Here is a 144,179-nt window from a genome sequence, read left to right on the forward strand (position 1 = left end):
TTGAAGACACTTGCAATTATGATTTTAACATCATCTATGACAGTCCCGCATTGTGCTGGCATGTTAGTTCTCAAAATATTCTTCTTAATATCGGTTATGCCTTTGGGTTTTGAAAAAGGAGTCTTATAGTGGTCGATATCCGCCTGGGGACGTTTATGGAACAACCACTTGCAACACAACACCGTCTTGCTGAACCATACCTCATAAGGTCCGGGACAGATTATACCCAGTGGACAAACTGAATTCTGTTAATGGGCATCAAGTGGTCACGAATGGCTAATTAACCAGGCTAGTTGTATATCATCATATCCCAACGGTGTGACTAGCGGCCCATGCTGTCAAGTTGGCTGCAAGGTCTGAACTTGCATATGCAAACCGTTGCAATCTAGCTGGACTAGCTGACCGTGGTTGACGTGGACAACGTTTACGGGAACTCACCTCGCTGCGCTAGATATTCACGAAGGATGGACATTGTGTCCGTAGCTACAATGCCATCGAGGAAAGCCTCGGTTTCACGCCTCTGGCTCGCCGTCAGAGTCTCCTTCACATGCACATTGGGGTCGTAGTTGTCAAGGAGGTTGATAAACAGTCTGTATGTGTCTCTGTTGAAGAACTCGTGGCTGATATTGTTGAACAGACTGGAAATACAATAATCACAGAGGCATTAATATACAGAATGTCCATTTGCAAATAAATGCTTCAGCATCACTGAACTCCTGAAAACATATGAAATTCCATGTAAACCTGTATTGTTTGCTGTTAGTGCCATCGAAGAGGTACACTCTTTGTCTCTAGTTTGGTGATCTACCTTCAGTTGATGGCGATCTATAGCCAGTTTTTATATTGTATTGTCTAAATAGTGCTATTAGTTTTAATTTTCCACACTAGTTTTAGTTGTAATTTTGATATTCTAGTTGTTTTTCTGTGCTTCGTCGACAGATTTTTATAATATACATCTATTCCATTTCAATGTCACATATGTTCTCGTCACGATATGGCTAAATATTGCCGATGTGACTTTAAATAATAACTCACTCACTCACTCACATTCTTTGTTAATCATGTGTTTCAAACGTGTACGTGAAAGGAAAACTATATTTTGGCGTATTGTTGACGTGTACTAACGGATGAGCAGCCCTATCGTTTCTTTCACCGGGAGTAGTGTGTCCCTGGTAGTCTAGGTTCAACTCTGAGAGGGGCAGGCGGTTCACATCAGCTGACCACAGTGCGGACACCACTTCCGTCAGAGTAGCTGAAATACCATTACAGTTGAGATCAAACACGATGTAAGATAAAGTAAACTATTAAAACAATTGACATAAATAAATTATTCTTTTGAAAGATTTTCCAAAACCTTCAAGGCGATGGTGTTGTAGTAGTTCGCCGCCACACGGGAGGCCAGGGTTCGATTCTCGACGTGGATACATTTGATGAAGCCAATTCCCTGTGGTCTGTGATCTTAATGGAATATTGCTAAATGTCACACAGCCATATGCCCAGACAGACAGACAGATATTTTATTTAAGTCTCACCTCATGTAAAAGTACAGATATATACACACATATTATACATAAAATGAGGTACTCTTAAGGGTTATGAGAGACTATTACATAGAAGTGATATATATGATAAAAGTAACAATATGAAATTAGCCGTATAAAAGATGTTTTCTTCTTTGAAGTATATAAAAGCAGTACCCACGTACTCGATCCAGTAAGCTCAAGTAAGACACAATTGGCATTGCGTGAGTGAGATTGGTTTGTACAACGCTTTCAAAATTATTCCATTTTCATTATGCGTGGTAGACTTGTCCAAGCCATACGTGATGTAGGTAGTGACCGTTTTCACAACGATGGGGTTTACAATCGTTCTTAACATCAGCGTTTAACCCTTATCCAACTCAGTCGCTTAATGGGCCGGACGGGTAACCTTGTGTATATAATCACAAAGAGCGGGAGAAACTTGTAATCAGTCACTCAGGTGACCTACCGTTAGAACTGATGGTGACAAGTGTTCTGTTGCTTTGTGTTGCTACAGACACAACTCCCCCCGAACACAGATCCATGTAGTCGTGACAACAGTCGCCATGCTGCTGACACTGGTCGTTACAGAAGCAGTTCCCGACTCTGCCTACCGTACACTGACCAGAACACGACCCCAAAGTCCGAGATGTAGCTGCAACATTGAAGGTGTCAAAAACACATCAACAACTCCAATACAACCATACATCAATGTGTGAATACCTTGTCTCAGCAAGGAACGGGCTTCATAACTGGATACAGTTGTACAAGGAAGAACAGCAGGGTCGCTTAAACTGTGAAGGATACTTGACTGACTGACTGACTGAGTTTGGTTTTACGCCGCTTTTAGCAATCTTCCAGCAACATCACGGCGGGGGACACCAAAATGGGCTTCACACATTGTACCCATGTGAGGATTCGAACCCGGGTCTATGGCGTGACGAGCCAACGCTTTAACCACTAGGCTACCCCACCGCCCCGAAGGATACTTGAACAAGCTGGAGGTAAAGTGGAATACTGGAATAGTCGTTAAAAAAGGAGATTGTATTTCGGGAGACTTCTGGGAGTGATATTCACAGGGTTGATATGGTACACTGCCGGTCTGTTTATCGGAGATGTTGTAGAAACAAGGTTAAATCTTATAAGAAGAAGGCGGCAGCTGATCTGTCACTTCTGAGTAAAACAAATATTAAACAATTTTGGAAGAAAGCTAAAGGTCATAACAAAAAGTCAACTAGTATTAGCAATTGTAATTTTGAGGACCATTTTTAGAATTTGTTTAATCCTGAGATACTCCCGGAACGATACTCTCAGAGAAATAGATCTTGATGATGTACAAGTGTGGATAGAGGACTGACTGACTGACTGAGTTTGGTTTGGCTGAAAAATGGTCCTATAATGGTTCACCTCTTGAGGTAATCAATAATTTTAAATATCTTGGTTTAGTATTTTCAACAGGTGGCAGTTTTTCACAAGCTCAGAAAATCCTATCAGAACAAGGTTTGAAGGCACTTGGTTCATTGTACAATATATTCAATGATAATGCGTACATTACTCCAGATATTCAGTATCAGTTATTCCAATCAGTTGTTTCTCCGATTCTCTCATATGGTTGCGAAGTTTGGGGCTTTATGGAAGCTAATGCTATCGAAAGGGTACACTTGAAATTTATGAAACACATATTATTTGTCAAAATGTCAACTCCATCAACTTTCTTATTAATCACAAAGTGGACACTAAAGCAGCTGTCTGTTTACCGAGTCTTGACCAGAGTGTGATCAACACACCACGCCGCCTCTGTACGGCATCATTCCTCTGGCCCCTATCCCCCTAGCCCGCTGTTGTTACAGGCGACTAATTAGTAGCTCTAGCCCCACGCCTGGCTGTTCTGTTAGCTGTACTCACTCCCCTGTAACTGGATTAACTGCTACTATTAATTAACACAACTCAGGTGTTGGTGCTCGTTAGTTACTCGTTAGCTACCGGTACTCGGTATACATAATAGAGAATCACGGCTCAGTGACACCAGAATTATTCTACAGGAACTCATGCTTGTCGTAAGACGCAGGGTTTGGTGGTTAGGCTCGCTGACCTCATCGACGCATGTCACCATCTCTCATTTGCCTAGATCGATGCTCAAGATTTCAATCACTAGTTGGCTTGGCCCAGACTCGATTATTTACATTTATTCTTCATATCTTAAATATTACCGACTCCGGGGTAGAACAGCAATAACGAGCAACAATGAAGGCCTATGAATCAGTTTAACTTCACCCCATAAGCGCCATATCAATGTCAGCTCTGAAGACATGAGTGGGACACTGGTCGTCGAGACATGGAGACTAAGGCTTAGTCTCTGAATATATGGATAGTAACAAACAAGCCCATTTATATGAAAAGCCAGGGAGACCAGAGATTCAGGAACCTGTCTAGACTTGCTTTATTTAGGGCTTTAACTGAGAGAGGAGCTTGGCAAAAATATGTGGTTCTGACAGACTAATGGCCATCGTACGGTCACCGTTAATGACTAAATATGACTGACCTCTCCTTTGCGAAACCTGGATAGTACAAGCATCTTGGTAGTCATAGCAACAGTCTCCATGGCGACGACAATGACTGTTACAGAAACAGTTTCCGACCCTCCCAGCGTTACAACGACCGCTACACGATTCAGCAGCTGGGATATATAATAGTATATTCGTGACATATAGTATAGCTAAAACATCACCACATATACTTAATATACAGGGTGTTTGTAAGGCAACACTATCGACCGGGGTCCATTAAATCAAATACCTGCACCACCCATTGTAATTTTATCTGTGACACCTGAAAAATGTTATAGTAAAACATTGGACGGACTTTGATCCACCTGCTGGTTCACGGGATTATAACATTCTTCCAAGCCGCTTTAACAATATTCCAGCAAAATCACCTGAAATAACACTTTATAGGTGTAGGAGATTTGGGGTTAGCATATGCCCCGGCACGCTATGCTTGTTGTAAGGCTCGGAACCCGTGAAGGTCCGGGTTAGGATATTGATCTTCAACCCATGCTTGTCGTAATAGGCGACTAACGGGATCGGGTGGTCAGGTTCGCTGACTTGACTGACACATGGCATCGGTTCCAAATTGCGCAGATCGATGCTCATGCTGTTGATCACTGGATTGTCTGGTCCAGACTCGATTATTTACAAACCGCCGCCATATAGCTGGAATATTGTTGAGTGCGGCGTAAAGCTAAACTCACTCACTCACTGTAAGGCTCGGGTTGAGAGACTGTGATTTCTTTAATTGCAGGTCATCACAGGCTCGTCTCAGATTTGTTTTCCATATTTTTTGCAAGACTTTGTAACTGGAGCACTGCGGAGATATATATGTCTTTAAACATTACGGACACAATGAACACAAAATTACATAATATTATGGTCCCTCCGCCCAATTTCAGCCGCGTGCAACAAAATAATCAAGAACATTGTAAAGTTGAGTCTTTTGGCCCAAGGATGAGTATATCAGGGGAGAGTCTCCCCCAAAAAGGCAGTCTCTATGAGACGATCATAAAGAATAATACATATTTTAGAGGAGGGGCATGAAAATGTACAATAAATTATAATTCGTACTTTGAAGTTTACACAGATTCCCGAACGTTGGGTGCTTGAGAGAGCGGTCATGTGATCTAAATTTCAAGGTTTATTTCTCTTGAACCCTTTAAATCGTTCATACGTGTGTAAACATCGTTCACACGTGTGTAAGCATTTTCCAGCCTATCTAGGTCACGTGAACTTTTGCCGGAACTACTTTCCGGGTTTTGCCAGGACACTCTCTGTCAAGCCTGATGTAAACAAAATAAAAATTATTTGTATTCATAGGTCCATTTCAAATGACAGAAAGCACCAACTGAGCACAGTTTTGCAAAATCTGACTGACAACGCTTCCGAAAACAAGTGCCCGCCAGCTTCGGTTTCAAGGAACACCAATGATCTTGGTGATGTCAATTTCGCGACAGAACCTGTTTCTGGTCACTCCAATGTTCGCAATGTCACTACCTAACGGGTTTCGCCGAACATTGTTCCTTTTCACAAGAGTTTAATTTCTCGCAGTTTCCGGGTTCATCTGGTTTAATAATACCCTCACATTGATCAAAAAAGATGAAACACAGTTTCGTCTTTTAATTATTTGGGAAATGTAGTCATCTCTGAGACCCCTTATTATAGTTTAGCTATTTTTAAACGTGACTGAAAAATATAGTAACAGATCTAGTTTACTATGATAACTTTGAAGTTTAACATGCCATCTCTTTGTGGAGAAAGGTTTTAAGGAATTTAAATTAAATGTACGTATATATACTTCGTATTATTATCCCAGAATAATTAATTTGAATATTTTTTATGACCCTTGGAAATTCTTTTAAAATGAGTCAGTTGGTTTTCCCAGTGAATGTGTGAAAGAACTGTAATATGTAAGCATTTTATATGTTTGCCTAAAAGAATCATAGTTTACACAAGCTTACAACTAAAGGACATGTGAAAACAGCGACCTAGTATTTTCTGTCTCGCATCGAAGAAACTCCCACCGATACATGAAATGGGATGATGTTGTTCAATAAATGCTGCGGCAAATGATAGAAAACAAAATGTGAAGATCATAAATCATAACTGACACGCGTTCAATATTATCAGGCAGTAACCTTGTTCGAGAAATGTAACAATCGATATATTCTTAGAGGAACAATATCCCATCCATCTCCAGCTGCCAAAGTAATGTGCTCCATGTCACGTGTCCATTATGTCAGGTATATACTTGACGTTCCGCGATGTCACACCTCGTGATTTTTCTGAACTGGTCACGTAACTTTGTCTCAGGTTGTTCACACTGGCGGATAGCCTCGCTGGTCAGCGGAGATAGCACACGTGACATCTATGTTCATGATATCCAAGGTTCTTTAAACATCATTTACAATCAGCAATCAATAAACATATTGTCGGTTAATCCTTTGAACAAACGACGTTGTTTTTACACAGGTACATTGAACTTTAAGACAATATGTGAGTGTATTCCGTCAGTTTAGGTAACTCCCCACACATATACTCGTGGGAAATCCACTGCTCAAGATAACAGTCAAGGTATTGCCTGTAAATCCTTTGATCGATGTCTTATTTAGCTCAGCTGATATTAAATAGAGAAATAGATTACAAAGGTTTAAACAGAGAAGACGGGTCATGCCGTTTGTGTGTAGTTAGGAACATAGATTCAGAATATCACTGTTGTTCAATTTGTCCGACCGCCTCCGTGGTGTAGTGGTTAGAGCGTCCGCCCGGAGAGCGGAAGGTCGCGGGTTCGATCCCCGACCGCGTCATACCAAAAGACGTTAAAATATGGTACGTGTTGGTCCCTGCCTGGCGCTCGGCATTAATGGGTACAACAAAGACTGGTCGGCTCGGAGTCAGTATAATGTGTCTGAGTGGGGTATTCATGCTTCACTGCGGCATGGTATCTCAGTGGGCTAGCACTATAAAACCAGCTTATCTCTAGGCTAGTACAAGCAGCCGCACATACACATACACACGCATGCACGTCGTCATATGAGCGAAATATTTTCAAGCACGACGTTAAACCCAATTTCACCTCACCTCAAAATGTCCATGTTATAATGGTCTAAACCGTTCTGTCATACCTGCATGTTACTATACTTGTCCTTCACATATACAATTTCAACAATTGATTGCATCTAAAAATACCCTTGTATGATCACTGCTTGTAAAGTATGTATTCTTAGGATATAAATTACGATCACGTTTTCGGCAGTGACATGTATATATTTCAGACGCTTCATTATGTTATACGCTGTAAATTGTATCTGTATAATGAGCCAGTGGCTCCCCATACTGTCAATAAACTTATCTCATCTGATAATCCCTCCCTTGCAGTGCATCCCACCGGTTTTATTTTTGCATAACACGTAATATATTTACCACACCAGGCGTAAATTTACATAGTTGAGTACTTACCCCAGACACGAGTAATGACGTGACAAATGGGAACTTTTGTCAAGTAATCGGAGAGGTGTTACCCTAACATTTTATGCCCGTTATGAATATATTAACTGAGCATCAAGTGAATGATGACAAATAAACTGGTGTAGGTTTATACCAAAAACGTGGATCACAACAAGGGAGTAGTAACCGCTGTATTGCATGCAGTTTAGTTGCTTAATAATGAATGGTCGTTGTTATTTTGAAGATACGAACGGTTCTTGTTGCATAAACAATATGTACATGCATGTGTTATGTGTTAACGATATCAATTGTATGTACATATTTACCAAAGTGGAATCCTCGGTGAGGTAAGGTGAAACTGGGTTTTACGTCGTGCTTGAGAATATTTCGCTCATATGACGAAGTGCATGCGTGTGTATGTGTATGTGCGGCTGCTTGTACTAGCCCAGACTGAAGCTGGTTTTATAGTGCTAGCCCACTGAGATACCATGCAGCAGTGAAGCATGAATACCCCACTCAACCACATTATACTGACTCCGAGCCGACCAGTCCTTGTTGTACCCATTAATGCCGAGCGCCAGGCAGGGACCAACAAGTACCATATTTTAACATATGTTGGTATGACACGGTCGGGGATCGAACCCGCGACCTTCCGCTCTCCGGGCGGACGCTCTAACCACTACACCACGGAGGCGGTCTAAGTGGAATCTTAAATTATAGCAATAGCAAAATACATCAAAATACATGTTTTTGATATTACGATAAGTTCAACTGACATAATTTCATGACAGGATTAAATATCAAGGTATAAACCACAAAAATTGGATGAAAATCATCAGCCATCCTATCATCCGAGTACAGAAATTCCGAAAATTCTCGCACTATGAGCATACTTCATTAACATCAGACTAGAACCACCAAGGATATTACCACATAACGGCATTTAATGGGCACCCACGGTTCGGTTTGTCTGTTTCTTCAGGTCGAAGAATTAAAATCAACACGCGCCCTTTGTCCTTACAGACAGTAGCCCAGTCTCACGTTCGCCGACAAATCGTCTCATTACAGCTAATAAAACTTTCGTGGCAGTGGCAGACTGCCGGTTGAATGCAGCTTTGAGCTGGATAAGAACATTCCGAAGTATCGATATAGTTCAACTTTACAGGTGACTGACATCTGACGGCCAGACCCTTGAAGACTATCTATTCATCTGCAGATACGCCACGTTATTACATTATTCATAACAGCTGACTGCCTGGTTGACTGACGTGGTTGACAGTGCGTTGACACGGACGTGTCGGTAAATAAAGCATGGATAAGAACGACAGAGGGATTTGTGTTCGTTGAGCCATCTAATCCTGCGTTTTACAACGGACACACGTCTAACACACAGGCCCGCACTGCGGGTCAGAAAATCGATAAACTAGGCCCCGGTTTAGTATCAACACCCCCTATTATATAATACATAAAGGTTCATCACAGAAATACGGTGACATGATCGAAAACCGGACAATTACGCACACGAAAGACTATATCGTATTTTAAAGGTCTCACAAGTATCAAAAGCTTTTGTCCATATCTCGGATGTATGTAGGAGGCATATACATGCGCTTTCCGTGGGGATGCATTTCATGGGTTTTATTAAATATCCAAAGACCGAGTTGCTGTGCCGGAAGTATACAAAACTAGCTCGTCAGCGCTTGACTTCACTACCTCCGGCGATCTGATTGGCTAACACATTACACTGAATGAATGTTTTTTTTAAAAATATTTGTACTCGTTATTTAAATTTTTCTTACCAAGATAAAACATCAGAAAGTGACATCTTGGATGATAGACGTTTGAGTTTCCCTCTCATTTTCGCACGTGCATTTGTTGTCATTTTATTAACCAATTTGATTGCGCTGACGACCTAGTTTTGTACACTTCCGGCACAGCAACTCGGTCTTTGGCGATTTAATAAAACCCACGGAAAGCGCATGTATATGCCTCCTACATACATCGGAGATATGGACAAAAGCTTTTGATACTTGTGAGACCTTTAAAATACGATATAGTCATTGACGTGTGCGTAATTGTCCGGCTTTCGATCATGTCACCGTATTTCTGTGATGAACCTTTATGTATTATATAGTAGGGGGTGTTGATACTAAACCGGGGCCTAGTTTATCGATTTTCTGACCCGCAGTGCGGGCCTGTGGTCTAACCCTGATTAAACGACTTTTGTCTCATGTGGAAGAATTCTCTTCAGTCTGACTGAGTTATAAGCACTGAAGTGAACGATGAGTCTGTTGTTATTTAATAGCAGTCACTGTGAAAGCTGAACTCACGTACCTGCCGTTATCTACACCTTGTCACTGTGAAAGCTGAACTCACGTACCTGCCGTTATCTACACCTTGTCACTGTGAAAGCTGAACTCACGTACCTGCCGTTATCTACACCTTGTCACTGTGAAACCTGAACTCAGGTACCTGCCGTTATCTACACATTGTCACTGTGAAAGCTGAACACACGTACTTGCCGTTATCTACACCTTGTCACTGTGGTAGCTGAACACACGTACTTGCCGTTAGCTACACCTTGTCACTGTGATATATAATGTACATGACCTAGCCCCCCCCCAAAAACAAAAAAACAAAACATTCATTAGTTTCACCAGACTGAGTTTGTCTTTGTCATTGCTGAAACCCCGTAATTTGAAATGTTATCAAAATGCATAAACCCACTCACTCCAACTATATTTGAGTCACTTTGAATGTGACTATACGTGAGACATATGGCTACAACACACAAGGAACCTGTAAGTCAATCTGTGTCAGGTACATACCGGCCGGTCCTAGCGCAGCAGCGAGGAGACAGAAACAAAACACACACGTCAGGTCCATCCCGCCCAGTCTGCACACAGGGGTCTTGTCGTGTCGTCAACACACAAGACAGGTCGCAATGAAACATACACAGATGGCGTTACGAGCGCACGCCGTCACATTGAGGAAACGTCGACAGGTTGAGCCCTTTCAGCTGAGGAAGTAGTGAATCTTAATGTCATCAGTGTGTGTTTATTCCCTGAAAAATCGAGGTGTGAGTTAATGTGAATATCCTATAAGTGTGTTTATTCCCTGAAAATCCCGGGTTGAGTGACTGTGAATATCCTAAGTGTGTTTATTCCCTGAAAATCCCCGTTTGCGCGACTGTGAATATCCGATAAGTGTGCATCTGTACCAGTACATCTCAGCAAGGGTCAGAGGGTACACCAGCCTTCATTCGAAAAGGCAAATAGTTTATTTTATCCGTTTATAAATGCATTACACAGTCGATCGAGGCAAGTCTTTACTTTTGTAGTAACAAAGTATACGTGATAGGAACCTGGTCACCTACTAACACCATATACAGCTTAACGTCGGTCAGCTATACTGTGTGATGGAGGTGTACGACAGTCCCTCCAACAACGGCCCGACTTTTCTTACGGAAGTCTTTTTAAAATCACTTGACGACAATGCTCAAAACCGAGCTCTCGTTGTTTTCAAAGTCATCTAAGTGAACGAGCCTTTACTGAGTTACCAGGTGTACTTTCGCAAACTAGATTAAAGATGAGTGGGTGGGTGGGTGGGTGAGTGGGTTGGTGAGTGAGTGAGTGAGTGGATGGGTGAATGAGTGAGTGGGTGAGTGAGTGAGTGAGTGGATGAGTGGGTGGGTGGGTGAATGAGTGAGTGGGTGAGTGAGTGAGTGAGTGGATGAGTGGGTGTGTTGGTGGGAGTGTGAGTGAGTGGGTGAGCGAGCGAGTTTAGTTTTACGCCGCATATTCCAGCTATATGGCGGCGGTCTGAAAATAATCTGGACCAGACAATCCAGTGATCAACAGCATGTGCATCGATCCACGAAAATTGGGATACGATGTCAACCAAGTCAGCGAGCCTGACCACCCGATCCCGTTAGTCGCCTGTTACAACAAGCATGGGTTACTGAAGATCAATTCTAACCCGGATCTTCACGGGTAAAGATGTGAGAACAGTGATACACAATATGACTGTAAGCGTTTATTATCGATTCTGTATACTGTTATCGGTTAAAACTTTGATACTGATATAACATATTCTGCCTCAGACCAATGGCGCATCCTTCATTGTATAACAAATGATTGTCCTCACATTCTGAGCGTCACAGAAAATTAAGTTAACAAGTGGCAGCTGAGCTAAAATACAAGCAGGAGCGATGACACAACTTTGAGATGCAATCACAGCTTAGTGTTGTCTATTGGTCCCATATATTTGCCTGTTAGAAATGTCACGTGTATATCCTGGAGTTCACATACGCGTTACATCGTGCATGCAAAGAACAAGTTTGTGAAAATTGAGTAAACTGAGTGAAAACATGCTTCTCATTCGTTGGTGAGCCTAACCCTCTGCCTGCTGTGGGCTTCTCGTTATGAGTGATATAATATATGAGAAACTAGCTTTGCTCTTGTCAGAAAGCATTTGACGGAAATCCAGGATGTAATAAGCGTATGCCTATTAAACAGTGAGAGATACAACATGTATACTATTCACAAACTAAGATACATTGATAAAAACCTAGAGCTCCTACTATAATGTTTTCACTATCTTTGATTTCAAAGTTGATCACGGAACGGTTGCAATACACCTCCATGAAAAACTATCATTTAACAATGTGCTTTATCTCTAGATATCTTTGACTTTGTCAAGAACATAGGCTATGGTGGCTTGCTGTAGACAGACCAGTCTAACGCTTAGTCTCTGAATATAATTATATAATTTTGACAGTAATAAATAAACCCACTGGAATTGACAAGGAGCCCCGGTGAGATGGGAGACTCAGAACCTGACGAAATCTAGACTTGCTTCATTTAGAATGTTCCGTCATTCTATTCACGTCCTGTATGTGAATCTGGCTACGCGATATCTTCGCATCATGACCCAGATTAAAGCATTCCCTCATCTGTAACATGATTGAATGGCTATCCGCATTACAAGTGACGCGGTCATGTGCTGCTGAGAAATCCCCGTGACGTCATTGGGAAACACCCCCGCTTTTCAAACACAAATACTCACGTTTAGAACTGTCAGGTGTACGAAAGCTATTTCAGCCTTGATTAAACTATGCGACAGTTTACGATAGTTGAAAAAGTCTTAAACGTAAGATATGTTAAATCGTAACTGAGACCGTTTCGAAAATCAAAGCCAATCGGCTCACCTCATACGTAAAGTCAGTCTCTCAAATAGCATGGGTTACAGTTTCCACTATCACCGGTTCACGAGTCGCCAGCATACAGATTATGGTGACGTTAAGCAGTGGGTTCATGTTGTGATCTGCACATATGCGAGGTTCTTGTCATCTCTTCACATCGCTCAGATGCTAGTGATGGAGCTGTCGAAGGGGAAGCTGTATCGGCGGTGAACGGGCCACACACGGCAGGGAGGGAACGCGGAAGTGTCAGCTATCTCGGCATCGGTACAACGCTGACGTTCCAAACAGGCTGGTGAGATTAATTGCTGTGCTGAGAAGCATGGGATTGTATCGATCGAGCTGGGAGAGTGAAGTGTATACAATCTCGCTCACGACTTCTGTGTGTGTGTGTGCGTGTGTCTGTCTGTGTGTGTGTGTGTGTGTGTGTTGCTGTGGTTGTGGCTGTTGATGTGGATGGAATTAATGCCCCTTTTAAAGTACTTGCTCATTGACATACCGTGAGGTAGTTTAACACTGTTGTCTCACTCAGAGACGCAGCACACTGATTCCGATCCGTCATTGTATAGTCTCTTAATCCAAAGCTGTGTTCCTATGGGATCCGATACCAACCTGTAACTCTGCCAGATCCTGAAATAAAACTATCGTGCTTTCAAATGTTTACGCACATTAGTTTCCATACAATTTACCTCAACCCGGGATCCTATTTAATACGGTTCTACTAAAACTGTCTCCAAATAACGTCTTTTTCCAAATTTGAACGGATTTTAACCGAAAACAAAAAAACTAGTCTGGTTAAAAATAGCAACAGTGTTTGAGGCAGGGATAACGATGTTCGTTTGTTGACTAAAGATGTTTTCAATGGGAAACATTCCTGGAGTTGCGCCCCTTTGTTCGCTCGGAGCGCTGCGGTAGTTACGGTCCAACAGGTTGACATTGGAATATGGGCACGTCGGCCAATCCTAAAGTTTAGTCGAAATTAAACATGTTTGTTTCTCTGTGATTCTAATGTCACGATTTACGGAAGATGGGAGTTTCCCTGACTGATGACTGAGCTCAAATCACGAAGAACTGTGGGCGAAAAATACCCCCTAATAGAACGGTAGTTGGTACACGATATAATTTTACACCCTGTGTAACTTCGATTTAAACCTCATCAAAACGAAATTGCGAAGTAGTTAAATATTTTATCAGGGGATATTACCTGATTTCAAAGTGTCTATCCAACAAAAAACGTAGAATACCTCTCGCATGGTCAGAATATGTCACAAAACTTAATATCCTTACATTCATTGCAGGAAAGTTACTTTTGTTGGGCCATTGCCAAGTTAAAAATGCGGTTTTCATCTTCATGTGAGCGGGTGCAATTTAACCCTCGAAGAGTTCTGTTGTTTCCGTGACAGAACCCAGGAGAGCACTGCGTTAAAAGTCATTAGTTCAAGAGCTCATCGAGCAAATGAATGATTATTGTATATACTTTCCAATCTAGTTTTGTAAATATAATGGACCATTTTTTTATACGGACGCCGTTGTCTCTGGTTGCATCGTCCGCATTACAAGAATTCCGGATAAGCGATAATTTTGTCCGGTGATAAATTCCTTTCTACGTGCACAATCAATACCATTCAGAAAACAAAATTTCAGATGTAAGCAGTGGTGTGTGGGAGTTACTTCAGTTAGATGCTTTGGTATTAAGGTGTAGGCTGGAATCTCCTATGACAGCATAGAATACATCAGCACAATACAGAACATTTAATGGTTATTTAGACTACATAAGCGGCAGGAACATGCTTCTGTCACTACATTACAAGACAAGCAGTTTTGTAAGATAAAATTTCACCCTGGACACACAGTTTAACCCTGTCGTGGAATCATGACTGTTACTGCTACGTGAATATTATTATTGACGCAGCTGCTATTACCACAGTCTGTTATACAGACCCTGAAACAAATATACCCAATGTAGCCCATGCAAGTCTAGAAGTTTTGGCACATTTTCCGATAATGAAGAAGGTATCCGGGGCCTTTTTATAGTAATATACTATTTTAATGTAAAGACTTTTCTTCTGTAAAATATGTTCATTTCAGAGACTAGCTGTTAATCTACTATTACCATTGCTGATATATTTTAGACTACCTTTGTAACAGTACTGCTTCTGATTTGTGTACCTCCATTCTGCTGGGTACTGCCTTTTGTAACTAGTTAGTTATCATTTGTATTGATCTGTAAACTTAGTCCAGTTCATAAATACAACCGTTAATTGTTCAACATGTCTTGTAGTTTGTTGGTTTCACATTGCGTACAGGTTTCTGGGTTGATGTATTGTTTCAGTATTAAATTAGTATCATTTATAAACTACTACGTCTCACACATACGCAACCACCCGTGTACTCCCTTTTGCCTTTGTTTAGACAGTGCTTCTGGACTTGGGACAGGTATGCCGGCCGCACGTGGTAAAGCGTCCGCTGCTGCAGCAGGGGGCCTCCTTATCATCATCTACTGCTGCGGCCTCGCCTACGACACGTGGATGGTCGCATATGAGCGAATGAGCAAGCGACGAAGTCGAGTCATAGCTAATGTTGGATTATTCAGTGCGTGTGGTTATGATATTAATCTTCAGGTAAGCAAATACTCTTGGTAATGATTATCATTGTTGTATCTATAGTGGCATTTTCTCATTTGATGGCACGTCGTCATGAGTTTGATATGTACGAGGTCGATCAAAATGTAGAAAACCTAGAAAATGACACAAATGCAGCTGTTTTTATGTTTTATTTTTCTACATATCATCTGTCAACCTCTAGCAAACTGGTTTTGCTATGTTTCAGTCTCACGATCCCCGTTTTGTTTGACCTTAAAAAAAACATCCCCCGACTATACATCAAGCAATCCAAATCTTTGACTGTTGCTTTTGACGGGAAGTCATCCAATACTATCCTGAACATATTTTATATGATATTATAATACCATTATCCAAGAGGTACCAAATTTTGTTAGAAATATTATACCTCAATGTGTAGTGATGACTAATAACTCGTTAACCACATTACCCACATATGTGAAATCTTGGATATGGCTTTGCTAATGATTCATTCAAAATAAAATTGAAGCAAACATTGGACATCGACGTTAGGCCGAGTACTTTTAATCGACCCTCATACATAAGTTCTGACTGTGATTTGTGGTCTGTCGTCGCCATATAGCTGTTCATTGACTGTTTTTCAACTGTTTGTGTGCTCGCTAGCGCTGCAGACGGATCTGAGGACATCCTATTGCAATCACAAGTCACTTCGAAACGAACTTCCGTGCATTTGAAAAACCAATGACTATCAGTAACAAAAAGTGGACATTGACCAATCACAGAGCGATTTACTCGACCTTTACGGCGCTAGAATGAAAACTGGCTACTTCCGGTCCTTTCCAAAATACTGCTTCGAAATATTATTGGGTCTCGATTGAATTGTATATTTTTACCATACAAGAAAATATACAATTCTGGAATGTGTAACAGATGGCCGTAATGGTTTCACAGATTCCCCGCGTGCTGTGAATAGTCTCTTCTGTTTTAAATGTTTACTGAAGCCATAGATGGCTGGCGAGAGATAGCCGAAATACCCCAAGGTTGCACAAGTGGCTGTAGCAAGCATTACTACCTGATTTAAAAGCGAAAGAGTCACTGTTTTCTTGACATTGGTAAGTGGCCTGCATTTCCCCACAATTTAGCTGAACTGAAATACTGCGCCATTAAACCTACTTTACTCCCCGGACCGGTAGTGTCCGCACATTGCTATATAGCGCAAGATCCAGTGCTCACTCACTCAATCAATCCATCAGCCAATCATTCCTTGAGACCACGCTGAAAGTTATGTGAGCTTGTGCCATGTATGTCTTGTCCGGCGTCAGTCATTTGTCTCCTCAGAAACCACAGGACCAGTGAAGCTCCAACTTTACATACATACATACCAATTTGTTAAAGTGGTTTCAATCCAATTTTCGACATGGCCGGCATGTTGGAAGCGGGAACCCCCTAATGGCATTACTATCCATTTTCTATCAAATCTAAGGAGTTAGCAGTGGGGTCAGCGCTATGTGTGCTTGATTTCTTACACATTTTACAATTACTGTTGTTGTTTAACACTGCAGGAAATAATATTCCTGCTATATGGCGGCGGTCTGTAAATAATTGGGTCTGGTCCAATGTGGCAATAACGTTTCGAGTGAGTGAGTTATTATTTAACGTCACATCGGCAATATGTCAGCCATATCGTGACGAGAAGACATGTGACACCGAAATGGAAGAGATGTATACTATAAAAACCTGTCGACGAAGGACAGTAAAACAACTAGAATATCACAATTACAACTAAAACTAGTGTGGAAAATTAAAGATAATAGCACTATTTGGACAATACAATATAAAAACTGGCTGTAGATCGCCAACAACTGAAGGTAGATCACCATACTAGGGACCATGGGAATAACGTTTATAACTTATTCTCACCGCTGATGACACTTGTATATGTTCAAGAGGTTCGAATACCATTTTAACTACTGCCACTCAAGGAGCCATATGTAAAATGTCATATTTGTTCAAAATATAATGATATTGGCGGAGTTAGTCGAGTTCCGTCTTTGCGACACAAACCATACAAAACAACCAGGAGTGACTTCTGTCTAAGGGGTCCGCCAGAAAAGTATAAGGCCGTCCGTATTTTTGTCTGGGTTTCTCATCTCCCGACCGACCCACATTTTCCATCCGACGGAACAAAAAATTATTTTTTTTATTTTACAAAATGTCGCCGACAGCAATAATTTCAGCCCGATCAAACGAAAAATGTGTCTTAAAAGTCAGCTTTAAAAAAAATATAAGATTTTGAAAAGTCTCTCAAGCATCTAAATGGGCGATCTTTTTTAGCCCTTATGTCATTTGAGGCCCGGAGTGCACTTTGATGGTATGCCAAAACTATATTTCTTTATATAAATGTTCAGTATTCAATGTATTCCTGAAAATTACAATACTGATTGCTGTGAAAAAGTTTCAATTTTATTATTTTGAAATAATAACCATTAATTTAAGAAAGCAAATATTTGTATAGTAACCGCTATGCCGGGCCTTTGAGGCCCGGTCACCCCCCTCAGCTTTCAGTCAACACCACTTGATAAAGCTTCCTTATGACTGTGGGGCGGTGGGGTCACGCCGAATACCCGGGTTCGATTCCCCACATGGGTACAATGTGTAAAGCCCATTTCTGGTGTCCCCTGTCGTGATATTGCTGGAATATAGCTAAAAGCGGCGTAAAACCATACTCACTCACTTCTTATGAATACATTGCATAGTAATTGCCAGTCAAAGATGAGTGAGTGAGTGAGTTAAAATCTAAAGTGACATCGGCATTATTTCAGCCATATCGTGCTTATGAGAGTTGCATATATCAAGCATAAGATTAGACAATATAAATATATGTCGCCAAAGGACAGTAAGATAACTAGACTATAACAGATTAAGACCTAAAACTAGCAATTTATCATAAAACAGTACACTATACAAATGGGCTATAGATCGCCAACAACTAGATCACCATACTAGAGACCATGGGGACTTACTGTACTTTTGCTACCTGCATGGACTCTAGCTGGATGCATACCAACCCTTCAGATGTTAGCGATTTTGAGCAAATTAGCCATGAATTAAACGAACACATATTCTACGATTAGTTCGAATAATTAGACCTCGAATGACGTGTTGTTACGTTCCCTCTCAGGGGGACAATTATTTTACACTACTTCAACCCCCCTTGAGGGTACATCCACAAATAACCTCAGTTATCAATGTATTCGACCATACATTAAAATAAGTTAGTATATACAAAACATATATATCGATATTTGTGAAGCAACTGAATTTCTTTTAAAAAGCCTATAATTAAATGAGACTTTATGCTAAAATGATCCTTCATAGTTGAAACTTTGACATATTTATCCCTTGTGATGGAAAAATCCCAGTCAAAGATGAATCGTCGAGCAAGTTTGAGAAGAAGTTTTGCTACAACCTGCTGCTGCAGATGATGATGGTGGTGGTGCTGATGCAGTACCTTCTGACAGACGGAGTTTGAACCGTCCTCTGAAGAAAGTGTTAGTGACAGCAGTGACTGTTCTGATGGTGAAGAAGAACATCTTTCCACTGACACAAACAGTGAGCAGTATGTAGGTAAAGATTGAACAGTCTGGTCATCAATATCGCCGCCCCAATCACGTATAGAAGCACGAAATATCATCTCAGGTCCACTGCAGAAAAGCATCACTTGTGACCATATTGCACAGGAAGTGGATGCCTTTAACCTTTACCTTTCTTAGTCTGTCATCGACCAGATAGTCCAGCATACAAATACTGATGGGAACCGACTTTTGCAAGCCAGGAAAGGAACCTGGAGAGATACAGATGCGATGGAAGTTCGTGCTTTTATTGGAATGCTACTCGCACTGGGCATCATGAAGCAGAACATGCTGGACATTGATGTTCTCTGGAGCAAGACTTATGGCATTCCTATCATCAAGGCTATAATGTCAAGAAGGAGGGTCCAGCATTTGGTAACTGCTCTCCGTTTTGATGACATGACAACTAGATCTCAACGCAACGGAAAAAAAACTGGCAGCAATCCGTGATGTGTGGGAAGTATTCCAGCTATCACTCATGCGTTATTATTCTCCTGGAGCCAGTCTAACTTTGCACAGATACTCTTTTACCCAGTACATGCCAATGAAGCCAGCCATATATGGTTTGAAATTGTTTTGGATCGTAGAATCTGGATCATTTTAGCCAGTCAGATGCATTCCCTATCTTGGAAAGGAGGGCAAAGACAGATAGGTGATGTTGGGCAGACAGAAAACTCTGGACTTGTGTAGACCTTTCATTCGGACAAAAATAGAAATTTTACAATTGACAACTTTTTCACCGATATGGCTGTTGCAACAGAGCTACTGTCAAATGGGATAACCATTGTGGGCACTGTCAGCCACTGTCAGACAATGAAGGAGAATGTGCATTAGCCCTCTGGAGCAGTAAGGCTACAGTAAAATAGGAGAAGATATGATGATTTTTAGATTTTTGACGAAAGGCTGGTAAATGCACTTGCATTAAGTTATTTCAGCAAAAGAATTAAAATCTTTCCTTTTATCCCTCAAACTTCGAATGGAAATTCTGCATTCTGAATGCAGGTGAGTATGAAGAATCACCCAGTACGAATGCAGACCTCCATATATTATAGGCTCACAGGCCCACTTGGCGGTAATGGATATGGAAAAAGCTTGGTGGGATAAGGGTTAATTTATCTTCCCTTCACTAATCCGCTTGGAGCGCTGATCCGGACAGTCCAACCTTAAACTGACAGCGCATGTGTTATGCGCGATGGGAGCTGTACCTGTTACTAAGCACTTAGAGACAGTTAACCAGTATAGCCTTCACCATCACCGGTAACGTTCACGCTGGTGCATATGGACAGTATATCTTTTCCCTTGACCGATGATATATCGAGTGTTATGTCCTGAAATATTTGTTCCGTGATTTCATGATACACCGGGGATAGCCATGACTGCCTCAAATCTATATCGTATTAATTAAGCCGATCAGGCTGCATTCATGTAATTCAGTACGGCCGGGAGCTGATGCGGTGCGCGAAATGTGAAAGCACTGAACATTATGCAGTGTGTGAATTTCGTCGTGAATTTTATCTGATTTGATTGTGCGTGTGTACTTTAATATTACATTACACATGCATGACTTTATTCAGTCATTGTAAATAAGTATTATCTGTTAAATTTGCAAAAATATAAATAATGCATACACATATCTGCATGGAATGATTGTGGGGTTTAATTCAAATTGATGTTATCAAAAACATATTTCATTTTAAACACATTTTCTATGGTAAGTCCTAACAAACAGACATACGCTGAAGTATTCTTCAGAACTGTTGAATGAAAATCAGAATATCGAGCTATAACTAGAAAGTATATGTCTGTCATATGAAATATTATCAACATAATGTTACCAAAACATGAAGATACATATGTCATGTAATTCTAATTTAGGTATTGCACAATATGCCTTCAGTTTATAGGGATCCGGGTAGTCTATGTCATTTCCCCGCCATATAGCTGGAATATTGCTGAGTGCGGCGTAAAACTAAACTCACTCACGTACTGTGTCATTTCCCTGGATTCCTTATCTTATTTATTAATGGTTGTTGTAATCATATGTAATTAGGTGTATCATTCTGGTACCGATCATCTGTCAGTCAGATGGGCTGCCCACATTTTTGCAAGCGCCAGAAGTAAGGTCTATTTGGGCCCAACACATTAATTGAAATTGAACTATCATTAATATAAGTAGGCAACTGCAAATGTTTATATTTACCGTGGACAAAAAATGCATTCACTATCTAAATATTTGACAGGATCTTCTGCTTAATGATATGTATTAAAACATCAAGCAACCAAGTTTTGTTTTGAAAAAAAAAAAAATTTACACACACACAAATATGATGCTCGTTCAATAAAAAGCAGAAAATCAAACTGAAAAAGAAATGTTAAAACGATTGAAAAGCAATACATATATTTGGTTTAATGTTTCTACTGGACGACATATGCTTAGATTGTCTCATACTTGCATTTGCCTGATGCAGTAACGTACTCTAATATAGCCCTTTGGATTGAACCGTATAGGGTGTTGGGGCCCAATGTTGCAGCAAGGGAGAATGTATCGCTTTTCTCGAGCACGGCACTTCTAAGATTTTGTCGGATGTTAATATCACGGGGACACTCCAAAAGGTAGTGCTGAACTGTTTCAGGCGTCTTATCCCTGCATTGGACGCAAAGAGGTGATACTTCTTTATCAACAATACTTCTGTAGGCATTAAGTGCGCAGTGACCAAGATGAAGTCTAGTTAAAACAACTTCATCACGTCTCTTGCGACGGCGAATTTTACAACTTTGTATTACTAAAGGACAGAGTCTGTACATATGTCTTCCAGTAGATCCAACATCCCACAAGTTTTGCCATTGAATGGAGACCGACGTCCCAATGGAAAATTCGAAATCTCTTTGGCAACGCCTGAATTCAAAATTATCAACCTCATCCTTTAGCAATCCTGACTTGGCAAGATTATCCGCTGTTTCCCTACCTATCACTCTGTAACTCTCCATAAATTGTCTCCCTTTTTGTGTTATCCTTTTGAATGTTGCTGCCCTCAAATCGGGTCGTTCTACTACTGCAAGAAACTCCACCACGCACAACCAACTTGCATCCCACCATCCCCAGTACAGGGATAATGACACGCGGTCCTTGTTGTGAAATCGTTAACAAGGATAAGGAGCCCGATCCTTTGGCCTGCATGTACAGCCTTTTTCATGTATCTTTATAGGTTTTAGATGAGGCAATGCCAAAGGACTGCTTCAGTTTGCTCGTTGCTGGTGTGCCAGGTAAAAATTAATGCTGACAATGACGCATTAAAGAACATAATACATAATTAATCGTTGGCCTGGCAACTGATGTTAATCACCCATTTAGCATATGACAGCTTTGCATTTTCCTACGGGAAGGTATGCTTGAATGAGTGAGTCAATATCGTTTTATGCCGCTTTTAACAATATTCAGGATTATCATTTGGTGGACACTAGAAATGGGCTTCATTGCACCCTTGTGCGGAGTCGAACCTGCGTCTTCAGAGTGACGAACGGACGCTTTAACCATTAGACTACCCTACCATTCCGGGTAGCCATGCATCTCCCACGTGTTGTTGTATACGTCTGGAGAGCTATATATGGATCTTAGTTTGCATTATTTCTTAAACCATAATCGACGAAAGTGCGCCTCAATCCTTTGATGAAGTGGAATATTCTTATCCATACTTGATGATCTATCCGAATCTCGTTCCTTCTTTACAGGCTGGGTGCGTGCAGTTCAGTTCTTTGCCATCATGTGTCTCGTACTGCTGTGTGTAGCATCAGTTATATGGTGCTGCATTATCCTCCTTGGGAAGCTAACAGAAACGAGGATAATCGTACCATTCTTTATTTTGTGGACCATTACAGGTAAACACCCCTCACCGTGCTTCCTCCTATCCTGAGGAAAGCCCGGCAAAATGAATTATGCCATTCCATTCAAACAAAGCATTCTCGCAATCAAAGATATATTAGAGTTAAACGTAAGTACATTTATCATTGTACTCATTGCAGGTTTAGACTGAAGTGTTAGATCACCTAGATCAAACAGCCTGTTAAATGTAGCTGTGTTAGTTTTACTTCCTTGGCGCAGGGGTCTGTTATTACATTTAGTCGTGCTAGAATCCTTTTATTTTGGGTTTGAATCCCCAATTTGAACGTGATAAACGCCAAATCTTCTACGAGCGTTCATCTAACATTACAGTGAAATCAGATAATATGACGGAAACACTGTTCATAGTGGAGTTACCTCCCCAACTGTTTTACTTCCAGGTCTATTCTCCTTAGTCCATCCGGTAGTCTTCGCTTGTAACATGCGACCTGGTGACCTGGTGACGGGGGATGAAGATTCGAAGTTCCCACATCGGTACACCTTTTACTGGGGGGCCTTCTACCTGCACTGTGTGGCGGCGGGATTTATGAACCTTTTCACTCTAATAGGACTGTGCTGCTTCTGTCTAGTAAAATATGGTTGAAATACTGCTGATGTGACTTACAATCTGAACTCACTCACTCTCGCACTGTCTAATAAAATGCTTGCAGAAGTATATGGAAGGCGAAGGTTGTAAACGATCTTCAAAGCCAGTTCTCATGATCGTGTCTCCTTATTTCCCAGTGTTTCACGTGTAAGTGACTCTGTTAGGGCAAGAGTAAGTTACCCACAAATTGTGTTCCCCAATGACTGTGTTCTTGTTCCGTGTCTATCTGTGGCACCCAGCTCGGGTAGAGGTATATTACCCAGAGCCAGGTCCTCAACCACCAGACTCCCAGGGCTGCCTTGTGTCACCCTGTTTAGGAAGAGGTCGGAAATTGCCTCCACCTCACGACTCTGATGTCCCAGTGGAGCATCTTTCTTTGGCAACCTGCCAAGGGAGAGGCCGGCATTAACTCAACGCCATGCATTGTCTGCAAGATTATAGGAGCCTAGAACAATGCTTGGTATTCGTAGCATAAGGCCGATTGTTATTCCTGGATGCGACAGATCCCATCTAATATGTGTGTATATGTTATCCTGTAAATACTTATACTATTGCAATTGCATTGCACTATTGAGACCATACTGCTCGGTGTAATTACGCATGCGGTCTTACGCATGTATTTCATTTCCATTACTGGACATGATTACAAAGTCTGATATGTCCTAGATTCATAGAAGAGGCGAGGAACTGATGTTGTCTCATGTTTATTTACAGGTTTATTATTTGTTTTTTGTTTGTTGAATGAATAATACTAATGAAATTATATTAATATAATAGTCCATTTGTGAAGCTGACAGGCCTCGGTGGGGTAGCCCAGTGGTTCAGGTATTTGGTTGTCACGCCGATGAAACGGGTTCGATTCACCACATGGGTATAGTATAACCAGAAATTATTGAGAATTTTAGGAATATGTTTAATTGGATTTGTAGTATAAACAACCTTGACCAGCTATCAAGTGCTTGGTTTCATTCAAGAGAGACATCTCCGTTAATCCTTTTTCATTAGTTTGTGAAGAGTCATCCCCCTTTGTTTACTTGCTAGCAGACGACATTTTCAGTGATCCTCAGTATGGATGATTTAGAGAAGAGGAAGTTGATTTTAGAGTATTATAACAAGGACATCAGATCAGCTAAAGTGATTTCAAGTAGAACAGACCCTTTGTCCACTGTTTATCGTGTTTTGAAAAATATTGCAAATGGATATGGCATTGAGCACCAGGGAGGCGCAGGTAGGCCCAGAAAATTGACTGTCGGTGACAGGAGGCGGCTTGGTATTCTTGTTTCTAAAAACAAACGAAGGAGTTTAGAAAACTTAAGGCTGGATATGATTGATAGAGGAACTGTGGCTGTCTGTAAGGAGACAATTAGAACTGAGCTGCATGCAATGGGTTGGCAGAAAAGTCGAGGAATTCCATCACCGATCATGAAACCTGAACAAAAGGAGAGAAGGTTGAACTGGTGCTTACAGCATAGAAATGTTAACTGGGACAATGTGATTTTCTCAGATGAAAGTTCTTTGTGGCTGTTTCCTAATACACTGAAATTCTGGACCAAACAAGCTGAAAAACCTTTGTATCAGCGCCCAAAGTACAGTTCGAAATTTAACGTGTGGGGTGGCATATCTGTGTTAGGGGCAACGCCCCTCTGTGTATTTGAAGGGAATATGAACAGTGAGCGGTACACAGATATTCTCGAGGGACATTTACTTCCATCTGCTCACGTGTTCTATGGACATTTTTGGATTTTCCAGCAGGACAACGATCCAAACTATCGTTCAAAGCATTCCCAGGCCTGGTTTCGGACCCAAAATATGACATTATTAGATAGGCCAAGCTATAGCCCTGACCTAAATCCAATAGAAAATGTTTTGGGACTTGTGAAGGAAAGTGTCAATAAGAAAAATCTGACAGATATTGCTGAAATGAAAGAAGAGGTGGTCCGATATTGGGACAGCATGGACCACGACTTCCTAACTTCTTTGATCAGTAGTATGCCCCGCCGCATTGAAGCCTGCATTGCTGCCCATGGTGACTTGACAAAATACTAACTGTTCACCTGTCTTTGAATCTGGAGTTATGTTCTGCTAATATTCACATTTAATGCGTGAATAATGAGTTAAAAAAATATAAAAAATTACAATCTTAAATTCTCAATAATTTCTGGTTGTACTGTACAATGTGTGAAGCCCATTTATTGTGTCCCCCGCCATGATATTGTTGGAATATTGCTAAAGCGGCGTAAAACTAAACTCACTCCACACTGTCAAGCCGACAGCTCCTCATTGAGCTTGTGCTCGACGCGGCACGTTACCCTGGTCACTGGACTGGAGTCTGCACCTTATTTTCAATTTCTGTGAGGGACTACACGATCAGCCGTGTTCTGTATTACTCCATGTTGTGATTTTTAGCATGTTGCAACAGTGCCATTGTATACTCGGAGGCCAAAGATACTGTGACACGAAATTCTTCCATGTGTAATTTTGTGAATGATTTTGTATTTGAACCAGAGAAAGAGTGTTAAAATGGTCGATGAAACGCAATCAAACAGTTGCTGTTCGAAGCGTGACAAATTCGAGAAAAGTGGTAAACAATGTCCACAACCAAAGGTTTATGATTTCCTCTCAATGCGGTTTGGTTCTGGAACGAGTTCGGAAATGACAGATTGAGAGTATACAGGTATGCTTCAGTCACGTAGATGGCAGCATGCTGGTGCTCATCGATTCAACGTCCACATAAACACCATTTTGCATGGGTCAAGGAAAACGAGCAAGTTAATGACCGTCCTGATAGTGCCCGTCAACCAGTAACGACCCCATGCCATGGATTCGAACTACGCACCTGTAACACAGAGTCCAGCCAGTAACCCTTACAGACCGTACCATACTTATCAACAAAGACATATCTGCGAGAACTCTTCGACGGGGGGTATACGCATCCTCGGCATCCATGCTCAGCCGCATGTGAAGACGCCAGAGCAGTGAGTCGACGTACCCAGTCGGCACATGAGTGCAGAAAAACTCTCTTCACAGACGAATCACGTTTCATTCTTCACCGAGCTGACGGCAAGACACCTGTCATCAGACACACAGGTGAACTTTACATCATGTGTTCTGGAAGGGGGCCGTTTGGGAGGTGAGGGCGTTATGATCTAGGTAGAGATAACAGCTTCAGCCAGAACGCCAATGATTGGGATCGAAGGGAACTTGAACGTTGTGAGGTACCAAGATGAGATTTTGCAAATACCCGCTTTACTGTTTTTGCTACAGAGTGGCCCTGGGGTGAAGTTTCAACACTGGAACGCCAGACACCACGTTGTTCGAGCTGTACAGTAGTTGCTTAATCAGAACAAAGCTAATGTGAATTGTCACCTACTGAACATGCCCTTGATGAAATGGAGCAACGTTTGACATCATCCAAATCCTCAAACAACGCTGCAGGAACTCCGCCAAATCCTTCCTCACGTGGAATGATCTTTCCCATACGGGGACACACATGCCACTACAGTACCGCGGACAAATGGAGCACTACAATGGATTAAGTAACTGTTACGCATTACAAGAGACATGGGGCACTACAGGGTGGGACACCATACTACTACAGAACAGGACAGCTAAATAGGGTACAACGACTCTCAGTATAAATAGAGATTCCACCTCACTATTCCGTGAAACGGGATCACGTGAGATGTGCGCATGCGCATAGCCACCAGTTTTGCTTGTGCTACCATTAGTCTACGTTCGTCGACTTTAGAAGAAATCACTCTAATTTGAGAACGTGAATCCCTCCAGTTGCTACGTACCACAACGCTGTTTGGTACCCAGAGAAACTTTTGCAGCTGACTAGATTGGGAGTTACACATACTCTGCAAAGGTAATTGACCAAGACGACCGCTGTCTCTAAGGCCAAAGTTCAAAATGGCGATGCCAGCGGCAGGCACTGATCCACCTGAAGAGACTGAACTTGTAAAGCCAGTGGCGTCGGTAGGAAAACCGAATCGCAAGAACATTTTTTGCAGTTGTGCACAGCGAGGAAAGCTCTAAATCAGGCACCCAGAACAGTCGTCAGGCAAGAGACAGAACTTCAACTTTGACCAAAGAAGCCAGTGCAACGGACAGTGTCAGGCCGTCTGCATCGGCTGGAAAAGCGAAGCGATGTCGGACAAACACATGGAGAAGTTACTTGGCGCTATACTGGAGACAGTTTGGTGCTGCTATGGTTGCTTTTAATGATATGTTGGGAGAATCGTCCGGAAAGTCACGGAAAGAGCCGAACATTTGTCAACAAACATCAAGCCGCCATGTTACCGGAAACGAGGACGGTGAAATCTCGTAAGATTCGGATCACGATTCTTACATTGAAATGGACTTGTTAGAAAGTGACATGTCACGTTATACAAACCCCGAATCCGAGAACATAACTGAGGAGTATGAATGTGTGAGTGTATGTGAACTAGTGGCAGATTTGAGGGATTTCTCCCTCGGAAAGTATACACGAGGATCTTGCCACCTCTATCGAGAACGGGCTTGTAAAAGCCCCAGTTCACGAGAAGTTGAAAGAAATTATGAACAGATACAAGCGGCCAACCAACTGCCGTACTTTACTGGTACCGAAAGCTAACGAGGAAATATGGACTGAGGCAAAGGCACAAAGAAGAACACAAGATGTACAGTACACACAGGGTTTTGTTTTTTACAGCAACTGTCCCGATCGTGCAGATGATGAATGACACCATGACCGCTATTGTAGCCACGAAAGAAGTTGATCCCAAGGCAATGCTGACAAAACCAAAAGATGCCTTTCGTTTGCTGATAGCAGCTTTGTATGACAAATCAGAAAAGAAGGGAAGCCTTCAAGCCAGATTTGAGTGGGCCATACAAAAGACTGTGCCAACCAAATGCTGTCGTTACTACAGCAAACGTGTTTGGGGATGAGTTAGGTAAGAAAATAGAGGACATTACTGACTCCAAACACTTAACGAGTAAACTTTCAGGTGAGAGGAACAAACTCCAAGGTGGAAAACATCGCCGTTTCGCACCATACCAGCGGCCCAATCAGCAGTCCAGCACTGCCTATGCACAGCGAGAGGGGAAAGCGAACAGAGGCACACCAATGGCTCCGGTCATCATGGTTCTCAAGGGAAATCTACCGCCCCTTTTTAGCCAATTGCTAATGAGATGAGATGTGATGCTGCCCCATTGTGGGCCATTCCAGTCTCCAGCATACCCACGGCGCGGAGACGCTGATTTTCAGTAAGCCCTGGCAGGACGTACAGGCAGTTTAGGTTGAAGTTAACGTATTTTCAACAAAATTCAAAGGTTAGAGAATAATCGTTCTTCAATTTTCAATATCAGGTTGTGAACTTCAGGTGTTCAATAGCATGCAAAAAGTTAGTAAGTTCAATGTGCACAAAGTGCACGTGCCACGCACGATACGTGACATCAAAATCCGTGCAAAGTGCTTTAGGGTTAGTTAGGGTTATTTTTATAAGTTTTCAACTAACTTTTATTTGATGCAATTTTATGTTATGCACAGTTACCTTTTCCGTTACTTTCTATATGGAAATTTAAAAAAATCCAAATTGAAAGTTAGCACCAAACAGGATATAAAATAACAACAACAAAATTTATTGCACGGCATTAATGTTCACTTTCAATCACTGTAAATGTAATCCTTGCTCCTAGGCACTAACTCATTTTCTTCTGTTTCCCAGGTGAAATCTGTAAAACAGCAAAATGTGAACATGCGCAGTGTGCAAGTAGGTATAAATATCAGGTTGTATTTTCCAGTCTTAGGTTGCACAGTGTAAATTCTAAATGCTTAAATCGAGCCACTGAGTCACTTGGCCAGTAAAATATTTGTTGTTGTTTTTTAAAAGAATGGACAGACGTCACACGAGATGAAAAACTTTGAAAGCTCTGTTTTCTTGGGCAACCAAACTGTTTCAATTTTCCTCCTACTTGGAGAGCAAAAGATGTGTTGTTTTACCTGTATTAATGTCTTAAGCAAATACACTGATTTTGCCTGAAATGAATTTATACAAACAAGAAATATTTCATGATCCCATCAATCCAAGAATTGCAAATACTAAAGATCTAGTTTCTTACACTTCTTCTCATGTTTCTGTGCAGGACAGGCATTCTGCCAGAAAAAAGGTTTCACGCATCGACATCTGTAATTATTAGAATTGTGGTTGTGACGACAGATACAGAACAACATTATGTTATTGTTAGGACATGTTGACATATTATAATATTCCCATGTGTAAGAACATTCGAAATTAATCGACCGTGAAATCCATTACGACATCGGATTTGTGAAAAAAGGAGATCGGCAATTTTGCAAAACTAATATACAACAAAAGAACAAAGGACCACTACAGTTGACACCAATAAACAGTAACAAGTGAAGGTGATTGAATAGTTAATTATAAAATATATTTTGCATTTTACGGGAATTTCAATCTGAAAATGGTAGTTTACCAACTTTTGCCCATTTTACCTCGATTCCTGCGATGCGACACGTTTCATCAAGGATGGATACAATTACAAATATTATGAACTCGATAAATATGACATTTCTTTAACAAAGACATTTAAAGTTACGAAATTGAACTATGTAATAAATTCCAGCATAGATAATTGGATCTATCAAAAGGATGGTAATAGATTTTCGGTATTTCGATGCATGTTATTTGTTTACCACCGTTGCCATGACTATTCATCCGATTGGTGATGTAACATTATAATGATTTTTGCTTTTAACTAATTAAACCTAATTTGTATAAAATGGGGAGCTTCAGTTTTTTTCTCTTCATCAAGGAAAATGGATATTGATCAAATTATATAAAAATGATTTCATTATGATAAAATTGTTAAACCGAATACCATTAACAATGACCATTATTTGGAGCTGTGTGTTTGAGAAATTTGGCGAAAAAGTGTTTTAATTCGCTGGCTTTTCATTTTAAGGTACATAAACTAATTAAAGGTTATATATTTAGAAAGCTGAGAAATAATTCATTCCATACATAATTCAAATGACACGTAAATACGACTTGCTGAATAACTATTGCAAGTTTTGGGGATGTCATTATGCTGTCCTCCTGTCGAATGAGTTCGACAGCAGCATTGACAGCACTTGCCTGGTATGAATAGACCTCACGGGGAACAATTTGTGTAGACACTGATTTCATGTAATTCACGGAGAGGTCTTGGATTTCTCCAGGTATATCAAAGTGTTACACCAGCTGCACATCCCCCCGTCCTCATTGCCAATCGTAAGTCATTTCCATGTATTTGCATGCGTTCAGATTCCTCAAGATATCGGAAAACCTGTTTCCATAAATAACTCTCAGAACCATCGGAATTCCTAACCGTGGCACCGTGTATACTCGGAGGCCAAAGTTATCGTGACACGGTGTGATTGTGATTGAAGGGAAGGTGGTGAGGTACCGAGACGAGATTTTGCAAATGGCCGCTTTACTGATTTTTGCAACACAGTTGCCTTGTGGCCTTGTGGCGAAGTTGCCTGACGGCCCGATTCAGATATTAGTGTAGCTCCAGAATGTACTCCCGGATGTAGTCAGTACTACCAATTACATTCCTAGAATTACCTCACACCGAGTGATCAGAGCGTGTGTTCCGGAACTACTATATGAACTTGCTGTACTTAGCCATATACTTCATGTCCTTGATGAGGTGCACATTATTGTAGACTAACACTTCATAAGTGTGACCTCCTATATATCCATTCCAGCAGAGTGCAATATGAAATCAGAATTACTATTATACACTGATCATTTGTTAAAATCATTCATCAAATACATGTATTAGCATCAATATTAAGTAAATTCAAGTTATCAAGTTATTTCTGTTTTGTCAAATAATTCTACATCATACATCCGAAACGTCGAGTTCCTCAAACATAGAAGCTGACATCCATAAATTCTAACCTTTATGTAATCACTTCTAAATGCCGTTCAAAGACACTGCATTTAGTTTGTTATAACCGTAGTGTTTCGTTATACGCATTTCGACTAAAATATAGAGCAGGTAGTCTGGGATAAAAAATGTTCGTTATATCCGTCAATTCGTTATAGACGTGGTTTCCTGGTATGTATTTATGTGTGTGCGCGTGTGCCTGTGCGTGTGTATATAATATACACTATACATGAACACTAGATATAGAATTCACATCTGCACTATGCTGGCAAAACAGGGCAGTGACTATTTTTTACTATTAACTATTTTGAAACTACAACGTCTCACACATGCGCAACCACCCATGTACTCCCTTTTACCTTTGTTTAGAAGGTACTTCTGGAATTGGGAGACTGAGGTATGCCGGTTGCACGTGGCAAGGCGTTCACTACTGCAGCACCGGCCCTCCTCATCCTTGTCTACTGCGTCGGCCTCGGCTACGACACGTGGGTGGTCGCATATGAGCAAACGAGCAAGAAACGAGGTCGAGTCATAGCTAATAGGGGATTATTCAAATCATGTGGTTATGATATCAATCTTCAGGTAAGCAAATACTCGTGGTAATGATTATTGTGTCTATAGTGACATGTTCTCACTGGCACCTGATCTTCGGTTTGATATTTACATACCCTCTGACTATGATTTTGATTTGTGGTTTGTCAGCGGCAAATGCGTCCTCGTTCACAATCTTCTCAGCGTCAGATCTGTGTACTCACCAGCATTGAAGATTGATCTTAGAACATCCTATTGCAATCACAGCTGGGTCACTTCAGAACGAACGTCCGTGAATTTGAACAACAATGGCTATCTGTACCAGTACGTGGACACTGACCAATCATAGAGCGATTTACTCGACCTTTACGGCGCTAGTGTAAAACTTGCGACTTCCGGTCCTTTCCAAAATTCTCCTTTGAAATTATATTATTGGGTCTCGATTGAATTTTATTTTTAACCTCACAAGAAAAATATGCAATTGTGGAATGTGTAACAGATGGCCGTAATTGTTTCACATGATGCTGTGTTGTGAATCGTCTCTTCGGTTTTAAATGTTTACTGAAGCCAGAGATTGCTGACGACTGACGAGAGACAGCAGTTAGTGTTGTCCGAAATACCCCGAGGTTGCACAGATCTTTCATTGGCTGTCGCAAGCACTACGACCTGATTTTATTGAGAATGTAATCGCTGGTTTCTTGAAAGTGGTAAATGTGTTAGACCTGCATTTCCCCATGATTTAGCTGAACCGAAATACTGTTCAAAGCGGCATTAAACCTAATTTACTCACTCACCGGACCGGCAGTGCCCACACATTGCCGTAGCGCTCAATCAGGTGCTAACTCACTCACTCAATCAGCCAATCACTCCCTGAGACCACGCTGAAAGTTATGTGAGCTTATGCCATGTTGTATGTCTTGTCCGGCGTCAGTCATCTGTCCTGCACTGTGTCTTCAGAAACCACTGGACCAATGAAGTTGAAGCGTCACATACTTGTCCCCGCTAAATAAGGCATCCCAATTTGTTCAAGCGGTTTCAATCCGGAATCTCTTCGGGGCATTAATAACCATTTGCTATCAAATCTAATTTAATGTGGTGTGTGATTAGTTAGCATTGGGGTTAACATGTTAACATATGTTCGACTTCTTATTCACTGTTACAGTTTTAGTTTAACACTCACTGCATGAAGCAATATTCTGACTATTTAACGGCGATATATAGTGATCGAATTAAGACAAGATTCAGTGAATGGTACAGTGCATGAGCAGTGATTTACATACTTAATAAACGATGGCATGCATCAACCACATGAGGCATCAGCCGCCTCTTGAAACAAGGATTGGTTCCTTTTGGTAGCACTGCGAATAGTTTGCTCTCAAACTCGCTCCACATGCTTTTCCATCTCTTTGAACACCATCTTTTCACCATCCAGTGAAGATCCAGGTTAGAATTGGTCTTCAGCAACTCGTGCTTGGCGTAAGAGGCGACTAACGGGATCGGGTGGTCAGGCTCGCTGACTTGATTGACACATGTCATCGCATCCCAAGTGCGTAGGTCGATGCTTATGTTCTTGTCACTGGATTGTCTGGTCCAAACTCGATTATTTACAGATCGCGGCCATATAGCTGGAATATTGCGGAGTGGGACGTTAAACAACAAGCAAGCAAGCAACAACGACAAGCAAGCAAGCAACAGCAACAACAACCACCATCATCATCCTCTTCTCACGGCCACCAGGACCAATGAAGGAATACCATTTCGTACTTATTCCCACTGCTGATGACACTTGTATTTGTTCAAGAAGTTCGAATACCATATTTAAAATCTATTTATGGCCAGTCATATTTGTTCAGAATGTAAGGACATTTGTGGAGTTATGGGTGTTCCGTCTTTGCCATACAAAACAATCAGGAGTGCCCTTCCGTCTGAGGCGCGGGAGAGATGGGCACGCCAGAAAAATATCATCGTAATCGAATCTCGTATCGTGGGTTTTATCAAAGTTGGTACACGTCAGAGACCCTTCTCACACTGGAACTCTCCATACGTTGTCTCCCTTTTTGTGTTGTCCTTTTGGATGTTGCTGCCCTCAAATCAGGTCATTCTACTACTGCAAAAGACACCACCACTCACACCCAACTTGCATCCCACCACCGCACCATCCCATCCCCCACCATCCCAAACACCCCACACATCATCCCCACCACCACACCATCCCACCATCTCACCACCCCCACTACCTCAGCAGCCCACCACCATCCCCACCATCGCACCATCCCAACCACCTCACCACCGCACCACCCAACATTCCACCACCATCCCACCCCACCATCATCCCCACCACCACACCATCCCACCACCATCCCACCACCTCACCACCATCCCCACCGCCACACAATAGGATTCTAGTTTGCATTGTTCGTTTTCAAAACATAATCCACGCAAGTGGGCCTCAATCCTTTGATAAGGTGAAATATTCTTATCCATACTTGACGATCTATTCGAATCTTGTTCCTTCTTTACAGGCTGGGTGCGTGCAGTTCAGTTCTTTACTATCACTTTATTTCCCAGGGTTGCATGTGAAAGTCGACTCTGCTTTGGAAAGAGGAAATTGTCCACAAAGCGAGTTTCCCAATGACTGTGTTCTTGTTCCGTGTCTCTCTGTGGCACCCAGCTCGGATTCAGGTAAATTACTCAGAGCGAGGTCCTCAACCACCAGACTCCCAGGGCTGCCATGTGTCACCCTGTTTAGGAAGAGGTCGTAAATCGGCTCCAAATTGAATCCTTCCACCTCACGACTCTGATGTCCCAGTGGAGTATCTTTCTGTGGCAACCTGCTAAGGGAGAGGCCGGCATTAACTCAACGCCATGCATTGTCTGCAGGATTATAGGAGCCTAAAACAATGCTTGGTATTCGTAGCATAAGGCCGATTGTTATTCCTAGATGCGACAGATCCCATTCTAAGATGTGTGTATATGTTACGGTGTAAAAACTAATACTATTGCATTTGTATTGCGATGTTGAGACGATACTGCTCATTGTAATTACGAATGCCGCCTTTCGCATATATTCCATTTCCATTGCTGGACCATGATTACAAAGTCTGATATGTCATAGATTCATTAGATTTCACGTTAAGTGCGAAGAGGCGAGGAACCTGTTGCCTCATGTTTATTTAAAGTATTATTATTTGTTTGTTGTTGAATGAAAAATACTAATAAAGTTATGTTAATACGATAGTCCATTTGTAAAGCCGACAGGGGGCGGTCTGGTAGCCCGGTGGTAAAAGCGTTCGCTCGTCACGCCCTTGATGAAACGGAGCGACGTTTGACATCATCCGAATCCTCCAACAACGCTGCAGGAACTCCGCCAAATCTTTCCTCATATGGAATGATCTTCCCCATACGGGGAAATACATGCCACCACAGTACCGCGGACAAATGGAGCACTACAAAGGATTGAGTAACTGATACGCATTCAGGGGCGGATATAGCTTTTTGAGAAAAGGGGGGGTGCACACTTAATTTTCACGAGAGTTTCAATGGTTATTTAATAAATCTTCATGAAAAAAGAGGGGTAGGGGTGGGGCTGCACCCCCCATTACATCACAAGAGACTTTGGGCACTGCAGGGTGGGACACCTTATCTCTACAGAACAGGACACGACAGCTGAATTGGGTACAACGACTCTCAGTATAAGTAGAGAATATAGGTTACATGTCCTTTATCACAAGAATAAGTAACTGTGTTTGATTTTTCGGCACTTTTATCAATATTCCAGCAATGTCATTTGGCGTGACGACAGGGCGCTTTAACCACTAGGTTACCCCACTGCACTCATCACAAGAACGCAACGCGCTGGAGGATGCGAAAACGTATGAGATGAGTGCTCCTCTGTATAAGTGATGCTTAGTTTAACCGAATGTAACAATGACTTCTGTGAAAGAGATTGGAACATTCGCTAATTAACCCATTTGGATTTTTCCCGGTAAGCCTAGTGTAGACACCACGGGGAAAATGCTGTGATGATAACTGGACAGTGCTGTGGATATAGCACCACCAAACGAACACTGAAGTTATCTGCGGGTTAGTTAATATTTATTAGTTTTCGAATGTATTGAACACACGGACAGTGGCTCATTATTCAGAAGGTTTAATATTCAATTATCTCGTTTCATAAACGTCACCTGCCTCGTATTGCATGAGTACCCTTCTCTGAAATCTGTTATCCAGTATGATTATTAGTGTGTAATTATAAACTATACAATCCGTTTGTTTCACCCACAGTTGTGTGTTGATGTTTTTATGCATTAATTAATTTTGTTTTTTAACTTGTAATATCATAATCTTGGAATGACATTTTTAGTTCTTCCAGTTTGAACTCATGCCACAACCCACGTAAAAATGTACTTAAAGAACGGCGTACATGTGAATATACCACATTGTATTTAAGCAATGTAAAGGTTACATAGCAATTAGAACTCTCCCTTCTTTGAAGCGAGTAGTTAACAGCAAAAGACAAACAAGTGTAAATATATACACACACACACAGAAATACGTGTATCTAATGCTTTATTCTGACAGCTCACAAGTCATACCAGTCCAAAAATAACTCGCTGTTGTTGGAAAGGCTGTTTTTATAAGCACCGGCCTGGTATGAATAAACCTCACGGGGAACAATTTGGGTAGACACCGTCCCGCCAGTAAACAGCAGCACCAAAAATAGTCAACTGAGTATATGTGATTCACAGAGAGGGTTTGTGATTCTCCAAGTATTACAAGGCGTTACACCAGCAAGGCATCCCCGTCCTCATTCACCGTAAGTTAATTCTATATATTTGCATGCGTTTGAATTGCTCAAGATATCGGAAAACATGTTTCCATAAATAACTTTCAGAACCATCGGAATTCCACGCCGTTCGTTGCTTGACGGCCCCATTCAGATATTAGTGTAGCTCCAGAATGCACTCCCGGCTCTAGTCAGTACTACCAATTACATTCCTGGGATTACCTCACACCGAGTGATCGGGGCGTATGTTCCGGAGCTACTATATGTAATTGCTGTACTTAGCCATATACTTCATTGATAACGTGTACAGAATTGTGGACTAAAATTTCCTAAATATAACCTCTCCTATATTCATTCCAGCAGAGTGTAATATGAAATTAGAATTACTATTATACACTGATCATATGTTCATATCATTTATCAAATACAGGTATTAGCATCAGTATCAAGTAAATTCAAGTTATCAAGTTATTTTTGTTTGGGGAAGTAATTCTACATTTAAATTCTTTGCGTTGATGCAAAAAGCGACGGCCATATCTCAACTAGATTAGTTTGAAAATTTAGAACCGTTTCTTCAGATAACGGATATTAAATTACCAAAAGAGGCTGCCGGGGTTATTTGGCCTTTAACCTTTCAACACAGCATCCCTTTATTGATAGCAGGATGCCACAAGGCATGTAGGGGTTCTGCTTGGGTTACAGTTATAGATGAGAATGGAGCTATATATGCTCTTCCTATCTGAAAAACGTGATTATATTCAAGCAATATTTTCTAGAATCAAGAATTGTATTGTAGAAAACACCTGCGGGACTGAATATATACTAACTAGCTACATTGGATGGTAAATATAATAGGAAACCGGTAATTGTAAACTACTGCATTAGGTTTAAAGGCGAGAATGTATGGAAGGCAACTTCTATATTTGAGGAACACGACGTTTAGGAATATATTCCTACTTCCCCCCTGATGATTGAAGGAGTAATAATATGCTCCGAAACGTCGAGTACTCAAATAAAGATGCTGACATCCATAATTACTCGCGTGTATCACTTCTAAATGCCGTTCAAAGACTCTGCATTTAAATTTGTTATGACCGTAGTTGTTCGTTATACGCATTTCGACTAAAATATAGAGCAAGCAGTCGTGGCTAAAAATGTTCGTTACATCCGTCAGTTCGTTATATTACAAGTTATATTATATTATACTCTTAGAGTGATTGAGTTTAGTTTAACGCCGCTTTTAGCAACATTCTTGCAATATCACGGCGGGGGACACCAGAAATGGGCTTCACACATTGTACCCATGTGGGGATTCGAACCTGGGTCTTCGACCTGACGAGCCAACACTTTAACCACTAGGCTACCCCTCTGCCCCAAATACTCTTAGATGTTCCAGATGACGTAATGAGCTGTAAGAATATTTACAGAATTACAACATTTCAGAATTTAGCGGCGTGATAATACAGTGAACTGACAAATTAGAACCGAGCGGGGATTACACAGTGACCCACTGACAACCACGGAATCAAATGGACACGCATTAGTCAAACTTAGCAGGACTTTTTTTGCATAATTCCACGTAATTTGAATACGTTAAAATGAGATTTAATTTGATACTCCTGTAATTGTAAATCCAATGTGGGATTTCAGGTTTGAAGAGAAAGAAACTTGGATTAAATTCTTTCTGATGACTTTGTGGCAGATGTGTATGTAGACACATGACTATTGCCTGAATGTCGCCACAACGTGCCAAAGTATAGCACTGTTATAATATGAAAGCGAGCAATGTCTGTTTAATGGGTTTTCTACAACTTGAATAAATTGTTCCGTTATTGTGCCAAATAATATCAGCGCTCGTTTACAACAGCAGCTCGCTGTTGAGATTAGAAACTTGACATATGTACGTTATTGTGTGTGAAAACACTGTGTGTTCTCGAGACGAGATGTTTATTTTGCCGATGCTGTTTTGAACAGATGTAAGCTTCGTCGAGGTCGCAACGATACACAGTTCCTGAGCTAGATGCACGATGATAAACACGGCATTTTAAAGCATCTGTAACCCAGTGAAGTACTTCCGTATGAAATTATAAACGCATGTGCTATTTTCATTCGCTTCCTTTATGACGCCACACACTGCTATTCCCATGCTGACTGTGGGAAGGCTGGATTCGAAAACAAACAGTTGACCCTCCCTGGCTCTTCAAGTGTGACCTGAAAGTAATCGTTATATGATAATTGTTTTTACACACGCCTTCAGTTGACAAGGAGTCCTGAGCGTGGACCATACACTCTCCAAAAAGAACCATCTCCTGGTCTTGACCTTAGCCCTCATCAGTAGGTCTGGCTCATCAACCACAGCTGGTGAGTGTTGTTATCGCCATCTCGTTAGCCGCTCAACGAAAGCATGTACAGCAGTACATCATCACTTGGTAATAACGTTATATCATTCCATCGTGTACGAGCACTTTCAGTGTGGTGCAATTCTATTTTAGACGCCCTTTTTGGAAAGTGTAAATTCTTGAAATGTTTGGATAAGTGACAAAATGTAGTGGAATCCAGTTGTCTTATAAGGATTCAGTGTGTGGGGATCAGTTCTATAGTTTCACAGGAGGCGAGTACTGACTGCCTCATGTGATGATTCTGTCTTGTATGTTTATACCACACGCTTTGTGTATTACGACTACATCTGTGTAGAAGAACCATATACCCTATATGTACATGAATCTATTCATACTGCAACCACCTCTGTATGCTTCAAGTTTAGATCATGTCTATGTATATTACAACTAGAAACCAGATGTCTGCACACTACAACCTTAGATTATGTCTATGAATATTGCAACTACAGACCTCATCTCTACATATAAGACTACAGACCTCAGAACCGTGAAGGTCCGGGTTAGAATGAACCTTCAGTAACCCATGCTTGTCGTAAGAGACGACTGACAGGATCGGGTGTTCAGGCTCGCTGGCTTGGTTGACACATGTCATCGGTTCCCAATTGCGCAGATCGATGCTCATGCTGTTGATCACTGGATTGTCTGGTCCAGACTCGATTATTTACAGACCGCCGCCATATAGCTGGAATATTGCTGAGTGTGGCGTAAACATGAACTCACTCACAACCTTAGATTATGTCTATGTATACTGCAACTAGAGACCTCACCTCTACATACTACAACCTTAGATCATGTCTATGTATACTGCAACTAGCGACCGCATCTCCATACTACAACCTCAGATCATGTCTATGTATGTTGTAACTAGAGACCTCACCTCTACATACTACAACCTCAGATCATGTCTATGTATGTTGTAACTAGAGACCTCTCACCTCTACATACTACAACCTCAGATCATGTCTATGTATATTGCAACAAGAGACCACATCTCTACACACTACAACCTTAGATCATGTCTATGTATGTTGCAACAAGAGACCACATCTCTACATACTACACAACCTTAGATCATGTCTATGTATGTTGCAACTAGAGACCTCATCTCTACATACTACAACCTTAGATCATGTCTATGTATATTGCAATAAGCGACCTCATCTCTACACACTACAACCTCAGATCATGTCTATGTATACTGCAACTAGAGACCTCACCTCTACATACTACAACCTTAGATCATGTCTATGTATGTTGTAACTAGGACCTCACCTCTACACACTACAACCTTAGATCATGTCTATGTATATTGGAACTAGAGGCCAGATGTCTGTATACTGCAACCCGAGCCCATCTCTGCATACCATCACCAGTGTTTTACCACAAACAGAGACCACATCTCTGTATATACTGCGTTTACACATCATCTCTTTACACTACAAGCATACATCGCGTCTATTTACAGGGCAACTAGAGGAGACTCTGTACACCATAGCCGGATACCACCAATCTAACACTGCAGCCAGAAACAACACCATTGTAGAAACTGCAATTACACACCATCTAAATACATATAACCAGAGACTCTGTAAATCAATTTATACTGCAACAGGATAGCGACCATTTCTCTCTCTGCAACACCACACCATGTAACTGCATACAAACGCCAGGGATCATGTATAATTACACCACGAACTACACAACAAACGAATGTGTCCATGTGTCAAACGACAGACAATACATGTATATATACCACAAGCGAGGGTTACAGGTGGCCTTGTTAGTACAAGGCATCCGATTACCTTTTATTACAAACAGTAATACCTCATAGTACTGACAATAGCTACATTTTCACTGCTGATGCCAAAGGTATCTTTACGGCTTTGACCTTATAAAACATAAAATCCATTCAAAGAAATTCATCATCGTCTCATATTCACTGTCTTGCCTTCAGGCACTTCCAAATGTCACTTCGAGTCCCCGTATCATCCTTGATATTTTAGAACTTTAGAACGACCTTTCTACTGGCCAAAATAGCATCGTCCATGCTGGTCACCAGGGCATGTAGCCAAACCAGGTAATACAAACCGGATGTTGCAGCAAAATAAGCTGTTGACAAACCGTTATCCTCACTGCTAATCCCGTACAGTGATTTCAAACCTCCTATCTCAAGGACCTTATACAAAAAAGGTGAGGCCCCCAGGTATAGGAAGAAATAAACTTCATGAATTGAAATCGACAATCTGTTACACGAACTTGGGTTATCAGTCAAGACGTGATGAGGTAATTCTTCGACGATGTCGTATTGGCCACAGTCTGTTTACTCATACTATCTGCTCAAAACAATGAAGTATTCACCAGCAAGCATACTTATACTGTTTGGCTGTGTGGAATTTGCAAATGCGAGGGGCTCACATTATGAAGCGATAAATCTGAAATATGTTTTCACTGATCTGACTGTGAACAACTTAAGAGAAATTGACCTGTATCATAAATTGTAACTATACGTAATGTGTATAACAAATTGCTTGTTATTAAATTTGGTACTATGACTTTTTCTGTTTGTAAATAATAATGTAAGGTATAATATAAACTCTTTACTTAACATATGTATGTGTGCAGACTTGGCCTCGTCTCTATGAGGCTGAAATGATGCCGATGCGACATTAAATGTTAGTCACTCACTCTCTACTCTCTCATAGTACTGATTTCCAACGGTAATACATTCAAGTAGGCACGCGAAGCATGAGGAAGTGTATTATGAAATCGGAAACATCGTTCAGTGTCGCAAACTGCACAAATCTTTGAAAGTATGTGTTTTGCCGGAAACGTATTGTTTACACATGATTATAACTTTAGATGTAGTTCTTGTGTTGACAGTATCACAGGACAAAGTATTACATTACGCAACAAACAAAAATTAAGGTCCGGAATACTTACACAATGGTTGAAGTAGTTAAGTGCAGCATATCACCCAGATATCAGTATTGTTGATACGAACAAAAGCCAAATGATACCAGTTCCTTAGCCAGATTCTGGCAATGCGGTAGAAAACACGATGACCTTGCATTAACATCGTTTAAGTTATGTAATATTGTTGTCACCTTGTTCTTTTTATGCCATGGAAGGTAATTAACCCTTTGCCCAGGTCCCGGGGCCTTTGAGGCCCGGTGGCACATAAACTGTGTCGCCCAAGGTCTATGTCAAATTGTTGCGCCTGGATACCACAGTGTATTCGTCACATCTGATGTGCTTAACATTGACACAATTTAAAATAAATATTGGTCATCGCATTAAATATATACAGTCGAAAACATTTTGTTCACCCATTAACCCGGTACCAGGGCCAAGGAGACCCGGTCATATTGTTTATTTCGTGATCATGAGATATAGAATGCCCAAGTGTTCAAGTTACTGTAATAGTCTATATTATTGACAGTGAGTGACTTAGCGAGGAGCAGACGCTTGTTTGAGACCTTTTTGAAAGGTGTTCCACTCGAAGAAGCAGAGAATGAATTTTGACTCTGAAGATAGTGGCTCTGATAGTGATTTTGTTCAATCTGATGTATCTGAATCAGAATCCTCTGACTTATCAGAAGCAGAAGATGAAAGGTTGGATACTAGTGACAACAGCGGCATGTTTAAAGCCAAAGATGGTAATCTTTGGTCCCCGAGACCTCCACTTCAATCATGTGTACCTAAATGGGACATCCTTCGTGGTCCTCATCAGAAGGTTTTAAACGCTGACCATGTGGGTGATGAGGCTGAGTTGTTGAAACTTCTGGCAGAATTGGTACTAGTACTAGGTCGAAAGGCAGATAGTTCCAAAGGGTAGCAGCTGCACACTGAAAGGACTTGCCACCAAACAATTTAATCAATAAGTAGGTATGGACAGTAGATCATGGGGGCGGAGAGTTCTGAAAGGAGCGTACAACTTGATGAAGTCTTAAGATATGCAGGTCCAATTTTGTGAACTGCCTGATAATTGAGTATCAGTATTTTGAATTTAAATACGTTCAGGAATATGAAGCCAGTGGAGAGATTGGAGAATGGGCGATATGTGGCAGTATGGTTTACTTCTTGTTATAATACGGGCAGTAATGTTCTGAATCTTTTGTAAAGTGTTGATAAACTCGTTAGAAACTCCAAACAATAAAATGTTACAATACTCTAGAGAGGACTAAAGTTCTCATGAGACACGCGGTAGCATGTTGTGTCACTAGATGGCGAATGGATCAAATGTTTGTCAAATGGAAAAGCAGCATTTACACAGTCGTGAAACTTGAGTTTCCACAAAGAGATTACAGTCAATATGAACACTCAAGTTCTTGAGGGAAGATGAAACATCCACTGCAGATTGACCAATGTTTGCTTTGGTATCACATTTCTTCAGTCTTGAAGGTAGTCCTACAAAGAGTGCTTCTGTCTTGTCGTCGTTCAACATCAACATGTTTGATGACATCCAATGCTAAATTGTTGAGATGCAGCTCCTGACCTTGGAGACAGCTGTGTTTTCTTCGCTTGTGTGGAAGTGATCCACTGTGGCACTCCACAGGTCAGAGACATATCGTTGCATCGCACATTACCAATCTGGACAGCTTGCACCCTGTCAGACAGATAGAAGCAAATCATGACAGTGCAGTGCTGCACACGCCATGCTCTTGGTGTATGCGGCCCAATAGTCTTTGATGGTCAACCGTATCAAATGGGGCAGAGGGATCCAAACACGATCATAGCCACTGAATCAGTGTCAACCGTCATCTTATTCTGGCCAAGGACACAATTAAGGGCCGTTTCCTTACTGTGCTCAGAGTGATACTTGTCAGCAAGGGAAAATGTCCCCATGTGTTCCAAAAGTTGAATCTTTACAACTTTCCTCAAGACTTTGGACGATGAAAGATAAGTTGGATATTGGCCTGTAATTTTTTTCTAGATGTCTGGATGAAGTGAAGGCTGCATGATTGTAGACTTAATGACAGCTCTCTTGAAGCTTACAGGAACCGCTCCCGTTGACAGACTCAAGTTGACAACTCTGGTAATAACAGGTAGAACACAATCAAATAATTTGAAGTAGCAACTTGGTTGGAAAGCAGGCAAGGTTGATTTGGCGCAGTTCGTCAACGCTCTTACCTATATTTCTTCTACTTTTCTCTGCAATACCACCATAGTGCTTTCTTGAACCTGTGTGGATAGGTTTTCAAATATCAAGGAGAGGAAAGAGATTTTTAAGGAGAGAAAAGAAATTATGTCCCGGGCCTGCGAGGCCCGGGCAACGCGGAATGCGACTTAAGACAGGGACCCGGGGTGAGGGTTAAATTTATCACTTAAATGTAAATTCAGAATGGTTATTGCAGTTCTTCTATGGATTTGGGGATTTGAAAACATCACAACTCTAGAAGGTAACCTAGAAGCTGTTTACGTTTTCGAAAAACATCTATCATCATGTATAAGACAAAATATTATAGATGTCAACTTCTTCTTTATTGTATATATTAACGTTTCAGGGCTTTTCCTGACGAAGGGCAAGGAAAAGCCCTGAAACGTTGTGTATACAATAAAGAGGAAGTTGACATCCATAATATATTGTCTTATGCTTGAATACCAACTTCCATACGCCTCTCAAGACCCTCATTTATCATCATGAAGAAAATGTTATCCAACTTTCATGGTATACGGAAACTTAGATGACTCCACTTTGTGAAGCCGAGAATGATATGTTCCGGGGCAAAAATACGCTCAAATCATCTAAATTATATGACATTAATTAGCACACAGTGTTTGGTACATGAGATAGAAGGTCTTCCAAAGGCGCTATGTATATAAAGGAAAACCAAGTTCTGTGGATAGTCAACTTCTTTACTGCAATGAGTGCGACGTTTCGGTGTAGGTACTAACACCGTTATCAAGCAAGTGATACAAAGAGTTGTAACATGGAGAATATATACATAGCTGCATAGTGTGTATATACAATTGAAAAAAAGGTTGATATACATTGGATTGCTAATTAGTGATTTGAGCAGAGTAGGTTGATGTACAGAGTGATAGTGATTAAAACAATATGCAGAATGAGTTTAAACAATAGATGAGTTGATGTACACTGAGATGGCAGCTATGTATATATTCTCCATGTTACAACTCTTTTGTATCACTTTGTTTGATTACGGTGTTAGTACCTACACCGAAACGTCGCACTCATTGCAATAAAGACGTTGATTATCCATAGAACTTGGTTTTCCCTCATCTATACAACTTCTAAAATGCCTCTCAAAGAAGCTATGTATATAATATAATAAAAATGATTGTCCAAATTTTGAATATTTCTTACATACTGCAGGAAAACGTATGGTGAGTCTTAATTAGTTTAGAACTTGTTACCATGGTATACCTATTGAAACTGGGAGATGGAGGATTGTTTTCACTTTAAGAAAGAGTCCATTCCAACAAACCATCGGACCTAGGTGATGACCTTTCAATAAGTAGGGACACTGAGGAAAATGTCAAAGGTTTGTAAAATCATCGTGTCATTTAAGCCTTTCAAGTACCCCTCTAGTTACTGAAATGCACATATATTGTTACGTATATATGTGTATGGATGTTGTATATCTGTCCATATGTAGATGTAGATGCGTTATGTTGTTGGAATGTGTTGATTCTTTGATGCTGCCAATAACGACCTCAGTGAAAACACAAGTTCAGTTCACATGGACAGTATGTCACAGTCAATATGTTTTACTGACATGTGAATTCCAACAGAGAAAAATCTGGGTTATTGCTGAGTGCAGCGGTGTCACTCAAGCAGCTTATGAGGGAACCGACACCGCCCTAGACCCACATTTGTAAGAATCAACACAGGACTTGGTGAATGTGAGAACCGACATTGTAACTGATTTACATCACGTATGATGAGAGTGAACAGTGTTTTGAACGTATGTGGTAACAGATATTTCAATACGTTTACATCACGTGCATGAGAGTGAACAGTGTTTTGAACGTATGTGGTAACAGACATTTCAATACGTTTACATCACGTGCATGAGACTGAACAGTGTTTTGAACGTATGTGGTAACAGATATTTCAATTTCACGTGCATACATCACGTGTATGAGACTGAACAGTGTTTTGAACGTATGTGGTAACATTACATTTCAATACGTTTACATCACGTGCATGAGACTGAACAGTGTTTTGAACGTATGTGGTAAGATATATTTCAATACGTTTACATCACGTGCATGAGACTGAACAGTGTTTTGAACGTATGTGGTAACAGATATTTCAATACGTTTACATCACGTGTATGAGACTGAACAGTGTTTTGAACTTATGTGGTAACAGACATTTCAATACGTTTACATCACGTGCATAAGACTGAACAGTGTTTTGAACGTATGTGGTAAGATATATTTCAATACGTTTACATCACGTGCATAAGACTGTACAGTGTTTTGAACGTATGTGGTAACATATATTTCAATACGTTTACATCACGTGCATAAGACTGTACAGTGTTTTGAACGTATGTGGTAACATATATTTCAATACGTTTACATCACGTGCATAAGACTGAACAGTGTTTTGAACGTATGTGGTAACATACATTTCAATACGTTTACATCACGTGCATAAGACTGTACAGTGTTTTGAACGTATGTGGTAACATATATTTCAATACGTTTACATCACGTGCATAAGACTGTACAGTGTTTTGAACGTATGTGGTAACATATATTTCAATACATTTACATCACGTGCATGAGAGTGAACAGTGTTTTGAACGTATGTGGTAACAGATATTTCAATACGTTTACATCACGTGCATGATACTGAACAGTATTTTGAACGTATGTTGTAACCAAAAAATCAATACGTTTACATCACGTGCATGATACTGAACAGTGTTTTGAACGTATGTGGTAACAGACATGCATGAGAACCATTTTTGTTATGGACTGTTATCTCAGGTGACATTTTATAGATTTTCATGTGTGTGAGCCAAATGTGTTTAAGACTTATGCGTGTATGTTAGAAGAGAAACGCTTGCCTCGTAGACGGGATGAGTGGGTAGTGGCGGCAGGAAGGGGTTTAAAGTACAGCGCTAACACCGCGCTACCTCACCCACTCCGGGCCTACACAGCGACGGTCGATTTACTGTAAGTTATAAAGATTTAGCAGCACTGGATCAAGGACGGAACCCAAGGTCAGGGGGCCGGAAACTAGGGCTGAGGTAGAGTAGAAAATACCCTGTGTCCGTACTGTCGGTTTATAATCACTTGTGAAGTATCATGGAGAACCTACTCTCATTTCAACACATGGTTTGATAATAACTGCATCGTAGATTTACCCCAGCCTCGCGGGTTTTGCAACATTACCTATACCTTGATGGCAGCAGGCTGTTTATAAATAGATGAGGATTCTCTCCTGCTACAGCTCTGGGGAGAGTTGAAAGAAGGCTTTAGCTGACATAAACATGTCCAGGGACCGTGTGATCAGATAGCAAACGTTATGCGCAGGTCAAGAGGGCACTCTAATTGGACAATATATTCCGAAGTCTGCGTTAAAGTATACCTTATGTCGGGATGGAGTAGAAATATCCTTCAAAGTAAGCGGCTAGTCTCTTACAGTTACTCTTCTAGCCAGTTGAGTGAGTACGTGTGTGAGTAATTAAGTGATGGACTATGAGAGTGGATGAGAGTCCATATCCCCGTTTGGCAGTATTTAAATTAATGTGCAAAGATAGTCCGATGTTATATATGTTGTACCCACGAGCTGGTTCTGAAAAAAACCCAACTAACGACCATTATCAGTGCAAATCTTGAATTCGACCTTGTGATGAGAAGTTCCTGACACACCCAAGGTAGGCAACCATGCAGAACAATGAGTCGCCTCAGACCCAGTGAGTGAGTGAGTGAGTGAGTTTAGTTTTATGCCGCTTTTAGAAATATTCCAGCAATATCACGGCGGGGGACACCAGAAATGGGCTTCACACATTCACCCACGTGGGGAATCGAACCCGGGTCTTCGGCGTGACGAGCGGACTCTTTAACCACTAGGCTACCCCATCGCCCCCAGACCAAGTGAACGTATCGTAAATAATCATGTTGACGAAAGGTATGCGTATTCGTTCTCGGCTCAGTCGGTCCCCTTTTTTGCACCTTGTGACAAATGAGCTGACATTTATTGCTTTTGATTTACCAGTGAATCTGGGTTCAGTATCGCTTTAGGGTACCGTTGTACTGGGCAATCTTAGCCAATTATCTGGCGTGTTTAATTTGGAGATCATAATAGGGATTTGCTGCAAAACCACGGGAATTCTTCCTGTCGAACGTACAGTGGTGCGTGTACCAATTTTGTTTTACTGGAGTAAATATGTGTGGTCCGGTCTGGACAATCCTGTGATTATTGTGATGAGAAACGATCCAGATGTCGGATTTGGTACATACTAAGTCAACAGCCCACCCCACCCTCCTTTCAATCGGTCGTCTGTCGACAAGAACGCGATGCTGGATTTGGGATACACGGTGAACATGTCGTGTCGTCTGGTTAATATATACGCAAACTTGCCTTAAATAGTTTACATCTTGTTGATACTCAAAACCCAAACTGGTGATTTCTTGGCCATGACCTAATTTTCCCACCTGTACCTGGACAACCAGCACTGACACGATGGAATCGTCCTGTGACCTATTATTTCATGTGTTAGGATAGTTTGTACCCGCTGAATGGATTTCCCCGCCCAGCAACACAATTCCAGTAGGAGGTGGTTGCTGCAGGTTACATTAATATTGGCAAACATTCAAACAAGTGTTTCTTTGTTGTTTACAGGAATACGCGATGTTTGGAAAGTGACGAAGGGGTTGCAAAGCAACATCGACAACCACGTCGTCCTCTCTGCTTCACTGTCCTCATATCTGAAGAGACACGTAACCAAGCACGATGGCCGTCATGTCCGAGAGACGTGCTGCTCTGGGGTTTGTGTTCATCGAGATCTCCATCTTGACCACCTATTTTGTTGGGTTCATTCTGCCGAACTGGACACTTGTGACGGTGGATAACTGGCGAGAGATTAATCGAGCGTCCATGGGGATCTGGTCAGCGTGTGGATTCGACCACGACATTGAACTGCTGTCCGGAGACTTCTACCATGACCAGTGCATATCACTGCTCGAAGTCGGCGTCCCAGGTAAGTAACTAGATAAGGTTTTGTTACAACAATCATTATAAAAACGCAATGACATTGTGTGTATTTGTATTCACATTACAAAAATATCACATCATTCATTCATCATTCGTCAAAGGTAAATGAACAAAACTATCAAAACAAAGCAATTCCATATAGCTGATGAGGCATTTGGTGCGATCAGTCGAATTAAGTATTTCCAAATCGATACAGTTGTACCGCTTATCATAAGGTCACTGCAAGGCTAACGCTTAGACGTTGAAAATTTATTATTATTATGTAAAGAACTCCGTTTAATCTGAAAAGGAGCACCCACACCCACACTCCTCTAGTGATGTGTGAGGTTCAGAAGACCCCCCTCCGGAGAAAACTCCAGACCTGCGTCATTTAGGGATTTTACATTAGAGTAGGTTGGGTGGAACGGACAAAATATGGTTCTAGGGTCCGTTTCACAAAGCTCTCGTAAGCTTAAGGTCTCGTAACTTATCTCGTACCATTCCTAGTAACATAGGATGTACGAATGCTAAGAGAAAAGTTTCAAGATCTTAGGCTTACGAGAGCTTTAATGAACGGGGACCCAGGACTGTGAACAGTCCATGTCAGTACCATTAGTGTATGAGCTGATATGTTTGTACATACTCTATTGTGTTTTAGTTTTTCGAAGATGTAAATATTCACTAATTGTTTTGCACCCTTTATTTATCTGCTTGCAGGCTGGGTGAGGGCAACGCAAGCATTTGCAGTTCTTGGTCTGTTTTTCGGTGTAGTGTGCGTAGTTCTGTCCCTTGTCATGGCGCTCGGGCCCTGGGACGAGGATGTCATCTTCAAGGTGTTCCTGCCGATCTGGTACATTGGCGGTGAGTGCCATCAACAACCTAAACCTGCCAATATGTTAGATCGAGGGAAGGGATGTAGCATAATTTTCAACAGCCGGGACCTTCGAGTATGGTATATAGTCTTGTGTGTAGCAAATTTCTGCATCTCATACTTGCGACTTCTATGTGGGTAGTAATTGGTGTGAGGAGCATGCATGGATGAACATCACGCCTGTGATTGTGATATATCGGTGTGTGTGGTCGACAACCCATAGTTGCCATTCTAGCTATTGTCAGTGAGGGTTGCTATGATCACCAGCCCACTTCTGCAACTGTGGCATGTTGGTGATGTGTTTGTGTTCAGAACCACTGAGGTATATCGGTGAGGCCTATCGGCGGTGTGACGGGTAGGTAGGGCAACAATCCACACGTACCCCATTAACGTTCTACCTATAATGTGTGAAGTCCATTTCTGGTGTCCCCCGCCGTGATATTGCTGGAATATTGCTAAAAGCGGCGTAAAACCATACTCGCACTCGCACTCGCACTCAGATAGCAGATGAGCTTTTGGCTCTGATAGACACATCCCAATATTGTGCTGTTCAGGTGCCATGTCAATATTCACATTCGTTGTGGCACCTGGACCTACTCCCATCATGTCCACGCTGTGAGTGAGTGAGTTATATTACTCTACCCACGTTCACAAAGTTTTCACACTGTACCTGTGAGTCAGTGAGTTATATTACTTACCCACGGTACCTTCCCAGAGTTCACAATGTTCATTCTTGTGGGTGCATCTACTCCATCTCCTACGTGCACGCTGTGTTGGGCGTGAATGATGTCTATTTACCACGTACTTGTATACTAGGTGAGGTGAAATTGGGTTTAACGTCGTGCTTGAGAATATTTCGCTCATATGACGACGTGCATGCGTGTGTATGTGTATGTGCGGCTGCTTGTACCTAGCCCAGACTGAAGCTGGTTTTATGCTAGCTAGCCCACTGAGATACCATGCCGCAGTGAAGCATGAGTACCCCACTCAGACACATTATACTGACTCCGAGCCGACCAGTCCTTTATGTACTCATTAATACCGAGCGCCAGGCAGGGGACCAACAAGTACCATTTTTAACGTCTTTGATATGACGCGGTCGGGGATCGAACCCGCGACCTTCCGCTCTGCGGGCGGACGCTCTAACCACTACACCACGGAGGCGGTCACTTGTATACCACCTCGAATGTGTGTTTCTGACTGTTACAGTCACACTGTTGTCACAATGCTGGTGAATGGATTGAAATACCCATCCATAGGGCAATTCAGATATATTACATTGACAAAGAACCTTATCAATCTATCAGGTTATGCAGTCATGTCTTATGTGAATATGGCCTTCGGGTATAGCCATACTGGATGAGTTCTTTATGTCTGAGTATAGTTGGGTTTACTGCAGGGGTAAACAATACTTCAGTTACTACTATATCATTGTGCGTTAGCCCAATGTGGGAGTAACTTTATTTGATGCAGGAGTTCCACTTTGACGAAACCCATGAGTAAGGACATGATGATAGAAAACCTTGACTCATAATCAGGATAAGGCTGGGATTTGATCCACACTCCAGCCTAATTACCAAGCTGGCAGTCTACGTTTCGGTTCATTTACGTTGAGCCAGCGTTGACTATTGATCAACGTTGGTCCAGTTTCTTCCTGACCATCGGGCCAACATTGTGCTTCCCTAGAAACTGTACAATGACAGTAACGGTAATAGCATGCCATTTAACAAAATTTATTTCATCTTCAGGGTTCTGTATGCTCGTGACAATCATAATCTACGGAGCCAGCTTGCCCCCAAGGGAACATGAAATACCCCGTCGCGGCACCGGCAACGAGTACACCATCACCACAATCAGATGGAAGTTCAGGACGGGCTTCGTACTGGAGGCCATAGCAGCGTGTTTGTGGAACGCGTTCGGCTTCGTGTTCCTGTGTGGAGTGTGTTGTACGTGAACGCGGCTTTAATGAAAGACGATACTCTGAATGGAGCACTTTTACTAGGGGTCGGGTGGCATGGATGTTTTCTGCTACGCTGGAATAACATTTGCATCTACAGCTGACTTACACACAGCAGTGTTTACTACAGATGATGCATGGTGTGAAAATAAGGCCCCAGTACGTTATAACAAACATATCTATATAACCGAGTCAGTATTAAGCGTGGTGTGAAGGTAAAGGCTGGAATCAAGTATGATATGGGCAGAGGGCACTGCTGTGGATTCACCAAAGACGAGAATGCCAATGACGTTTTTATAACCATTGTCAAACCATACTGTACAATTTGCGACAGATAATTATATTCAAGACTTTTGGCCACCATTCACAATATTACAAACGCACACGCCCAAACGCACACACACATATATTTAATCTGTAATTGTTATTTTAATGGCATGTCATCATATCGATATATTGATAACTATGATGTTGATGGTGAGTGAGTGAGTGTGTTCTACTTTGTAGTCACATCGGCAATATTTCAGCCATATTGTGACTTAAAAAGTTCTAAATTAACAATAAACGCAATTAAATTATAAACAACGTGTCGAAGAAGGACAGTAAAATGACTAGATTATCACAGATAGAGAATTAAAATTAGCAAGTAACTTTTAAGATTAGACAAATAGTACAGACAATACAATATTAAAAAACGGGCTAGAGATCACCAGCAACTGAAAGTAGATCACCATGCTAGGGACCTTTGCTACCTGCATGGAGCCTAGCTGGATATACATCATCCCTTTGGCCGTTGGTGAGTGTAGGTATGATGTTGATGGTATAGACTTTATATGAACATTGTTCCAACCAAACAAACCACCTGTCACGACGGGCAAGAATAGATCGTGAACAATTTACATGTGTAAAGGTTAAAGTTTCTCCTTTAAAACTGGTGTTTTTCTCAACTGGGTGCCAACGTGCATATATTTATTTTTACCGTAATTTGTGTGGAAAACACACAATTTGCTAATTAGAATTTGAATGGATTTTATCATTGACCCATCATCATCAACCCTAATTAATGTCAGTACACTTTCAATCCATAACCCAAGTAAATACCAGATCATCCTTAACATTCAGTCCAAATGATTGCCAGTACACCTCATCATTCAACACAAAGAAATACCAGTATACTTTACCATTCAAGCACCAAAATACCAGTACATCTTACCATTCAATCCAAAGAAATACCAGTACATCTTACCATTCAACCCCCAAAATATTAGTATACCTCACCATTCAACCCCTCAAATACCAGCACACTTTACCATTCAACCCAATGAAATACCAGTACATCTTACCATTCAACACCCAAAATACCAGTACACCTTACCATTCAACCCAACGAAACACCAGTATGTGCTAAAACATTCAACCAAAAAATACCAGTACATTTTTTAAAGCAAAATTGGAAATCTTAAATTATGTTTTACAGAAACCACAACATAATATAGGTGAACATGATTGAAGTTACTTTTGCCTAAACTAAATGTTTTGACTGCATAATGATATGACGATAGATATATAGCGTAATGCTTGACATTCATTGCAGTTAACGTGTATCCAATCATATTAAACGCAATCGATTGTCACCATCTATTTATAAGCAGCGATAACCAGACCGAAACAGTGCATGGTGTATATTGATTATTAACAATCCGTTTATGTGAAATTAATATTACCATAGCCAGTGACAGAGTGAGATGCATCACCTAGAATGTCATACCGCCCTGACTTGGCAACAGAGAGGCCGGGCACTGTGCCAGTATTGCATTAACAGCTGTAGTGTAGATGTTCACAAACAACTACACGCGGGGCCTTTTGGAACAATGCGACGGTTTTGTGGCCTTAAAAACGTTTCAATTATATCACGGTCCTATCTATATTTTTTCTATTTTGATGTTGATTTCTCTCACGTTTCCAGGTCCCTTCATATTATCGATTAACTGATTCACCTGATGAAGGGACCTGCGCTCGAAACGTTTAGTGAGAGACGCCAGTAACAAAAGCAGAAATAAATGCCACTGAAAGACATTATTTTTGTTGAGTTTTCGATATTAATTAAATGCGCCTTAAAAGCAGATATATGCATCGATACTATGACCTGTGAAGAGTGTAACGTTTGCGTTGACAACACAATAGGGTTTTTGACGTAGATGTGTTCTCTTGCAACCCACACAGTCCAGGTTCGAATCCCAAGATTGCCCCATTGATAGCGCCATGGGTTATGACTGCAACATTAGAGTTAAAAGGATTCTTACAATGTGAACAGAACAGGGTCACAAAGTTCATATGTACAGCGTCGTGCCTTCTACATTGCCCTGTTCGGAGCTAGTTGTGACTAGCTGAATAAATAGAAGTCCTTATCCTAGACAGATATGTCGTTAGATACAACTATCATATTGTGTATATGTTGCTACAGATACTAATATTTTATTGTAAATTGTATTTTTATATTGTCTAGTATTGTTTGTCATCGTGAAAGATTACGATGGTTGTATGAGAGAATTCTTTGCTACGCCGCAGCACACCCTTAGAGTATGTTTCATTTCTAAAACACTATTCACCTGTGCGGATTAACAACACTTTGTTTGTACTTATTACCAACGTGCCCTGGACCGTGTAATCATGAACGTGTTCATCACAGTGTAACCAAATCCAGGTGTGGTTAGGTACACTAGGTATTACTATTTCCACAAGTCATGCTGTGTTTAATATGATTATTTATCTCGTATTTTGTTCATCACAGTGTAACCAAATACACGTGTGGTTAGGTACACTAGGTATTACTATTTCCACAAGTCATGCTGTGTTTAATATGATTATTTATCTCGTATTTTGTTGTCATAATTACATTCGAAACAATATTTTGGACATGAATCGTAATCCGTTTTGGATTAGATTTGAATAGAGGAGAGAGGCCTAGATGGTCTGGCAATGGTGTTGTATTTGGTAATACTATAAAGACAAGGGTATTTCGTATTACGTTGATTTTTAGAACTTGTTTTCTTTCTTAAATATATTTTGTTTCGCTTTTCATTGCCATTGCAGATATATAAGAGGTATATTATCGTAGCTACTTCAGTTTATATTGTTTTCTTTTTTTTGTTATAGATTTATAGTGCTTTTACTGCATGATTTGTTAGATATCGTTACCATTGTTACCTGTAAATAAACTGTTCTGGGAAGAGTATTTTTGTTGATTGTATGTTTAACGGATATGTATATATATATAGTTAACTAACTCAAAGCCAGGTGAGCACTGGCCGACAGTCAACACAATCAGAGGTACGTGTTATTCATTGCACCGTTCCACAAAGCGTGGTCTGTCATACAGACCCAGAAGCAAATATATCCAAGCAAGCCCACGCAAGTCTATAAAATGTGGCAAGTCTGGATTTCCACAGCTTCTGAAAATGAAGAAAGTCTCAGGGCTCCTTTCATTATATGTTTTATTTTTTACTATGAACTTTTTTTTCTGTAAAACATGTTCATTTCAGAGACTAGTTGTTAGTTTACAGGAAGCGTTGAGTTGGCTACGACATGGAAGCGTTGAGGATTGGCCTAATGTCGACATGACATGGCCTACTAAACTATGTACAAGGACAACAGTGACTAGGACAACAGTCGGCATGGCCAAATGAACTATGTAAACAACAGTAGACATGTAGGACAATTGTCGACATGGCCTCCTGAACTGTGTAAATGTAGCGCAACAGGCCTCGAACAATGGCCTATAGAACGACATGGCCTACTGAACTATGTTCATGCAACACTACAGACGACATGGCCTACTGAACTATAAAATGTAGGACAATTGTCGACATGGCCTACTGAACTGTGTAAAATGTAGCGCAACAGTCGACATGGCCTACTGAACTATGTTCATGCAACACCGTGCATACGACATGGCCTCCTGAACTATGTAAATGTAGCACACTAGTCGACATGGCCTACTGAACAATTTAAATGTAGGACAACAGTTGACATAGCCTACTGAACTATGTACATGCAACACAACAGTGACATGGCCTACTGAACAATGTACATGCAACACAACAGTTGACATAGCCTACTGAACTATGTACATGCAACACAACAGTTGACATGGCCTACTGAACTAACTAACACAACACGCAACCTACAACTATGTTCACGCAACACAACAGTCGACATGACCTACTGAACTTTGTTCATGCAACACTACAGCCCTACTGAACTATAAACTGTAGGACAATTGTCGCCATGGCCTACTGAACTAGGTACATGTAGCGCAATAGTCGAGATGACCTACTGAACTATGTTCATGTAACACTACAGACGACATGGCCTCTGACATGGCCTACTGAACTGTGTAAATGTAGCACAATAGTCGACATGGCCTACTGAACTATGTAAATGTAGCACTACAGTCGACATGGCCTACTGAACTATATAAATGTAGCACAATAGTCGACATGGCCTACTGAACTAGGTACTATGGCGCAACTGTAGGACAATTCCTGTCGCCATGGCCTACTGAACTCGGTACCTGTGAACAGCAAATAGTCAACAGATGACCTACTGAACTATGTAAATGCAACACAACAGTTGACATGGCCTACTGAACTATGTCAATCGACATGACCTACTGAACTTTGTTCATGCATGGCCTACAGACGACATGAACTACTGAACTATAAATGTAGCACAATAGTCGACATGGCCTACTGGACTATGTAAATGTCGCATAACAGTTGACATAGCCTACTGAACTATGTACATGCAACACAACAGTTGACATGGCCTACTGAACTTAATGTACATGCAGCACAATAGTCGATGACCTACTGAACTTAATGTACATGCAGCACAATAGTCGACATGACCTACTACACTATACACATTGTCTTTATATTGTAACATACCAACTCTGTACACAAAAATTCGGAACACAGCATGTAACACAACAGTCGGAAGTGCATATACAGGTTTAGACATTTAACACAATATAGTTGGTCTAAAATGTGACTCTTTAATGTAACAGAACAGGGCGTAGATTTTCGAAGCTCTCTTAGCGCTAAGATGGTCGTAAGTTAATGCTAATGTATGGCACTTACGACTATCTTAGCGCTAAGAGAGCTTCGAAAATCTACGCCCAGATGCACTGCCTGTCAGTATCACACAGCAGTCGGCACTGGACTTTGTACATGTAACATGAACTCTAGAAAGGTTAGTTTATCCATCCCTCGACATGTACGTTGAAGTGGTTTAAACCAATAGGCGGATGCATTGAGCGTTGAGCATTCACGAGTTATGTCCCTTGGTGTCATGAGCTCGGCCTGTAGAGATTGCTTTGTGGAGGCGTTTCTGAGTATCTCCTGATCGCTGTATATTTGGGAGCAATATCACTGCAACTAATTCCCCATCTACAAAATATTTCTGTTATAAATATTTCTGTTTGAAAGTGGCCAAGTGAATTAACATGTTAAATAGTATATTGGGATTACACTTTCTCATTTAGTACAGATTCTTGAACATTTTGAGGTCCCACCCGAGATTCGAATCCACACTAGACCCAACCCACTGAGCCACCACAGCTGTCGCAAAATGTCATTCATGGCTATATATCGGTCATGGGGCCCCTGCAACTTTATACTTGTCAGGGGAGTACACAAAGGGTGTGATTTGGGTTAGTCTGCCAGTTAACAGGCTTCAATTTTAGTGGAAGCTGCGGAGTGGATCACTGACCTTGTTTGCTGGCGATTAAGTGCCTCATTCTGAAAGTGTTCGAATCCCATCGCGTGTATTTCACTGAGAAAGTGTAATTGCAAATATAACAGACATTGCATTTATTGAAAAGAATAAAGGGAATATTTAAAAATAAATATATTACTACGTATGAATTATGAATAGAGGAATACAAGTATGTAAAGTTATGATATTATTTCTTGGTTATCATATCATATTTTTCAACGATTCGAACCTGTAATCTCCACCTTACATAAGACGTCAACAATAACAAAACCGGAAGTTTAAGGAGAATCACATGACACTTAATTCAAAATGGCGCCGCCCGCACCTCCCACAGGCGAAGGGGAGTACACAGAGGGAACCACGGCACAGGTAAACACTGCAGAGTGAAAATATATGAAGCTTCGGGGGGTGACGGTACTTTGGGTACAAGCCTTGATCAGAATCACACCGTACTCATGGCGTATCGGTATGCTAGTTGTCTTGAGGTGGCATGGAGTCCTGTCTTGTCATATTGCCAAACAGAGTCACCGATAAGGGCTTGAGTATTACGCTCGTGACGCGTATTGAATCGTGTTTGTCTCTTGCCAGTGTGTGAAATAAAAATATTGCCTGGCGTATTTGTCGTGACTGAACTCTGCAGACCCTTACATCGTGTTTGAGTCAACGTTGAAGGGTGCAGCTGAAGTTCTTTCGGTTCCAAGCTAAAGAATAAACAAATACTGACTACTGTATGTGACTATTCATATAGACAATATACAATTCCTCAACATTTGCCTGGCCTATTATCAGTCTCATCATATGCATAATATACTAATATGTCAAGGCATTGTTGATAAAAGTCCCAGTTGTGTAGATCGATGCTCATGATGTTGATCACTGGATTGTCTGGTCCAGACTCTATTATTTAAGACTGTCGCCATATGGCTGGAATGTTGCTGGGTGCAGCATTGAATAACATATGAACCAATGTTGACAAACCATTTGAACAACGCCTTCACAGATCTGGCACTGGCTACTTAATAGTTCCATGATGACGGCTTCTGGTTATTTAGGGTACATTCAATCATTCAAATAACCTGTGTATGTGACTACTCATGGAGGGTATTTACAGAGGAAGTCATGAAACAACATGGACCACGTTACATATGTGAAATACTTTCAATATGCCCAGGTGGCATGTTTAAATTTATAAAAATTATACATGCCATGATTTATTTAATTGAAAATGTGATAAATTTCACTGTCTGAAATGACTCAAAACCGACTTTTTCACCCCATCAAACTGTTTATCTGTTGCACTCTCAATCTCATAGTCATAGCTTCACATGGGCATGGCCATCTTGAACGCCATTGCATAGTAGGAAATCCTGTTTTGTATGATAACATAGTTTGCGGGTTTCTTAATTTGTGGGCCTAGGAAAAATGAAGCTGAACAGGAAATTCAACTCTCAAGTTTACAGGTTTATATCATGGTTACTGATATACATTGACTTGTTGTGATGTTTTAAGTTTAACTGGATCAACAAAGACGCACCTGAATTATCTGTCTGGTGCACTGTGGCACACTTCCAAACAGTGTGCGAAATAGCCACTGGCCCACTAGCCTGTGGCTAGTAAAAATCCAGTCGGGCCAGTAAATCTCCACAGTCACTGGCCCGACTGGCCCGACTGGGTAATTTTGTAAATATATCACTCTCTCCAACTTGTTAAGTTATAACACACTTTTAAATCATGCATGATTATGGCCTGATAAAAATGTTCATCATATCAGTAGCTTAATGATGAAACCCATGTCTACGTTCACATTTCGGACTAGTGAATTATTTTTAGGACTAGTAGCTTCCAGGCATAGCTAGCCTGACTGGCTAGCAAAATTTGGAAACTATTTCGCTCACTGCTTCCAAATAATTGAATTTCTATCCCTCTACATTCATCTCTGAATATATCAACTAATGCATTCATAAATGGACATGAAAAATCTAAACTTGTCAGTTTACAGGGAGAAATATCTTTCTACATGCTTGTGAATTAAGATATTGTATTCCTGTGGACGACATTAAGTCAATGATAAAAGTTCATTTTATTGTAATACAATTTGACCAAAAAGGTCATTTGGGTATGGTTATAATGACAGGTATGATTTTCAATATAATCATAGTAATAATGGTTATCATGGTCATAGCATGTATAGAGCAAGTGTTTTGTAGACAGTGCATTTTTCTTTTTTTTTATTCCAGTACACATGTAGGAATGGTAGTCAGAAACAGTGCTGAATTAACTCTTCTTGTAATGAATGACCATATAAGGATACTGGGTGACATGGATTATATCGCAGGATTTAAGAAATACAGTTCGCTCTACCATCATGTATAGTGTAATAAAGCACACTTTCACCCTGAACGGAGTAGTTTACTGTAGGAGGCTGAACGAGGCGATGGCAACGGACATGCATCGTGACGTCGCTTACATTGTGACATAATGCAAAATTGTTTGTTTACGAGGTGGCAGACTAGAATGGCATTACGTTGTGACGTAATGCAAAAAGTGCACATTATCGTCTGATAAAGTACTGTCGGCGCCTTTGATCTTTCACCGAAGCATCTTAGAATATTGCATATAATTCAAACACTGTCTTTGGCCACAGAATCGTTGTAATACAGTGAAGTGACACATCACACATTTGATTTAATTTGATTTGATCTCACAATGCCAATACTGAGGAATTGAAATATTACAGACTGCAAGTGTACCGGCCGCTGAGGGTGGGGTCCAATCTTGGGAGCGACCATGGACCGTGGGAGAGATGAGAAAGGAGGCCAACAACTGGTCACTAGCTGGGGATGCAGGGGTAAGATGAATGCTGATGGTTGAATGTTCTTTATCCTTCCAAATGATTTACACTTCAATTTTGCCATTGCCATTCTTGTACTTTTTAAAACATTTCAACCATGTCAACTGTTCATGATCAAGATTTTTTAAAACATACCTAAAACAGACTCAAATGGTAATTTGAGGATATTGAGTAGATGCAGAATGAACTTCAGCTTTTTATGCCACAAAATGTGAATTAGGTCATTGTGGGTTTCCAAAGTTGTTGCTGGTTTCCTGTTTAATTCTAACCATGATAAAAGAACAGAAGCATACCAACTCCGGTCCCCTGTTGCAGCTGCTTCAGTACCTCCAGGAATTCTCCCAGAAGGTGATCTCTCGAACACACGAGATCGGGAAGGAAGTGGATGGCCTTGTACATGAGGCCAAGGTAAGTACTCTATCAGAGTTAATCATGAATGTGACGATGTCAAACTTCAGCACTGACATTGTGACAACCATTTCAAATGAACATGCTGAAGTATGGGCAGCATGAGTTGCTTTGCCAAGGTTTCATCACAGATAGCTATTCCGTTTTTTATAAAGACTTTGGTTACATGCAGATGTAACTGGGCAAGATTGAGCTTGGAACCAAACATATTGAGTATTTGATAGTATTAGTTCCTTGTAATATTGAAACTGAATAACCCAACTACTTATCACTGCTGATGCTATCTTTAAGCTACTTCCACATTGACAGTATCCAAGTATCTGCTCATCACTCAGCTGTGTACTGTCATTTGAACTTGGAACTTAGCTTTCATCTTTAACTAACAAAGTTTAAACTACTTCCATGTTTGTATGTCAGAGGTTCACAGCATACTTGTGACAAGAAACTGAAACATTTGTCTTCCACAGCTGACTGGCGTTCGAGTCAACAATGTCTTCAATGACTTCATTATGCTGGCCAATACTCAGTTTGTGGAAAATGTAAGTTTACTGTAATTCTGTAAGAGAAAACAAATGAATGATGTTCTTTTTCAAAGTACCTGTTATATTTATACTAATCTGAAGTCTTCATTTCTCATTGAATCCGTGGTATAATATATGTTGACAAATATATGTAGATATTTGCCATGTGTATTTACTTACTAGGGGGCACTTGTGACACTCATGGCTGTCATATGAGTCACCACAGTTTGCTGAGCAGTGTTGTCTCACCCTGCAAGGATCTGCCGACCTAGGTTTTTCAGAAATGATACATGTCGGCCATTTGTCTCCCCTAGGCTGTTTTAACTGACACTGACAGGCCAAGATGTAGCGGAGATAGTGTTCAAATCAGGATTTATCTCAAACTTCCCTCTGTTTGTGTGTGTATGCAGGCTTTCCGTTTATTATTTGCATGGATTCTGTCAGGGGTGGAAATAACCTTAAAATTGCTAGTGTACTCCGTACAGTGGCACATGTAAAATCACTTGCCTTGATAATTTTTCCACTATACCAGCTGTTTGTTGATTTTTACATAAAGAACATAATTAACATTGAAAGTCAACTGGACATCAGTGTTATATACAAATTTGCTTGCCCGACATGAATAAAACACTGGACTCGGGCATCGGGACGTGGGTTATTTCCACCCTGTCTGTGTATATATACTGTGTGCCTACTGTATGTATATAAAGACATAGAGGAACATCTTTATTGCTTAAATAATGTTACCTTAATTATGCTTGCTACACTTAATGAAAAAGGAACATAGAAGCCCTGAAAGAAATGTCATTTAGCATGATCATAAACAATAAAGATGTTATCCTTCAAAATAATGCATGTCTTCATATTGGTCCACCTTTAAATCCTGTACACAGACTTGTGGATGTATTCTGTTTCTGCTGCAGAGAGTGTATGATGAGGATGTTAGTAATGCTGACCACGAAGAGGAAAAGAAGCCAGATCACGAGGTTAGTGGGCGTTCTGGGAGTCATAGTCTAATTAGAATAAGATGAATAGTTCAGTGGACAGAAGGAAGTGCTTAAAATACTGTGTTTGAATTTGAATTGTATCTGAGAATGAGTAGGAAGCTGAGCAATGTAATTTCTCAAAACAGATGAGGGGGACCACATGAGTAGGAAGCTGAATGCAATGATTGTCAGGATTTTACCCTTGATGCCCAAAACTGGATGATGAGGGGACCCCACAGAATCAATTATAAACATGCAGGAAATATGAGGGTTTTTCTTGTAATGTATCAACTGCACTTGTGTGTGGTTATGGGACAACATGTGCCTGAGGTTTCTCCTAGTTATACTATAGGACATTGAATGGAAATTTGTATTAATTAACATAATTGAAATGTAGAAGTAGCAAGTTCACCTAAAACTGAGCTTAGGACTCTAAAAAGTTGCCATGTATCTGGTGTATTTTTTGTGTAAAATAATGCTTTCTGATGGTTTATTTATGGGTTTTCATCACAGTATCATGTCTATCACACATCTGTTTGTGTGCGTTTCCGAAACAATCAGTCTCATGTTTCCATTTTGTTGATCATGTTAACATTTCTGGGTTAAAAGTGGACAAACAACACCCTCCCCTACTCCTTTTCCCTCAAGACAAAAATTCCTGGAGCTTGGACTTCATGATTTATGTGCACAGCATCCGCCCTACTCCAAAATCCGGGAACCGCCCCTGTGTACCACATGTATGTATCTGTGATGTATGATCTATTCAAGGAGAAGACCAGAGAGCAGCGTGAAGCAGAGCTGATACCTAAAGTGACAGAGGCCCTTCGATATGGCACAAATGTCATAGATGAGGCCTTTGAGAGACTGGAAACCAACATTGGTGATTCTGAATCAGAGGACGAGGAAGGGGGGTACCGAGCAGATCCCATCCTGGAGGCCAAGGTGAGACAGGCGGAAACAATCACACCATGGGATTTGATGTCTTTGGAAGATAGCCAGGATGTAATCATTTCTTTGAACTGGCCTTGTCTCATCCTTGTAGTATTCTTAATTCATAACTATTGTTAACTGGTGTTTTTGAAGTGTGAAGTTTGAATCAATTCTGAGTGTTAGTGCTGTGAATGTTTCCATAATAATTTGTGAAAATTCTGCACAGGATCCATACGTGACCCGCTACCTGCCTTTGTTGATCGGCAGCCCAGGGTTCCTGGAGGATGATAATGTTGGTCTCGTGGAGGATGTCTCAGGTGGGTACATCACATCAAGATATGAATCCTGCATTCTGAACAAGCTTAATATCCACCCCTAGTCATTGGATCTTTTCACCCATTTAATGCTCTTCTACGTCAGACATAATGTCTAGTCCCCCCGATAATGTCAGCAATACAGACAATATTAGATAGCTGAAATAACTTTTGAAGGAAACGTTTCGTATGCGTAGGGGTTTGCAGGTCAGAATGGCGTGATCGTAACCCATGGTTGTAAGGTGCAACTTAGTTGACTGGATGGTCAAGCTTGATGACTTATTTGATGGACTGATTGACTGACTGAGTTTGGTTTTACGCCGCTTTTAGCAATATTCCAGGAACATCACTGCCGGGGACACCAGAAATGGGCTTCACACATTGTACCCATGTGGGGATTCGAACCCGGGTCTTCGGCGTGACGAGCCAACGCTTTAACCACTAGGCTACCCCACCACCCCCTTATTTGATGGAGGGGCGTTGGGGTAGCCTAGAGCTTAAAGCATCTGCTTATCATGCCAAAGGTCTGGGTTCGATTCCCAACATGTGTACAATGTGTCAAGCCCATTTCTGGTGTCCTTCGCCGTGATATTGGTGGAGTAATGCTAAAAGCGGTGTAAAACCATACTCACTCACTGATTTGATGGCTTGTCATTGTAAAAATACAATAACATTCAATGGATTCTGTAGTTCTCAGTCTTGACTATTTACAGGGTGTAATCATATAACTGGAATATTTTCTGTACATGAAGCTTTGAAAGACAAGTACACATATTACTTTCATCACTGCTTCAACAAAAATGATGTCATTTGAAAAATTATCTTTTAATCTCATTCATGCTTTTCATTTCCATCTGTCTTGGTCTGGAACAACAGGAGGAGAGGAGACAGATCATGGCAGCATCAGCGAGAGTGAGGCTGAGGGCTCCGAGACAGAGGTGAGTTTATCGCTTGTGCTAGAGGTAGATGTAACCTCCCTGTGTAGTTGACACATGACAACCGTTGTAGCGTCCAGGAAGTCATGCTCCGAATAATGTCTGTATGGTGGCCTATGTGTCAAATGGATGACTGTGTGTCTGAGAAGATTAAGTATTGATTAGTAAGGGCCAGTTAAATAATCAATTGGTCACTTGTCTGTTAATTTTGAAGAATTAAAAATGTATGGTACAAAGGTGTGAGATGCTGTTTGGTGACAAGTGAACCTTGTTTGAGCAGTCAGTTACAGGGATCCCAATTGTCCCGACCAATTTTCACATATTCCAATGATTATCTATAATGACTACTGTTATTCTTAACCAGGGCTATGACAGGTGAATGGAGTCAAAATCAATTAAGTACGACATCGATAAGATTTCACGTCGGTATTTATAAATACCTTTGCTCGCGTCTAACATTTAATTTCCATATCGTGCAAATGGAAATCTATGTATGATAAATACTTGTCAAGTTTCTTTTGTAAAACAACCAGGAGTTACACATGATATAAACCCCGACAGTAGGAAACCCTTGGTTGCTATGCAACGATATTAACCACTATTTTTCGATTGGCTAAAAACTACACTGTTCCTATTTATATCCAGTCAGACCTGACATTTCAGCGATCACACCATCGCTCAGTTATTTCTCATGGGGACTTCAAATACAAATACATGGTTGGAAATAGTGATCACTGAATCGTCCAGACAAACCACATCACCAATTCGCTCACACAAAAACATGTAGGATACTTTAGCCAAATTCTCAGTACACCTCCACTTGCAATATGATGTGTAAGTACACTCACACCCCCAAAAGTTATCTAGAGCCCTGCTTAACCAATATGAATGAATGGATGGATGGATGAATGAATGAATACTAGTGTTATTCTTAATGGATGGATGAAATTTGTACACCAGTTTATACTTACTTTAAGGCAGGTGCATTAAGTCATGTTTATGTCATCGCCTGGAGCTGATGGAGCGGACATTTATTACTAACATATGCATGCATGCTGCTTCTAACAAGAATGTGTTTTTGTAACATTTAATCCATGTACTTAGTGCTAATAGGAGTTTTTATCATTAATGTTATAATCCTTACCTTATTCTGTAATGTAGAAATAATGTATGTAATGGGTGTGAATTTGCATGTATGTGTATTTGTTCTTTACAACAGTATTTGTATAGTATCAGGGGTGGAAATAACCCATTGCCCGACGCCCGAGTCCAGTGTTTCTTACTGTCGGGCAAGCAAATTTGTATATCACACTGTATATCACTGACTTTCCAATATTAATTATGTTGTTTATTTTAAAAATCAACAAGAAAACGTCCGGTATAGTGGAATAATTATCAGGGCAAGTGATTTTACATGTGCCACTGTACCGGAGTACACTAGCAATTTAAAAGTTATTTCCACCCCTGAGTATTACTGGACATGTTTCTATATGCATGTGTTTTAGCATCATCCTCATGATCCAGGAGATATAACTGTTAACATACAGCTAGAGTTTGTTCTATATTCTGTGTCTACTTACCACTTCATGACAAATGACCTTCACACCACAAGGCAAACTTAGTGCAATGACTGTTATGTCTGTTATTGGATTGGAATGAAAACAGTTGGAGATGTGACCTTCATGATTTTATAATGTGGCTTGGAAAGCTAAGGTTTTTGAGTAGGGACAGACATGAGGCTATGATTATCTGACAGGTATTAGAGGTGTAACGACATGGTGAGGCCCATGGGATATGTATCCTTTTAAGATGAGTGTGATGCAATTCATATCACAATACACTACTTCTTTTTCAAAGTTCATATTCTCTTCCATTTTGTGGGTGAATCACAGTCCTTAATCATTTCATTTCATGCTTCAGAAGGGAAATTGCAGGGAGAAACATATAAGCTTGGGGACACTGCACATCCTGCTGTTCAGAGCCAAGTGGGAAATAAAATGCATAAAAGAATGCATAAAAGAATATGCATAAACTCATTCTTGAACAGTGTCTGTTATTATTCACATGTTTTACATCAGTAGACCTTGTAATATAACAAATCATATATTATGATGCATAAGTTCTAACTGATGTGTTGTTTCATGAGCCTAGTGAGTGAGTTTAGATTTAAGCCGCTTTGTACAATATTTCAGCCAAATCACAATGGGGAACACCAGAAATGGGCTCATGAGTGCAGTATAACAATACTGTACAATCACGTCATTACACCACTAAAGCCTAGGTGGGGCTGGGACTGTTACTGGGTTGTGACTGTCGTCAGTCGGGGTAACGGTCAGTCCTAGAGATGCCACTGTTTGTTACTGTTATTGTAGTCTATATTTGGAGAGGGAAGTCAGTCATAGTACTGAGATTGCTTTGTGTAATGGAGAACCAGAATGCCAAGGAACAATCCACGAAAACATCGACCCAGATTCATTCAGTGATATATGATTCACATTAGATTCAATATTGAAACATTGAGGTCAGGTTGAATCCTACTGAATGTTGCCAAGTCATGTACTACTCCCACAATGAGCTAGCTTCCCTACGACAACCTGCTGCTGTACCTCAGCTTATGCATGTTTTACTTGTGTAGTCCGATTCCGAGCTTGAGGAGAAGAAGATAAACAGGGCCCGTCGTGCCACCCGTGTGTCGGACGACTCTGATGAAACAGAGGTAGAACTTGTCTTTGTCATTTTTTTAACTGACCATTTTACTGTTACATGAACATTTTATTTTATTTTTGTTAAATACTTGTGGAAGAATTATAGAATCCATTGTTTCACAGTAATATTTTCGGATGTTTATGGTCAGTTATGTTCCATTGGTGGTCTTACGTTTCTTGTCTGTATGATTAACACAATGTGTTGTAGTTAGCATGGGTAGAATAGTGTCTTTTCCTGATACTGGCCTCCACTTAGCTCTACGGGGACAGTTTATTAGGCTGGGTCCCGATGTAACGGTACAACCTGTCGTAACTCTATAGTTTATCATAGGCTTACGAATGTCTTAGCGCCATAAACATTTGTGGGTCGGGACCCAGGAGAGTGGCTGTCCCAGACATGTGCACACACCACTTGTGTCTATGGTATATAGAATGTAAATATAGATGCTAACATCACTGATAGTGCAGTCTACTGGTTTCCTAGCTAACACTCAATGTTCTTAAGGATTTTAGTGTCCACAGAACATTTTTAGTCTTTCATATGTGCAATAGAATTGTGAAATTCATGACATCAGTGGAGGTCAAACCAGAGCAAAACACTTGCAATAAACTGGCAGTTTGCAATGCACCCCTGGTTTTAATTGCTTTGATTAGTCAAATAGTGGGGTTCTAGGAAACATTGGCACATATGAGAAGCATCATTTCTAAGGGGAAGAGTTTGCTGAGGGGAAGGGTTTGCTAAGGGGAAGGGTTTGCTAAGGGGAAGGGTTTGCTAAGGGGGGAAGGGTTTGCTAAGGGGAAGGGTTTGCTAAGGGAAAGGTTTGCTAAGGAAGGGTTTGCTAAGGGAAGGGTTTGCTAAGGGGGAAGGGTTTGCTAAGGGGAAGGGTTTTCTAAGGGGAAGGGTTTGCTAAGGAAAGGGTTTTGCTAAGGGAAAGGGTTTGCTGAAGGGAAGAGGGGAAGGGTTTGCTAAGAAGGAAGGGTTTTCTAAAGGGGAAGGGTTTGCTAAGGGGAAGGGGTTTGCTGAGGGGAAGGGTTTGCTAAGGGGGGGTTTTCTAAGGGAAGGGGGTTTGCTAAGGGGAAGGGTTTGCTAAGGGGAAGGGTTTGCTAAGGGGAAGGGTTTGCTAAGGGGAAGGAAGGGTTTGCTAAGGGGGAAGGTTTTGCTAAGGGGGAAGGGTTTGCTGAAGGGGGAAGGGTTTGCTAAGGGGAAGGGTTTTCTAAGGGAAGGGTTTTGCTAAGGGGAAAGGGTTTGCTAAGGGGAAGGGTTGCTAAGGGGAAGGGTTTGCTAAGGGGAAGGTTTTCTAAGGGAAGGGTTTGCTAAGGGGAAGGGTTTGCTGAGAGGGAAGGGTTTGCTAAGAGGAAAGGGTTTTCTAAGGGGAAGGGTTTGCTAAGGGAAGGGTTTGCTAAGGGGAAGGGTTTTCTAAGGGAAGGGGATTTGCTAAGGGGAAGGGTTTGCTAAGGGGAAGGGTTGCTAAGGGGAAGGGTTTGCTAAGGGGGAAGGGTTTGCTAAGGGGAAGGGTTTGCTGAGGGGAAGGGTTTGCTAAGGGACAGGCTATGTTCAAGCTAATGGGGTTTGAAGGCTGACATGTTTCAGATAAATGGGGTTTGAAGGCTGATGTGTTGTGGACTGATGGGGTTTCAGGGACGATGCATTTTGGACCAATGTAGTTTCAGGGGGATGTGATTCAGACTAATGTAGTTTCAGGGGGATGTGATTCAGACTAATGGAGTTTCAGGGGGATGTGATTCAGACCAATGGAGTTTCAGGGGGATGTGATTCAGACTAATGGGGTTTCAGGGGGATGTGATTCAGACCAATGGAGTTTCAGGGGGATGTGATTCAGACTAATGGGGTTTCAGGGGGATGTGATTCAGACCAATGGAGTTTCAGGGGGATGTGATTCAGACTAATGGGGTTTCAGGGGGATGTGATTCAGACCAATGGAGTTTCAGGGGGATCTGATTCAGACTAATGGGGTTTCACTTTAGTTATTGCAGCAGGTTCCCAGTGTTGTGCATGAAATGCTTTCATGGTGTTGTAATGGTATCAGAGACAATCTGTCAGCTGACTGCTAATGTGCATGGGTTACCATGGTTACAGTGGGGGATATCTGTGCATGCCTTTTCAGTTACCTCATGCCTAATTCAGATTCGTATTGACTGTTCCAACCTCTAGTTTGATTGGAGAATGGGCAATATTTGTGTGTTCTGTCATGTCTCTGTTTGTTAGGCGTACAGATATTAAATGTCTCATGTTTGATTAAAGTCTGTTTTAAGTGTTTCATATTTGATACAAGTCTATTTAAGTGTTTAATGTTTGATGGAAATCTATTTTAATGGTTTATATTTGATGGAAGTCCATCTATCAGGTGATTTTGCCAATTGTCTTGTGTTTCATGTACGATATTGCCATATATGGAGTATTGCATGTTTACACCAAATGTTTTATGTTTGCTTGGAGTATATGTATGAGGTGTGTGTTATGTCATCAGAGTGAGGATGATGATGAGGAGAGTGATGAAGACATGTTCAGCAGTAAGCCCAAGAAGCGTGCTGATGAAGACAGCGACGATGATGAAGAGACGAGTGAGGAGGGAACCAGCTCAGAGGAGGAGAAGGGCGATGAGGAAGACACAGAGAAACCTGCTGCTCCTGCTGTGAGTATCATCATCATCATCATCATCATCATCATCAGGTATAAACTTTGAAGGCTGAACAAGGATTGAAGGGTTTAGATTTGGTTTGTGGATGGTCTTCATGAATAACAAGTGAAGGCAAACATCCACTGAAGACTGTCAGGATTAGGGTCACTCACATGACTCGAAGACAGTTATGTTTATCTCTTTCAATCAAATCAACATTTGATGTGTTGCTTATGAAAACAGATCATATTTTACAAACAACCAAACTGGTCTGCATTGATGAAGTCAGAGGTTCATGTCAAGCTCAAACTGCCATGAGATGATATGTTTGCCATTTACTGATTTAATTAGGCTAGGCTAAACTTTAATATTTTGCCGTAGTCAGTACCATCATCCAGGGAGCCATCATAGAGTATTCCTTAGTGACCTTATGAATAGTTTGGGCTGAGGTTTGATGTGACAGGAATGTGTTTTTAACATTCTAGGGTGGTCGTGACTTTGCCTCTGAGTTAGCTGCCAGAATAGGAGCTGCTGTCCCCAAACCCTCACCTGTTGTTGATGACGATGATGATGATGCAGATCAGGAGGTGGAAGAACAACCCAAACAGACAGGTGTGTTAGAGAATATCTATGTGACAGTGGTACATGGGTTACCATGTGTATCTAGTTTATACACGTTAACATGGGCAGTTTTGGGGATGGGGGATGCGGTTGCGGATGTTGATCGTGAAAATTTGGCTGGTAGGTCAAAATATTTTATTTATTAAATGATTTCCTCAATCACCTTAAAGACTGACTGGGATCTAGAGGTGCTTTTAAAAAAATCAGGGTTTAGATCTCTAATCAGAGAGCAGTATTTCATTTTCATTTTGTCTCAGGTATATTCTACAGATGGAAATATAAAAACTGCTATTTTTCTGACTTCATTTATTTTCTGATTTTTCAAAGCCAGGACCCTTTTTATTTTTAAGGTTTGCTGAACTGTAAACCAAGCAAAACTGAACTGGTTAGGCCTTATGTATGTCCTGGTGATGCTTAGAAAATATGTTTTTATTGCAGCTAAGAAGAAGTCAGGGAAGAAAGAAAAGAAACACAAGACAAAAGCAAAGCATGTCAAGGCTGATGATAAAAGTTGGTACAGTTTAATGTGTTAATAGTGTAGGACTCACTGCTAGTTATTCTCAGTTCCTGTTGTCATCCCTTTCCAGTCACTTTCAGATGTATTCATGTTACCGAGAAAAGACTTTAGTGAGTTGTGTTATTTTCTGCATTTATTGAGTGCTGGAATGTGACATATGCTGGGAATATCTATCAGCTCTAAGATGGCAGGAATAGGTGAATATGGAAACGAATTTGACTGTTGAGTGAATTCCCTGTGCTGCTGTTCACAGTAACACCCTCTGAGCAGTAGGAGACTGGATGGCCGAGAGACCCATCACTAAATAGTTCACACCCTAGCTAACATCATCATGATCATGATTCAGTGGCAATGTGCTATTGGTGTGCTTAAATGTCAGGCTGCCATGAATATGCATCAGCTGCCATGAATATGCATCAGCTGCCATGAATATGTACAGGCTGCCAAGAGTGTGAAGAGGTTGATATGGCTATGTAAGACATAGAGTTTGAATATTGCAATAGCTCCTTTGCAGCATACTATAATAACCAAAAGTAAAGAACTCTAGTTCCTACTATGTGTTTCAGATCTGTTCAGTGCTCCTGGTGGTGGTGAGGAGGATGACGACACTCCGTTCGGGAAGTCGGGGGGATTGTTCACCAGCAGCACGGGGTTGTTCGACGAAGACCAGGACGACTCGGTGAGTAGGGAATACAAGGGCACAAGTACATGTGTGATACTAATTAGTGACTATTGAGGGGGAAACAACTATTGCAATATTCTATTGCAACAGCGATAGTCTTTTGTGACCAACTATTGCAATATTACTATTGCAATAAAAAAAATTCTCATTGAATTGTCCCATTTGAAGTCATTTCCCAAATGAATGTATAGTTTATATGAAATAAAAACAAACTAAAGTAGTTTCAGTCTCTTTTAATAACTGACAAGGAACTTGATACCCAGTACAAGTTTGTTTAAGAGGTAACAGGGGCAGATAACTCTAAATGAAATTGAACGAATATGGTACTTCCTGTATTTTGCGCTGCACATTTATCAACAGAAGTCAATTACTAAACTCTTTATAGTCATACATACTATTGATGCAGCGATAGTTTTTCATTTCTACCATTGAATAGCTGCTGTCAGAGACTCAACATTTGCAATCCATCGATATTTCGATGCATCATTAAAGCCCTAATAATAACAGTCCATTCACCAAGTAAAGATTCATGGTGCTAGATTATTATTACACCAGTCAATGGATCAATGTAAACTTTAAATTCATTCCCTGCTCCCTGGGGAATATGCAGCCCATGCCTTTGTATGAGGCACTTGAAGTCATTTTACCATCTGAACCTACATGGGATCGGTTTGAGGCTTGACTCACAGATGTGTATTTCATAAAAAGTCTGTTGCCCGATGATACACCACTTGTGTCTTTGTTTCAATATGGGTACACAGTTCTACAAACACTCAAGATCAGAGCTTGCTAAACAAGCCTCTGATGTTGTAACATTACTGTAAGGATGCTTGTTAGACCATGTGTGCCATGGCTGCTGTGTGCTTGATAGACCATATGTGACATGGCTGCTGTGTGCTTGTTACACCATGTGTTTCATGGCTGCTGTGTGCTTGTTAGACCATGTGTGTCATAGCTGTCGTGTGTTTGTTAGACCATGTGTGTCCTGGCTGCTGTGTGCTTGATAGACCTGCTGTGTGTTTGTTAGACCATGGTCTGGCTGTGTGCTGTTGTTTGTTAGACCATGTGTGTCATGGCTGCTGTGTGCTTGTTAGAACATGTGTGTTTATGGCTGCTGTGTGCTTGATAGACCATGTGTGTTTATGGCTGCTGTGTGCTTGATAGACCATGTGTGACATGGCTGCTGTGTGCTTGTTAGACCATGTGTGTCATGGCTGCTGTGTGCTTGTTAGAACATGTGTGTCATGGCTGTTGTGTGTTTGTTAGACCATGTGTGTTTGTTAGACCCTGTGTGTCATGGCTGTTGTGTGTTTGTTAGACCATGTGTGTCATGACTGCTGTGTGTTTGTTAGACTATGTATGTCATGACTGCTGTGTGTTTGTTAGACCATGTGTGTCATATGTGTTGTCATGACTGCTGTGTGTTTGTTAGACCATGTGTGTTTGTTAGACCATGACTGCTGTGTGTTTATTAGACCATATGTGTTTGTTGTTATGACCCTGTGTGTCATGGCATGACTGCTGTGTGTTTGTTAGACCATATGTGTCATGGCTGCTGTGTGTTTGTTAGACCCTGTGTGTCATGGCTGTTGTGTGTTTGTTTAGACCATGTGTGTCATGACTGTTGTGTGTTTGTTAGACCATGTGTGTCATGAATGCTGTGTGTTTGTTAGACCATGTATGTCATGGCTGCTGTGTGATTGTTAGACCATATGTGTCATGGCTGCTGTGTGTTTGTTAGACCCTGTGTGTCATGGCTGTTGTGTGTTTGTTTAGACCATGTGTGTCATGACTGTTGTGTGTTTGTTAGACCATGTGTCCATGTGTGTCATGCTGTGTGTGTTTGTTTAGACCATGTGTGTCATGACTGCTGTGTGTTTGTTAGACCATGTGTGTCATGGCTGCTGTGTGTTTGTTAGACCATGTGTGTCATGGCTGCTGTGTGTTTGTTTAGACCATGTGTGTCATGGCTGTTGTGTGTTTGTTAGACCATGTGTGTCATGACTGCTGTGTGTTTGTTAGACCATGTGTGGCATGACTGCTGTGTGTTTGTTAGACCATGTGTGACTCATGTTTGTTAAGACTGCTGTGTGTGTGTTTGTTAGACCATGTGTGTCATGACTGCTGTGTGTTTGTTAGACCATATGTGTCATGGCCAGACTGTGTGTGTTGGCTGTTAGACCCTGTGTGTCATGGCTGCTGTGTGTGATTGTTAGACCATGTGTGTCATGGCTGCTGTGTGTTTGTTAGACCCTGTGTGTCATGACTGCTGTGTGTTTGTTAGACCATGTGTGTCATGGCTGCTGTGTCCTTCAGGGTGGCCTGTTTGATGACGTAGAGCAGCCACCCAGGAAGGCCTGTTTGGAAACAGTCCAAGAAGAAGGTAGTGCAGGAATCTGAGGAGGAAGAAGAAGAGGAAGAACCAGTTAAAGGTAGGAGTAATTTTCAAGTACCTTGTCCATACTATCAATGGTGTCAGAATTTGGAATTGTTAAAAATGATTGATTTGTGTTTGTGTAGATTTTACATGCTCACAAACTTTAAAACAATGGAGTTCTTGGTTAAAAATATCAGAGATTAATTCAAGTTAAACCTTTTGCCAGAAATCAGACCCAGGACAGCGAGTGGGAAAAAACTACCCAAAGGAGCTGTGTCCATATTTGGAGGTGAGGCCAAGGCGTGAGAGTGTATAAAGTACTTATAACTGTTGTCTTGTCATCAACAATTGGAACAAGTGTTAAATGTTGATATTATATAGTATGACCAGAAATTATTAAGAATTTTAGGAATATGTTTAATTGGATTTCTAGTATAAACAACCTTGACCAGCTATCAAGTGCTTGGTTTCATTCAAGAGAGACAACTCCGTTAATCCTTTTTCATTAGTTTGTAAAGAGTTATCCCCCTTTGTTTACTTGCTAGCAGACGACATTTTCAGTGATCCTCAGTATGGATGATTTAGAGAAAAGAAAGTTGATTTTAGAGTGTTATAACAAGGACATCAGATCAGCTAAAGTGATTTCAAGTAGAACAGGCATCCCTTTGTCCACTGTTTATCGTGTTTTGAAAAATATTGCAAATAGATATGGCATTGAGCACCAGGTAGGCCCAGAAAATTGACTGTCGGTGACAGGAGGCGGCTTGGTTTTCTAGTTTCTAAAAACAAACGAAGGAGTTTAGAAAACTTAAGGCTGGATATGATTGATAGAGGAACTGTGGCTGTCTGTAAGGAGACAATTAGAACTGAGCTGCATGCAATGGGTTGGCAGAAAAGTCGAGGAATTCCATCACCGATCATGAAACCTGAACAAAGAAGCGAAGGTTGAACTGGTGCTTACAGCATAGAAATTTGAACTGGGACAATGTGATTTTCTCAGATGAAAGTTCTGTGTGGCTGTTTCCTAATACACTGAAATTCTGGACCAAACAAACTGAAAAACCTTTGTACCAGGGCCCAAAGTACAGTCCGAAGTGGACCACGACTTTCTAACTTCTTTGATCAGTAGTATGCCCCTCCGCATTGAAGCCTGCATTGCTGCCCACGGTGACTTGACAAAATACTAACTGTTCACCTGTCTTTGAATCTGGAGTGATGTGCGGCTAATATTCACATTTAATACGTGAGTAATGAGTGAAAACAAAATAAAAATTACGATCTTAAATTCTCAATAATTTCTGGTTGTACTGTAATTAGTGATTGAGAGATTTTGGATTGTTTGAGCTGACTAGGATTATGTGGTCACAAGTTCAGATTTACCAACTAGGCCATACCTACCACCCCGATGTGAACTCGAAAGCTGCTGTTCAAGACTTGATTTAGTCAGAAATATAGAAGGAATATTACTGGTTTTGATCTGATATTCACTCACTAACTCCGCTGTCTGCTTTGATTTGATATTGACTGGTTCTGTCTTCTCCCATCTCCAGACGGTGATTCAGGTCTGTTCGGCAGCTCCATCAAGGAGGAGGACGAGGCCCCAGCACCCAGGAAACAATCCAAGTCCAAACCTGCTGCTGCTAGTGTAGGAGGGGGGCTGTTTGATGAGGAGGAAGATGAGGGGAAGGATCTGTTTGCTTCAGTTCCTGCCAAGAAGACACAGCCTAAGAAAGGTACAGGCATCACCTAAAACTCAGATCATTTGTAATATCTCAGAAGCACGGAGCTTGCATTATTACTGCCTTATTATCTTATAGTTAACACTTCAGTGTATTTACTAAAGGGAATAATTCTCCCTTCCACTTGACATAGAGGGTGTCCATATGTATGAACGATAGTTTATGTCAAGCTGAGGATCACATAGACCATGATGCATCATTTTGTCTGCTGATATTTTTCTTGAATTTTGACAGAAGTAGTATAAACATTATTTTTCCTTATCCTGACTCATGATCTTTGCTTATCTCCCTTTCCCTTTCGAATGGTAGTGGAACACTTGAATCCCTTGAAGTTCACGAAAAGCGGATGTACAATACTCACCCACGAGTTACCTCCCTTCCTCTTTCCCGCACAAACGTACAATGTGACGTGCCCAGACTTGTCACTCTCTCCCTTTTCGCCCAAGCGGATGGTTGGGCGAGCACTGGAGTCCCGTATACGGCAATCTATCATTTATATTTAGGCCTATTCTTCTAAATTAAGCTGTGTATGGTTTTGTTTATAATTACGATGTAGTATTTGTACAAATTTGTTGAAATTTATTGACTTTCACTCGTGTTTTTCATCGTGTTGTAACTTTGTTTACAATTTATGAAATCCTGCTGTGTGTGTAAACACAGATTGTCTCTGGCTGATCCTCACCCCCAATGTCCATCATGTACAGATCCATCTTCATCCACCTTGCGTTGTAGCTACTGTATTGATTTAACTGAATTACAATTTAATCAATATCTGTCATATATTTATAGACGTGCCATGGATCGGGTGAAAAAGACATCTCTAGTCACGTGATAAATCTGGAGATCAGCCCCAAAACCGTATGTTGCTTGCTGCTGATGTTCATAATAGTGATATGTTGCCTAGTACATTACAGAGCCAGTCTGCGGCAAAGGGGGCTAAGAAAAGGTCGTCAACCTCGTAACCTACGCCGTCCCAGTCTAAGAAGAAGACGGTGTCCTCTTCTACTACGCAGAGAAAGTCTACGAGTACTAGATCTGAGAGCAAAACTACACGTGCTACCGCTGCTACGCAGAGATCTTTCAACGATGTGATCGTACCGCCGCATGAGAAAGACGTGTTTGACGACCCCCCTATACTACTACCTGAGGTATCGATGACATCTATGACACAGTCGATGTCAACTACTACTAGATCACCTATGAATGTCACAGCAGGCCAGCTGTCGGACATAGGGCCTCTTCCTTCGAGGACAGAAGCTGAGGCACGGAAAACAGCATCGCAGCCGATTCAACAAATGCAGAACTTCGACCCGGGGGAGTTCATGACGCAGTTCACCAACAAGATGATGGCTATGATGGAGCAGAGATTCCAGCAAGAATCAAGGAAGACCCAACAGTCAAACCCACTGGCCTGCGCGAATCTACACCCATCAGAGCTACATCTGCAGTTGATGTTGGCGAACGTACTCCTCCGCGAAGGCCTCCACAACCGGACGACTCCGTCATACTACGAGATAGTCAAGATGAGACGCAGTCCACGTTCGCTAACCCTCAAGGTTCGCCAACCTCTAAGAAGCCTGCCTCGACGCCTAGCCGATCCAGATCCAGATTACCATGCAGACGTTCGCGAAGGCACAGCTCACCACACGGAGGTTCGCTGAAGAGGTTCCAGAGAGAGACGTTCGCGAAGGGAACGCTCTTATGACAGACGTTCGCTCAGGGAGGAATCTTCAGCTGCAGGTTCGTGAACCCAGGATGAAGGTTCGCGAAGGGATACAGGCTCACACAGAGATACGTCAACAAGACACAGCTCTCTGACTCAAGACACTACGGACCCCGTCTTCTCGGACTCTGAAGTAACGGCTTGGATTGCTAGCGGGTTGAGCCTGGAGTCTCCCTCTAAAGATAGGAACGAATATTACACCTACATGATGAAGGATGAAGACTTCGACTCCGTCACAATCCCACCGATCGAGCCTATATCCAGCGTACCGGACAGTCTTCGCACAGCCTTCGCGAAGGCTTCCAAGTTCCAGACGCAGCAATTACCATCTTTTAATAAGAAGAGATTCCCCCTACATCACATGGAACCATTTGTGAAGGCGCCGGAGTGGGACGACAACATCAAGTTGGTAAACGATGCCAGGACTAACGTGTATAAGGTGGATGATAAGAAGTTATCACAAGTAGATACAGCTTCTAGAAGATCTTTCTTCGGACTAGCAAGATCTAGGGCCATCAACGAAGCGTTGATACAGAAATTCCAGAATTCCACCACGGAAGAGGATAAAATGATCTACTCGGCCCTCGTCACACAAAAGAAGGATCAGTTCTTCCTATCGGACCACCTCACATCGATTTCGGCGGCAATCACCTTAATACGCAGACAGGGTCTACTGGCGTCCTGCTCCTGGAATGACAGATTTACGCAGCCTCTACTACGAGCTCCGTGGGAGGCACCTACCATCTTTGGAGGTCTATTGGACGATGCAGCTAAACAAGCTACACAAGACTCCAGAGAGGTGATGATGATCAAGACCATAGACACCTTGGCCAACGTCATCCGCCATACATCCCAGAGATATAACAACAAGTCTAAGTATGCTGGGATACAGAGAGCTAAAGACAAAAAGTACTCCAGCTCCAGAGGCGGGAAGGACTCTTTTCGTCGCCCTTCAGGCAACTACAGAGGAAACTCAGGAAGAGGCCGCGGCCCCAGAGCTTCCAGAGGTACCAGACGCTGATGCCAGAGTTTGGAACGACTGGAGTCTTCCACCCCCAGCCGTTCCTGTAAAACTATCGACAGTGGGTGGACGTCTACAAGGGTACTGGAAAAATTGGGGAATTTTAGGAGACGACTACGCCTCTCAGGTACTAAGAGAAGGGTACAAAGTACAACTGAAAGACGCCCCTCCGTTAACCCTCAGCCCGATGGTCTTCAAGTACGCAGAGGATCAGGCAGACAGATTACAAGAAGCCATCAACGCACTTCTCTCAAAAGATGCAGTTGAGATAATAGACCAGAATCATCTCACCCCAGGCTTCTATTCCCCAATTTTCCTAGTACCAAAGAAGAACTCCTTAGAGAAGTTCAGACCGATTTACAATGTGCGCAAATTAGAGCTGTGTATCGTTGCCTAAGTGGCTAGACGATATATCCCGATACTAATTTAATGAGGTGAGGCGATATATCATTAAAGTATTGGCAAAGGAACCTGCTTGAGGCGATTATCATCCGCGATGCACAGTGATGGCGATACGATACTTATACGATACTTTACAATCATAAAAACAGGACATATATGATAGATAAAATGACCGAATCTTTATTTGTTATTCAGCAGAGCATGTGTTACATTCACACACACTTAAAAGGCTGTTCGTGTAATAAAGTTTCAGCATTTAATGCTTAAGAAAGTACAATCAAACATATTCAGTATACCTTGCTCTAGGTTTCCCTTGGAAAGTTGTGTTTCTGCACCAATGCTTGCACAGGCAATGTATGCAGTAATTTATACCAGAATCACTGCAAAAAACTCATAAGTATGCTTTCTAAATTTTGTCTTCTCTTTCTTAACAAAGCTAAGACATCGTTCATTGTTGTTAATAAATGGTGTTATTTGTCAAACAACTAAAACATGTTTCATTTACTTAAAGACAAGTCTTTACAGTTCACAGAGATTGTTCACATGCTTTCACTGATACACTAACTCCTTTGTTCATGTAACAAAGATGGCAAACACAAACAATTCCTTTTCGCAAATTCAACAGAGACTACCTACTGAAACCAGAGAGGTTCAGCATGATCCACCTACCTCAACTGAAACAACTTCGTCCGTCCAGCAGATTATTACATGGCCAGCATAGACTTACAGGATGCGTACCTACACATCCCGATACATCAAGAATCAAGGAAATATCTACGATTCCTGTTCAGAGGGCAACACTACCAATGGAGCGTGCTACCGTTTGGAATATCTTCGGCTCCGTGGCTATTCACATGAATAACCAAGCCTATAGTCGCATACCTTCATCAACGAGGTCTACACAATGCCTTCTACCTGGACGACGGGATTCAGGTCCACCAAGATGCAAGTCTACTCAGACTACAACTGAACTTCACGATCAAGTTGCTCACTCAACTGGGATGGTTGGTGAACCTAAGGAAGTCAGAATTGGAACCAAAACAAGATCTACAATTCCTGGGGATAAGATTCATCACTACAGAGAATCGAATCGTCATCCCAGAGGATCGATTGGTCAAGATACAAGCCATGATTCCGCCAGCAGTCACCTCTCCGTTAACACTACGATCATGGCAAGTTCTCCTCGGTCTACTAACCTCGGCGCAAGACTTGACGCACATAGGAAGGTTACAGCTAAGACCGCTACAACGGTTCCTCATAAAGCATCTGGATAGTGTCGACCCTATCCTGCTGCCCGAAAACCTCAAGAGGTACCTACTATGGTGGACACACAGGTCGAATGTCTGCGAAGGAGTCTATTTACAAGAACCGGCCTTCGAGACACACCTCTACGCAGATGCCTCGTTGCAAGGATGGGGGGCACATCTCAACGATCAAGTAGCGTCGGGAAAGTGGTCTCATACAGAAGAAAAGCTCAATATCAATCTACTAGAGATGAAAGCAGTGATCAACGCTGTACAACTATGGTCGAGCTTGCTGAACAACTAGATGTTGATGATCCACACAGACAACTCCACAGTGGCATTCTCTATAAATCGGCAAGGATCCACAAGATCACCAAGCCTATTGCAGCTCACATTCCAGTTGTTCCAGATCACGCAAAAAGCAGACATCTGGATAAAGGCGTGTCACATACCTGGAGCCAAGTATGTACTAGCAGACGCTCTCTCAAGACCACTACACCCGTCACAAACAGAATGGATGCTCCATCCAGAAGCGTTTCGGAACATAAGGGAAATAGGATTCCCCTCCATAGACCTGTTAGCCCGAGGTTCAACAAACAACTGCAGGCGTTAGTCTCACCAGTTCCAGATCCTCAAGCCTGGGCAACAGATGCACTGAGCATGTCGTGGGAAGGACTAAATGGCTACAGCTTTTCACCCCGATACTACTGCCAAAGTACTGATCAAGATCAAACAGACACAGACACTACAACTGACTTTGGTGCGCCTTACTGGCCAGCGAGAGCATGGTTTCCAGATCTACTAGAAAACCTAGGAAGTCCAGTAATCAAACTTCCAGATTGGCCGAACCTACTGATACATCCGCACACCAAGCAAGTCCACGGAAACCCAGCAGTGTTCCAGCTACACGTGTGGACCGTATCAAAATGTGTTTGAAGAAAAAAGGATACTCCGCCAGAGCAGCCAAAGCAGTAACTCTAGCGTTACGCAGATCGACTCGCAACCTATACGACGATAAATGGCTGAAGTTTGAAACTTACGCAAGGCGGAAAGGCTTCACAGCCATAATAGCTAAAGTGGCGGAATATCTATGTCATCTGAGACGGACCAGACATCTAAAGGTTTCGACTCTATCGACTTACCTCGCTGCCATCAGTACAGTGATTACCATGAAAACAGGCATCAAGTTGACGAAAGTACCAGAATTACTTGCTCCACTGAGATCATTCAAGTTGGAAGACCAACAAAAGAAATTCGGAGCTCCAGCCTGGGACCTGAATGTAATTCTGCGTCATCTTACCAGTGATGTCTACGAACCACTAGACCAGATCATGATCGAGCTTCTAACACAGAAGACGCTGTGCCTGCTAGCGTTAGCCACTGCAGCTCGCATATCGGAGATACATGCGCTGGACTACGGTCGAACGACATTCGACAGAGGGCAAACTAATACGGTTCATCTAGGACTTAGATGGGACTTTATTGCCAAGAATCAACTACCTGGTCAACCAGATAGACAATTCCATGTACCAGCGCTGTCTACAGTCCTCGGCCCACAAGATATAGAGGACTTATCCTTGTGCCCAGTCAGAGCCTTGAAGGTATATCTTCAAAAGACTAAGACGAGGAGAAGGAAATTCAAGCGCCTATTCATCCCATTATCAACTGAGACATCAACTGAAGTCTCAAGAACGACCATATCGTTCTGGATGAGAGCCGTTATATTGAGAGCCTACAAAGCAGCAGGACTAGAACTTCCTAGAGCTTCCAACCCACACGAGTTAGAGTACTGGCGTCAACACTAGCTCCGCTTCTGCTAGGGCTGCTTCTGGGAGTCGGACACGGTGTTTGCCAACCACTACCTCCGAGACATAGCCACTGAAGACGTCTCAGGCATTCACCAATTTGGGCCTCTCGTTGTAGCACAGCAACTAACGGTTCCTCAAAGGTGCTGAGTTGAAATCTCACCCTTTATCACGTTGACTTGTAGATGACTTTTACTAGGAAAAGTATTAGTTTGAAAGTCCATGCGCACAGTCTAGGATAGACTAGCATGAGTGATTAAGATCCTGTGCGGGTAATGACCTTACCTGCACATAAAGGGATCGCAACTCATTTATGATAAAGACCTTATCATAATCCATGGGTTGTTATAAGATATCTAGTATAGGAGAATACTAGGTTATCTATAACCACACGAATCAACATGATTCAACTTGTCTGAGATTGAAGTAAGACAAGGAGTGGTCCCCCTGAGTTACTACGCAAGTTGGAAGAATAGGACCATGGAAATGCCGTTTGCAGTTCCCATGGGGGGGATACAGACGTATCTGAGGACAGCTGTTGAATCCAGTGGCTTGACCCACCACCTATTCCGACGGATTTTATAAGCAAAGATCATGAGTCAGGATAAGGAAAAATATGTAATTTTTAAAGTAAAATTGATATTTTATACTTATCCTGACTCATGACGAACAAGCCCTCCCAACCTTCCCGTTGAAGATACTTGTGATTTCACAGCAGATCCAAGTGCATGGACAAAAATATAAGGAGAGAGTGACAAGTCTGGGCACGTCACATGGTACGTTTGCGCGGGAAAGAGGAAGGGAGGTAACTCGTGGGTGAGTATTGTGCGTCCGCTTCGGGAACTTCAAGGGATTCAAGTGTTCCACTACCATTCGAAAGGGAAAGGGAGATAAGCAAAGATCATGAGTCAGGATAAGTATAAAATATCAATTTTACTTAAAAAATTACATACTCATTTGCATGATCACATCATATTCTGTTGTTGCAGAAAAAGATACAAAGACTTCATCTGCACCAAAGTCTTCCAAGGCATCTAGTGACCTGTTTGCTGACCAGGACGATGATGAGGAGGATCTGTTCATGGGTCAGTCGGCCGCTAGTACACGTAAGATGTCTGGATCCCAAACAGAGGAGGTCAAACCAAAGGCCAAGAAGGCAGAAAAGAAGGTAAACAGTTATCAAACACTATGTGCTGTAGAGCCAATAACTCACCGATTTTCAACAACTTGTACAAAAGTTAGATATTAATAGTGGTAATGTTAGATAATCAGCAGTTCAGTAGGCACTGAAGTCAGAAGTCATGCTCAGTTTTAATTTACTCTGCCTGCAGATAATTAGGACCTTTTCAGCTCATAAAAGCTGCTACCGCAGTGTAAACTTAATTCATGTTACAGCTGTTTGATAATTTACTATTTTGTGCACGAATTCAATGGATGTATGGTTATTTGTCTGCTGTTGCTGAAATGTACCAAGATGACAGCTCTGTATATAAGAATTGCAAAGTTTGCCTGTTATGTTGCAGTTGCCAGCAGGGGCAGTGTCAATGTTTGGGGGCGCGCCTAACCCACTTGCTGCAGCCATCAAGAAACAACGACCAGCTTCAGACAGCGAGGTAAGCTTGTATAAGGCGTGGACGTAGATAGAGAGTGGTAGATGTTCACTGTTTCCACTTGGATAAGGAGTGGGCATAGATAAGGAGTTGAGTGATGTTCACTGTTTCCACTTGCATAAGGCGTGGACGTAGATAGGGAGTGGTAGATGTTCACTGTTTCCACTTGCATAAGGAGTGGACGTAGATAGGGAGTGGAGGATGTTGTTCACTGTTTCCACTTGCATAAGGGTGTGGGCATAGATAAGGAGATGAGGTGATTGAGTGATGTTCACTGTTTCCACTTGCATAAGGAGTGGGCATAGATAAGGAGTTGAGTGATGTTCACTGTTTCCACTTGCATAAGGAGTGGGCATAGATAAGGTGTTGAGTGATGTTCACTGTTTCCACTTGCATAAGGAGTGGGCATAGATAAGGTGTTGGGTGATGTTCACTGTTTCCACTTGCATAAGGAGTGGGCATAGATAAGCTCGGTGATGTGAGTGATTGTCTTTTTATGTGCATAGTTTCCTCTTGCATAAGAAAGAGTAGGGCATAGATAAGGAGATGAGTGATGTTCACTGTTTCCACTTCCATAAGGAGTAGGCATAGATAAGGAGTTGAGTGATGTTCACTGTTTCCACTTGCATAAGGAGGGGCATAGATAAGGTGTTGAGTGATGTTCACTGTTTCCACTGAGGAAGGAGTCATAGATAAGGAGATGAGTGATGTTCACTGTTTTTGCATAAGTGGGCATGATAAGGAGATGATTTCACTGGGCAAGTAACAGAAATAGATAAGGAGATGAGTGATGTTCACTGTTTCCACGACATAAAAGAAGTTGTTCACTGCATAGAAATAGATAAGGAGATGAGTGATGTTCACTGTTTCCACTTGCATAAGGAGTGGGCATAGATAAGGAGATGAGTGATGTTCACTGTTTCCACTTGCATAAGGAGTGGGCATAGATAAGGAGATGAGTGATGTTCACTGTTTCCTCTTGCATAAGGAGTGGGCATAGATAAGGAGATGAGTGATGTTCACTGTTTCCTCTTGCATAAGGAGTGGGCATAGATAAGGAGATGAGTGATGTTCACTGTTTCCACTTGCATAAGGAGTGGGCATAGATAAGGTGTTGGGTGATGTTCACTGTTTCCACTTGTATGAGGAGTGGCAGATAGCTCGGTTGTGTGCTGGCACTTGTTTTTTTATGTGATGTTTGCTATCATTGTATATTGATGATTGTAACAGAAAGAATAGAGCAGGAATCGGCTCAGTACCTCTGCACGACAGGAAGACTTTGTATTTCAAATGTTCTATGCTTTTAAAAAAGTGAAAACATCAACTACAACAAAAGGCCTGAATGTGTTCATAACAATGTGTCATTATGTCAGAGAATACATCGCAATTTTGGATTTGTTAGTGAATTTCTGAATAAAGTGAACTGATTGTAAAATTGTAGGAAGATGAAGATAAAGAGGATGAAGAAAAGTCTCGAAGTGGCAGTGTGAAATCCAGCCAGTCAGCATCCAGCTCCTCGCTGCGAGGGTCAGCTGATGTGAAGAAGACATCTCGAAGTGGCTCTGCATCCAGCAACAGTTTGTTTGCGGATGACATTGATGAGGATCTCTTTTCTTCCAAACCAAAGACAGACAGGTGAGTTATTTGCCACGTTACTGAGCACATTTCTTGGCTCGGTCTTGATAGGATTTCACTTCACACTATTTGTCTCTCTCCATGGTAAATCTTTCGTTTGGTCCTTTGATGGGCCAGGATTGAGCAGATGGCTCTTATCAAGCTTTATCATGCTTTACAAGCAGCAGGTGCACATATCACATCATATTGAACATAGACATAGGTCAGTGACTTCCATCAGATGGATGACACAGCTGGCACAGTTGTCCTAAAAAGCTGCAATTCATCCTGAAACCCAGTGAAGGTTTGAATCCCAGTTTGTCAGCTCCATACCAAAGCTTGTTAGTTTCCTCCCACCTTAAGCTGACATGCAGTGATAAACTGAAATAAAGTCCTAGGCACTCACTTCACTCACTCACTCACTCACTCACTCACTCACTCACTCACTCACTCACTCACTCACTCACACACTCACTTCACTCACACACACACTCACTCACTCACACACACACTCACTCACACACACACACACTCACTCACTCACTCACACTCACCCACTCACTCACCTCATACAAGTCTAGCACTGATTGAATGACCTCGTCACACAATGGTCATATCTCACTGCATCAATCCATGAAATGTTGCAACTTACCCACTGCTATCTACTTCCAGTTGTTGTACAGGGAAACTACATGTGGTCTGGCCACTGACATACAGCTGATATATTACAAACTGTTACATTAAACAATGATCACTCACTTGTGCATGTCAACAGCATTTACTGCACGTACATATTGACACTTGAAGTCCAAAACAAGCAAGTATTGAAGTAAACATAACCTGATATATTGCTTCATTACAATCTAAGGAGGTCTACCTTGTTTCTATAATTTTGCAGATCAAGTGTGCCTTTCTCTTCTTTGTTATTTAATTGTTGACAAATCCTACTATTCTGTATACTACATACACTTATGTATGGATGTCTTTTCTGCATGTTTAACCAAAAGCGGAACATGTTTTTGCTACTGCCTGTACCTGCCTGTCATAATAATTCAGGCTGAAGATGAACTGATTAGGGTCACTGATGATTAGCCATAGGTAAATCAAATCTCATTCTAAGACAAATCTTAGCAGGAGCGTTATGGTGCTGATGTTATTCTGTAAACCATACAACGTTAGTGTGTATTCTATGTTGCATGGGTCTGTCACTCTGATTTAGTGGACCCGTGAAGGTCCGGGTTAGAATATTGATCTTCAGTAACCCATGCTTGTCGTAAGAGACGACTAACAGGATTGGGTGGTCAGGCTTGCTAACTTGGTTGACACATGTCATCGGTTCCCAATTATGCAGATGAATGCTCATGCTGTTGATCGCTGGATTGTCTGGTCCAGACTCGATTATTTACAGACCGCCGCCATATAGCTGGAATATTGCTGAGTTCGGCACACACTCTGATTTAGTGGATAAGTGTGTTAATATATTTCTCAAACGTTACACCTATTGATCATAAATACACAATGCCATTTAGAGCAGGGTTCGCACAGACTTGAAAAAATCTTAAATTTGGACATTTTATCCTTAAAGGCCCTTAATTCATTTTAACCTTGAAAAGGGCCTAATTATCAGTGATTTGCTTGATAAAGGCCTTATATTTAGCAAAACTTGTCATGTTATGATTTAACAGGAAACTAACGCAAAATAATACCTTGCAATGACAGTGGGTGTTAATTAATCTCCATTGGGAAGCAAAACTTTCCCAGTGCAGGGATATTGCTGAGAGTTATTTTCCTCTGATGGTTGTTCCCACATTTGACCAGCCTTGCGTGTATTCAGCTACTTATGGGTTATGTGTGTTTCTATAGTTCCTTCATATTGTTGATTGGGCCTTGAAAAGCCCCTAAAAGGCCTTAAATTTGATGGCTGATAATCTATATGAACCCTGTAGAAAGTTGTCAAATGCAGATCATGTTATATTTGGGATTACACTTTTTCAGTAACGTACAGATTCTAGTACTTCCATTGAGTTGAGTCCCATCCGGGATTTGACCCACACTCTCAGGCACCTATCACAAGGGATATCTATTTCAAATCACAAACTATGAAGGATCTTTTTAGTAATATAAGTTCTCATTTAATTATTGCATTTTTAAAAGAATTAAACTTGTTAACTGATTTGTAAATAGATACATATTTTATTATTGGTAGTTTAGATTAGTAACTGAGATTGTTAGTGGCTGTACCCTCAAAGGGGGTTGAAGTAGTGTAAAATTATTGTCCTCCTGAGAGGGTACGTAAGTCCCAAAATGTTCAAAGTCAATTTAAACTTGCCAGGATTTTTAAACGTAGCATTCTTGTCATTTTAATCGTGGCTAACATTTCTTACAATCGCCAGCAGCTGAAGGGATGGTGTAAATCCAACTAGGGTCCATGCAGGTAGCCAAGGTACTGTAAGTCCCCATGGTCCCTAGTTTGGTGATCTACCTTCTGGTGTTCGTGATCTATAGCTTGTTTTTATATTGTATTGTCCAAATAGTGCTATCAGTTTTAACTCTCCATACTAGTTTTAGTTGTAATTGTGATATTCTAGTTGTTTTACTGTCCTTCGTTGACAGGTTTTTTATAATATACATATATTTCATTTCAATATCAAATGTTCTCGTCACGATATGGCTGAAATATTGCCGATGTGACGTTAAATATTAACTCACTCACTCACACTCTCAGGCACCTAATCGCCAGTACACAAATTCAGTAATCTAACCCACTCAGCCACTGTAGCTTATATTAGTAGTGGTTTACTCTTACTTAGAAGAAGTTAAATGGTTTCAATACAGACCAGCACACATGTTAAATGATATCATTGCCATGTGTATGCTGCTATGGTCTGTTTCAAGACATGGTCTATTTGTATGATAGGAACTATATCCCAGACATGTGGCTGCACAGAAGAGATAACAAGATCAGCACCTAACATACTGGGATGGGTGCAGATACACTCGCCATGTTTCCACAAATCCCACAACCACACATAGATATAGCATTACAGTAAGATAGACCAGACCGACCATGTATTGGTTTGCACGTTATGACATGTGATGTGGTCAGACTCTGCCTGGCTGTAGCCATGGTGTACACATTTCACACAGCATCACACATGTTGGGATGTCAGTAGGTATGAGGGTACAGTGAGTGAGTGAGTTTAGTTTTATGCCGCACTCAGCAATATTCCAGCTATAGTATGACCAGAAATTATTGAGAATTTTAGGAATATGTTTAATTGGATTTCTAGTATAAACAACCTTGACCAGCTATCAAGTGCTTGGTTTCATTCAAGAGAGACAACTCCGTTAATCCTTTTTCATTAGTTTGTGAAGAGTTATCCTCCTTTGTTTAATTGCTAGCAGACGACATTTTCAGTGATCCTCAGTATGGATGATTTAGAGAAGAGGAAGTTGATTTTAGAGTATTATAACAAGGACATCAGATCAGCTTAAGTGATTTCAAGTAGAACAGGCATCCCTTTGTCCACTGTTTATCGTGTTTTGAAAAATATTGCAAATAGATATGGAATTGAGCACCAGGGAGGCGCAGGTAGGCCCAGAAAATTGACTGTCGGTGACAGGAGGCGGCTTGGTATTCTTGTTTCTAAAAAAACCGAAAGAAGTTTAGAAAACTTAAGGCTGGATATGATTGATAGAGGAACTGTGGCTGTCTGTAAGGAGACAATTAGAACTGAGCTGCATGCAATGGGTGGGCAGAAAAGTCGAGGATCTTGAAACCTGAACAAAAGGATCGAAGGTTGAACTGGTGCTTACAGCATAGAAATGTTAACTGGGACAATGTGATTTTCTCAGATGAAAGTTCTGTGTGGCTGTTTCCTAGTACACTGAAATTCTGGACCAAACAAACTGAAAAACCTTTGTATCAGCACCCAAAGTGCAGTCCGAAATTTAACGCGTGGGGTGGCGTATCTGTGTTAGGGGCAACGCCCCTCTGTGTATTTGAAGGGAATATGAACAGTGAGCAGTACACAGATATTCTCCAGGGACATTTACTTCCATCTGCTCACGTGTTCTATGGAAATTTTTGGACCCAAAACATCGTTCAAAGCATTCACAGGCCTGGTTTCGGACCCAAAATATGACATTATTAGATTGGCCAAGCTATAGCCCTGACCTAAATCCAATAGAAAATGTTTGGGACTTATGAAGGAAAGTGTCAATAAGAAAAATCTGACAAATATTGCTGAAATGAAAGAAGAGGTGGTCCGATATTGGGACAGCATGGACCACGACTTTCTAACTTCTTTGATCAGTAGTATGCCCCGCCGCATTGAAGCCTGCATTGCTGCCCATGGTGACTTGACAAAATACTAACTGTTCACCTGTCTTTGAATCTGGAGTTATGTTCTTCTAATATTCACATTTAATACATGAGTAATGAGTGAAAAAAATAAAAAAAATTTACAATCTTTAAATTCTCAATAATTTCTGGTTGTACTGTATATAAGGGGCGGTCTGTAAATAATGGAGTCTGGTCCAGACAATCCAGTGATCAACAGCATGAGCATCGATCTACGCAATTGGAAATATGAGGGTACAGAAGGAGCCGGGTAGCAATGTTTAGCATCATAGTCAAAAATATCATTATGTGGTTCCACATCTTTTTTTATAAATTGAACTTGTTAAGTGACCTTCTTCCTGTATTTTCAAACATGCTTGTACATCTCTAAGCTGACAAATTACATCTGATTGTGTATACTATTGGCCTTTTGGTTTGCTATTAGCCTATAGCCATATGTGCCTTTCTTGAACTTTGCATCTCAAACAGTCAGATTGTCCGTCTATATCTGATTTTATGTATCACTGGCATACAACCTTGAAGTTTACATTCTCTGTCAAACATTGTGCCAATCTTGAACCGGATTTGTACCAGCCGGAGATCGAGTATATCTGGTTTTATACAGCAGTTTTATATAATACTGTATATCTGTACAGCCATAGAATTACTTCATTACACTTTTCAATGTCCATCTCCTTGAACTTTGTTATGAAGCTTGTACAACAAGCTGATGCCTGTTCGTACCCATTTGTCTGTACCCATTATGCTGGAAGAAAAAAAATATTTAAAAAATATATAAAAAATATAAAATAAAGGTGACCTTCTTTCAAGGTGAATGTCCTACTTACTATGACCTTTGCATCAGCGGTACCAGCATATGCAACAATTTATTTTTCATTTTGACAAAGATATTTGTTACTTTCTACCATTACCTTTGTGAGCCGTCAGGTGTAATCATTATGAGTGTTGAAGGAAACATTCTGTGATGTCATTATCTCTGTTGTGTGATGTCTTACTACATTTTGGGCAAGACTTCAATAGGTTCCCGTAAATGTAAAAGCCATTAGGGAAGGGGGGATATGGGTCTGTCAACTCAAAATACTTAGAAAATGAAAAATACATAAATATTTAGAAATAAGCAACTTTATCACCACTTGGGTAAACATAGAAATGCTAAATTTAGGATATTTTTCTAGAGTCTTTAAAAAATGATTGACAACAAAACCTATTGTTAGACACACCTCCTTGTATGTTATAGTACAGTTGTACAGTTAATAATGTGTAGTAGAGACAGAAAAAGTGTGGTGAATATTGATATTTTCCAATATATAAAGAGAATACATTCCCAGGATGGAAATAACCCATTGTCCGACGTCCCAGTCCAGTGGGTTTTTCTGTCGGGCAGGCAAATTTGTATGTCATGCTGTACCAGTGTCCAGTTGACTTTCCAATGTTAATTATGTTGTTTATTTAAAAAATGAACAGGAAAACCAGCCAGTATAGTGGAAAAATTATCATGGCAAGTGATTTTACATGTGTCACTGTGTACACTAGCAAAGTTATTTCCACCCCTGGTTCCACTGTCAGTTTTAGAGAGCAAATTCCAAATACAGGTATATGGCCACTCAGAATTACAAAAATATGTGTCAAAGTTCATATATACATTTTGAAAGGCCTTAAATTCAGATGTAGAACAGAATAGAACTGAGTTTATTATGCATATTTTGCCCATGATACCAATAGTACAGTGGTCATACAATTATAATGACACAATTTACAGAGCACTTAGTGACCGCCTCCGTGGTGTAGTGGTTAGAGCGTCGCCGCCCGAGAGCTATCAGGTCGTTCTAGGTTCGATCCCCAAACGTCATACCAAAAGACGTTAAAATATGGTACTTGTTGGTCCCTGCCTGGCGCTCGGCATTAATGGGTACAACAAGGACTGGTCGGCTCGGAGTCCGTATAATGTGTCTGAGTGGGGTATTCATACTTCACTGCGGCATGGTATGTCAGTGGGCTAGCACTATAAAATCAGCTTCAGTCTGGGCTAGTACAAGCAGCCGCGCACTGCACATACACATACACATGGCGCATGCACGTCATCATATGAGCGAACTATTCTCAAGCACGACGTAAAACCCAATTTCACCTCACCTCACCAGAGCACTTAGTGGTTTACAGAATTTCTAAACTTAAACATTTTTTCACAAAAAAGAGCTAGCTTAAACAACAATTTTAACAACGCTTCATGTGAATTTTGTATGGAAGGGGAAGAAGATGAATATCATGTAATGCTAATATGTCCATCTTATAAACAACTCCGTATAAGGTATTTACCTGCATATTATTACAAGTATCCATCAATGTATAAGTTTATTTCATTAATCAATTAAGATGCAACAATTTGAAAAGGTCTGCATAAAACAAGAACCATATAGCGATGTAACGGAACCAACAACAGGAATTGAATATGAAAATAGCGCATGTGAAGGAAGTGAACACCGATTTATGAATGAGTTTCAAGCATATCAATTAAAAATGTTTCTTCATCAGTAAAACATTGTAAAGTTGAACTGATCATATAGATGATAGTCTTAAATCGTCCCTATCCACATATAATACCATTTCTTCCCTATGAAACTGCATCATGCCATACAACCAGTGTTTATAGTTTTCAAAGGGCTACCTGTAACATCATAGTGCAACACAAACTGGCTCATGATTCTGTGCAGTGCTGATATTAAAACCTTCCACATCAAGCAATACAAATCAGATAGATGCATCTAACATGAAAACCAAAATGTCCCAGTAGGCTGCTGAAACTGTACCTGTCTTGTCCATATGTAGACTCAGCAAGTCTACCTTTCCTATTGCCTCCCAGCACTCTAAATATAGCATGTAGAAATGTGAGTGCCCCCACCCCTCCTGGCCCTCCCAGCAGCCGAGAGTGGAGGCACTGTATGGCCATGCACTGGGTGTTCAGGATGAGGTAGAGGGAGGTGGGAACTAGGCCCTCTCTCACACTATTTATATCATTCTGTGATCTTGTCTGGAACTGGATGGACAGACAGGAATAGGTAGGAAAAATACAAGGAGTGGAAGAAAGGAGAAATGAATGGATAGCAGTGGCTAGCAGGTGTGAAGATACCTGTAGAATATCATACATTTTTTTCTTGTGGTGTTTTGTGTGTGTGTGCATGAATGTGAAGATGTCTGTGTGTGCCCCAAGGGAAGGAATGTCAGTTGAGGATCCCAGCACAAGGGTCAAGGATGCTTATGATGTTCATCAGCTATGTTCGTAATTGACTTGTTACTATCAGTATTTCGTCAAAGTCTAAGCCTGTGCAGGTAACGAACCTATTCCCAGAAGAAGTGTAGCCATGTTCCGTGTGGTATGTAGATAGTACAAGATGTCTGAAGGTGAGACGAAGTGAACCGTTCTCATGGTCTATTACTTACAAGAGAGACACTTTCATCTGATTATAATTATGAAATTATTTAATGTTTGTTTATTAGACTGTGTGCTTTCTTTGTTAACCATAACATGAATCATCAGTCATGCTGATTGCTGATAATATCCAACTGCATCATATATTTTGCTATAAAAATGTTCATGCGATACAGCACCTAGCAAGTGGCACCTTAATGGCAAGTGAACCTTAGCTGTACACGTGTAAACAAAATATTAGAATGAACTGTGTGAAAGGTCTTATGTTGCTATGGGTGTAAACTGACTGAATGAGGGTGAAATGTGATTCTGTGTGAGCTGCAGTGGTCTTAGTGTGTATAGTGGTGTATGTTGGAGAGTTTCCCTCGCTGCCACAGGTGTCCATGACTGGAGCATCTGTGTGTTGGCAGGACTGTGGGAAACAGCCACATTAATACACCATTAGTGCTTACACAAACAGGGAGGAACCATTTACTGGTACTGATCACGTGGCTGTATGTATATATGTTGTAAACATGTGGATGTTTGATGTTGTGTGTTTGTGGTAGTTGTGGATATATGTGTTCAGTGTCCTTTCAGAGGTTCACATGGTCATGTTCGTTCAGATTATCAGGTGACCCGTGAAGGTCCGGGTTAGAATGAGCCTTCAGTAACCCATGCTTGTCGTAAGAGGCAACTAACGGGATCGGGTGGTCAGGCTCGCTGGCTTGGTTGGCACGTGTCATCGGTTCCCAATTGCGCAGATCGATGCTCATGCTGTTGATCACTAGATTGTCTGGTCCAGACTCGATTACAGACTGCCGCCTTATAGCTGGAATATTACTGAGTGCGGCGTAAAACTAAACTCACTCACTCACTCAGATAATCAGGTCATGTTCATTCACATGTCCATTTTGTCTGAATCTGGGCAGTGAGGTAGCCTAGTGGTTAAAGTGTTTGCTGGTCATGCTGAAGACCCGGGTTTGATTCCTTACATGGGTACAATGTGTGAAGCCCATTTCTGGTGTCCCCGTGATATTGCTGGAATATTGCTAAAAGCGGCGTAAAATCAAACTCATTCACTCTGTCTGAATCTGAATATGTAATTATATTTCATGTGTTATGTTTATGAATTTATTGTAACTGAGTGTACTGATTCTGTAAACAGGCATAGCTATTTCACTATTTAAATTATGTATAGTCACATCCATTTTGTCATGAATCCCAGCCTCTCTGATATCTTATTGTTAGGAAACACAGTATAAGATTAAAAGATTAATGATTATATATATATGTTTTTTATCAAGACATTTTGTAATCTTGATGATTTCACTTAAAATGCATAATCAAGATGTACAGAGTGCATGTTAGTCTGTCTCAAAGTCCCTGAACCACATTTTACCTACTGCCTAGCCCTCCGTGCAATGCTAAAGCCCTAAATGAAGCAAGTTTGATTTCCTCAGGTTCTGAATCTCCCATCTCACTGGGGCTCCTATTCAATTTGACCACCTCCGTGGTGTAGTGGTTAGAGCGTCCGCCCAGGGAGCGGAAGGTTGCGGGTTCGATCCCTGACCGCGTCAAACCAAAAGACGTTAAAATAAGGTACTTGTTGGTCCCTGCCTGGCTCTTGGCATTAATGGGTGCAACAAGGCTCAGAGTCAGTATAATGTGTCTGAGTGGGGTATTCATGCTTCACTGCGGCATGGTATCTCAGTGGGCTAGCACTATAAAACCAGCTTAAGTCTGGGCTAGTACAAGCAGCCGCACATACACATACACCCGCATACACGTCGTCATATGAGCGAAATATTCTCAAGCACGACATAAAACCCAATTTCACCTCACCTCACCTCACCTCCTTTTCAATTTAAATGGGGTTATATGTTATTATCAAAATTATATAAATTCACAGACGTTAGTCTAAGAGCATGAAGGTCTTTGTACTGAAAGCCTTTTCTATCTCCAATTGTCTAAGTTCCCAATGAGGAATCAAGTAGATCTTGACATTGTTTTCAGAACAATTTATTGCTACAATAACATTTTGATTTCTGGTTTTTGTGCTGAGATAGGAATTATGTAAAACTTCAGGACTACACTGATACCATTTCAAATGAGGATGTATATTACCCTGATGCTGTGATATACGGATTTTATCATCACCTTGGTGCTGTGATGTCAGGATATATAATCATCACTGTGATACTGTGATGTAAGGATATATATCATCACCCTGATGCTTGGGGTGCCAGGATATATATCATCATCCTGATGCTGAAATAAGGATATATATATCATTACCCTGATATTATGATGTCAAGATATGTATCATTACTATGGTATTCTGATATCAGGATATATATCATCACCTGATGATCGGACATGAGGATATAAAGCATCACTCTGATGTGATATATGGATATATATCATCACCCTGTTCTGAAATAATGTAAAACTTCAGGTCTACAGTGATACCATTTCATATGAGTATGTATATGACACACTGACTCTGTGACATATGGATATATCATCACCTTGATGCAGTGAATCTTGTCAGTGTATATATCATCACCTTTGTGCAGTGATGTCAGGGTATATATCATCACCTTGCTGCAGTGATGTCAGGGTATATATCATCACCTTGCTGCAGTGATGTCAGGGTATATATCATCACCTTGCTGCAGTGATGTCAGGGTATATATCATCTGCTGTTGAAGTGATATAAGGATATATATCATCACCCAGATTTTGTGAAATAACAATGTATATCATCACCCTGGTTTTGTGTTATAAGGATATAATGATGACCCTGATGCTGTGATATATGGATATGTATCATCTCAACACTGATATGAGTGTATCTATATCTGTCTGCTATGTTTCACATTCAAGCTAATCAGCTGATCATGTGGTACCTCCTGTAATTACAAAGTTTCAGTGCTAAGATCATGCTTCTGTAGCCAAGTGCTGAAGACAGGAGTTCCCTACACAGCCAGCTCCAGTTAATATACAGATAAGATACGTTGGAGCAGCAGCAGCTACACAAGTCCTGACTATATTCGTGTTCCAGAGAGCAAGGAACAGTTTGAACTTGATAAGATTTGCTGTTTGACAGGAAATCCTCAATTAAAGAGGGAACACATATACTTACCTCTTGAAGCCCGCTGCAGGAAGCTGTCGTTTTAATGTGAAGGTCACTGTATGAACTTTCAGCTTGTTAGTTGTAGAAATACAGATCAAAGATTTTTGTTTTTATTACCATCTTGAATGTTTTTATGGTATATTAGAAGAAAAAACTTTTAAGGATCATCACTTTTAACTTGTAAACATCTGTATCACTTTTATCTTAAGCAGGAGCCCTCTTGATCATGGTGGTTATATTTACCGATGTCAGGTGTCAACTCAATCATGCTGAATAATATCTACTTAAGTATGTAGAATATAGGTTTAACATACATGTACAACCAGTGTCCATCACTGTTTAAATCACTGACAAATATATAGATGTTATTATGTGGGTATTATATAATTCAACACTTATTAACAGACAGCATTGAATCCATATCACCTACAGGGTAGGATGCTACTGTGTAGCATGTTGGTCCGGGTTGGAATATTGATCTTCAGTAACCCATGCTTGTCGTAAGAGGCGATCGGGTGGTCAGGCTCACTGACTTGGTTGACACATGTCATCGGTTCCCGATTGTGCAGATTGATGCTCATGCTTTTGATCACTGGATTGTCTGGTCCAGACTCGATTATTTACAGACCGCCACCATATAGCTAGAATATTGCTGAGTGCGGCGTAAAACTAAACTCGCTCACTCACTGTAGCATGTTGGCTATGGACATGATGCGCTTAGTAATGCAAACTATGAACTAAGGCTTTCTCCCCAGCCATGTAAACCAAATTACCTAACTTTGATGCGTGCACATATATGGGTTGCCTAGGAACCGAGAGCCACCAAATGGACATACACATACCCTGTGTCTAGTATATGATACGGACTTGTTATGATAGAACACATTACATGTGTTAACTATAGGGCTGCACGTTATTACCGGTATACTGGTATACCACAATATACTTGCCAATACACAGTCTTAGTTAACCAGCTGTATGTCTCTGTAGTATTCTACTGTAAATGGATGTTTTATCAGATCAATAAACATATGTAAAAATACACATGCTTGACCATGCCCCTCAGAATATGTAACCTGTTGATCACTCTACAGTGAAAATGTCTGAATCCAGATGCTGCTGTATTGAGTGGTCTGGATTAACTAATGTCCTAGTTAACGAATCATGAGTGTGGAATACTGTCCAAGTATCTGTATACATTCCAACATCTGGAAGCTGACTACCAGGGTCCACACTAATGAGTTTCATGGTATATATGTAATGAAGCTGAAATGATATCATCACTATGTAAATGGACATGTGTACATGGTCGAGGGCAGCTGAACCAGCCAGGTTGTGCGGAGGGTGTACTGTTTTCATCAGGCACACGTACCATGCCCCACCACCTGCTAGACACTGGAGAATTAATTCTGAAGATATTATCAGCCCCAGCTCTCTGTTAGAAGCACATCTGCAAGTGTCACAGAATATGAGCTAAATATGAGTTTAATGTCTGTACAGTGTACCCGTGAAGATCTGGGCTTAGATTTGGTCTTCAGCAACCCATGCTTGTCGTAAGTGGCGATTTACGGGATATGGTGGTCAGGCTTGCTGACTTGGTTGACACTTTTCCTCGTATTCCAATTGAGTTGATCGATGCATTTGCTGTTAATCACTGGATTGTCTGGTCCAGCCTCGATTATTCACAGACCACCGCCATATAGCTGGGATATTGCTGAGCGTGGCGTTAAACAACCAACCAACCAATCAACCAACTGTACAACATGTACAGTAGTATAGTCAGTGAGAGGGTAAGATTACAGAATACCGGATACCTTCCGCCATCTTTGAAAGCACGCGAGCTTACTTTTTGGTTAGGGTTAGGCTAAACAACCAAGGGTTAACCAATCAACCAACTGTTTACGTCCACACTTAACAATATGGCTGGTAGGTATCTGGTATTCTGTAAGTGTAGCGTATAGTCAGTGAGAGCCTTAATAAAATTCAAGAAGAATGTTGACAGCTTCCATCAAATGGAGACATCATTTTGGTTAAAGAACACACTACAGTGACTGAGTAGACTGTGACTTAGGGTGCATCTCTGAAGCATCATGGTTATCAGTGCATCTTTATGTACTTCTCTCAGCTATCGGCATTCCAACACAGACATTTATAGTTACAACATTCATTGTTTCAAGTGCTGTGTCTGTTTACTATTGCCACTTACAGAAACAATATTGTCTGTTGGCACACATGGGAAATACATTTGACTGAAGTAGTGTATTTTCCTTTTGCAGAAATGTAGAATGATGTTTATCGGAAAGGTGTTAAACTAGGTATTAGGGCACTATTACCATGGGTACAAGTGTATCCTTACAGATTTAGAGATAGCAAGTCAAAGAATGTTGAATATGTGTATGGTGTTTTATTACTTATATTCGCACCATTACCATGGCAACCATAATTTCTCTTCATCCAACAGTAGAGCCAACAAACCAAAAAGTGTTGAATACAGCACCATAACCATGGCAACTAGACTGTCTATTCATCCAGCAGTACCAACAATCCAAAAAGTGTTGAATACAGCACCAAAATCTTGGTAAACTCTGACCAAAATGCTTCTGTTGCAGCAGTAAAGCCAGCAAGCCAAAGACAGCTGCCACTGCATCAGGTCTCTTCCTGGATGATGATGAGAAACCAGACGCTCTGTTTGGTGCAGCAAGCAAGCCTTCAGCCAAACCTGCACATGATAAGGTAACATGTTGTTGGAGTTTGTTTAATATATTTTCACATTAGTGAAAAATATAAGAACATGTAATTTAGGAAAACAGCAAGAATTTCTTATGTAAACCTACTATAATAATCACTATCGACTCTCTGTACTTTTGCAACCTGATGACAAGAAAAGGTTTTATATGTAGGTCCTTTCAGTTTCACATTTTTAAGGATACGATGACTTACTTTCTGAAATATTTGACTAAATAATAATAGTGTAATCAGCTATGTTGCAATCAGCATAATTTTAACAGTATGTACATTGGACATTGGGATCCTCAGTGATGCAAATTCCAGGTCCTAGCAAATTTTCTGGCCTGAAAAAACAGTAATTACTGGTAAGTATAGTGGTAATACCCGGTATGTGTCTAACATACAACAACTAGGTCACACAAAGTATGCACTTATGCATCAAGACGTCTTATTGTTCTCTCTTGACGTTTTTGGAATTAAGTTGTATCTGGAGTTTATATATTAGCTTGGTATTTGTGGTTTTATCTGAACTATCATCTAGGTTAAACCAAAACTTTGCAATATGATTTGTTACAGAAGGGAGACAAAACCAAGCCAAGAAGTAGCAGTCTGTTTGATGATGATTTAGATGAAGAGGAAGATATGTTCTCGTTCAAGTCAAAGCCCAAAGACACGTGAGTGGTGTAGTTCTTCTTGTGAAACACAGAAAGTAATGCTTCTTTTGCGTCTACCTTAATTGTCCTTAAATGTGTAATTGGCCTCCCATCAAGGTTGCCCATGTCACACATTGAGTCAATATTAGAAGCAATCATACCCTCTTGTTTGTCTGTGAGATGCACATGTTGCCTGTGTCCAACATTGGATATAAGTAGTAGAAATAGTAATGGCATATGTCTGTTATGTATGAGATGCACATCTTGGACTTGATATGATGGAATACCTTTCAGTGGAGGCAAGAAGAAGCCTGTTGGTGGAGTTGCTCTGTTTGGGGGTGCCGACATTCTGAAGAAGAAGACAGAAGCCCCAGCAGAGGAACCTCCCAAGGTGATAACATTGTTCAGGGTGCACATAAGATATGTAAGACCTTGACCTTGATAAGTCATTGAATTTTTTCTGAATTAATAGGCCATGAACATGAAGATCGCGTGCCTTGAATTGTACAATTGTAGCAATGTACAGTGATATTTGAACTTTCTTGTTAAAAATCTGTCTTTATCCTAGAAAAGTATTTGTTTGAGTTCCGGTGGAATTTAGAAGTGAAGTGTTTGTCCACTGCGAAGTGTAGAAGTGAAGTGTTTGTCCACTGTGACATGTAGAAGTGAAGTGTTTGTCCACTGTGAAGTGTAAAAGTGAAATGTTTGTCCACTGTGATGTGTAAAAGTGAAACGTTTGTCCACTGTGAAGTGTAAAAGTGAAATGTTTGTCCACTGTGACGTGTAAAAGTGAAATGTTTGTCCACTGTGATGTGTAAAAGTAAAACGTTTGTCCACTGTGAAGTGTAAAAGTAAAATGTTTGTCCACTGTGATGTGTAAAAGTAAAATGTTTGTCCACTGTGACGTGTAGAAGTGAAATGTTTGTCCACTGTGAAGTGTAGAAGAGAAGTGTTTGTCCACTGTGAAGTGTAGAAGTGAAATGTTTGTCTTCTGTGAAGTGCAGAAGTGAATGTTTGTGCTCTTGTACTAGGCTGCCCTAGAGGAGGAGAAGCCAGAGGTGAAACCCCCACCCCGCAAATCCACACTGTCGTTGTTTGATGAGGATGGAGACGATGCAGATTTGTTTGGTGCGGCACCAAAACCTAAACCAGCACCCAGCACTGCCAAGAAGGAGGTACCAGAGTTTCTTCTGACTTTGTGCAAGGAATAAAGAAGGGTTTAGTACAGGGCTACTGATAAACTCACTCACTCACTCTTTGGAGATTCAGTGTGTATTTACTCCCTTGCACTCGTGCTGTTAGGTATTTATTGGATGAAGAAATGCACACTTTATGATTTGACTTAAAATATTCAATATTTGGCTAGTGTGCTGGAGATCTGAGTCCCATTGTGTGAACCTTGTGAAGATTAAAATTGATGTCATCTGCCACTGTTTGCCTTAGATACTGCTAAAACCACACTTACAATGAATACACAGATGTCTGTGAACTGAGTGAGGATGTCTTGCTTTTCCCTTGACACCTCTATGGACAACACACAGTTGGCTAAAGTGTTTGAGTTGATATATTGAATACTGTTTTGTTGAAGTGCTAAGAAAATTGTTAATGTTGTATTTGTAGCAGAGCAAGCCCAAGGCCGCTGGCAAGAGCCTGTTTGAGGACGAGGATGTCCTGTTTGGTGGGGCCAGTGAGGAGGCACCAGGTGTGGACCTCTTCAGTAAACAGGGACCTTTGGGAGGCTCGGTGAGTATCCACAAGCAGGCCCTAAGTGGCATCAGTTCAGTAAGGGCCCTCTTGGTGGCTCAGCAAGTATCAGAGATTTTCGGTGAGCAGGCACTAAGTTGCATCAGTTCAGTAAGGGACCTATAGGAGGCTTGGTGAGTATCGGTGGGCAGGCTCTAAGTTGGATCAGTTCTGTGAGGGACCTATAGGAGGCTTGGTGAGCAGGCACTAAATTGGATCAGTTCTGTGAGGGACCTATAGGAGGCTCTGCCAGTAGTAATGAGCAGACACAGTAAACAAAAGTTCATTGGAAAGAAAGCTTTGGATCGGTATGTTTCTTCATGCTTAATTTTGACATTTGTTTAAAGTAATACACCGAGGTAGGCACATTTATCCTACAATCCATCTTTTCACCGGATGAGGCAGAGAGGGTTAACAAAATATATCTATTATTGATTTAATAACTGGACAATAATGCATCTTAAAACTGCTCGGGTGATCTGTTGCAGACTAAATCAGAACCAGCTAAAGCTGCCCCCACTGCTAAGCCATCAGTAAAGGTTGGTGGAGCCACCACCAAGTCTAGCTCCACAGACCTCTTTGACGATGATGATGGCTTGTTTGACACAAAGAAAGACAAGGTATGGTTACATTACAAGATGCAAGACCAAAATTCAGGGCCAATCATCAGTTTAGGTATCTTTTAGCAGCCACACAGTCGATGGAATGGTACCTTAAGCACCAATAACGATGGGGAGTTGGACAATTTGGTATTTGAAATGCAAGCATCAGCGAGGCCTGCATATTGGCCATGTTTTTTTTCCTGGATCTTGTCACATTATTGTCAAAAGGGATTTTTTTAATGATATATGTATAATTTCATTAGTTTAATGAAATTAGTGGTTGACATAATGAGCCAGCAGGATGCAACAAATGAAAGATGGTATATTAAACAAGGCAGGAACCTGCTCTAACTCTCTTGTATTTACCTCTCAGCCAAAGGAGAAGGTGGAAGTTGCTGGGGCAACCACAACCGAGTCATCTGATGCTGGACCATTAGCTGAGGAGGAGGTAGGTTGTGCACCAGGGTGAAGGGACAGAGTATGATGTGCTCAGGCTCTGCATAGATCTGTTTAGTAGGGGTGGAGGGACAGGGTGCTCAGACTGCAGATGGACGTATTAAGTGAGGGTGGACTTAATACGTACACAGACTGTGGATGGACCTCTTAGGTAGGGGTGGAGGGACAAGGTGCTCAGACTGCAGATGGACGTATTAAGTGAGGGTGGACCTAATACGTACACAGACTGTGGACGGACCTCTTAGGTCGGGGTGAGGGACAAGGTGCTCAGACTGCAGATGGACGTATTAGGTGAGGTGGAGGTCCACACAGACTATGGATGGACCTCTTAGGTAGGGGTGGAGGGACAGGGTGCTCAGACTGCAGATGGACGTATTAGGTGAGGTGGAGGTCCACACAGACTGTGGATGGACCTCTTAGGTAGGGGTGGAGGGACAGGGTGCTCAGACTGCAGATGGACGTATTAAGTGAGGGTGGACTTAATACGTACACAGACTGTGGACGGACCTCTTAGGTCGGGGTGGAGGGACAAGGTGCTCAGACTGCAGATGGACGTATTAGGTGAGGTGGAGGTCCACACAAACTGTGGATGGACCTCTTAGGTAGGGGTGGAGGGACAGGGTGCTCAGACTGCAGATGGACGATAAGGTGAGGTGGAGGTCCACATAGACTGTGGACGGACCTCTTAGGTCGGGGTGAGGGACAAGGTGCTCAGACTGCAGATGGACGTATTAGGTGAGGTGGAGGTCCACACAGACTGTGGATGGACCTCTTAGGTAGGGGTGGAGGGATAGGGGGGTCAGACTGCAGATGGACGTATTAGGTGAGGTGGAGGTCCACACAGACTGTGGATGAACCTCTTAGGTAGGGGTGGAGGGACAAGGTGCTCAGACTGCAGATGGACGTATTAGGTGAGGTGGAGGTCCACACAGACTGTGGATGGACCTCTTAGGTAGGGGTGGAGGGACAGGGTGCTCAGACTGCAGATGGACGTATTAGGTGAGGTGGAGGTCCACACAGACTGTGGACGGACCTCTTAGGTCGGGGTGGAGGGACAAGGTGCTCAGACTGCAGATGGACGTATTAGGTGAGGTGGAGGTCCACACAGACTGTACGGATGGACCTCTTAGGTAGGGGTGGAGGGACAGGGTGCTCAGACTGCAGATGGACGTGATTAGGTGAGGTGGAGGTCCACACAGACTGTGGACGGACCTCTTAGGTCGGGTGAGGGACAAGGTGCTCAGACTGCAGATGGACGTGATAGGTGAGGTGGAGGTCCACACAGACTGTGGATGGACCTCTTAGGTAGGGGTGGAGGGATAGGGGGGTCAGACTGCAGATGGACGTATTAGGTGAGGTGGAGGTCCACACAGACTGTGGATGAACCTCTTAGGTAGGGGTGGAGGGACAGGGTGCTCAGACTGCAGATGGACGTATTAGGTGAGGTGGAGGTCCACACAGACTATGGACGGACCTCTTAGGTAGGGGTGGAGGGACAGGGTGCTCAGACTGCAGATGGACGTATTAGGTGAGGTGGAGGTCCACACAGACTGTGGATGGACCTCTTAGGTAGGGGTGGAGGGACAGGGTGCTCAGACTGCAGATGGACGTATTAGGTGAGGTGGAGGTACACACAGACTGTGGATGGACCTCTTAGGTCGGGGTGGAGGGACAAGTTACTGCAGGTTGTACTCTAAGGGAAAGGGTAAAGGTTGACTGGCTCTGGACATGTTTGTTAGGTGGGGTGCCAGATTTGGCCAGCTGGGTAAACTGTGGATAATTTTTTCTTCAAGAAACATAAACAAGGTAATAAATCCTCAGACTATTATAAGGGTAACGCTATTTTCAGGTTATTATCATTTGCAGAAGCCCCTGGTCTTTCATTAAGTGCCTGCCGAAGGAGGGCAGTTGAAAAGACTGAGGGCTTCTGCAAATGATAATGCCCTGAAAAATAGCGTTACCATTATTATAGCTAACTGCATATAGTGCCTCACAAAATGTGACTGCTTGTGTCGACACCCTCGTACCTGAATGAATTGTGACAAAACAATCACATCTCTCAAAGTGAAAGTGATTTGTTTGTCTTCCCCCGAGGACGTTGCACAGATAACTGTGCCAGTACTTTGATCAAATTCACTTGAATGTTTTGTGGACTAGAAGATGAATTATACTTAGATATCTGACTACAAGTTCTGCATGCAACATGATTCAAGTTTGAATAACTCAGGAGGCCAAGCCGGCAGCACCCCCAGCTGTGGTCAAGCCCAAGAAGCCAGCAGGGGCAGTGTCCATGTTCGGAGGAATGGACCCGTCGGCTCTGCTCAAGAAGAAGAAGAAACCTGTGGAAGAGGAGGAAGACAAACCAGCGGAAGAAGAAAAGAAATCAGAGGAGAAGAAAAAAGGTATACTGTGTGTAATACAACACACTTGATATGGATGTGCAACTTCTTTATTATTTACACACGATGTTTCTGGGCTAATACTTGCCCCTTCATCAGGTGAATGACAGTCAATAGTTACAGAGGTATATATAGTATGTACAGGAAGCCACAGAGTTGTTTTTACAAAAGATTAGCGAGAGAATTAAGTTAAAATAGGGTATACATAATGTTTGTACAACATGTTCACATAGAGCGAATGACCATATGGAAGTCAGTAAAGGGTATGCAGTGATTGAAATCTGTAACTATTGACTGTCATTCACCTGATGAAGGGGCAAGTATTACCCACCAACTTCTAAATGCCTATCAAACATCTGATATACTATTTGTAGTTATGATTGCTTGACATGTGTCTATTGATGCTGTAGTTACATTTCAAAAGGACAATCATCTGACCTGGTTATCAAGATTTGTAAAGGGAGTAAAGGGTGTTAAAGCGGACCTTGTGTAATCCTGTATCTAAAGCCTGATCACTGTAAAATGCATGGGTTTGTTAGCTGTTGAAGTCCTGACACTTGAAACCTCTTGTGTTTGTTGATTCGGAACTATATTGCCAGGCATTAAGCACTCAATTACACACTGGTCCTAAATGTGTGTCCAATACATGGTATGTTGATAATCTGTGTTGGTAGTTGTACCACTGCTTGGAGACCATATGATCTTATGGAGGGTGCTTGGGATTTTGTATTGAGATAAGATATCATTTCAACTGCAGCTGCAAAACTAGATCCTTGTTACATTCAAACTATGAACCTTCAAGTATTTGTGTTTAGATGTGCAATTTGGAGACATTTATTTGTTTTGGAACATCATATAATATGTCAAATGTTCCTACCTGTACCATCACCGTGTCTCCAACACTGTTTCAGCTGACCCTCTGTTTGGTGATGACGATGGTGGAAAAGGGGCAGCTGATATCTTCACTGTGGTTGCCCCCAAACCTAAACCACCAGCTGCAACACCTAAACCAGCAGCTGCAGCACCTAAACCAGCAGCTGCAGCACCTAAACCCCCAGCATCTCAGGATGAGGACAAGGCAGATGAGGATTCCAAGGTACAGCAGGTCTCTAGCTGCTTTGTTTGTCATAGTTTTGAACGAAATGACAAAAAGCAAACCTAGAAAAGCATAAAACAGATATCAACACCAATTTTGAGAAATGTATGTTCATTCATTGGCTTTCATTGTCTCAATAAGGGAGGTGTTATCAGAAATATATAGGGGATATTGTATGAGTGCCCATGTCATACTATGTTTACGACACGAGTGCCTAAATGTTGGTATTTCCTGAGCGAGAGCGAGGGATATACCGATATTTAGGCAAGAGTGTTGTAAACATAGTATGATATGGACACGAAAATAATATTCTGTTTATTACCAAAGTCGTCAAATAAATCTGAATCTACTTTCAAACATAGGTTGGTAGACATAGGTTCAAACATAGGTTGGTAGAACGCAACGTCACAGAAGAAACGTGACATCATAGTATTGTTCATGACGTCACGTCACCATGACAAAGTGATATTTTGCCCTAGGGCATCGAATGAAAATATGAACCCGATATGTTTGCCATCTTAGGTAATAAATCTCGGTATGGCAGACTTACTACAGTGTCTACCAATAGCTGTGAGCCAATATACAACAGTGTTAAAGCGATGCCAGTTTAGTCAGAGTGCTGTTTGCCATGTTCTGATTTCCACTGATTGTTTCTGTTTTTTATGTGTAATATGAGATTGTTGTAAAACTGTTTCCAGGAAGCCCGAAGCCCACCCGTCCAAAGTTGGCTGGTTCAGTATCTATGTTTGGTGGGATGGACCCAGGAGGTTTGCCTGGTCTGAAGAAGATGCACAACAGGCAGATGTCTGATGGTGAGAGGACAATGTCCGGGTGAAGTTCTAGAGAAACTGGAAACTTCTTATACCTGAATATCATATGGTTTGAAACATTGGCCATCTACACTCGTAGTAGTGCTTGTTGAAAACTGTTGTTTTTACATACATTTGTGTTTGTACATATATATTTATGTAAGACAGTAATCCGCTTAATGATAATATTCAATGCTTAGATATTTCTAAGTTCAAATCAACCTTTATTAAGTACTTGTAAGTGAAGAGCCTGTCTTTTTGTACATATACTACCCATCAAAAGTTTAGACTCACTGAAAGCACTCACTATATGTTATGTATATGTATGTGGTTACATCGAAGATGAATTTCTCCACCAACTTGGGGGGAACCAACTGAAAACCTTATGCAGATGAATTGCACAAGGATGATGCTTCAAATTGCGAAAGGCATGAGCAAATGTCGTGCATGTGAACAGATTCGTTTTGGTGTAAAGTTTTGTTAAGAATTCGCCAATTTTCACAGATTTTAATCATTTACTGAACTCATGACAATAATCTTTTCAATGTTACGAATATGTTTTACAATACACCAGTTCATAACTAAACAGTACCTTTAAACAGTATGGAATATTTTGCAAAAAGCTAGTTTAGAACAGTGGACAAGTAAGTGGCTACATTTACACTAGTGAGTCTAAACTTTTGATGGGTAGTATATAATTACTACTAAGTGGAACCAGTAATAAACAGAACATACATCTTCTCTTTTTTAAATAATACTTTTAATGTTGCTATTTCACAGTTAATTAATTTGTAAGTTAATAATAGTGTTTGCTTCAATAATTCAAAGTTATGTCTAAAAGTTGACATCCAACTTATCATGCACTATTTAATTCAGTAATCCAAGTGAGTTATCTCCCTTCCTTCCAGATACTGAAGTGCCCCTGCCCCCAGACCTTCCTGACTTGGACCAGGTTAGCTTTAGTCATGTTGTTTGCTTCTGTTGACTTTGTTTTGGTTGTAGTCTGTTGCTTCTTGGTAGAAAGTATTTAGACAGCTGACCATGCTTTTAGACTGGAGTCAACACTGTACTACCTGTAGGAAGACTTACTGACTGTGTTTTACTGAAGGCTTTGATTTAAATAGTTTGTTGAAATTTGAAAATAAGAAAGTTATTTTAGGTTTAGCAGGAGGCATGTTTTGCATGTACAGTGGTGTGATGTGTACATTATTTGAGAGGAATTAATGTTTGAAGTGCATGTGTTATGTATCTAGTCAGTGAAATCCAGGATTCTTTATCACATTTTACATGGGATATATTACCACATTCAAATTAATTCATTTAGACTATCCCATGCTAGTAACTTGAAGCTTCAAGATTGAATGACAAGATTTATTATAAAAACTTATGCAGATATTTTCAAATGTTCATTGTTTACAGAGGATTAGAAGTGATTCCAAACTATAAGTTTCCTGGCACTATTTTCTAGACCTGGAATAAGCACCATCCACTTTATCTCCATGTGATACATTTTGGTGCACCTACACTAACCCCTTGATGCATTTCTGTAGTTCTGGCAATCTTAAATTACTTGACTTGATTTTCATGAGCATTTTCAAAGGGTGGAAGAGCTGTCCACGCAAAATGTGGAGTTGGCAAAACCTGATATACTTGCAAAATAATGAAACTGCGAGGGAAAACTTACCATTACTCTCGCGCCACATGTTCGTTTTTCACTGTCCAGCGAGGAAATGGAGCTGCTTTTGGGGCAACTCTACATTTCGCGTGGACAGCGCTTCCACCTTGTGATTTTACCAACCACAAAAATATTGTCAGAAGGGAAGGGGAAAGGGAGGTAACTCTTATTACCAAACAATCGGAGCGACTGCCCATTTTAACTCACAAGAAACCCTTATCAAAAAGAATTTTGAGGGCTTTCTATCATGTGTGAGTTAGTATTGTCAGCATTGAATGTCATGCACATTTGTTCATAATCTATAGGACTGGCTCCCATGTTGTTGACATCGCCATCCAATATTGAGGCTGTTTGCAAATATCATTCAGAATGGTGCATAAGACATAGTTCTTAGCAGATCCAGTCAAATTTGTATATAGAAATCATTGATAGATAATAATAGACATTGTGAGCCATGAATTCAGGGCTTACTTTAGGTTTAGCTAAATACTATCCCTGGAGATTTAGTGGATGGAATTGGCAGCTTTGTCTATGTCAGAGATTGCAGTAAATTAGCTGTGTAGTGGCATTTGGTTATGGTTCTCTGCTAGTCTATTGTCTTGCTGAAACTGTTGGTTGCTTGGTAGCCTTGCTTTGTCTCTGGTATCACGTTTGTCCATCTGTCTGTAGCCTGCAGCCTCTAGTTCAGCTCCTGTCAAAAAACTTCCTGGAAAAATTGGGAAACTTAAGGTAGGTGTGCTTTTGATGTTGTAGCTTAGTTTGAGTTGTTCTACTTCTCTTTGATATATGATACAGCACACTCTATGCCAGGCCTGTCAAAGGAGCCTTGCAGAGCAACCACACAGTGGGACATGTACACGCTTAAAATATAACTAGACACACAGTGGTACATGTATACACTTAAAACATAACTAGACACACAAATTAAACATAACACAGTGTCCATAATTTATGCCTAGAAACGATTAAAATCAGACACATTTTCAAAGGAGTCAAATATTGTAAATCTTGCAATCCAAAACAGACAAATTGTGATTGCTCTCACTGCTTCTCCGTTTAAAATGTGGTGGTATATAATTTGTTATGATTCTGACTTGATCAGGATTGTGTCTTGCTTGTAAGTATCGGCCAGTATTTAAAGTGTTCACATATTCAATAGTTAGGTTGCCCTCTGCTACTTCTCTTTTAGGGGCATTTTACCTAAAAAAACGTTTCTGTGTGATGTATGGATGAGATGATGAATGTAGAATGTATTAATCGAATGATGAATGTGGGATGTATTAATCGAATGATGAATGTGGGATGTATTAATCGAATGGTGAATGTGGGATGTATTAATGGAATGGTGAATGTGGGATGTATTAATGGAATGGTGAATGTGGGATGTATTAATCGAATGATGAATGTGGAATGTATTAATCGAATGGTGAATGTGGGATGTATTAATCGAATGGTGAATGTGGAATGTATTAATCGAATGGTGAATGTGGGATGTATTAATCGAATGATGAATGTGGGATGTATTAATCGAATGGTGAATGGGGGATGTATTAATGGAATGGTGATTGTGGAATGTATTAATCGAATGGTGAATGTGGGATGTATTAATCGAATGGTGAATGTGGGATGTATTAATCGAATGGTGAATGTGGAATGTATTAATCGAACGATGAATGTGGGATGTATTAATCGAATGGTGAATGTGGGATGTATTAATCGAATGGTGAATGTGGGGTGTATTAATCGAATGGTGAATGTGGGATGTATTAATCGAATGGTGAATGTGGGATGTATTAATCGAATGGTGAATGTGGGATGTATTAATCGAATGGTGAATGTGGAATGTATTAATCGAATGGTGAATGTGGGATGTATTAATCGAATGATGAATGTGGAATGTATTAATGGAATGGTGAATGTGGGATGTATTAATCGAATGGTGAATGTGGGATGTATTAATCGAATGATGAATGTGGAATGTATTAATCGAATGATGAATGTGGAATCTATTAATCGAATGATGAATGTGGAATGTATTAATCGAATGATGAATGTGGGATGTATTAATCGAATGGTGAATGTGGGATGTATTAATCGAATGGTGAATGTGGGATGTATTAATCGAATGGTGAATGTGGAATGTATTAATCGAATGGTGAATGTGGGATGTATTAATCGAATGGTGAATGTGGAATGTATTAATCGAATGATGAATGTGGAATGTATTAATCGAATGGTGAATGTGGGATGTATTAATCGAATGGTGAATGTGGAATGTATTAATCAAATGATGAATGTGGAATGTATTAATCGAATGATGAATGTGGGATGTTTGAATGAAATCATGAATGTGTGACGTAATAATGAAATAATGAATGTGGGATATAATTATATTAATGACATCTTGAATGTGGGATGTATTATTGAGATGATGAATATGAAATGCATTAATGAGATATTGAATGTGGGATATGTTATTGAAATGATGACTGTGGAATGAACTAATAAGATGATGGATATTTAATGCATTAATGATAAGCTTGGTGTATATATATATGAGCCAGTGTATGCATGAATTTGTGCCATGAATGTCTATAAGAGACAATATATGTGTTTGGTATGGCAGGGAGGTCTTGGCATCAACCCTGCTGCATTACTTCCTGGGGCAGCGCCGCCTCGGGCAGCAGAGAGTCAGCCAGCTGTGGGCTTCAGTGAACCACCAGAGACCAAAGTCCTATCTAGCACTTCCAAGGTAATACAACATCTGGGGTTTAGAACAGGTCCCCAAATTTCAGTTGACAGGAGGCTACTGAATGAGATCAGGTGGTCAGACTCTACTTGGCATGGTGCAGTGTTCAGAGTATCCATCGCTTGTGTGTGTAGAGACACTTGATTATGTACAGACAGCTGTTTAAGGTAATCATTGCTGTCTGTGTCTAAAAACAAGAATCAAATAATTCTTAGCATGTAGCCAAACTGATGGTTTGCCATTCTGATATAATGTGTTTGGTCATGTTGTTGACATTGATATTAAGTGTTATGATATATTGAGATTTTCCCTGTTTTGATGTTGTTAAATAACCAATTCCTGTTTATGTTGTTTAGGTTTAGGGTAAATAAATTGCTAAGAAAGTTAAAATTTGATGAATGGTCAGGTTTTTAAGTAGATATATGTATTTTCTTGCAAGATGAGACAGATTGTCATAAGATCAAACCTCTTGTTCAGGACCGAGTGAGGATAATCAGCCGGCGAAGGCCCCAGAGTCGGAAGGCTCGTCACTCCGCCGCCCTTTCAGGTGTGTTTGATGACTTCTCCCCAACCATGTCACCAACATCCCCAACAGAACCCCACCCCATTGCTCAAACCGATGGCAAAGATTCCAGCCCACCAAAAACTGAGCCGAGATCAGATTTGTTTGGAAATGATGACATTCTTGGAGAATCCTCTAAATCAGCTCCTGTGTTAACTGAGGACAAGCCTGGTAAAGATGATTTGTTTAGTGATGGACTATTTACAAAGAGTGGCAAGGGAAAGCCATCAGACTCTGTAGATGGACTCTTTGAGTCATCAGGGAAAAGTGAGAAGAAAACCCCTGTAGCTGATGACGATCTGTTTTCCTCTAAGTCTTCATCAGCTAGTGGGCAGGGCAAGAAGGTGACACCAGCGGGTAGTGACGAGGACTTGTTCCCGTCAAAATCTAAGCCGGTGAAGTCAGCAGAAAAAGAATCCAAGACAGATAGCAAGAAGGAAGAGAAGAAAGCCAAGGTTGTGGATGATGATGACATCTTTGCTGATGCCAGTATTAACAAGAAAAAAGGTAGGTATTTGTAACAGATGTTTCGTGTTGTGACTGTCACTGATCTATGTGGAGTGCACATCCAGGAAGTTTATAACTGTTCTTAACAGGCTTATACACTCTTGGATCATTTTCAGAAATGTAAATGTTAGCCTCAGGATCGGCTCAGTGCCATCTTGTTTTTGTCATTTAAACAAGGGCAAGTTCTTGAGCCAAACCTGGGTCACTTTGAATGTCAGTTTGCCCTTAGAGGAACCTTGTGGGGATTTTGAGGGTTAGAATAGGTCCACACAAACCTGGATTTAGCTCACTTTGTTGATGAATGTTGATGTCAGTTTTACCCTTTTTCAAATAGAGTGTGAATACTTTATGTCATACCTAATCAAAACCAACTTAAATATTGGAATAGCAATTACCTATTGATTGCAACTTGATAGCAATCGGTCCAGACTGTTTTATTCAGACTGTTACATCATTTGATGCATATTTTACCCGAAATATTGCTGAGTTACATACATGCTGTGAAAAGCGTTGAAAAAAACCGTGTGGATATGTTGGTGGTTGTGTTAAATGCCTAACTGCTTCTTAATCACTGATCTGTCAACAGGATAATGATCGTAGCTCTCACTTCTAGCGGACCCTACCAAACTGACATGTGACAAAACTGAAAATTTTAAACTTAAAGCAACTTTTCTAAACCTCACTCATGTGACAATGTTTGACATGAGGTTTATCGTCTCATTCAAGAATCAAAGAAACCTACTCCCGAACCCAGTGATGACATATTTGCAGACAGCTCAGCGTCCAAGAAAACCACCGAGAAGCCTGCCACAGGGGTGAGTGGATCTTGGCCAACATGTTTAATAGAATCATTGTGTTTAGTTACCTCTGACAAATATTTACTTGATAAGTATTGTCGACACAGTGACATGGTTTTGGACATGATAATGTAAATACATGTATAAAATTATTTTTGTTGGTAGACCTGCTTATTCCAGGTGCTGTCCATTGGTATCCGATATTCCATCGAAAAGTTACTGATTTAGTGTAAAGTCCCTTTTCTGACTCTTATAATGGTTCTATATGTGTATCTACATGTTAGGTTTTACTCCTTTGTGTTTTGATCATGTTAATAGATTGAACTGTAAGTGGATTATTCCAGAGAACAAGTGCTGTTGGCTTATATTTAAAATAAATGTAGTTGTACATAGTGTTTTACAAAATGTGTTTGTTTGATGATAGAAGGAAGACGACATCTTTGCCACATCAGCACCAGCAGAGAAGAAGAGGCCGAAAAAAGCTAGTGTAAAGGACGAGGCCCTATTCAAGGATGACACAGACATCTTTGCTGACATTCCTGCCTCCAAGCCCAAGGAGCCCAAGAAGAAGAAGAAGACAACGGAGAAGAAGAGCATCTTCAAGGATGATATAGGTGAGAAGAATATCAGACCTCAGTAACCCATCAGTTCTCAGAAACTGATCTGTCTTCAGTAACCCATAGGAGAAGAGTAATCCCTCAGAACTTGGTACAGTGTACCAGCATTCCAGGGTAATCAATCAGTGAGTGAGTGAGTATGGTTTCCAGCAACATCACAGCAGGGGACACTAGAAATTAGCTTCACACATTGTACCCATATAGGGAATCGAGCCCAGGTCTTTGGCGTGACGAGCCAACGCTTTAACCACTAGGCTACCCCACTGCCCCTCAGTCCACAGTAGCATACATTTTTTTTGCTCTGATTCATCAGTTTTGATTAGTTCTCTGTCTTAACTAATAATTAACTCCTCTTCAGTAACTAATCAGTTTTCAATCCTTCATAAACCATCAGTCCTCATTAACCCATTAGTCCTCAATCCTCAACAATCCATTAGTCTTTCGTAACACGTCCTTACTCAGTTACTTGTCAGTCATGAGTTACTTGTCAGTTCACAGTAACATATCAGTTCTAGTCCTTACAAACTGATCCCCTTCCGTTTCAGATGACATCTTTGCAGACACCTCACCAGCATCAACCAAGTCCAAGAAGGATCCCAAGAAAAAGACAAAAGATACAACGAAGCCCAGTGCTAATGATGATGACATGTTTGACGATCCCCTTGGGGGAGGCAAGTGATGTCATTAACTTAGGATACAGTGTTTATATTATGTTATCTTTTGTATAGTATGATTACTGTGTACAGATTAGGTTGATTTTATTGAGGTTTAACATGAACTTCCAGGAGGAAGATACTTAACCAATATTTTACAAATACATGTACAGAGATGTTTGTCATGTACAGAGATGTTTGTTATGAGAACATCCCCCTTCCCTCTGAAAAGGGATAAACTAGTTGAAATGCTTATGTGTAATATATGTTGATAGGAAACGTGACTTCTCTATTCCTCATCAGTGTTCTTTAGGGCCATATTGCATTCTGAAATGCCCTACAGTGAAGTAATATTGCACCAGACAATTGTCAACAGAAAATGACATAATGCCCAGAAGGTCCAGATGACCTGAACCGATTTCCTCATCTGCACATCTCAACAGAAATTGAGTTTCAGACTTCTTACAAAGTGTGTACTATTTATGAGTTATTTGACAAGATTTTTGTTTTTGTTTCCTTCTTGATTTAGAGATTGAATGAACTGCGAGATTCCTTTTACATTTGGTTACTGTTATGTTTTTATCATGACACACATGTGAGATTGACAGTGTGGATGAAGGTTGAAATTCCAACAGGTAGAAATTGGTGTCATTTACAGATGACTGTTTTTCTTGTTGCTGTTTTTACAATCTAATGTTAAGTTATGGTTTGAGTATCCGTTGGTTGAACATTGTATGGTGTGCAGAATGGATGAGTTGCCCAAACAACAGGACAGGACGTGTATCCACTGATAAAGTAGGTGTATCTACTAATACAGTAGGTGTATCTACTAATACAGGAAGTGCATCTACCAATATAAAAGGTGTATTCACTGATCCTAGAAGTGTATCCACTGATACAGTAGGTGTATTTAATGATCCTGGAAGTGTATCCACTGATACAGTAGGTGTATTTAATGATCCTGGAAGTGTATCCACTGATACAGTCAGTGTATTCACCGATACAGGAAGTACATCCACTGAAACAGTCAGTGTATTCACCGATACAGGAAGTACATCCACCTAGGATATATCTCTGATCAGAGTACTGGGATAGCTTTAAGAAGTGTATTGGCAGGACAAAGTTGCTTTGTGAAAGATTTTAAGGACATATAGAAGAATATTTTTTGTCTGGTATTATTCTTTACATTTAGTACTGTAATTTGATAAACTTATTAAGAATAATTGTCTTTGAAATGTGGTGCTATTGATCAATTTGTTCCTTGTGAATACACATGCTGGCAATGAAGCTGGCATGGACAAACTGTGCTATTGTTTCGGGGGTGAAATGGTATAGATTGGTGTTATAAATATAAGTAAATTGTGTAGAAGCAAATAAATAATATACAGTTCAGAATTTGAGATTTATCATCAAGACTGGTTGAAGTTGTAATATATGCACAGATATTGTTGGTCTTGAATGATTAAAACAAAGGTGACTCTGCCCCAAGTAAATAATTAAGGCAGAACAAAAAATACTGTATATCTGATCTGTGAAAGACATTGAGTGCAATAAATGCCTTTATATGATACCCATTGTTATTACTTGTTAACTACCAACTATGAGATATCCAGGTAAATAAAGGATACACCTACATTAGATGAGGCAGTTACAGACACAGCAGGACTGAAATGGAGATAATAAATCCACCTGAGTTGACCCACCAGTGTTGCAGCTCCTAGGGGAACAGCATAGCAGTAACAGGAGATGCCTGGTATAATTCTACTGTCGATTGGCTTCACATTGTAATATCACTTATGTGGCACCTGTATATCACTGGCTGCAAACATCACTTGCAGGAGCACATCAACAAACTTCACAGCTACAGGTATCATGTGTATGTATACCATCATTAGGAAACCAGTTTTGAATCAATTGGCTTCACTTATTGTCAGGAATTGCATCTACATTGAACCTGCCTACCACGACAATAGGAACCTGAATTCCTACACATCCTATTGTGTTGGGACCCCAGTTACATTGCATCTACATACCACCACCTGTGTGTATAAGAAACTCAATAGTAGACTTCCTATTGTGTTGGGACCCCAGTTACATTGCATCTACATACCACCACCTGTGTGTATAAGAACCTCAATAGTAGACTTCCTGTTGTGTTGGGACCCCAGTTACATTGCATCTACATACCACCACCTGTGTGTATAAGAACCTCAATAGTAGACTTCCTATTGTGTTGGGACCCCAGTTACATTGCATCTACATACCACCACCTGTGTGTATAAGAACCTCAATAGTAGACTTCCTATTGTGTTGGGACCCCAGTTACATTGCATCTACATACCTCCACCTGTGTGTATAAGAACCTCAATAGTAGACTTCCTATTGTGTTGGGACCCCAGTTACATTGCATCTACATACCTCCACCTGTGTGTATAAGAACCTCAATAGTAAACTTCCTATTGTGTTGGGACCACAGTTACATGGCATCTACATACCTCCATCCCCCGGTTTAGAACCTGCCTCATTGGAAATATATATTTATATTTATACCACTGCTTATTGTCAAATGATGTGAAACTACAACGGGGCTAAAGACAATATACACCCAGAGTATTGCCAAACATTCAATTTAAGCGTGTAAATAATATTATAAGTATATTTGTTGAAACTATATCCAGATAAGGTTGTAACTTCACAACACATTATAACAGTATCCGTATGTTCTACGGAGATGGGGGCGGTGGGGTAGCCTTAGTGGTTAAATCGTTGGCTCGTCACGCCGAAGACCCGGGTTCGAATCCCTACATGTGTACAATAACAAGCCCATTTCTGGTGTCCCCGCCGTGATGTTGCTGGAATATTGCTTAAGCAGCGTAAAACCAAAACTCAGTCAGTCATGATCAGTCTACGGAGATGAAAGTATCACCTTCAGTAGCATACTTTCCTCTCCGTAGACTGGATGTGTCAAACACGCTTCCATGCTAATGAGACTTTGGGTATTCCAAAGTAGTATTGCATGTTAATCAAATGACATTGAGCCAAATCTGAAAGAAAAGACTGTCACAATAACCATGGTGTGAATATATTGCAAACCAGAGGATTAAAAGACCGTTAGCTTGTATGATTGTATAACCCGCAAAAGATATGTCTGCCTCCAACTGAGCGGTGAATCAAAGAAACCCAGGGAAACTGCATAATGTTAGACAAAACCGCGTGCACAGAAACGCTGATCTCAGCCCTACATAAACCGACCATATCCCTACACAGGTCAATCCCCACCCGCGCATACAGTGGGGAGAAATCATGCAGACGGCCCAGGGCTGGTATATTTTGCGATATAGAAAAAATACGTAATTATTTATATTTGATAAATTGCCGGTGATGTAGACATCCCTTGTCTTTGTGGTTGACAGAGTTAGGTTAATGAAAGGAGAACGCAGACATTGTCTGGAGAGAAGACGCTAGCTTATGCATGACACGTATATCACTGAGTCTAATCATCTGTTCATCAATATTTCATAACAGCTGTGATGTTTTACCTTATAATGTCGCGGTGAAATGCTTCAAAACTAGCTGCATGGTCACAAAGCTATCGTAGCGCTACGACTGTCGTAAGTTATGTTAATACGGAACTTAAAGCCATACAGTTACGATGAGGCCCTCATACTAGTCTCGTACCCGCGCAGATCCGGGTTAGGAGAATAATATTATTGGTCTTCAGCAACCTATGCTTGTCGTAAGAGGCAACTAACCGCCTAAACGCCGCATCAGCAATGTTGCGGCTATTCGCGGCGATAAGTCCATGCTGACGTTACATGAATGCGCAAGGATCATATGACAGGTCTATAGACAGAAGCACTCGTACAATACGCACTTTAGGGCCCAAAATCACAGAATGTTTTGTGTCACGACTTCATTGCGTCAGTGTCGAAGTGGGGGAGTATCGCAGCCCTACAATCGCTTAGCACAAATACTTTCTCTAGTATGGGGGGACGTCCATTTCATTGTTTTGTTAGTTTGTTTATCACAACAAAATAATCTGTTACGGAAATACTAACATAAATAGGGTTAGGTTTCACATAAATGCTGCCGGCAACTGGAGGCTTACAGTCAGAAAAAAACACTCCAACACAGTAACGCACCCTTGCAATAACCCAGTAAGTGTTTCTTCATTGCCACACAGTCACACCATTGCAACCAGGCATTAAGAGTGCTGATAAGTTATATCCTGTCGGGAATACTGAAGCGCAAACACCTACATGCTGCGACATTTGATCAGATAACGTTCATACGATAATTTCATGGCGTTAATAACATCATGTTGCTAGCTTTGACAGACCACAATGTATGTTGTGTGATCATCAAATTACCTCATCTACACACCTGGAGAAGGGAGAAGCATCCTCGATTAGGCTTCTTTGTTTTTATATACCCTGAGCTTCTATGTGTCTTCCACTTGAATATCTAAAAACATATTTGTTTCTATAAGATATAATGGGATCAGCTACATGTGTTCAACAAAGATGCTTCCGTTTCTCGTGATATGTTCTTCCTTTGATCTGGACAATTTGACCATGGTCCTAAAATGCATTTCATGTTACAACAAACATCTCCTGGTCACACCTCTGACCCAATGATTGTTTCAACCGATGATGAGATTCAACAATAGGTTCAAATCTAATGTTCAATATGGCCACCATGGCAGGTATCCTGAAAAGTCTTTTTATGACCATGACAATGATTTTCCGGCCGTATTGGTTTTATATAAAAATGTATACTGCTACCTTCTTGACCATTCTCCTCAACTGACTTGAACGTTTGTTCAAATCATTAGATTTCTGTATCTATACTAAAGGTGTCCTCCCATTTGTGAGAACTCCCAGTTGTGAGACACATTAATTAATGGTTCAGTGCACACAGGTGGTGCTTCCCCATCCCTACGATGAAAGTGGGAACAGCCCTGTTGCTGAAGAGTACCCGCAGGAGGCATAGTTCATTAATGAGTTAATTAACACACAAGACATTGTTCGTTGAAGAGCATTTATTGTTTTCAATAGATACTGAAATACTGAAAAAGATTATCGTGAACTGGTGATATATTCTGCTTGTTGAAGGCCTGCCATAATGGTGATCCGAAAGAGCAGTCAAAGGTTAATAAATACATTTGGATTAATTATAGTGACAACAGTTATTGCTAGATTTTTCAAACACGTAAATCTGAGTAGGAATTATTTTCTCTTTCAAATGATCACGAAGTTACCTACACAATGTGTTAATTTTTTAAAGCCATTTATCCGAGTAGGTTAATTACTTTATCTTTTAGAGTTTTATTAAGTAACCTCCACAAGATTCAGTTAAATAGCTAATCCATAATTAGCTGGGGTTAGTCCATTCTATCAGATAGGGGAGTAAGGTGTGTTTTCTTTGCTAATTACCTACTCCACTGTCTCACAACTGGGAGTCTCACAACTGGGAGTTCTCACAAATGGGAGTAGACCATACTAAAGGTATTTGAATATTAACGCTGACAACAACAGTTTTAATTAAGTGTCTGAGACTGAAATTGAAATGTGTTCCCATATCGTGCTTAAGTAGTGTCTACGTTTTGGGATGAATTACCGCGTGTGAGAATAAGCTCAGGCGCCCGTGTCGCCTTAGGCACGCCTTCTATTCATCATCTAAATACAATACGTAAAGACCCTTTCTGGTTTGACCTCAGGAACAGTTTGGAACGGAGATAAAACTACTTCGCACACACCTACAATACTGCCGCATAGGTGGACGCACACCTTCTCTCTCACTCATGCTCAACGAAACACTTCGAATTGCTGTCGTGAGAAAGTCTCAAGGAATTCCAACTGAATTTGGAGACACAGCTCCTGGCAACACCGCAAAGTGTGCTGTACATTGGCTTAACAAACAGAAGCCTGCCGGTTCCTCGCTTTCTACACATGACAGGCACGCAAGACAACAGATCAAAGATTCGATATTGTGCAATCAGCTTCAAGATTGCCGGAGGGATATTTTAGTGTGATTAACTAAATTGGTCCAATTTTGACATAAAATATCTTCAATACTTTGCCTATTATCTTTTCAGCTTCTGATCTTAGGAACAGAATGGTCAGATGATACGAGAAACAGATGATAAACAGTCAATATCTATTACTAAGATTATAGAATAGAATAGAAAAGACTTGTCGGTATTTTACAGTGCAATAAGCATTGCGAAACATCTTATACCTGCTCAGATGATGCTGATAATGCGCAAGATGTTCTTGTTTCAATTGTAGCTCCTTCAGTTCAAAATGGCGAGGGGCGGCGGGGTAGCCTAGTGGTTAAAGATTTCGCTCGCCACGCCGAATTCCCGGGTTCGATTCTCCACATTGGTACAATGTGAGAAGCCCATGTCTGGTGTCCCCCGCCGTGATATTGCTGGAATATTGCTAAATGCGGTGTAAAATTGAACTCACTCACTCAAGATGGAGTTGACAGCGTCCATAGTTCGTCACTGCAGGGATGATACTTTCTCCTGAATATCGACAACGAACTTGTATTTTGTATTATCCTGACAATGTGACTGATATTGAGAGTATTATCGTTTCCCATATCCTCTCATATTCGCTCTTGACCATTACTACGTAATATCCGATGACATACAAGTGACCGTTATGTCAGCGAGTTAGCAGCGTTGAGCCTGTTCTTTGTAAAGTTACGAACTATTCAGCAGAAGAAAGTGTATATAACTGCATAAGAACTATAACGCCAAGGGAAGAAGCTCTCGATTCTTAATTACAGATATCGACTCTAAAAAGAAACTTGACAACTGCAAAGTGTTTTCGGTTCCCGAAGGAGCTTCCAGCAAGGCCAATTCTTACCGACATGTGCAACATCATTCTTGCAATGTATTTAGGAAAAGTAGTAACCAAAAATGAGCCGGTACTGACTGGAACAAACTCACGTCTTTCCAGACGCCACATATGGCTGGGATGCGCTTGAGAGGAACATGGAGTTTTTAGACGCGCTTTTATTTGGGATGTCTCATGCGACGGTTTTAAGGTTCCTGTGAACTGTAAACAAGCCTTTTTACGAAGGTTGACACCAATAATGTGCAGACAGAACGGAGGTTAATGCCCGCTGTTACCACTAGAATCCCACCACCCTGGTCTAGTTCCTGGTAAGATGACTTACAATGAAACTGTTAGGACAAAATTCGTTAACAATTAACCGACATTTGTAGGATCGGATCGGAACCAGTTTCAGGGAATGACGTATTTCAGAGACATCTTCCCTTGGGCCAACATGACCCCAAGACCGTTTCATTTCTTCTGTGGTACCAACAAAGAGCCTCAAGCACACTGGGGGATTGTTGTCTGCAGCGGTTAGTTACCATGCTTCCTGGAAGGTGGGTGTGCTGGCATGTGGAGGCGTGGGTGCGTCGTGCTGTCTTGGAGGGCGTGGTGTCATAGCCGAGGGGAGAATTCTGTATGACAGAGACACGGGCGGTACCTTAGTTCGGCAAATTAGCACCTCAAACAAGTTTAATATCGTTTGCTCAAAAGTAAATTTAGCTTGCCTGCTAATTTTAACTTCAGGGTTGGCTATGAAGTCACCGTTTTAGCTTCATACAAGGCCACCTACATTGAACGTGGTCACCCGGCCTTGGGGCAGGTATGTTTGATGGTCTTCAATAACAAATTGCGATGACTTTACGATGCACCGTTTGTGCAGGCTACACGTATCATTTGAAATCTGCTTCTGTATCATAACTCCATGTACTTAATATATTTCAGTTACAAGTACAAGGTTTCAGCGAAAAGGTGAGCGTGGTTCTTATCAAACAGTGGTACTCATCATAAACACATGCAAAGGCAAGTCAGTTCAATTAACACATTGCATGTTATTGTCAGTGATGGATCACTTTCCGAAATGTCTTCTACGTGTCATGCTGAAAGTAGTTTGAAAGGCCCCGAATGCTGTTATCCTGCTCAATAGTCGTTTGATGATTTTGACAAGACTCGGATAACGTTCGTGAAATCGTGGAAGAAAGATTATGCTCAGTTTTACTTCAGACACTGTGAAATAGAAACTCTGGAGTATTGCTCGAAAGGGAAAGTTCAGTACTGGAAAACTGAAGTCATACAGTCAGCCGGGTGAACTCGTGGACCGAAAAAATGTCATTGATACATCTAAAGCGTCAGGTTTTAGGCTTTGGTGACAAATTTCTTCGGTCTGTTTTTCCAGTCCAGACAGACATGACGAAATGATAAAGTAACACTCAGGCCAGGAGGCGCACCAAAGTGCAGTCCTATATACGAGCATACGGGCACCTGTGGAAGATATTAATAAAACAGAACAACATACCAAAAGCAACATCATAGACTTCATCGGTTGTATAATAAAACTGCTTAATCTCCCGTAATTGTTACATTTAACTGCAGCGTCGAGTATAATCTTGAACAAAATCCCAAAAGCAACATCATAAACTTCATCGGTCGTATGATAAAACTGCCTAATCGCCCGTAATTGTTACATTTAACTACAGCGTCGAATATAATTTTGGGGTATATCACAGTGAACATGGGTATAGGACGTCATGATTCCGGGATCCAGTCGATGATAGACTTTTAGAAGCTGGAAGAACATGAAACCATGACACATATGGATAAAAATCTTCTTTATATTTTTGTGACGATGATTTCTCCGTTGTTATCCATAACACGAAGTGATGAAAGTTTTAACATCGAATTTCGTATTCCGTGTTGGACGAGCATAATAAGCTAACAGGGTTATCCCACGTTTTATTATTAGCAGTGTTTTTCCTTTTTTCTGAGAAAGGCATTTCCAGTGTCTGGACATACATGTTGTCAGCAGGAGCACGAGTGAGTGATTTTGGTTTAACGCCGCTTTTAGCAAAATTACGGAGGGGGACACCAGAAATAGACTTCACACATTGTACCCATGTGGGGAATCAAACCCGTGGGCGTGACGAGCGAACGCTTTGACCACTGGACTACCCAACCCCTCCCAGGAGCACGAGATAAGTAGGTGTATCAAATGGTCATCTAAGTGTACCTTTATTAATTCAGCAATATCTAAGCTGTATGATAAATGTATAGCACGGAGTTCAGATGATGAAACATCTGTTCAACATGTCACTCTGACTAACCATATCTAAGGACAGACGTAATGAATAGATGACTTTACCAGGAACTATGCAAAACGATTGTGGGTGTCAAAGTGTACGCTGGTGACATTCAATCTGTTCCCAGGGTGATACATACATATCCACTTATATATTCAGGTAAGAGTAGTAATTCTGTAAATATTAAAAGGAACTTGCGTTACGGTGCAACTGTTGCAATGTGATCAAGGGCGATGAAGAGATAACAGTGACTTATAGATATAAAGTACAGCCAGGTTAATTTGTCTCGTTGCATTTAAACTTTGACTTTATCGTACAATTCCAATTACCCTGTGGTAGTGATATTTTCTATGACGTTATGAGATCAACAATAAATGAAATATGATATATACATTCGCCCTGGTAGATGAGAGGGAATGGATACTGTAATTTCTTTGTTTTTCTGAGAGATGTCAAAGGCAATGACTTCAGCGAAAGACTATTAAGCCTTTGGTAGACATTTATTCCTTGATATTGCCTTACTCTAGGTATAGTATGTTGTCATGGAGGTAATTCGATGAACAACAGCTGAAATACATTTTGAGCAATATTTCTTTGCACACATGAACAAAATTCAATTTTGTGACTCATGAAGGGGAGGCAGCAAAACGTTGAGATATCTTATGTTATCTTACACGTAGATAGACCCTTCAGTTTCAATTCACCAACTCTTGTTTTGTGAAGACAGTATCTTTAAGGTATTGTCCGCTCCTTCAACAATGAATGCTGAGTGGATTGCCCTTTGAGGATACAACGTAAGTACATACTGTTTGAGACACTAACAATGTTTGTCCGTTGAGAGGCTATGCACTTCCGGCAGTACATGAATGTGGAATGTACGTGTTTTATGTATGGGTTCGGTACAGTGACACCGACCACGTCCCGATTGTCACTGCGATACTGCCTCAACCACATCTCCCTACACTGACACCGACAACGTCCCCGATTGTCACTGTGATGCTGCCTCAACAACATCTCCCTACACTGACACCCACCACGTCCCGATTGTCACTGTGATACTGTTTCAACCACATCTCCCTACACTGACACTGACCACGTCCCGATTGTCACTATGATATTGTCTAAACCACATCTCCCTACACTGACACAGACCACATCCCCGATTGTCACTGTGATACTGTCTAAACCACATCTCCATACACTGACACAGACAACGACCCCGATTGTCACTGTGATAATGTCTAAACCACATCCCTCTACACTGACACAGACCACATCCCCGATTGTCACTGTGATACTGCCTCAATCACATCTCCCTTCACTGACACCGACCACATCCCGATTGTCACTGTGATAATGTCTAAACCAAATCTCCCTACACTGACACCGACAACGCACCGATTGTCACTGTGATGCTGTCTAAACCACATCTCCCTACACTGACACCGACCACATCCCGATTGTCACTGTGATACTGTCTAAACCACATCTCCCTACACTGACACCGACCACATCCCGATTGTCACTGTGATACTGCCTCAACCACATCCCTCTACACTGACACAGACCACATCCCCGATTGTCACTGTGATACTGCCTCAACCACATCTCCCTTCACTGACATCGACCACATCCCGATTGTCACTGTGATAATGTCTAAACCAAATCTCCCTACACTGACACCGACAACGCACCGATTGTCACTGTGATGCTGTCTAAACCATATCTCCCTACACTGACACAGACAACATCCCCGATTGTCACTGTGATACTGTCTAAACCACATCTCCCTACACTGACACAGACCGTACATCCCCGATTGTCACTGTGATACTGTTTAAACCACATCGCTCTACACTGACACAGACCACAACCCCGATTGTCACTGTGATGCTACCTCAACCATATCTCCCTACACTGACACAGACAACGAGCCCGATTGTCACTGTGATATTGTCTAAACCACATCCCTCTACACTGACACGGAACACATCCCAGATTGTCACTGTGATGCTGTCTAAACCACATCTCCCTACACTGACACCGACCACGTCCCCGATTGACACTGTGATACTGTCTAAACCACCCCCATACACTGACACAGACAACGACCCCGATTGTCACTATGATACTGTCTAAACCACATCTCTCTACACTGACACAGACCACGTCCCCGATTGTCTAAACCACATCTCCCTACACTGACACAGACAACGGCCCCGATTGTCACTATGATACTGTCTAAACCACATCTCCCTACACTGACACCGACCACGTCCCCGATTGTCACTGTGATACTGCCCCAACCACATCTCCCTACACTGACACCGACCACGTCCCCGATTGTCACTGTGATACTGTCTAAACCACATCTCCCTACACTGACACAGACCACGTCCCGATTGTCACTGTGATAATGTCTAAACCACATCTAAACCACATCTCCCTACACTGACACCGACCACGTCCCCGATTTTTACTGTGAAACTGCCTCAACCACATGTCCCTACACTGACACAGGCAACGTCCCGATTGTCACTGTGATACTGTCTAAACCACATCTCCCTACACCTACACTGACGCAGACCAAATCCCCGATTGTCACTGTGATACTGTCTAAACCACATCTCACTACACTGACACCGACCACGTTCCGATTGTCACTGTGATACTGTCTAAACCACATCTCACTAGACTGACACAGACAACAACCCTGATTGTCTAAACGACATCTCCCTACACTGACACAGACCACGTCCCCATTGTCACTGTGATAATGTCTAGACCACATCTCCCTACACTGACACAGACCACGTCCCGATTGTCACTGTGATACTGTCTAAACCACATCTCCCTACACTGACACAGACCACGTCCCCGATTTTTACTGTGATACTGCCTCAACCACATGTCCCTACACTGACACAGGCAACGTCCCGATTGTCACTGTGATACTGTCTAAACCACATCTCCCTACACCTACACTGACCCAGACCAAATCCGCGATTGTCACTGTGATACTGTCTAAACCACATCTCCCTATACTGACACCGACCACGTTCCGATTGTCACTCTGATACTGTTTCAACCACATCTCCCAACACTGACACCGACCACGTTCCGATTGTCACTGTGATACTGTCTAAACCACATCTCACTAGACTGACACAGACAACAACCCTGATTGTCTAAACCACATCTCCCTACACTGACACCGACCACGTCCCGATTGTCACTGTGATAATGTCTAAACCACATCTCCCTACACTGACACAGACCACGTCCCCGATGGTCTAAACCACATCTCCCTACACTGACACAGACAATGGCCCCGATTGTCACTGTGATACTGTCTAAACCACATCTCCCAACACTGACACAGACATCATCCCCGATTGTCACTGTGATACTGTCTAAACCACATCTCCCTACACTGACACAGACAACGGCCCCGATTGTCACTGTGATACTGTATAAACCACATCTCCCAACACTGACACAGACATCATCCCCGATTGTCACTGTGATACTGTCTAAACCACATCTCCCTACATTGACACAGACAACAACCCTGATTGTCCAAACCACATCTCCCAACACTGACACAGACAACAAACCTGATTGTCACTGTGATACTGTCTAAACCACATCTCCCTACACTGACACAGACAACAACCCTGATTGTCACTGTGATGCTGTCTAAACCACATCTCCTTACACTGACACCGACCACGTCCCGATTGTCACTGTGATAATGTCTAAACCACATCTCCCTACACTGACACAGACCACTTCCCCGATTGTCTAAACCACATCTCCCTACACTGACACAGACAACGGCCCCGATTGTCACTGTGATACTGTCTAAACCACATCTCCCAACACTGACACAGACATCATCCCCGATTGTCACTGTGATACTGTCTAAACCACATCTCACTACACTGACACAGACCACGTCCCCGATTGTCACTGTGATACTGTCTAAACCACATCTCCCAACACTGACACAGACAACAACCCTGATTGTCTAAACCACATCTCCCAACCCTGACACAGACCACGTCCCCGATTGTCACTGTGATACTGTCTAAACCACATCTCCCTACACTGACACAGACAACAACCCTGATTGTCACTGTGATGCTGTCTAAACCACATCTCCTTACACTGACACCGACCACGTCCCGATTGTCACTGTGATAATGTCTAAACCACATCTCCCTACACTGACACAGACCACTTCCCCGATTGTCTAAACCACATCTCCCTACACTGACACAGACAACGGCCCCGATTGTCACTGTGATACTGTCTAAACCACATCTCCCAACACTGACACAGACATCATCCCCGATTGTCACTGTGATACTGTCTAAACCACATCTCACTACACTGACACAGACCACGTCCCCGATTGTCACTGTGATACTGTCTAAACCACATCTCCCAACACTGACACAGACATCTTCCCCGATTCTCACTGTGATACTGTCTAAACCACATCTCACTACACTGACACAGACCACGTCCCCGATTGTCACTGTGATACTGTCTAAACCACATCTCCCTACACTGACACAGACAACAACCCTGATTGTCACTGTGATACTGTCTAAACCACATCTCCCTACACTGACTCCGACCACGTCCTGATTGTCACTGTGATAATGTCTAAACCACATCTCACTACACTGACACAGACCACGTCCCCGATGGTCTAAACCACATCTCCCTACACTGACACAGACAACGGCCCCGATTGTCACTGTGATACTGTCTAAACCACATCTCCCAACACTGACACAGACATCATCCCCGATTGTCACTGTGATACTGTCTAAACCACATCTCCCTACACTGACACAGACAACGGCCCGGATTATCACTGTGATACTGTCTAAACCACATCTCCCACCACTGACACAGACATCATCCCCGATTGTCACTGTGATACTGTCTAAACCACATCTCCCTACACTGACACAGACAACAACCCTGATTGTCTAAACCACATCTCCCAACACTGACACAGACAACAACCCTGATTGTCTAAACCACATCTCCCAACACTGACACGGACAACAACCCCGATTGTCACTGTGATACTATCTAAACCACATCTCCCTACACTGACACAGACAACAACCCTGATTCTCTAAACCACATCTTCCAACACTGACACAGACAACAAACCTGATTGTCACTGTGATACTGTCTAAACCACATCTCCCAACAATGACACAGACAACAACCCTGATTGTCTAAACCACATCTCCCAACCCTGACACAGACCACGTCCCCGATTGTCACTGTGATACTGTCTAAACCACATCTCCCTACACTGACACAGCGAACAACCCTGATTGTCACTGTGATACTGTCTAAACCACATCTCCCTACACTGACACAGACCACGTCCCGATTGTCACTGTGATAATGTCTAAACCACATCTCCCTACACTGACACAGACAACGGCCCCGATTGTCACTGTGATACTGTCTAAACCACATCTCCCAACACTGACACAGACATCATCCCCGATTGTCACTGTGATACTGTCTAAAACCACATCTCCCTACACTGACACAGACCACGTCCCCGATTTTTACTGTGATACTGCCTCAACCACATGTCCCTACACTGACACAGGCAACGTCCCGATTGTCACTGTGATACTGTCTAAACCACATCTCCCTACACCTACACTGACGCAGACCAAATCCCCGATTGTCACTGTGATACTGTCTAAACCACATCTCCCTATACTGACACCGACCACGTTCCGATTGTCACTCTGATACTGTTTAAACCACATCTCCCTACACTGACACCGACCACGTTCCGATTGTCACTGTGATACTGTCTAAACCACATCTCACTAGACTGACACAGACAACAACCCTGACTGTCTAAACCACATCTCCCTACAGTGACACCGACCACGTCCCGATTGTCACTGTGATAATGTCTAAACCACATCTCCCTACACTGACACAGACCACGTCCCCGATGGTCTAAACCACATCTCCCTACACTGACACAGACAATGGCCCCGATTGTCACTGTGATACTGTCTAAACCACATCTCCCAACACTGACACAGACATCATCCCCGATTGTCACTGTGATACTGTCTAAACCACATCTCCCTACACTGACACAGACAACGGCCCCGATTGTCACTGTGATAATGTCTAAACCACATCTCCCAACACTGACACAGACATCATCCCCGATTGTCACTGTGATACTGTCTAAACCACATCTCCCTACATTGACACAGACAACAACCCTGATTGTCTAAAACCACATCTCCCAACACTGACACAGACAACAAACCTGATTGTCACTGTGATACTGTCTAAACCACATCTCCCAACAATGACACAGACAACAACCCTGATTGTCTAAACCACATCTCCCAACCCTGACACAGACCACGTCCCCGATTGTCACTGTGATACTGTCTAAACCACATCTCCCTACACTGACACAGACAACAACCCTGATTGTCACTGTGATGCTGTCTAAACCACATCTCCTTACACTGACACCGACCACGTCCCGATTGTCACTGTGATAATGTCTAAAACCACATCTCCGTACACTGACACAGACCACTTCCCCGATTGTCTAAACCACATCTCCCTACACTGACACAGACAACGGCCCCGATTGTCACTGTGATACTGTCTAAACCACATCTCCCAACACTGACACAGACATCATCCCCGATTGTCACTGTGATACTGTCTAAACCACATCTCACTACACTGACACAGACCACGTCCCCGATTGTCACTGTAATACTGTCTAAACCACATCTCCCTACACTGACACAGACAACAACCCTGATTGTCACTGTGATACTGTCTAAACCACATCTCCCTACACTGACACCGACCACGTCCTGATTGTCACTGTGATAATGTCTAAACCACATCTCACTACACTGACACAGACCACGTCCCCGATGGTCTAAACCACATCTCCCTACACTGACACAGACAACGGCCCCGATTGTCACTGTGATACTGTCTAAACCACATCTCCCTACACTGACACAGACCACGTCCCCGATTTTTACTGTGATACTGCCTCAACCACATGTCCCTACACTGACACAGGCAACGTCCCGATTGTCACTGTGATACTGTCTAAACCACATCTCCCTACACTGACACAGACAACGGCCCGGATTATCACTGTGATACTGTCTAAACCACATCTCCCACCACTGACACAGACATCATCCCCGATTGTCACTGTGATACTGTCTAAACCACATCTCCCTACACTGACACAGACAACAACCCTGATTGTCTAAACCACATCTCCCAACACTGACACAGACAACAACCCTGATTGTCTAAACCACATCTCCCAACACTGACACGGACAACAACCCCGATTGTCACTGTGATACTATCTAAACCACATCTCCCTACACTGACACAGACAACAACCCTGATTCTCTAAACCACATCTCCCAACACTGACACAGACAACAAATCTGATTGTCACTGTGATACTGTCTAAACCACATCTCCCAACAATGACACAGACAACAACCCTGATTGTCTAAACCACATCTCCCAACCCTGACACAGACCACGTCCCCGATTGTCACTGTGATACTGTTTAAACCACATCTCCCTACACTGACACAGACAACAACCCTGATTGTCACTGTGATACTGTCTAAACCACATCTCCCTACACTGACACAGACCACGTCCCGATTGTCACTGTGATAATGTCTAAACCACATCTCCCTACACTGACACAGACAACGGCCCCGATTGTCACTGTGATACTGTCTAAACCACATCTCCCAACACTGACACAGACATCATCCCCGATTGTCACTGTGATACTGTCTAAACCACATCTCCCTACACTGACACAGACCACGTCCCCGATTTTTACTGTGATACTGCCTCAACCACATGTCCCTACACTGACACAGGCAACGTCCCGATTGTCACTGTGATACTGTCTAAACCACATCTCCCTACACCTACACTGACGCAGACAAATCCCCGATTGTCACTGTGATACTGTCTAAACCACATCTCCCTATACTGACACCGACCACGTTCCGATTGTCACTCTGATACTGTTTAAACCACATCTCCCTACACTGACACCGACCACGTTCCGATTGTCACTGTGATACTGTCTAAACCACATCTCACTAGACTGACACAGACAACAACCCTGACTGTCTAAACCACATCTCCCTACAGTGACACCGACCACGTCCCGATTGTCACTGTGATAATGTCTAAACCACATCTCCCTACACTGACACAGACCACGTCCCCGATGGTCTAAACCACATCTCCCTACACTGACACAGACAATGGCCCCGATTGTCACTGTGATACTGTCTAAACCACATCTCCCAACACTGACACAGACATCATCCCCGATTGTCACTGTGATACTGTCTAAACCACATCTCCCTACACTGACACAGACAACGGCCCCGATTGTCACTGTGATAATGTCTAAACCACATCTCCCAACACTGACACAGACATCATCCCCGATTGTCACTGTGATACTGTCTAAACCACATCTCCCTACATTGACACAGACAACAACCCTGATTGTCTAAACCACATCTCCCAACACTGACACAGACAACAAACCTGATTGTCACTGTGATACTGTCTAAACCACATCTCCCAACAATGACACAGACAACAACCCTGATTGTCTAAACCACATCTCCCAACCCTGACACAGACCACGTCCCCGATTGTCACTGTGATACTGTCTAAACCACATCTCCCTACACTGACACAGACAACAACCCTGATTGTCACTGTGATGCTGTCTAAACCACATCTCCTTACACTGACACCGACCACGTCCCGATTGTCACTGTGATAATGTCTAAACCACATCTCCCTACACTGACACAGACCACTTCCCCGATTGTCTAAACCACATCTCCCTACACTGAGACAGACAACGGCCCCGATTGTCACTGTGATACTGTCTAAACCACATCTCCCAACACTGACACAGACATCATCCCCGATTGTCACTGTGATACTGTCTAAACCACATCTCACTACACTGACACAGACCACGTCCCCGATTGTCACTGTGATACTGTCTAAACCACATCTCCCTACACTGACACAGACAACAACCCTGATTGTCACTGTGATACTGTCTAAACCACATCTCCCTACACTGACACCGACCACGTCCTGATTGTCACTGTGATAATGTCTAAACCACATCTCACTACACTGACACAGACCACGTCCCCGATGGTCTAAAACCACATCTCCCTACACTGACACAGACAACGGCCCCGATTGTCACTGTGATACTGTCTAAACCACATCTCCCTACACTGACACAGACCACGTCCCCGATTTTTACTGTGATACTGCCTCAACCACATGTCCCTACACTGACACAGGCAACGTCCCGATTGTCACTGTGATACTGTCTAAACCACATCTCCCTACACTGACACAGACAACGGCCCGGATTATCACTGTGATACTGTCTAAACCACATCTCCCTACACTGACACAGACAACAACCCTGATTGTCTAAACCACATCTCCCAACACTGACACAGACAACAACCCTGATTGTCTAAACCACATCTCCCAACACTGACACGGACAACAACCCCGATTGTCACTGTGATACTATCTAAACCACATCTCCCTACACTGACACAGACAACAACCCTGATTCTCTAAACCACATCTCCCAACACTGACACAGACAACAAATCTGATTGTCACTGTGATACTGTCTAAACCACATCTCCCAACAATGACACAGACAACAACCCTGATTGTCTAAACCACATCTCCCAACCCTGACACAGACCACGTCCCCGATTGTCACTGTGATACTGTTTAAACCACATCTCCCTACACTGACACAGCGAACAACCCTGATTGTCACTGTGATACTGTCTAAACCACATCTCCCTACACTGACACAGACCACGTCCCGATTGTCACTGTGATAATGTCTAAACCACATCTCCCTACACTGACACAGACAACGGCCCCGATTGTCATTGTGATACTGTCTAAACCACATCTCCCAACACTGACACAGACATCATCCCCGATTGTCACTGTGATACTGTCTAAACCACATCTCACTACACTGACACAGACCACGTCCCCGATTGTCACTGTGATACTGTCTAAACCACATCTCCCTACACTGACACAGACAACAACCCTGATTGTCACTGTGATACTGTGTAAACCACATCTCCCTACACTGACACCGACCACGTCCTGATTGTCACTGTGATAATGTCTAAACCACATCTCCCAACACTGACACAGACCACGTCCCCGATTGTCTAAACCACATCTCCCTACACTGACACAGACAACGGCCCCGATTGTCACTGTGCTACTGTCTAAACCACATCTCCCAACACTGACACAGACATCATCCCCGATTGTCACTGTGATACTGTCTAAACCACATCTCCCTACACTGACACAGACCACCTCCCCGATTGTCTAAACCACATCTCCCTACACTGACACAGACCACGTCCCCGATGGTCTAAACCACACAGACGTCTAAAGCACATCTCCCTACACTGACACAGACAACAACCCTGATTGTCACTGTGATACTGTCTAAACCACATCTCCCTACACTGACACAGACCACATCCCCCATCGTCACTGTGATACTGTTCTCACTCACTGACACAGACCACGTCCCTGTGATACAGACGTCTAAAGCACATCTCCCTACACTGACACAGACAACAACCCTGATTGTCACTGTGATACTGTCTAAACCACATCTCCCTACACTGACACAGACCACATCCCCCATCGTCAGTGTGATACTGTTTAAACCACATCTCCCTACACTGACACAGACCACGTCCCCGATTGTCACTGTGATACTGTCTAAACCACATCTCCCTACACTGACACAGACCACGTCCCCGATTGTCACTGTGATACTGTCTAAACCACATCTCCCTACACTGACACAGACAACAACCCTGATTGTCACTGTGATACTGTCTAAACCACATCTCCCTACACTGACACAGACCACATCCCCATTGTCACTGTGATACTGTTTAAACCACATCTCCCTACACTGACACAGACCACATCCCCCATTGTCAGTGTGATACTGTTTAAACCACATCTCACTACACTGACACAGACCACGTCCCCGATTATCACTGTGATACTGTCTAAACCACATCTCCCTACACTGACACAGACAACAACCCTGATTGTCACTGTGATACTGTCTAAACCACATCTCCCAACACTGACACAGACCACATCCCCCATCGTCAGTGTGATACTGTTTAAACCACATCTCCCTACATTGACACAGACCACGTCCCGGATTATCACTGTGATACTGTCTAAACCACATCTCCCTACACTGACACAGACCACGTGCCCGATTGTCACTGTGATACTGTCTAAACCACATCTCCCTAGACTGACACAGTCAACAACCCTGATTGTCAGTGTGATACTGTTTAAACCACATATCCCTACACTGACACAGACCACTTCCCCGATTGTCACTGTGATACTGCCTCAACCACATCTCCCTACACTGACACCGACCACGTCCCCGATTGTCACTGTGATACTGTCTAAACCACATCTCCCTACACTGACACAGACCACGTCCCCGATTCTCACTGTGATACTGTCTAAACCACATCTCCCTACACTGACACAGACAACAACCCTGATTGTCACTGTGATACTGTCTAAACCACATCTCCCTACAATGACATCGACCACGTCCCCGATTGTCACTATGATACTGTCTAGACCACATCTCCCTACACTGACACAGACAACGACCCCGAGTGTCACTGTGATAGTGTGATCACAATGCCTGCCGTTAAGCTGGACAACAGTTATCATTTAGTTGCTGCATGGGCGGATTGCAAAAATGGTTTGACATCAGAGAAGTAGAGTGATGATGTTTGTGCCCCGTTATTGTGACAGCAGTAAACTTGTAAGTGGGTGTTGTGTGTGATTTCCCAGCGGATACCATTGTTATGTTATTAACTTGGAGGTAGAGTATCAGCGGCTACATGGGCGGCGTGCATACAGTTGCTCGACACATAAAAATATCAACGGGGTTATTCAAGCAATTTGAACCCACGCTTTCACAGTGAAGCCCCTAATCGCGAGCACACTAAGTCAGTTGTGGCTGATGTGGCAGAGGTACCACACTCTGAATGGTGGTTCTAATCCCGGATGGGACTCAAACGTCAAAGGTTCTATAATCTGTACTTCACCAAGTATTCCGTACTATAACATACTATAGTACATAACATACTATATTTGACCACCTTCTAAAAAGAAAGTGTGTATTCATATTTAATGTTCAATTTTTCTTTGTGTGATTTAATAACTATGGTAGTAAATTGTGGATTGTTGTGTTAAGCCGTAACATCCTTTACCACACCGTTTCCTGTCACTTGATAGTCCTGAAACTGTGATGGTACTCGGTCATTTGTCCGAGTAACGGTTTTATTCATGCCACATTATTCCCGTGTACATAGTCGTGCCCGCACCAGCCAAATCTTTAACCAAACATTATCAATGATCTAAGACAATGATGTATTAACCTTTCTGACGCGTAATCCCTTCCGGTTTATTTGGCAGTGCTTTAAAATTAAAATACATTTGGTTTAAATCAAACAATAAATAACATGCAAATATCAATGCCTAAAACTTTCTTGACACTATCACGCGATGTGTGCAGTTCTTTGAAATATATTAACATTTGGTACAACGTAAATTTGGATCTAATTACATGTACCAAATAATACTGTGTACAGCTCTACAGTGGCACTGCATTTGTGGTGAACATCTCATCGCACTCCCCCTACAAGTATACCAATGTAATGCATGCCACGGTACCATTCCCCATTGTGGCTTGCATTAGCAGAATAATAGACCTTCAGCAGAGAGTGAAATCCAGCATGAAGCAGTGGCACTGTGTCCAGTACAGTGGAAACAAGCCCCAGGCCCCATTGTGGAGCTTGGCTCTTCCCTTGTCCTCCCTTCCGGTGCCATTCTTGCAGCAACTATCTCTGACCTGAAGCTATGATAGTTGATAATCACACAGAGATAGACAAGGAACATACTGTAACGATCCTCTTGACTCTCTGTGTGAACACTGAAGACATTTCCCCTAGTTAACAAGGACTTTGTAGGTCGTCAGTCAGATATGTAGAATTACCCCAACAGGGACTAATTAGTCTTAATGTTTGTGCCCATTAGCGTGGGATTGTAGAAATAACTATTTAGTATGTAGTAATTGCAAAAGATATTAAAAACCGGTCGTTGACCCTTAGAGGTGTGTAGGTCTTGCAGTTGATACTGACATGTAATCGAATTTGTATTTTTTTATTTCTTGGGGTTTTGTTCTCGTCTGAAATTCTGGGTTATGCTTGCGTGTTACAGTGTCAAACTTGTGTTCTTAATGTTGTGTTCGGCTATCTGTAGATTGAAATATGATGTTGTACTGCAATTTTGTTTTGTAATGCTAATTTTAGTATCTTAGCAGTGATTTGTATTAATTTGTAAACTCAGTAAATATTAGAATACAAGTATATTATATCACATTGTTTTGTCATTCACACCGAATCTTTCAAAGACTGACTCCCGGTTAACTGGTAGCTTCAGTCTGGGAGTCGTAACACGTAACAATAATTATCGTAGAAAATACGTCACGGTGGGTAATGCTAATTTATATATAACATTGTAGCGAAGGTAACGTAGGTCTGTGCGCATTTGATGCATTGTAAATGGACTGTGATACCCATAGACACACGGTGAGGGCGTTTCTGAATTCGAACCATAAATCATTTCTGGTTTCTAGAAGATTTAATAATGATCATAATAATTGTGAATTTATAATCCGCCTTTTCCATGTACAAGACACATGCTCAAAGCGCTGACACACAATCAGATTATCATTACCCCGGATAACCCAAGCTGCCTGTGAGGCGCTAGAAGGTTATCCCGACAGGTACCCATGTTCTGCTGGGTGATTAGAGGCACGTTTGAACAAACTCACCACACACCATTCAAATGAGACTCCACAGAGCTAATTGCAAACCATAGCGAGATAGGACTTACACAGAGTGTTTGTATGTGGTATATGTTATCAGTAGCAAAACACACAACCCAAAATACCTGATGCATTTATACTTTTCATCGACATAATGTACCTAATTAAGGGATGTTCTTACGGTAAATGTGATCCGCTTGTATCCGGTTTCAACCAAGGTTCAACAGCCATGACGTCAGTCAGCTATATTCGATGAACAAAAGAAAGTTAATTTTGTACTTATTAAAGACAATTCAACAACACCAGCTCAGCAGCTACTAACACGAACGATAACGTTTATTTATTAGCCACATGTATTTCATTGTTAAAACCCTTCGACCACATTATCCCCAATGGGTCCATTCCACCAACGATTAAGGTCCTTTCCCTCACCCTTCTCCCTCCCTCTTCTTCCTCGGTTAAAACTAAAGTTTCCATTTCAACATTAATAAATGGACACTATCAAATTGACAGAAGTGTGATCGGTACTCAGATCAGTATATGTATGCATACAGCGACTCAGCTGGATGACAACAACTTCCACGATCGATATCGTGCAATGCACGGAGCTGGAGTCTCACGTTAGAAAGTCCTCAATTTGTCTACACAATGCGTCAAAATCAGACACACATCTGTGTCACCTTAGATCTGGAATGGTTTTCTGAATCCTGTAACGTGAGAACTGAAATGATCTCCAACAAGGAAGAACAGTGGTGGTTGATGGGTTTTAAATAGTGATCCTAAATTTAGTAAATGGATGGAGTAAATGTCGTCACGAGACTGATGACGTCATGCTTGTACTTTTTCGTGACGATATTGATGATGCCCTGTCGAATATATCACTTACTGTTTTGAGAATGACGTACAAATAAGACTTTTCAACATTTAAAATGTTTGTGTTTGTGGAAACATGAGTTGATGTAATAAATAATTCATTTAGGCATGTAAACAGAAAGAGAGAGCGTTGCCATTTAGAGATTTGAATGGTCAGGAAGGTTTTATGGTGATGGTATGGTCGCTCTAGATTAGGAAGAGTGAGTGAGTGAGGAAAAGATGCATAGTCAGTGAGTGAATGAGGGAGGGGTTGGGAGTGGCTGAGTTGAGTTGAGTTGAGTTGAGTTGAGTGAGCGAGTGAGTGAGCGAGAGAGAGAGAGAGATTGAATTTTTAGATGGTTGTTAGATGATCGGAATCCTCCCGCTGGTGTGCAAGGCGCGATGAGATTTGTAAATCAGGACACGGGCATGAAGGTGATGAATATGTCTTGATTGACGTTGATGAGCTAGCCATTACAATAATCCAGCCTGGCTGGAAATCAGCCATCTGACAATATGATGTGACGGGTCTTTTGTGAGGTATGGATCCGATGTTTTATAAGTACTAATAACCGAATCAGCATAGCATATATATATATATATAAGTGAGACTGAGTGAGTTTTTACGCCGCTTTTAGCAATATGTCACACATTGTACCCACGCGGGGAATCGTACACGATGGGCGGGTGGATGGGTGGGTGAGTGAGGAAGTGTAATTGTACTCCTTTTAAATGTACTCAAGCAATGTTAGGAATACGGAAACCAGATGTAGAGAACTGAACCCTTGCATTCGGCAAGACGAAGGACCGCTTTAACCATTATGCTACCACAATCCAATAAAACCTCACCAGACTATTTCCGGAGGGTGTCAGCCAGCAAAGTTTCAGTTCATCTTGTTGTCAAAGTATCAACACATTATCCCATCAACAACAATTGGCTAGACAAACTGCTACATTGCCCCCCTGAAAGATGTAAAGTTAATCTCGACACGTCACGATGGAAAAACATCTATAGCTATCAGTATGTTTTTGTCGCGCTTGTTTGTTGTACGAAGCAAATATGACACATTGATCATGATTTAAAGATGGTTTTATCTATTTCCAATTATGAACTGAATACACTAAAATCTTTCCAGATTCCCGATCAACGGTAATCAGCGTTACCGTTCATGAAGTATAGGGTAGATGGAGCGTTTGGCTGGATAATTCGGTGGTATGAATAGTGACGGTATTGTAAAGTGGTGTAAATTGTGAGTGTGCTGAAAATAATTACAGTGGTGTTAATAGTGAAGGTGGTGTGAATCATGACAGTGATGTAAATGCTAACGGCGGTGTGAATAGTGAGTGAGAGAGTTTAGTTTTTCGCCGCTTTAGCAAAAATTCCAGCAATATCACGCTGTAACCTCAAGACTAACACACACACACACACCCCACACACACACACACGTGGGAATAGAAATAGTGGTGCACATAATGACAGTTGTGTGAGGTGTGAGGTGAGGTAGTGGTTAGGGTGATGTGAATAGTGACGATGGTTAAACCAGTGACAATGGTTTAAATAGAGACGTTTTTTTAAATACTGAAGGGGGTGTAAATAGGAAAGCTGGTGTGAATCGTGACGGTAGTGTAATAGAAAAGTTGGTGTGAATTGTGACGGTAATTTAATAGAGATGTTGGCGTGAATAGTGGCGGTAATTTAGTGTAGTTACTTGAATTTGGAAGTACGTGAACTGTGACCGTAACGTGATCGATGACAATGGAAAACAGAGATGGAAGAGTGAATTTACGCAGTATAATACACAGTGACTGGTGATTGTATGTTGATCGGCATCTGCGTAGTGTGGTGAGTCGTCTGTGACTGGAGAATATATAGTAATTGTACAATAAATAGTGACCGGAGCCGATGGTACGTGCTGGGTGGACATGACGTCTCTTCAGGATAGACGTGGTCACATAAGGTGGTCACATAAGGTGGTCACACAGCCGTGCAGGGCCGCCACAATATCAGGGTTGAATGGAAGGCTTACATGGTGGAACATCCCTTACGAGATGGACAGGCTGCCGAGACGGCGGAGTTTGTATGATGACCAACAAGACGGCAGGAGTTTACTGTATGATGGACCCACTTGATAGGTTCATGTATGATGACCAACAAGACGGCGGGAGTTTACTGTATGATGGACCCACTTGATAGGTTCATGTATGATGACCAACAAGACGGCGGGAGTTTACTGTATGATGGACCCACTTGATAGGTTCATGTATGATGACCAACAAGACGGCGGGAGTTTACTGTATGATGGACCCACTTGATAGGTTCATGTATGATGACCAACAAGACGGCAGGAGTTTACTGTATGATGGACCCACCCACTTGATGATGACCAACAAGACGGCAGGAGTTCATGTATGATGACCAACAAGACGGGCAGGAGTTTACTGTATGATGGACCCACTTGATAGGTTCATGTATGATGCCCAACAAGACGGCGGGAGTTTACTGTATGATGGACCCACTTGATAGGTTCATGTATGATGACCAACAAGACGGCAGGAGTTTACTGTATGATGGACCCACTTGATAGGTTCATGTATGATGACCAACAAGACGGCGGGAGTTTACTGCATGATGGACCCACTTGATAGGTTCATGTATGATGACCAACAAGACGGCAGGAGTTTACTGTATGATGGACCCACTTGATAGGTTCATGTATGATGACCAACAAGACGGCAGGAGTTTACTGTATGATGGACCCACTTGATAGGTTCATGTATGATGACCAACAAGACGGCGGGAGTTTACTGTATGATGGACCATCTTGATAGGTTCATGTATGATGACCAACAAGACGGCGGGAGTTTACTGTATGATGGACCCACTTGATAGGTTCATGTATGATGACCAACAAGACGGCAGGAGTTTACTGTATGATGGACCCACTTGATAGGTTCATGTATGATGACCGACAAGACGGCGGGAGTTTACTGTATCATGGACTGGCTGTACGATAAGAGAATCCTGAATGGCGGACCAACTGGACGGCATGAAGTTCCTTATCGCGGACGAGCTAGACGGCAAGACTTTCCTTTATGACAAACGTGATGTTCCTCACTTCTAGTGACTATTTTGACGGCGGGAGGGCCTTGAACTAGTGACTATTTTGACGGCGGAGGGGCCCTCTAACAGTTTCTGCTTTGACGACGGGAGGGCCCTGTAACAGTGTCTACTTTGACGACGGGAGGGCCCTGTAACAGTGTCTACTTTGACTGCGGGAGATCCCTGTAACAGTGTCTACTTTGGCGGGGAAGGGCACTGTAACAGAGACTATTTTGACGGCGGGAGGTTCCTGTAAGAGGGACATGGTTATATACTATGTGTTGAAGACTCCGCCATACTAGCAGAAACGCATCAGTGTATGTTCTGACCCCATGAAAGTCGGGTCTGACGATCTGGCTGCGATTTTTTATATCACAAATTGATTCACATATCTGAGCCAGACATGGCGAAGCTCTTTGAACTAAAGCTCACTACTGATTCTCCCAATAGAATCAGCGATAAATTGCCGTTGTGTGGATGTTCTACGAGGCTACGTGTTTATGGACATTAGCTTTGATCTCCTCGTCCAGTCGCTACTGCTTTCTGATTCGTATTTCCTGGCGGTTCATTGACTGCTCAGCGGCGCATCCATCTCATAAACACCCAGTGAATCGAACACCAGTTTATTGATAATTATCTTTATGTGAAGGGAGAGCTATACGTTTGTTAAACAGTCACTAAAATGCAAATGCAGTGCCACCGCTGTCGGCTTACTGACCCCTGCAAAGCCATATAGACACCAGCGGTCCCAATGCCGACTACAGCAGAGCCATATAGAGACTCGAGCTGCCCACATCGACTACATCAGCAGCCTCATCTACAGACACTTGCAGCCCCTACACATTGTATCTTTGGAATCTAACAATGATCGTCTAATGTTGAAATAACACTATATTCTGATGAGTTAATTGAGTTAATTCTTTAAAATTCTTTAAAGTCTGTTTGGTTGATACCGTGACATGGTGACAGGAACCTGACTTGAGCTGAATGAGAACAAAACGGACGTCATGCTTCTCGGATCTGGATCAGATCTCGCGTCTCTCGAACAGCTGATATTATTGCAGATTCGTGCATGCAAAACTGGGTGTTTATGTGGACCTATCCATAAATGATCATATACATAAGCTATGTTGATTCGGTTATTTTCCCACTTACATCGGATCCATACCTCACAAATGACCCGTCACATCATCTTGTCAGGTGGCTGATTCTGTCCAGACTGGATTATTGTAATGGGTTGCTCATCAACGTCAATCAAGACATATTCACAACACTTCAGTGATTCCAGAAGTCAGCAGAGTATGTGGTTAGCGGATGTTGCAAGGCTGTATCGATTACATACATCATAAGAGCAGTCTGGCTACCCACCGAAGAAAGGATTCATCACCTTCATGCCCGTGTTCTGATTTACAAATTTCATTGCGCCTTGCACACCAGCGTGAGGATTACGATCAGCTAACAACCATCACTTGGACACCAACCTCCTTTTTCCCCCTCCCTCTCTCTCTCCACGCACAAGTGATTCTTCTCCAGGTGTTTAAGCATACTATGTCGACTACAACAGCTATATAGATATACTAGATGTCCCTATGTCGACTGCAACAGCTTTATAAAAATACTAAACACCCCTGTGTCGACTACAACAGCTATATAGCAAAAGTAAATGCCTCTATGTCGACTACAACAACTGTATAAAAATACTAAACACCCCTGTGTCGACTACAACAGCTATAAAGAAATAGTAAATGCCCCCATGTCGACTACAACAACTGTATAAAAATACTAAACACCCTACAGCTAAAAATGCACGACTACAACAACTGTATAAAAATACTGTGTGTCGACTACAACAGCTATATAGAAATAGTTGTCGACTACAACAACCTCTATGTCGACTACATAAGTGCTATAGAGACACTCCTGCTGCCCTAATACTAAAAGCCGTCGACTACATCAGACTATATAGACACATGTATATGCATCCGCTATGTTGACTTGTTTAGGTCCATGCTGCCTCTATGTCGACATCAGCCTATATATAGACCGCTATGTTGACTTGTTTAAAATACGCCACTATGACCAGTCCGATACAGCACTGCAACCAGTCCGACTCACTGCAGTTAACTCAGCACCATCGGGCATGTACTTGATAGTCCAACTGGACATTGTTGTTCGATTTTTAAGAAACATTGTTTGATATATCAAATTGGCATTTGGTTTCGGATACCAACATTTGCCCGTGGCATTAATTTTCTGTCATTCTACCATTTTACAAGATTAGCAATGTACGTCTCTCCGTTTTTACTTCAGTGCCTTTGCGCGAATTATGTACGACTTTTCTGAAGGTCAAATTGCAGTCCTGTTCTTCATCAAGTTATGTACTAGTCGGACAGTTTAACTAAATAAGTTTTAAAACAATCTCTATGTTGACACCAAATGCACCAATGTTTCCTCTACTACCTTTATTCTTTCCATATGAAAAAACCCACAAACTTTAAAATATCAGATTAAGAAAATTCTGTTTTTAATTCCATGAAAA

At 41.6% G+C, this 144,179-nt stretch overlaps 5 protein-coding genes and 2 long non-coding RNA genes across 9 annotated transcripts in view; 6 read left to right on the forward strand and 1 right to left on the reverse strand.

Annotated features, from left to right (window-relative positions):
- Positions 1-1,063, reverse strand: part of LOC124291291 (uridylate-specific endoribonuclease B-like) — a 4,310-nt gene extending 3,247 nt beyond the window's left edge. Inside the window, exons 1-2 of the mRNA XM_046728266.1 lie at positions 1,044-1,063; positions 439-638 (exon numbers count right to left, since the gene is read on the reverse strand). Coding sequence (XP_046584222.1) covers positions 439-638; positions 1,044-1,063 — 220 coding nt within the window. The remainder of the gene's footprint in view (positions 1-438; positions 639-1,043) is intronic.
- A 6,814-nt stretch (positions 1,064-7,877) lies between these two features.
- Positions 7,878-24,190, forward strand: LOC124291349. The gene is made up of 3 exons (XR_006902194.1): positions 7,878-7,888; positions 8,999-9,005; positions 24,089-24,190. It is a non-coding gene; the product is annotated as an uncharacterized LOC124291349 (long non-coding RNA).
- Positions 12,757-23,739, forward strand: LOC124291348. 2 transcript variants are annotated; one of them, XM_046728330.1, is made up of 5 exons: positions 12,757-13,011; positions 15,153-15,337; positions 22,137-22,194; positions 22,660-22,806; positions 23,209-23,739. In XM_046728330.1, exons 2-5 carry the CDS (start codon positions 15,155-15,157, stop codon positions 23,409-23,411), a joined length of 591 nt encoding a protein of 196 aa, XP_046584286.1. In that variant the 5' UTR covers positions 12,757-13,011; positions 15,153-15,154; the 3' UTR covers positions 23,412-23,739. The 2 variants fall into 2 exon arrangements, with proteins under 2 accessions (XP_046584286.1, XP_046584284.1); XM_046728328.1 differs by having other exon boundaries at positions 12,758-13,011; positions 15,129-15,337.
- Positions 24,191-27,326: 3,136 nt separating the features above from the next.
- On the forward strand, positions 27,327-34,281 carry LOC124291292 (cyclin-K-like). Its single transcript, XM_046728267.1, has 4 exons — positions 27,327-27,392; positions 28,246-28,539; positions 29,123-29,167; positions 33,979-34,281. The coding sequence occupies exons 1-4, from the start codon at positions 27,327-27,329 to the stop codon at positions 34,279-34,281; spliced, it is 708 nt and encodes a 235-aa protein (XP_046584223.1).
- Positions 34,282-36,583: 2,302 nt separating this feature from the next.
- On the forward strand, positions 36,584-52,591 carry LOC124291353. Of its 2 annotated transcripts, none has more exons than XM_046728336.1 (4): positions 36,584-36,699; positions 48,892-49,249; positions 49,960-50,103; positions 51,862-52,591. In XM_046728336.1, the coding sequence occupies exons 2-4, from the start codon at positions 49,003-49,005 to the stop codon at positions 52,065-52,067; spliced, it is 597 nt and encodes a 198-aa protein (XP_046584292.1). In that variant the 5' UTR covers positions 36,584-36,699; positions 48,892-49,002; the 3' UTR covers positions 52,068-52,591. The 2 variants fall into 2 exon arrangements, with proteins under 2 accessions (XP_046584292.1, XP_046584293.1); XM_046728337.1 differs by lacking the exon at positions 36,584-36,699 and adding an exon at positions 38,823-39,030.
- A 1,566-nt stretch (positions 52,592-54,157) lies between these two features.
- LOC124291355 lies at positions 54,158-55,299 on the forward strand. Its single transcript, XR_006902195.1, has 2 exons — positions 54,158-54,784; positions 54,887-55,299. It is a non-coding gene; the product is annotated as an uncharacterized LOC124291355 (long non-coding RNA).
- Positions 55,300-58,137: 2,838 nt separating this feature from the next.
- LOC124291293 (WASH complex subunit 2-like) lies at positions 58,138-116,015 on the forward strand. The gene is made up of 37 exons (XM_046728268.1): positions 58,138-58,217; positions 60,586-60,696; positions 61,015-61,107; positions 61,575-61,646; positions 62,552-62,614; positions 63,383-63,556; positions 63,771-63,861; positions 64,735-64,796; positions 67,429-67,509; positions 69,988-70,152; positions 70,623-70,749; positions 71,197-71,268; positions 71,842-71,954; positions 74,274-74,297; positions 74,329-74,389; positions 74,561-74,623; positions 75,885-76,067; positions 83,258-83,436; positions 83,792-83,881; positions 85,320-85,513; positions 99,010-99,133; positions 99,704-99,801; positions 100,075-100,171; positions 100,812-100,955; positions 101,401-101,523; positions 102,012-102,143; positions 102,499-102,573; positions 104,809-104,983; positions 105,892-106,076; positions 106,753-106,888; positions 107,794-107,837; positions 109,230-109,289; positions 111,187-111,312; positions 111,787-112,378; positions 113,105-113,193; positions 113,600-113,789; positions 114,338-116,015. Exons 1-37 carry the CDS (start codon positions 58,158-58,160, stop codon positions 114,469-114,471), a joined length of 4,602 nt encoding a protein of 1,533 aa, XP_046584224.1. The 5' UTR covers positions 58,138-58,157; the 3' UTR covers positions 114,472-116,015.
- Positions 116,016-144,179: the final 28,164 nt, after the last annotated feature.

This window comes from Haliotis rubra, unplaced genomic scaffold (assembly GCF_003918875.1).
Source record: "Haliotis rubra isolate DU_JTF1 unplaced genomic scaffold, ASM391887v1 Scf49, whole genome shotgun sequence".
Classification (NCBI taxonomy): Eukaryota; Metazoa; Mollusca; class Gastropoda; order Lepetellida; family Haliotidae; genus Haliotis; species Haliotis rubra.

Coding starts and splice junctions, on each gene's coding strand:
- LOC124291353 (XM_046728336.1), top strand. CDS start 49,003: ATGGCCGTCATGTCCGAGAGACGTGCTGCTCTGGGGTTTGTGTTCATC. Junction 49,250..49,959: donor GCTCGAAGTCGGCGTCCCAG/GTAAGTAACTAG, acceptor ATCTGCTTGCAG/GCTGGGTGAGGGCAACGCAA. Junction 50,104..51,861: donor GCCGATCTGGTACATTGGCG/GTGAGTGCCATC, acceptor TTTCATCTTCAG/GGTTCTGTATGCTCGTGACA.
- LOC124291293 (XM_046728268.1), top strand. CDS start 58,158: ATGGCGCCGCCCGCACCTCCCACAGGCGAAGGGGAGTACACAGAGGGA. Junction 67,510..69,987: donor ACGACTCTGATGAAACAGAG/GTAGAACTTGTC, acceptor TTATGTCATCAG/AGTGAGGATGATGATGAGGA. Junction 74,298..74,328: donor GCCTGTTTGATGACGTAGAG/CAGCCACCCAGG, acceptor GTTTGGAAACAG/TCCAAGAAGAAGGTAGTGCA.
- LOC124291348 (XM_046728330.1), top strand. CDS start 15,155: ATGCCGGCCGCACGTGGTAAAGCGTCCGCTGCTGCAGCAGGGGGCCTC. Junction 15,338..22,136: donor GTTATGATATTAATCTTCAG/GTAAGCAAATAC, acceptor GTATCTTTATAG/GTTTTAGATGAGGCAATGCC. Junction 22,807..23,208: donor TATTTTGTGGACCATTACAG/GTAAACACCCCT, acceptor TTTTACTTCCAG/GTCTATTCTCCTTAGTCCAT.
- LOC124291292 (XM_046728267.1), top strand. CDS start 27,327: ATGGCGATGCCAGCGGCAGGCACTGATCCACCTGAAGAGACTGAACTT. Junction 27,393..28,245: donor TTGTAAAGCCAGTGGCGTCG/GTAGGAAAACCG, acceptor ATGACAAATCAG/AAAAGAAGGGAAGCCTTCAA. Junction 28,540..29,122: donor CAATGGCTCCGGTCATCATG/GTTCTCAAGGGA, acceptor TCTGTTTCCCAG/GTGAAATCTGTAAAACAGCA.